This window comes from Chiloscyllium plagiosum, unplaced genomic scaffold, assembly GCF_037043375.1.
Source record: "Chiloscyllium plagiosum isolate Xiang-an unplaced genomic scaffold, Cpla_swu_hap1 HiC_scaffold_9, whole genome shotgun sequence".
In the NCBI taxonomy this organism is placed as follows: domain Eukaryota; kingdom Metazoa; phylum Chordata; class Chondrichthyes; order Orectolobiformes; family Hemiscylliidae; genus Chiloscyllium; species Chiloscyllium plagiosum.
The window spans coordinates 103,721,547-103,864,801 of NW_028270147.1; the positions used below are offsets into that span (position 1 = coordinate 103,721,547).

Here is a 143,255-nt window from a genome sequence, read left to right on the forward strand (position 1 = left end):
TCTGTCCCGATGAGCTGAAGGTGCAGTGGAAGAAGGATGGTGCAGTCATTTCGGACGGGGTTCAGACCAGCAACTACCTGCGAGCTTTGGACAGCACCTACAGTGTCAGCAGCCTGCTGACTCTCTCTGGGTCTGACTGGGAGTCCAACGCTCGTTTCTCCTGTGCCCTCACCCACGTGACCCTCCCCTCTCCCCTCAGCAAGAGCATCAGGAGATCAGAATGTGTGTAGAATGTTTGAGAAAGTCCACAGAGGAGACACAACGTTAAATAGGACAGGGTTGAGCTGGCAGGACAAAGATCATTGTGAGCATTAAATTTCAATTCTCTTCCTTCTCAGAACACCTCAGAGGCATTTCTGAGGTTCAGGAGTTCAGGCAGGTCCTTGGGACAGTGTAGAGAGAGCTTTACAGTGTGTCAAATCTCATGCTGTCCTTGTCCTGTGAGTGTTTGATGGGAACAGGGGTGATTTGTGATGCCAAGTAAAATCTCTACAAGTTGCTGAAGATTGCCAGCTGTACAAAACAATGTGAACCTCAGAAATTTCTGCTTCAGTAAACCAGATCTCCTTCCTGCTCAGCCACCAGCTCCATTTTAAGGTTTTTATCACTGTTTAAAGGGACAAGATTCTCATGTTATTGAGAAAATCTCCACAAGTGTTTTCCTCAAGCTCCATTGTGGTTGTGAATTTGAGCAGCTTCCTCTGTCTGGGCTGTTAATTGCAGTATGTTTTCTGTCAATGCCAATCTGGAAAAGGGAATAAAGATGAAGAAGATTCAGTCTCTGTCTCTGTGTGCTTTGGATTTTTGTTTTTTTTTTCTTTTTTTTTTCTTTTTCTTTTTCTTTTTCTTTTGTGCAGGTGTGAGACACAGTGGAAGACACAAAGTGCACCAATCTTTATTCAATTTCCACCACCAGGAAGATAGGAAAACACCCGGGTGGCCAGTGACAAACACTGCCCTTTCTGTGTGCTTTGGAAATGGACCACTCCGTTCAGCTGATTGGCTGCATTTCAGCATGACGTTGTCACAATTGGCTGCTTGGCCTGTCAATCAATAAGATATCTGTTCTCGTATAGACTGACAGCCAATCATCAATCACTTTCAAATGATCTCTTTGATCTGGAATCTGTGGAGGTTACAAGATTCCAAACAGAACAGAAACTGAAATCTGTTGGGACTCAATGGTTACAATCTAAGGCATTCCCCTTCACTCTGTTGGTCCAGGCCCAGTTGCTGGGATTGCACTGTGCACTCTCTGCTTCATGCTGGATAGTATCTGAAATGATCTTAGGCCAATCGCTGTCACTGCAGGCTGTGTCTCTCTGAGTGCGAGTGTACTACATAATGCTGCCTGTAGATTTTTTTTAATTTCAAAAATATACTTTATTCATATATATTTAATCTATACAATTGGACATGTCATCATTCTGTAATGAGAAAGTGAGGTCTGCAGATGCTGGAGATCAGAGATGGAAATGTGTTGCTGGAAAAGCGCAGCAGGTCAGGCAGCATCTAGGGAACAGGAGAATCGACGTTTCGGGCATTAGCCCTTCTTCAGGAATGAGGAAAGTTGGTCCAGCAGGCTAAGATAAAAGATAGGGAGGAGGGACTTGGGGGAGGGGCGTCGGAAATGTGATAGGTGGAAAGAGGTCAAGGTGAGGGTGATAGGTCAGACTGGGGTGGGGGCGGAGAGGTCGGGAAGAAGATTGCAGGTTAGGAAGGCGGTGCTGAATTTGATGGATTTGACTGAGACTGTAAACATTCTGTAAACATTCCATTTTTTTGCGTATCGAAACAGGGTAATCATTCCTATTCACAGGTTGGTGCGATTACATTGAGCTGAGACGCCAGTGGAGCCCAAATGACTGCGTGGGCCCCCTGTTCTTCTTAGGCAGGCAGATGTTAGACGGTGGTCTTTCCCTACTGCGCCTTGGCGGCAGCTGCCCCAAGCTTCAGCGCGTCCCTCAACACGTAGTCCTGGACCTTGGAATGTGCCAGTCTGCAACACTCAGTTGGGGTCAACTCCTTCAGCTGGAAGATCAACAGGTTTCGGACCACCCAGAGAGCGTCCTTCACCGAGGTGATGATCCTCCAGGCACAGCTGATGTTCGTCTCGGTGTGCATCCCGGGGAACAGGCCGTAGAGCATGGAGTCCCGCATCACGGCGCTGCACGGGACGAACCTCGACAGACACCACTGCATTCCTCTCCAGACTTCCTCTGCATAGGCACATTCCAGAAGGAGGTGTGTGACAGTCTCGTCCCCCCAGCAGCTGCTTCGAGGGCAGCGTGCGGTGTGGCAGAGAGTTCGGGCGTGCATAAATGATCTCACAGGCAGAGCCCTTCTCACCACCAGCCAAGCCATGTCTTGGTGCTTGTGGGAAAGTTCTGGCGATGAGGCATTCTGCCAAATGGCTTTGACAGTCTGCTCAGGGAACTGCTCGACAGGATGCGCTCTCTCATTTTCCCGAAGGATCTCAAGGACACTACGTGCTGACCACTTCCTGATGGACTTGTGGTCAAAGGTGTTTTTCTTGATAAATTTCTCCATGAAGGACAGGTGGTACGGAACGGTCCAACTACTCGGAGCGTTCCGTGGCAGCGAGGCCAGGCCCATCCTTCGCAACACCGGGGACAGGTAGAATCTCAGTACATAGTGACACTTGGTGTTTGCGTACCGGGGATCCACGCACAGCTTGATGCAGCCACACACAAAGGTGGCCATCAGGGTGAGGGTTGCATTGGTGTGTTTTTTCCCCCATTGCACCGGTCTTTGTACATTACATTTCTTCGGACCTGGTCCATCTTTGATCTCCACATGAAGTGGAAGATGGCCCGGGTGACTGCGGCGGCATAGGTTCTGGGGATAGGCCAGACCTGTGCCACGTATAACAATACTGAGAGTACCTCACACCTGATGACCAGGTTCGTACCCGCGATGGAGAGCGACCGTTGCTTCCATCTGCCCAGTTTCTGTCTCACCTTCCTGATCCGCTCCTGCCGGTCTTGGCGCAGGCCCCAGCGCCCCCGAACCAAATACCCAGCACCTTCAGGTGGTCAGTCCTGACGGTGAAGGGGATAGAGGATTGGTCGGCCCAGTTCCCGAAGAACATGGCTTCGCTCTTGCCTCGGTTTACCTTGGCCCCCGAGGCCCATTCGAACTGGTCACAAATGCACATGAGTCTGTGCACGGACAGCGGATCCGAGCAGAAAACGCCGACGTCATATATGTTCAGGGAGGCCTTAACCTGCAGACCCCCGCTGCCAGGAATAGTCACCCCTCTCAGGCTCGCATCCTTCCTGATGGACTCGGCAAATGGCTCTATGCAGCACACAAACAAGGCAGGAGAGAGAGGGCAGCCCTGCCTGACTCCAGATCTGACTGGGAAGCTATCTGATTCCCACCCATTGATTGAGACTTCACTGACAATGTTGGTGTAGAGCAGTCTGATCCAATTAGCGATTCCCTCCCCGAAGCCCATTTTGGAGAGGACATCCCTCATATATGTATGCGATATCCTGTCAAAGGCTTTCTCCTGGTCCAGGCTGATGAGGCAGGTGTCCACCCCCCTGTCCTGCACGTAGGCAATCGTATTTCTGAGGAGTGCGAGACTCTCAGCGATCTTCCTGCCCGGTACAGCACAGGTTTGGTCAGGGTGAATCACCGACCCCAGAGCAGACCTGACCCGGTTGGCGATGACCTTTGACAAGATTTTGTAGTCTGTGTTTAACAGTGAGATCGGTCTCCAATTTCTAATTTCTTCCCTCTCCCCCTTCTGCTTGTAGATGAGGGTGATGATGCCTTTCCTCATGGATTCACTCATGGTACCTGCCCGAAGCATACTGACATACACCTCCAGCAGGTCCCGACCAATCAAGTCCCAAAGAGCGGAATAGAGCTCGACCGGTAAGCCGTCGCTTCCGGGAGTTTTATTCTTTTCGAAGGACTCGAAGGCCTTGGTCAGCTCATCCAGAGATAGCGGCTGGTCCAGCCTCTCTTGTGTTCCGTCGTCTAGGACCTCCGTGATAGAGGACAGGAACGACTGGGAGGCCGCGCTGTCGGTTGGCTTCGAGTCATACAGACTGGCATAGAAGGATTCACTGAACCTCATGATATCAGCCTGAGATGACGTTAGCGAGCCATCTTCTTCCTTCAGGCTGCTGAGCACGGAGCTCTCTTGGTGCACCTTCTGGAAGAAGAAACGTGAGCACGTCTCGTCCTGCTCCACCGAGCGGACCCTGGACCGGAAGATTATCTTGGAGGCCTCCGAGGCAAAGAGCGAGGCTTGCTGGCCCTTCACCTCCTTGAGGTCCTCCGTGACATCCACCCCCATCGTCTGCAGCAGGAGCAGGTTCTGCATACTTTCCTGGAACTGGGACTGTTTTCCCCGCCTCTCTCTCGTCTCCTGAACACCTTTGAGGATGAAGAACCTCTTGATGTTCCCTTTTACTGTTTCCCACCAGTCCGCTGGAGACTCAAAGAGGGGCTTCACGGTTCTCCAACCTGCGTAGTCCGTCTTGAGCTCCTCGATGTTTCCCGGGGTCAACAGCTTGGTGTTCAGTTTCCATGTTCCCTTACCAGCCCGCTGCTCGTCCTGTAGGTGACAGTCGGCCAGCAGGAGGCAGTGGTCAGAGAAGAACACCGGCTTGACGTCGGTGGATCTGACCGAGAGCGTTCGAGACACAAACAGGTAATCTATCCTTGAGCGGATAGACCCATCTGCCCGTGACCAGGTGTATCTACGCTGCGCTCCGTCTGCAGGGGTGCTGAAGACGTCGTGCAGCTTGGCGTCTTTGACCGTGTCCATCAGGGCTCTGGACGTGGTGTCCAGTTTACTGTCCCCCCCGCCGCCGGATCGTCCATCTGCATCGATGATACAGTTGAAGTCTCCGGCCAGAATGACCGGCCTGGACGTAGCCAGCAACAGTGGAAGCTGCTGCAGGACGGCCAACCGTTCACTCTTACCCGCTGGGGTGTACACGTTGATTAGTCTCACGGGAGCGTTTCTGTATGTAACATCAGCAACGACGAGGAGTCGCCCGCCCACCACCTCCTTAACCTCGGAGATGGTGAAGTTGCCTCCCCGTAACAGAATACCCAGGCCCAAGGAGCGGTTATCGTTACCCCCCGACCACACTGACGGCTCATGGGCCCACAAGCTCGACCATCTCCTGTAACTGCTGAGGTGCGGTCTCCCACACTCCTGCAGAAACAGGACATCGGCTTTCACGTTGGCCAGGAAGGCCAGTGTTGAAACACATCGCGCAGCAGATTTTATGCTGCGCACATTGATAGTTGCAATTTTAAACCCCATTTTGTTAACAGGTTGTAAGGTTACCCATGTCCGATTGTCGCTGGTCTTGCCCCTCTCGGGTAGCTGTCTGCATCCCCGTGCAGTACGCAAACTGCTGGACCCTCGCTGGGCTGAGGTAGCTGTCCAGTTCCTCACTCGGCCCATTTGCCCGCTTCGGTGTCATCGGGCCGAGACCAGGGTCCACGCTGTCTGTTTCTATATCTGCTGCTCCCAGTGACCTGGAGCTGTGTGGCGGCGGGGCCATCCTGGCTTTCACCTGGTGGGGGGTGGTGGTTTCCTCAGGAGGTTCATCCCTTGGTTGGCAGATGCTGCCCTCCTTTCTCCTCGCAGCGCTCTGCCTCTTCATTTGGTGACGACCCTCCTTATGCCCGTCCTCACCCTCCGAACAGCTGTTCGTGTCTTCCCCATGCAGCTGCCTTTTCCCCTTTTTCTGGGAGGTCTTGGTGGCCGGGTGGATTTTCCTCCTCCTGTTTTGCACCATGGTCCATTTCTCTGCCTCCTTCTTTCCCTTCTCCATCTCCTCCTCCTCCATCTGTCCTGTCGGAGCTTCGCTCGGCAGCTGTACCTCTCCGGTAACTGTCATCTGCTCTGCTCCGGCCTGTCCTTCCTGTTGCGTGCCCCCAGACACCATTCCCTTGCCGGTTTACAGTGCCTTGCCGTCCTTTTGTGGCCTGCCTCCGGCCATCTGCGCATAGGTGGCCGCCCCTGGTCTTGGGCAGGCCCTGTACACGTGGCCCGCCTCCCCGCACAGATTGCAGTTCTTTTCCTCCTTGCACTCTTTGGTCGGGTGACCCTCCTTCTTGCAATTGCGACAGATCGTGACCTTGCAGTCCGCCGCCATGTGGCCTGACCTCCCACAGGTTCGGCACACTTTCGGCTGCCCTGCATAAGTCAGGTACCCTCTGCTCCCTCCGATAGCAAAGCTGGAGGTGGGTGGAGGATATTCCCGCTGGCATCCACCTTCAGGGTTACCTTGACCTGTCGTTTGCTGGTCCAGATCCCGAAAGGGTCAACCACATCAGTGCTTTGTCCCTCGACCTGCACATATCTTCCCAGGAATGTCAGAACATCGGTTGCTGGCACGTAGGGGTTGTACATGTGGATCGTAACAACCCGGCTCCTCTGTGGAGGAAGCACACACAACGGGACCACCGACAAGATGGAGCACAGCGGCTCCCCTTCCTTTTCCTTGAAGACCTTCAGGAGCTGCTCACATTGCTTCACGCTCCTGAAGGTGACGTCGAAGTAGCCTGCCCCAGGGAAATCCTGCAGGCAGTACACATCTGCTGCGGCGAACCCACAGCACTCGAACAGCACCTTCTTGACGAACACCGTCCGATCGACTGGTGTACGCTCTTCCACCTTCTTGACAGACACCCGGACGGTGTTTCGAACCCCCTGGCCCGGGGTGCGGGCAGCTGTTGAGGCCATAGCTCTGAGGTTGGCTGGTCCCTGAATTGGCGTTAGGCCGAAGCCAGCATGAAGATCCACCAATAGCAGGTCAGCACAACCAAACGATCCTCCAACGTCCAATCACGATCCAGCGATGATCTCCACTAGCTCTGATGACTCGCAACTCGACCCCTGTCCTGATAAGAACAGACACTTGATCTTAGCCAAAAGGCCGAGAAGCGTTCTCAGTTACAACTGAAAAAACCCCTTCCAGCTCTCAGTGTAGAAATTCAGTTATTTCCGTTTCCCTGCTCTATCCCAATAGCTTCCCTTTCTGTGTGACTGTGTTTCTGGTGTGTTGAACAATATCTGACACTTGCCTGCCTAATGCTCTTACACCCACTGATACTTGTTGAGTTCTCCCAGATACATTGCTGCTCCTTGCAGTTTGGTGACCCGCTTTGAGAGCCGTTTGTTCGGTCTTTGAGTGTAATTCATTTTGTGCCTGATCCCAGTGTTAATCAGAAGGACACTCCACCTTGCAGTCTGACAAACCAGGTTCACCCATGTCATGGCTCTACTTCTAGCCTCCAGTCTTTCAAAGAGATTAATTCAAGCCTCTCCAGTTTGATCATTTGAAGAGTATTTCATTTATTTTGATTTCTCCTGGGATGGGCGGGCACAAAAATGTCTGCTATTTGTTGCCCTTTCCTAATTGTCCTGGAGAGGGCGGTGGTGAGCCATGTAATATCTGAGTAGGAAGGCACTGGGATCTGAACAAAAAAACCCATGAAACTCAATGAAACTTCCTCAATGAAACCCATGAAACTTCCTGAAGAAGGGCTTATGCCCGAAACGTCGATTCTCCTGTTCCTTGGATTCTGCCTGACCTGCTGCGCTTTTCCAGCAACACATTTTCAGCTCTGATCTCCAGCATCTGCAGCCCTCACTTTCTCCATGAAACTCAATGTCATGTTCACGAATGTAGTTGGACATGGGAACCCAGTCATCACCCGGTCTGTGACTCCAGTCCCACAGTGACGCGATTCATTCTTAACAGCCCCATAATCTGGCTCAGAACTCAGTCCGAGTAACTAGAGATGGGCAATAAATTTGAGGTTTCATTTACAATAATTTATAAAATAGTTCATTTTTAAAAAAATATTTAAAATATTTAAATCTATGTTAACCTGCGTGTACAAGGCATAATTTCAAAATTTGCTGATGGTATGAAACTTGGAAGTATTATGGCTGATGAAGAAGATAGCGTCAAACTTCAAAAAGGATGTAGATAAGTTAATGGAATGAGCAGATGGCTGTAGAAACAATTTAATGGAAAGAGATGTCACTGATTCATTTTGGAAGGAAAACGTGGAAAGACAAAACAAACTAAAGGGTACAAGTATGGGTGGATGTAGGGGCAGTAGGACCTGGATGTTTATGAGCATCAGTCACTGAAGGTGGCAGGATAGGGAGCTGTTCTCATGACAGAGCAGCTGATTAAAGCAGATGCCATATCAATATGAACATAGAATACAGCGTGGATGTGAAAAGAATGCTTCCTTTTCGGGGAGAATATCAAATTAATACAAGTTCCCTCATAGAAGACTGAGATAAGCAGGTTTTTTTTTATTCTTGCATAAGGTCATAGGTCTTTGGAACTTTTCTTCAAGCAAAGAAATGAAACCTCTGAATGCTTGTAGTGAGGAAGTAGACAGTCATTGCTTATCAAGAATCTATCAGAGTGAGGCAAGAATGTGGAATAATCAGGTCAGCCATGGGGAACAGGCTCAAGAGGATGAATCTCCTTCATTTGTCGTTAATTTGTATGATCGTGTGTCCAGTTCCACCGTTGTAAGATCAGCGCCTTGAAAGCTTGTGGTTTTCAATAAAGCAGCTGAAGTGGCTGCAGGTTTGTGTGGGCGCGAATGGAAGGGGACTTTACCCATAATCCTCAGCAGCAGGGCAAACGCTCTCTCGCCACTAGAGGGCAGCTGCTTCACTGTCCCTGATCAGTAAAAAAATAAACTGGGGCCCTGCTTGGAGCTAACTGGCTCAATCTGTAAAGATCCATAGAGAGCCAGTGCAGCTTTAAAAGTAGGGTAGTGAGGGCACCATAATGAAAATATCCCCTGTGATAAGAAAAGCGCTTTGATGTGACTTTTGTTTGTCTTCACAGTGTGCTGTTTTTTTCATTCTGTGAAACACGTAGACAATGTCAGTACTGAGTGACACAAAGAGTATATTTCCTCCTCTAATCCCTTTCCAAAACACCCTCTCCATCTTGCTTTACTCCTTATTGACTCTTCTACAATTGTCCCTTTTCCCTCTCTCCGTCCCAGAGGAATTGATGGCCGGAGTTCATGACCCCGCACTGTGTGAAGGTTGGTGTGAAGTGAGGCCAGTGTGTTGGAGCTTGGGCCCCTGCCTCAGGCCCAGGTGTAGGGGCCTGTTCAACAATCTGCACATTGTCCTTTTTCTCTTTCTGACTGTACTGGAGTTTTCAAGCTGCAATAACGAGCTGGCAACAAGGTGCCTTGTCTAAAATGTTCCCAGCACTGGACAGATCTCTGCTGTTGATTTTTTCTCTCTCTCTGGAGCCAGCTCTGTATTCAGTGCCTGTTATCATTTTGTTAGAGTTCATATGTCAGCTGCTGCTTCCTTGCCATGGAATTGGAAAAAAATCATCAACGCCTCTTGAGATTTAAATCATTTAACATTCCAATGATGTGAATGCATCAGTGTTGTTTATGGCAGGGAACATTTAACATTATGGTTCGAGGTTTTAATCGATCTTCTCTCGTGATAATACAGTTTGCAATGCTTCTCTCCCCTTACCTGTTATTCAGATGCTTGCAAACCTGTTATGATGAGGGCAGTGCGTCTTCAACACCGTGTGACGGAGTGGAAAATGCTGTAGTATTTGAAATGAAATCTATAATGTGTTTGAATTTTATTTTTGCAATGCCAATTTTCATAAACAATATCCTGTTCCATTTTTTAGTTATGTTTGTCAATGAATGTTCCCTGAGATACTGAGAGTTTACACAACACGCCATTTGCCTGTGACCCAGTTGTTGGCTGAAGCCTCTGGTTGTTCGGTGAGTCTAAACCTTTGTCTTGCTCTCTGCAGTTGTACCATCGACTTGGTTTCTCAGTGTGAGCCAGGAGACCACTGTGTGGTGACTTCCTGCCCCACTGTCGGGGTAAAGGCAAGTGGGAACTGTCGAGGTAAATCCCATCATGAACATCAGAACATTCTGCTCAGCTGGAACTACATCCACTGACTAATTTCTCTGGGCACCATCGCAGTAAAACCAAATCCCTCCCTTTGCCAGCACAAAAAGAAAGTGCCCGTCAGATTCCCTGGTGTGTGATGGTTTAGCCCAATAGGAGCAGCACTGGCAGATCATGCTGTATCAGCCTGGACAGAAACCTGGGCAACCTCCAAATGAAAATGTGATCTTCAATGGATCTGCTGCTACAGGAAATATGCAATTGGAATCCTTGTTACTGAATCACCTCATCAAACCTAAATACAACTGAGAAAATATAAGCCAAATCAATTTCCCAAGGTCACAACACAACAAGAAAGTGGGGAACAGACAGATACTGTCCCCTGTCTTTAGGGAGCATTGCGTTTCCTATCCCCTCTCTCTCTCTGTGGGTTACAATTTTTACCATCCTTTCTGTGTGAGAATATTACTGTTCCAGTCTCCACTCTCTTGGGGACAGGGTGGGGGTGTCACATCCACCCAGTTTGTTCGTTCCATTTACTCTTCTGAAACAGGGAATCCCTGCTTCACTATGTGTGTGTGCAAGGTGTGAAAGCCCTGCACAGCTCACCCTTCATCTCAATCAGAACACAGGGTTGGTCAGTACTGTCTGGACCCAGAACAATAACACTGACTAACTGGAGACAACTCAGATCAAGTCCCAATGAGACAGCTATTGACCTTCACCCTCAAAGCCCACTGAGGAGGTGGTCATTAATCCCAGTGTTGTCACAAAGTAAGTTCTCCCAGAGATTCATGATCCATTCACCGGGGCGGCACGGTGGCACAGTGGTTAGCACTGCTGCTTCACAGCGCCTGAGACCCGGGTTCAATTCCCGCCTCAGGCGACTGACTGTGTGGAGTTTGCACGTTCTCCCTGTGTCTGCGTGAGTTTCCTCCGGGTGCACCGGTTTCCTCCCACCGTCCAAAGATGTGCAGGTCAGGTGAATTGGCCATGCTAAATTGCCTGTAGCATTAGGTAAGGGGTAAATGTATGGGTGGGTTGCGCTTCGGCGGGTCGGTGTGGATTTGTTGGGCCGAAGGGCCTGTTTCCACACTGTAATGTAATGTAATGTAATCTAATCTAATCATTCTAGATTTGACATAAGTGTGTGATGTTGTTGGATGACAGGTGGGAAGGCTTCGATACAATAGATGATATTAGTGGATGTGCAGGTAAAACTTTGATGGATGTGGAAAGCTCCTTTGGGGCCTTGGATAGAGGTGAGGGAGGAGGTGTGGGCGCAGGTTTTACAGTTCCTGCGGTGGCAGGGGAAAGTGCCAGGATGGGAGGGTGGGTCGTAGGGGGGCGTGGACCTGACCAGGTAGTCACGGAGGGAACGGTCTTTGCGGAAGGCGGAGAGGGGTGGGGAGGGAAATATATCCCTGGTGGTGGGGTCTGTTTGGAGTTGGAGGAAATGTCGGCAGATGATTTGGTTTATGCGAAGGTTGGTAGGGTGGAAGGTGAGCACCAGGGGCGTTCTGTCCTTGTTATGGTTGGAGGGGTCGGGTCTGAGGGCGGAGTTGCGGGATGTGGACGAGAGGCATTGAACCATGCGGGAAGGGAAATTGCGGTCTCTAAAGAAGGAGGCCATTTGGTGTGTTCTGTGATGGAACTGGTCCTCCTGGGAGCAGATAAGGCGGAGGCGGAGGAATTGGGAATACGGGATGGCATTTTTGCAATTGATAGGTTGGGAAGAGGTGTAATCCAGGTAGCTGTGGGAGTCAGTGGGTTTGTAAAAAATGTCAGTGTCAAGTCGGTCGTCATTAATGGAGATGGAGAGGTGCAGGAAGGGGAGGGAGGTGTCAGAGATGGTCCAGGTAAATCTGAGGTCAGGGTGGAATGTGTTGGTGAAGTTGATGAATTGCTCAACCTCCTCTCGGGAGCACGAGCTGGCGCCAATGTAATCATCAATGTAGCGGAGGAAGAGGTGGGGAGTGGTGTCAATGTAATTATGGAAGATCAACTCTTCTACGTAGCCAACAAAGGCAGGCATAGGTGGGGCCCATACGTGTGCCCATGGCTACCCCTTTGGTCTGGAGGAAGTGGGAGGATTCGAAGGAGAAATTGTTAAGGGTGAGGACCAGTTCGGCCAAACGAATGAGAGTATTGGTGGAAGGGTACTGTTGGGGACGTCTGGAGAGGAAAAAAACAGATGGCTTGGAGGCCCTGGTCATGGCGGGTGGAGGTGTAGAGGGATTGGATATCCGTGGTGAAGATGAGGCGTTGCGGGCCAGGGAAACAGAAGTCTTGGAGGAGGTGGAAAGCGTGGGTGGTGTATCGAACGTATGTGGGGAGTTCCTGGACTAGGGGGGATAGGACAGTGTCGAGGTAGGTAGAGATGGGTTCAGTGGGGCAGGAGCATGCTGAGACAATGGGTCGGCCAGGGTGGTCAGGCTTGTGGATCTTGGGAAGGAGGTAGAACCAGGCAGTGCGGGGTTCCCGGACTATAAGTTTGGAAGCTGTGGGTGGGAGATCTCCTGAGGTGATGAGGTTCTGTATGGTATGCTCACACTCCATGCTGCGGATAGGTCTCTCCGAATGTGGGTGCGTTACTGAGCGCTGCCTGTAGGTGTCTCTCTGAGTAACATATCCACACTGAGAGAGACACCTACAGGCAGCATTAAGTTAAACACTCACACTCAGAGAGGCACACATTCGAGATGAGAGTGGTGCTGGAAAAGCACAGTAGTTCAGGCAGCATCCGAGGAGCAGGAAAATCGACATTTCGGGCAAAAGCCCTTCATCAGGAATAGAGCCCTATTCCTGATGAAAGGCTTTTGCACGAAACGTCGATTTTCCTGCTCCTCGGATGCTGCCTGAACTGCTGTGCTTTTCCAGCACCACTCTCATCTAGAATCTGGTTTCCAGCTTTTGGCAGTCCTTGTTTTTACCTCAGAGAGGCACACGGCCGACAATGTCTGTGAATGGCCGAAGAATGTTTCAGGGGCTACCCAACATGCAGCAGAGATTGCACAGTGCGATCCCATCAGTGGGCCTGGACCAACAGAGTGAAGAGGGAATGCGTCAGATTGTACTTATTGAGTCCTAACAGCTTTCAGTTTCTGTTCTTTTTGGAATCTTGTAACCTACACAAATCCATGATCAAAGGGATCATTTGAAAATGATTAATGATTGATGATAGTAATTGATTGACAGGCCAACCAGCCAATCTCTACGAAGACCTGCTGAAATGCAGCCAATCAACTGGGGGCGGCGAAGGTCATCTATTTCCAAAGCACACAAAGACAGAGACTGAATCTTCATCTTTATTCCCTTTTCCACATTCACATTGAAAGAAAAAAACCTGCAATTAACAGCCCAGACAGAGGAAGCTGCTCAAATTCACAGCCACAATGGAGCTTGAGGAAAACACTGGTGGAGGTTTGCTCAATAACATGAGAATCCTGTTACTTTAAACAGTGACAAAATCTTAAATTGGAACTGACAGCTAAGCAGGAAGGAGATCTGGTTTACTGAAGCAGAGACTTCTGAGGTTCACATTGTTTTGTACATCTGACAGTCTTCAGCAACTTCAAGAGATTTTACTTGGCATCACAAGTCAACCCTGTCCCTATCAAACACTCCCAGGACAAGGTACAGCATGAGGTTTGACACAGTGTAAAGCTCCCTCGACACTGTTGCAATGACCTGCTTTAACATCCAAACCTCAGAAGGTTCTCTGAGCAGTCCTGAGAAGGAAGAGAGTTGAAATTCAGTGCTGACAATGATCTTTGTCCTGCCAGCTCAGCCCTGTTCTGTTTTAAGTTGTGTCTCCTCTGTGGACTGTCTCAAACATTCTACACACATTCTGATCTCCTGATGCTCTTGCTGAGGGGAGAGGAGAGGGTCACGTGGGTGAGGGCACAGGAGAAGTGAGCGTTGGACTCCCAGTCAGACCCAGAGAGGGTCAGCAGGCTGCTGACACTGTAAGTGCTGTCCGAAGCTCGCAGGTAGTTGCTGGTCTGAACCCCGTCCGAAATGACTGCACCGTCCTTCTTCCACTACACCTCCAGCTCATCAGGATAGAAGTGATTGGCAAGGCACACCAGGGTGGCAGTGCCTTTGGCATTGACCTGCTCCGGGAAGGGGGGCAGCAGGGTCTGCTTGGGCTGAGAGTTCTCACGGCCTGAAAGACAAGAGAAACAATTTTAATCCCTGCCATTTGAAGGGAATTCAACCCTCACAATATTCACTGGCAATACAATCTTTTGGAACATTTGTAGTCAATGCAGAATAAACCCAACAAAGGAACAGGTATTGTTCAAATTGCTTCTTGGGATCTGAGTGTCATTGGCAGGACCAGCATTCATTACTGTCCCTAGTTGCTCCTGACAAGGTGATGGTGAAGCAGCAGAGAGAGAAGGGACAGTTTTGGACCATTGTTTATGGAATGATTGTGGGCAGCTGGAAGGGCTATCAATGGGGGATCATTTTAGTGACAGTGATCAGAACTCAGTGAGATTGAGAGTATGGATGGAAATGGAGAACCATGGAGCAAGTGTAAAAGTTTTCATTTTATGAAACTGTGTGGTGCTTTGGTAAAAGTGGATCGGAACCAGCGACATGATCAGAAATCAGTGTCAGGGCAGTGAGAGCCCTCGAAGGACGAGACAGAGATTGTTCAGAATCTGTTCCCACAAAGAGTAAGGGTGGGACTCCCAGATCTAGACAAAATGAACAAGAGGATTGGAGGTCATACTGACATGGATTGGGAACTGGTTTGTAGACAGGACAGAAAGAAGGAGTCTTTTTCTGAATGACAGAGAATTACAACTTAGGGCACCACAGGGGTCAGTCCTTGGTACTCAGTTATTCATAATATATAGTAATAGAGTCATAGAGTCAGAGAGAGGCCCATCAGCCCATTGTGTCCATACTGGTCAAAAAACAACAACCCAATAATTGTCATCCATTTTTCCAGCAAAAGGGAATTAGATGCAGTGTGTATTTAAGAAGGAATTAGATATAGTTCTTAGGATTAAAGGGATCGAAGAATGTGGGGAGAAAGCAGGAACAGGGGACTGTGTTGGATGATCAGCCATGATCATATTGAATGGTGGAGCAGGCTTGAAGGGCCTAATGGCCTACTGCTGTTCCTGTGTTTGATGTTTCTGTTTCTCAGATAATGATGGAATGTCTCTCATCATTTTGAAGCGGGAAGTCAGATGAGTGTGGAGGTGGAAGATGTGGGCATGGTGATTAATGCAGGTCAGTAAGGTGGTTAAGAAGATACATGGGATAAACTGTTTTTCTTTTTCCCTTGATGGAATGAGGGCATTTCTGGATCGGCAGCATTTATTGCCCATCCCTAATCACCCAGAGGGCAGTTTAGAGTCAACCACATTACTGTGGGTCTGGGGTCACATGATACAGATGGCCGCTTCCTTCCCTAAAGGACATTAGGGAATCAGATGGCTTTTTCCTGACAATCAACGATGGTTTCATGGTCATCATTAGTCTCTTAATGTCCTCAATTTTTTTTGATTGAATTTGAATGCCACCAACTGCTGGATTCTAACCCTGGTCCCCAGAACATTACCTGGATCTCTGGATTAACAGCTCAGCAATAATACCATTTTGGTTGACAGCGAAAGGAAGAAGTTTGTTTATTCTGGAACCATATAAAACCCCAGTTAGAGCACAGTGAGGGAACAGTGTACGGTTCTGGTCACCACATTACAGGAAGGATGTGATCCCTCGAGAGACCAGGACAGAGGAAGAGTTTGTCTGGAATGGGGACTTTGAGCTTTGAGGAATGATTGGATTGGCTGGGAGTGTTTTCGTTGGAACAGTGGAGGCAGAAGGGAGATTTGAAGGTGGTGTATAAAATGATGAGAGGCCTGGATAGATTGGATAGGAATGACTGATTTCCACCAGCACAGAGGGCAATAACCATGGGGAGAGATTGAAATCAGTTGGGGGCAGGATTATAGGGGAGTTGAGGGTATTTGTTTTCACCCAGAGGCTGGTGGGATGTGGGACTCACTGTCTGAAAGGGTGGGAGAGGCAGAAACCCTCATCATATTGAAAAAACACTTGGATATTCACTTAAAACAGTGACACCTCCAGAGCTATGGAGCAAGAGCTGGAAAGTGGGATGGAGCTCGATATCTCTTTAACAAATCTCCGATCACCCACAGATCAGGAGAACTTTATCCGATAACGTTGGAACAGACTCGGATCCACACACTTCAGGAAAGAGTCATGTTGGGTGCCTGTGTAAAAGGTTCTAGATTATATTTCAAAACTTGCTGCACACTGCTGGGCTGAAGGTCATGGGTGAGGCTGCACTGAGTCTTCCTATTCCAGAGTCAGGCAGGATCACTGCTCCTAATGACCCCATGACCCCTGGAAGGTGAGAGTGTGCAGACAATGGTTGAGGGTCTGAATCAGGAGACTCCAGCCTTAAAGAAAAACTTGGATTTGTGTAGTTCCTGTTCCCAACTCAGAATGACCCAATGGATCTTTCCTGCAGACTGTGCACAGCAAGATCCCAAACACCATGTGATAACTAGCAGAGAAATATATTCTCAGTGATTTTTGACTGGGGGATAAATATTGACCATGGACACCAGGGGGAACTGCCTGCTCTTCATCCAACAGTGGCATGGAATGGCATCTTTCACAACTGAAAGACTCCCAGCTCATCCAAAAAAAGAATAGTTCCTTGTAGATAACGTTGCAGGTAGGTCGGGGAGTGACGAAGTCATTTGGTTTGCTTTCCTTTATCAGTCAGTGCATTGAGTATTGGAGTTGGGAGTTGTTGCGGCTGTACAGGACTTTGGTTAGGGCACTTTTGAAATACTGTGTACAATTCTGTTCTCCCTGCTGTAGGAAAAATGTTGTGAACCTTAAAATGATCCAGATAAGATTTACAAAGATGTTGCCAAGGTTGGAGGGTTTGCGCGAAAGGGAGAGGCTGAATAGGCTGAGGCTGTTTTCCCTGGATCATTGCAGGTTGATGGGTGACCGTATAGAGGTTTATAAAATCATGAGGGGCATAGATAGGGTGAATAGAGAAGATCTTTTCTTCAGAGCAGGGGAGTCCAGAACTGGAGGGCAGAGGTTGAAGGTGACAGGGGAAAGATTTAAAAGGGACCTAAGGGGCAACGTTTTCATTCAGAGGGTGTTAAATGTATAGAATGAGTTGACAGAAGAAGTGGTGAAGACTGGTACAATTACAACATTTAAAAGGCATGGGTATATTAATAGGAAGAGTTTAGAGGGATATGGGCCAAATTCTGGCAAATGGAACAAGATTAATTTAGAATGTCTGGTCATCATGGATGAGTTGGACCGAAGGATCTGTTTCTGTACTGTACATCTCTCTGACTCTAATTGTATTTCGATTCAGCCCTTAACATTTCAGGCTCTCCCAAAGACATTTACAGACAGTTTTGTTTGACAAACAGTCCCTGTTGCAATGTCAGGAATGTGGCAGCCAGTTTCTACACAGTAAGATCCCACGAGAAGCAATGAGATCAAAGAGCAATAATGATGTTGGCTCAAGGATAAATATTGTCCTGAACTCAACCCAAAGCGAAAGTAATTTGGTTCATTTGGATGGAAAATGAGAAAATGGAAGGTGAAGGAGAAGGTAGGATTGCCAGTTAGTGATGGGATTGATTGTGACCAGAAAATAAAAGAAAGGGACGGAATTTTTGAAAATCAAAGGAAGTATAAAAGTGCAGGGAAAATCAATAGTGGAACAAACTTCAAGAGTTTGTATCTAAATGCATGAAGCATTCTGAGTAAGGTAGACAAAGTGATGCCACAAATTTAGGTAAATTGAGTTTCCAAGGAATTTAAACTAGTTAAATGTGGAGGAGGGCTCAGGAGAGGTTATTCAAGTTTCAAAAATACATAATAGGACAGAGCGTACAGAAAGGATCAGGAATCAAACGTAAAGCACAGCAGAAAGAGGACAACAATGATGGGAAGGACGGCAGTCAATGCAGGACTGAGGGTGTTGTACTTAAAAGCACACAGTATACACATTGAGCTTGTCGTGCAGATTGAAACTGGCAGGTACGATGTTGTGGATATCACAGAGACCTGGCTGTAAGGGGATCCAGGCTGGGAGCTAAATATCTAAGGATAAATGTCCCATCAAAAGGACAGGCAGATGGGCAGAGGGGCCTTGTTAGTATGAAATGAAATTAAATCAATAGCAAGAAGTGATATAGAGTCAGAAAGTGTAGAATGTTTGTGGGTAGAGTTGAGGAACCGCAAGAAATAAAGAATCTGATGCAAGTTATGTTCAGGTCTCCAAGCAGTAATAAGGGTGTGGGGAAGAAAATCAATCAGGAGACAGAAAAGCCATAAACAAAATGTCAGGGCAGACTTCAATGGATAGGTGGACTGGGTGGCACGTCTCATGGAATGTCTATGAGATGGTTTTTGGAGCAGCTTGTGGTTGAGCCATTATGGAACATCACTCAATTCCACATCACTCAAGTTCTGGATTGAGTGATATGGAAAGCGGTAAACTTGGTTAGTGAGCTGAAAATGAAAGTATCTCTATGGATATGTGACCATAATATGATAGAATTCCCCCTGTAGTTTGAGAGGGAGAAGCTGCAGTCAGATGGAACAGTATTTCAGTTGAATAAAGGGAACTACAAAGACATGAGGAAGGAGCTGGCCAGAGTTGATTGGAAGGGGATCCGAGCAGGTAAGATGGTGGAGCAGAAAGCAGCAGAGTTTCTGGGGATAATTCAGGAAGCAGAGTAGGAATTCATCCCAAAAAAAAAGAAACATACTCAGGGGAGGACAAGGCAACCATGGCTGATGAGGGAGGTCAAGGACAACATGAAAGCAAAAGGGAACGCATCCAATGTGGTGGAGAATAGTAGGAAGCCAGAGGATTAGGAAACCTTTAAAAATCTGTAGAGGATAACTGAAAATGCATTGATGCTGAAGAAGGTGAAATGTGGGGGTAAGCTAGCCAGTAATATAAAAGAAGATTGCAAGAGTTTTATCAGATATACAAAAAGGAAGAGGGAGTCAAAAATAGACATTGGATCACTGGGAAATGAGGCTGAAGGAAGAATAATAGGAAATAAAGGAATAGTAGAGCAATTAAATAGATACTTTGCATCAGTCTGCACCATGAAAAACACCAGCAGCGTCCCAGTACTTCAAGACTGTCAGGAGGCAGAGGGGAGTGTAGTGGCCATCACTAAGGAGGAGGTACTGGGGAAGCTGAAAGGTCTGAATGTCGATAAATCACCCAGACTGGATGAACTACACATCTGTGTTCTGAAGGAGATTGCTGAGGACATTGTGAAGGCTTTTTTCCTCACTTGTGATTCCTCACTTTCAGGAATCAATGAAGTCGGGGTGTGAAGGTTGTTTGGGGAGGAATTTGATGTGGCAAGGGACTGGAAAATGGCTCACATAACACCCCTGTTTAAGAAGGGAGGGAGGGAGAAGATTGGAAATTATAGGCCAATTAGCATGGACTCAGTTGTTGGTATGGTTTTTGACTTCAATTTAAGGGTGAAATTGCAGAGGACTTGGAAGTACAATGGGAAAATAGGGCTGAATCAACATGGCTTCATCAAGGGGACGTCATGCCTGGCAAATCTGTTAGAATTCTTTGAGGAGGCAATGAGCCAGTCAGACAAAGAACAGTCTAAGGAAGTAATCTATTTGGATTTCCAGAAGGCCTTTGATAGCAGGTAAGAGATCATTGTATTAGGTAAGGTACTGGCATGGACTGAGAACTGGCAGGTTGGCATAAAGCAAAGAGTGAGAAAAAATGGCAGCTGGTGACCAGTGGAGTTCTGCATGTGTCAATGTTGGGACCATAACTATTCACGTCATACATGAAGAAAGTGAAGACATTGTTGCAAAGTTTGCAGATGACATGAGATAGGTTGAGGAACAGGTAGTTTTGAGGAAGTGGGAAGGCTGTAAAAGGTCCTGGATAGGCTCAGAGAGTGGGCAAAGAAGTTGCAGATAGAATACAATGTGTGACAGTGTGAGGGTATGCACTTTGGGAGGAAGAAGAGATGGAAAGACTGTTTTCTAAATGAGGAAAACCTTTGGAAATCTAAAGCACAAACTTCATTCAGGATTCTCTGAAGGTTAACAGGCAGGTCCAGTTTGTGCTTGGGAAGGTAAATGAAATGTTAGCATTTATTTCAATAGGGCCCGGATACAAGAACAGAGATGTACTGCTGAGGCTGTGTAAGGCTCTGGTCAGACTGTATTTGGAATATTGTGAGCAGTTTTGGGACCCATATTCTAAGAAATGCTGTGCTGGCTTTGGAGGTGTCCTGGGGATGAAGGGCTTGTCATATGAGGCATGGTTGAGGACTCTGTGTCTGTACTCGATGGAGTTTAGAAGGATGAGGAAGGAGTTTATTGAAATTTACAGAATACTGATAGGCCTGGATAGAGTGGATGCGGAGAAGATGTTTCCAAAAACAGGAAAGACGAGGTAATCAAGGCACAGCATCAGAATGAAGGACGGCCCCTTTCGAGCTGAGATGAGGAGGAATTTCTTCAGCTAGAGGGTGGTGAATCTGTGGAACTCATTGCTACAGAGGGAAGTGGAGGCCAACTCACTGAGTGTATTTAAGACAGAGATAGATAGGTTTGTGATTGTTAAGGGGATTGACCGTTCCTGAGGAGTAGGCAGGAGAATGGGGGTGAGAAGCATATCTGCCAAGATGAAATGGCAGAGCAGATTCAATTGGCTGAATGGCTGATTTCTGATCCTATTTTTAAAAGTCTTCTGGAGAGTTTCCCCAAACCCCTGGAACACTGAACCCACTGGACTGTGAGCCCTGCTGTAGCTGTTTATCATCAGATCATTAGGAGAAAGTGAGGACTGCAGATGCTGGAGATCAGAGCTGAAAAATGTGTTGCTGGAAAAGCACAGCAGGTCAGGCAGCATCCAAGGAGCAGGAGAATCAATGTTTTGGGCATGAGCTGTGAAGAAGGGCTCATGCCCGAAACATTGCTTCTCCTGCTCCTTGGATGCTGCCTGGCCTGCTGCGCTTTTCCAGCAACACATTTTTCAGCTATCATCAGATCATTGTCAAAAGATAACCAAAGAGTGGAGAGAATGTGCACCTATATGGGAATTTCAGGATACTTCGCAGTTCCTGGAATACCTTGAGTACATGAAGTGTGGTCAGTGACAGCAGTTGGAGCTCCGGGTTTCGGAGCTTGAGCAGCAGCTGGTGTCAGTGCGGAGGGTCCGTGAGGCTGAGAGCTCCATGGAGAGCACGTTTCTAGATGTGGTCACTCTGCAGCTTCAGAGTATGCAGGGAGAGAGGGAATGGGGGAGCAGCAGACAGTCCAATATGACCAGGCAGCTAGTACAGAAATCCCCTGAGTGCATCCCACTCTACAACCAAGATTCAGTTCATAATCCTGATGAGAATGATGGTTCATCTGGGGAGTGCAGCCAGAGCCAAGTCCCTGGCATCACGGGTGGCTCAGCTGTACAGGGGGGCACAAGGAAGACTGGAAGAGCGATAGTGAGAGGAGATTTGAGAGTGAGGGCAATCGATAGGTGTTTCTGCAGCTACAGATGGGAATCCAGGATGGCGTGTTGTCTCCCTGGTGCCAGGGTCAAGGATGTCACTGAGCAGCTGCAGAGCACCCTGAGGGGAGAAGGGGAACAGGCAGCGGTCGTGGTCCACATTGGACCCAGTGACAGAGGGAGAAAAGGTATGTGGTCCTCCAGTCAGAATTTAAGGAGCTCGGGAGGGAATTAGGAGCAGGAGCTAAAAGGTAGGAATCTTTAGATTACTCCCAGTACCCCAAGCAAGTGAGAAGAGGAACAGGAGGGTAACACAGGTGACTGTGGGGCTGGAGAGAGGGTCCAGGAGGGAGGGCTTCAGATTCTTGGGACATTGGGAGTGGGTCTGGGGGAGATGGGACCTGGACAGACCAGACAGTGTTGCTCCTGAACAGAGCTGGGACTGAGTTCCTTTGGGGTGATTTACTAGTGCTGTTGGAGCGGGTTTAAACTAACTTGGCAGGGCTGTGGGACCCAGGAGGGAATATCAGAGAGGAACACCAAGGTTCACAGAATCCTCACCACCCAGTGGGAAGGATGTGGAGGAATACAAATTCAAGGAATTTATAGAGACTTGCAAATATGATAGAATCGTTATAAATGGGGTGACGGGGTCTTTGATTTCAGAATATAGATTGGGGTAGTAGCAATGTAATGGGAAGAGAGAGGCCAGAATTGCGAGACTGTGTTCAGGTGAATTTTCAAGTTGCATCGTGGCCAGTGAAGAAGGCTGTCTAAGAGTACAATGGGCTATTGACCTGGGCCAGTAAGCTGAGGAATGGCAGATGGAGTTTAATTCAGATAAATGTGAGTGCTGTATTTTGGTAAGACACAGGAGATGGGTAAGATACTAAACAAATATTTCAGGTCAGTATTTATTGTGGAGAAGGACGTGAAAGCGAGGGAATTTGGAAAAATAGCGATGTTTTGAAAAAGTCCACAATACAAATGAGGAGATGCTAAAGGTCTTAAAACATATAAAGGTAGATAAATCCCTAGGACCTGATCAGGTGTATCCCAGAACATTGTGGGAAACTAGGGAAGAGATTGCTGGACCCCTTGCTGAGATATGTTTATCATCAACAGCTATAGGTAAGGTGTTGGAGAACCAGAGAGGTTGGCTAAAGTTGTATCATTATTTCAGAAAGGCAGTAAGGAAAAGCTAGGGAACTATAGACCAGTGAGCATGATGTCAGTGCTGGGTAAGATATTGGAGTGGATTCTGAAGGACAGGATTTACATCCATTTAGATAATCAATGTGATTTTGTGCATGGGAATTGTGTCTCCCTGATTTGATTGAGGAGGTGACAAAGGAGATTGATGAAGGCAGAACAGTAGACACTGTCTGTATGAACTTCAGTGAAGTGACAAGGTTCCACATGATAGACTGGTAAGTAATGTTAGACCACATGGGATCCAGGGGGAGCTAGCCGTTTGGGTAAAAAAATTAGCTTGAAGATAGGAGAGAGGGAGTGGTGGTAAAGGCTTGATTTTCAGATTGGAGATCTGTGAATAGCTGTTTGCCGCCAGGATTGTTGCTGGGTCCACTGCTTTTGGTCATTTAAATTGCTGCCTCACAACGCCAGAGACCCGGGTTCAATTCCCGCCTCAGGCGACTGACTGTGTGGAGTTTGCACATTCTCCCCGTGTCTGCGTGGGTTTCCTCCGGGTGCTCCGGTTTCCTCCCACAGTCCAAAGATGTGCAGGTTAGGTGAATTGGCCACGCTAAATTGTCCGTAGTGTTAGGTAAGGGGTAAATGTCGGGTTATGGGTGGGTTGCGCTTTGGCCTTGTTGGGCCGAAGGGCCTGTTTTCACACTGTAAAGAAATCTAATCTAATCTAATCTAAATAAATGATTTCACTGTGAATATAGGAGTTAACATAAGTTTGTAAATGACACCAAAATCGGTGGGACAGTGAATAGTGAAGAAGATGATCTCAGGGTCCAGCGGGACCTTGATCAGATGGGGTAATGGGCAGAGGAGTGTGAAATGGAGTTTAGTTTAGATAAATGTGAGATGTTGCATTTTGGAAAGGCAAACCAGGGCAGGAGTTATACAGTTAATGGTAGGGCCCTGTGGAGTGTTGCTGAAAAAAGAGACCGAGAGGGTGAAGATGAAGGTGAAGACGCAGGTGAAGGTGAGTGTACTGTACATTATTCCTTAAAACTGGATCCCAGGGAGACAGGGTGATGAAGAAGGTGATGGGAACGTTTGCCTTTAGTGGTCACTGTATTGAGTATAGGAGTTGGGACATCATATTGCAGCTGTACAGGAGATTGGTGAGGCCACTTTGGGAATAATGTGAAAAACTCTGATCATTCTGTGATAGGAAGGATATTGTTAAACTTTAAAAAGGTGCAGGAAAAGATTTACAAAGATTTTGCTCGGAATTGGAGGGTTTGAACGATAGGGAGAGGATGAATAAACTGGTGCAATTTTCCCTGCAGCATCGGAGGCTGAGAAATTTATAATGAGGGACATAACTAATGTGACTAATTCAGGAAGCATGTGAATGTTTTGTAGAGATGACAAATTATATTCTTAAAGATCATTCCAAGGATGAGGAACATCAGCTATGAATATCTACTGGAGAATTTGGGACTGTCTTCTGTGAAGAAGGCTTAAAGGAGATTTGTTCAAGGAATTAAAACCAGGAGGGGCCTGGACAGAATAAATAGGAAGAAAATGTTCCCAATTGAGAAAGGATTGAGACCGAGAGACCACAGATTGAAAGTAATTGGGAAAAGCAACAAAGTGAGATGAGGAAAAACATTTTCAGCCAGTGAGTGGTTAAGGTGTGGAATGCACTGCCTGAGAGTGTGGTGGAGGCAGCTTCAATTGAAACATTCTGAAGGGAATGAGACTGTTATTTGAAAAGGAACAATGTGCAGGGTGACAGGGAGAAGGCAGGAGAATGATACTCCGTGAATTGCTCATTCAGAGAGCCAGTACAGACTGGCCAGGCAGAATGGCCTCCTTATGCGCTGTAACAATTCTGTGATTGTGTGAGTGAGCAGAGTTAAAGCTGGGGGAGGTGGGAGCTCGGTGTCTCACTGTGCTGCTGCTGCTGCTGCTGCTGAGGTCAGTGAGATCAGAGACTGGGACAGGGAGCCAGAGCTCACATCAAACTCTGCCCGTGTCTGTCACACTGAGACTGGCAGGAGGCTACTCACTGATTTCACTCCATGCTGCAGGAATGGGACCATAGGCTGCAAATGGACAGAGCTCCTCCACACAGTGAGTAAAACTGACTGACTTATATCTTGCTGCTTAAAGGGAGCAATGGAACTAAAGAAATACAGCTGGACACCCTGTTAGACACAGTGCTCCTCACTCAACTATTTCATTCACTGCAGCTCCCCACTAACACCTTCAACAATTCAGCATTTGTGTTTTAGAAATTGTGTTTCAGTTTTGACAGGGTTAATAACGGAGGATTGAGGTTACATCCTCATTCTGAATGTTGCTGATTGTCAGGGTGAAACTGGTCCCTGATCCACTGCCGGTGAATCGATCGGAGATTCCTGTGAATCGAGTTGCTGCATCATAGATCAGGAGAGAGGGTTTCTGACCTTCTCGCTGCTGGTACCAAGCAAGGTAGCTGCTAATGCTATGACTGGCCGTACAGGTGATGGTTGCGGTCTGGCCCAGTCCCACTGACAGCACCAGGGGAGACTGGCTCATGATGATGTCCCCACTGATACCTGAGGGGTCAGAGAGAAACACAATGAAATCAGAACTGTCACAGAAAGAGCCTGTCAAATGAGAGATTGTTGGAGACACTGAGCACTCTCTGGTTTCAGCATTTTCCCTTCAATCACAAGTCAGTGAAATTGGAGTGAAATGGAGAGCAGCTAAAGATTCAAGGTGGAAGGAGAGAGATTTGTACCTGCGACACAGAATGCCAGGGGCCAGATCAGCTGGATGTGTGAAATCATGGTGTGTGCTCCTGTTCCTGTGCCTGGTCCCTGATAAACTCTCCCTTCACTGGGCTCTGCTTTATAAAGCTGCAGCTTGTGAGAGTCTGACTGGGTGTTCCTCAGTATGTAAATGGCATCAGGCAGAGAGAGCCACATCAGCCTCCCGCATTCTCACTCTCTCTCTCTGTCTCAGAGAGTCATTGATGTGGAATAGCACTAAATGAGGCCATTTTGCCCATCGTGTCTGTACTGGTAAACAGCGATCTGATGACACTAATCCCATCCTCCAGCTCTTGGCCCATTACCCTGGAGCCTACAGCAACACAAGGGAATATCTAAACACTGCTCCAATGTCACGAGAGTTTGTGACTCAACCAGCCTTTCAGGCAGTGAGTTCCAGACTCCCACCACCCTCTGGGTGAAAACATTTCTCCTCAACTCACCTCTCACTCTCCAACTTGACAGGGCCTGGTCTCACTCGAGTTGGATGAGAGGGGATCTGATTGAAACATATAAAATTCTAACAGGGCTGGGCAGGGAGGAGGTTTCTCCTGGTTGGGGAGTCAGGAACCAGGGGGATACAGGGTAGATCATTTAGGACTGAGATGAGGAAACATTTCTTCACTCAAAAGGTGGTCAATCTATTGAATTCTCTACCACAGATGGCTGTGAAGTACATGGAACTGAATATATTCAAGAAAAAGAGAGAGATAATTGTTTTGCATTTTAACAGCATGAAGGGAGTTGGGAGAGAGCAGGAATATGGCTTTGAGATGGAGGGTCAGCCATGATCATACTGAATGACAGAGCACGCTCAAAGGGCCAAATGGCCTACTCCTGCTCCGAGTTTCTATGTGTCCATGTCTGTGTTACCTTCAATCTCTGTCCCTGGTTACTGAGTCCCTTACTGACGTATAAAGTGCCTTCCTACCCACCCTATCACTGCCCCAAATAATCTTACCCCCTCTGTCATGTCCCCTCTCAACCTTCATTGCTCCAGGGAAAACAATCCTTTCCAAGCTTTCCCCACAGCTGGCCCTCCAGTCCAGGCAGCATCCTGGTAAATCTCTGCCCCCTCTCAAGTACAATCATGTCCTTCCCACAATCATGTCCTTCCCAGAATGTGGTGACCAGGACCTGTCTACCTCCCTCTCTCTATCTCCCTTTCTGACTCACATCTGCCACATCTTTCTCTCTACTACTACCTCTTTCTCCCACTGTTAATCTCTTTCATATTCTCTCTCTCTCTTTCTTTCTCTCTCTCACTCTGTCTCATAACCACTCTGTCCAACTCACTCACGCTTCCTCACTCAGTTGGATAATCTCTATTTCTCCATCTGTCTCTGTCTCCGTCACCCACTTCAATTGAAAGCCTCCAAATATTATCTGCCCCTTTCTATTCCTCCCTCTGTCTCTCTCCCTATCTCTCCGTATCCCAAACTAAAGTCTTTCTCCCTCCCTCTCTGTCATTTTGTCTCTAACCATACTCATGTCTGTCTCTCTCTCTCTCTCTCTCTCTCTCTCACACACACTCAACCCTACTCTCTCTCTCCCGATTCCCTTCATTCTTGGTCTCACTCCTCTTGTTCTTTCCCTCACTCTTTCCCTCACTCCATCCCTCTCAGTCACATCTTGTTTCTCTTCCTCTAGCCCTCAACCTTACCATTTCTACCTCCCTCTACCTCTCTCTTAGTCCCCTCACATATCTCAGATGCTCCTCCCTCTATCCCTTGATCACACACACACACACAGACACTCTCGCTCCAACTCTCTCTGTCTCGCTTCTCTCTCTTTCACAGTGTCCTGGGTGGTGACAGTTGAATGCAGGACAAATCTCCCTCTGCTCTGCCCCACTAATGGATGTTAACCCTTGACCCCAGAAGCATGTCTTTTCCTGGAGTAAGGCACCATTTCTTGCATTGACCAGGGTTTGGCCTCTCTCAGAAAGATGGACAAATTCTTGTCAAATGAAGGGCAGTTCTGTGCTGTTGGCCTGTTCTCACTGGGGACTGGTTTGGACACAAAGCTCATTCCATGAAAGCCCAGCAGAGAGAGGAGATCCTCAGGCCATCAGTGTGAGCTAGACGGACAGGACAAACTCTGAGCCACTGACCCATCCTGTCCATTCACAACATTTCCAATCCCTTCCCCTCTCCTTCCCCTTCCATGATCAGTCTCTGAATCAGAGTGTTTCACTGGGATGAGTTATAACAGAAAGGTACTGAACCACACAGCAACCATGATGTCCATGATACACTGGACACTCCAACAGAGACCAATAAACATGGGCCTCCTATTCACTGGAGTTTCTGATGGAGATGAGCAGATGACTGAGTTTTTGAAGAATTATTCAAGAAGATAGATAAAGGTAGAGCAGTACACTCTGTCCACATGGAGTTAGGCAAGGCCTTAGACAAGATTCCTCACGGGAAATTGTTTAATAAGATTATATCACATAGGATCTGGGGAGAGCTCGCCAATTGGATATAAAATGGGCCTGATGGTAGGAGGCAGAGGCTGGTGAGAGAGGGTTGTTCTTCAGACTGGAGGCCAGTGACCAGCCGTCTGCCACAAGAATCAATCCTGGATCCACTGTTGTTCATCATTTATATAAAAAAATTGGATGAGAAAATAGCAGGAATGGTCAGTAAGTTTGTGGCTGACATTAAAATTGTTGGCATCGTGGACAGGGAAGAAGGTTATCCAAGAGTGCAATGTCATCTTGATCAACTGGGCCAGTGGGTCAACAAATCCAGATGGAGTTTAATGTTGATAAATGCAAGGAATTGCATTTTGGTAAGACAAACCAGGGCAGGAATTACACAATTAATGGTAGAGCCATGGGGAGTGTGGTTGAACAGAGAGACTGAGGGGTACAGGTACATAGTTCCTTGGAAGTGGGGCCACAGGTAGACAGAGTGATGAAGAAGGTATTTGACATGTTCACTTTCACTGGTTAAAGCAGCGAGTACAGGAGCTGGGATATCATGTTACAGCTGTACAAGGCATTGGGAAGGCCACATTTGGACACTGTGTACATTTTTGCTCAACCTGCTATAGGAAGGAAGTTATTACACTGGGTTGGGTAAAAGAAAGATTAACAGGGATGTTATCAAGATTGGAGGGTTTGAATTTCAAGGCGAGGATGGATAGCCGAGATGTTTTTCCAGGGAATGCAGGAGATTGAGGGTTGACCTTACAGAAGTTTATAGAATCACGAGGTTCATAGATTTTTCCCCAGGTAGGAGAGCCCGGTACAAGAAGGAATAGGTTTAAGTTCAGAGGGGAAAGAATGAGAAGGGACCAGAGAGGCAACATTTTCACACAGGGGACGGTGTGTATGTGCAATGAGCTGCCAGAGGAAGTGTTAGAGACGAGTACAATTACTACATTTCAAGGACATTTTTACAGGAACATGGATAGGAAGGATTTAGAGAGGATTGGGCCAAACACAGGCAAATGGCAAATGGGACTAGTTCAGTTTTGGAAACTTGGTCAGTATGGAGGAGTTGCACTGAAGGGCCTGATGCCACGCTGTAAACCTCTATGACTCTCTGCTGATATATACATGGGCCATCTTCCCATAGGACTAGTAAACATGGACCTCCTTCCCACTGGACTGTCCAGTACCTGAGTTGCAAACCCCATATCCTCTCCGTCATGTAGGTCTCTTATTTCAATTTCAACAACACTACCTCTGCAACTACACTGTCTCTGCGCTACCTCAGCCCCTTGACCACAGAAACCCTAAATCCGCGCGTCCCACCTCCAAACTACATGACTCCAATGTCCTTTCCCAGCTTCCTAAAGCCATATTCCATAAACCCCAACTTGTCTGATATAGAGTGGGTCCTTCCCTCTCTTACACGTAGTGTCGATACAGAATGACCCCTGACCTCACTACCAGCCAATTGCCTCCATGGCCTCCCTCCTCCATCACTCCGTGTCCTGCTGCAGACTCACATTCCCTCCCTCCCCCTTCCATCTTCTCTCTCTGGTCTCCTGCCCATTGTTGCTTCCTCCATCCCACCATTGACAGCAGAGCCTTCAGACCCCTAGAGCATACTCTCTGACCACCTCCATCGCTTCCCCTCTTGATGGTAGTGCTATTGAATATACTGTTCAGTCCCATTACTTTTGGTTCGTTGTTCCTTGCCATTGCATTGCCGACTTATTTCAGTAAATCTAGTCTGGCCTGTTTTCTGAGTTGGTTCAAGAGTGTTTTCCTTGAGAAAACACTCTTCTGTATACAGGGTTGTCTGTTTCTCCCAGTCTTTGTGTAAAGGTGAGACTAAATGTGTGTAAGCTCTTATACAGCACAGACAGAGGTCACTGGGCCGATTGTGACTGTTGGTCAAATTAGTCCAATTAGTCCCATTTACCCAGCCCTTCCTGTATAACCCTGCAATTGTTTCCTTTTCAGCTATTTCTCCAAATGCCCTTTTGAAAGTTGCTGTTGAATCCACTTCCACTCACCTTGCAGACAGTCACCATGAACTCGCTGGATAAAAATGTTCCTATCTTCTCTCTTGTCCTTCAGACCCATTCTGAAATGTGTGCCCTCTGGTTACTGACCCTCCTGCCTGGAGAAACAATTTGTCCTGTATTTACTGCATCCAAACTCACTAATTGTGAACCCCTCATTGAGTGAGACCTATTTCCAGCACAGGGGGAGAACATTCAGCCTGTCAGGTAAATGCTATCATTTCATGGAGCAATCCAGTCAGTCCCACCCCCTCCCCTACTCGACCCCCAGGGCCTTGCAGGTTTATTTCCATCAAGAGCCCATCCAATCTGCCATTGCAATCACTGAGTGTCTTCACCTGCTTCACCTGCATGGGCACTAATTTCCAAGTCATTACCAATTGCAGCTAAAAACAAAGTTCTTCCTGACATCCTGTGTCTCTTACCGAACAAAATGTAAGGTATTCTCAATGTGAAGATGGGATTTTGTCTCCACACGGACTGTGAGGTGGGCACTCTTACTGATACTGTCATGGACAGATGCACCAGCAGCAGACATATTGGTGAGGGTGATAGTGAGTATGTTTTTCCCTCTTGTTGGTTCCCTCACCACCTGCCCCAGGTCCAGTCGAGCAGCTGAATCAGGTGGAACTTGACCAGCTTGCTCAGTAGTGATGCTTCTGAGCAGCTCTTGATGGTGGACTTTGAAGTCCCTTACTCAGGGTATATCCTGCATCATTCCCACCCTCAGTGTTCCCTCCAAGTGTTGTTCAACATGGAAGAGGACTGACTGCTCAGTTGAGGTTGGAGGGGAGGGTGGTGCTATATGGTAATCAGCAGGGGGTTTCCTTCCCCATGTTTGACCTGCTGTCATGAGGCTTCATGGGTTCCATAGTTAATGGTGAGGTCTTCCAGGGCAACTCCCTTCCGACTGTACACACCGCTGTGTTGTCTCCCCTGCTTGGTCTATACTGCCAGTTAAAAACTGAATGAGGGAACAATTCTGTGCAGGTTTCACAGCTTGGAGACAGAGCTGCTGCTGGATTCTGTTTCTGATCTCCGAGTGCAGGCGTGTGTGTTTGTGAGAGAGTGACAGACACTTTTTCCATCACTGTGCTGTTTCTGCAAAAATTAAATCCCAGAACCAGCCTCCTGTGTTGTCAGATTCCAGCGAGTGCAGACAGTTCACAGTTTTCTCCTGTCTCAGTAACAAACGTCCAGCTGCTCTGAGCTCCTTCTTTCACTTCCTCTTTTGCTGAAGTTTCAACCTTGTAATCTGACAGTCTTTGCAGTTATTTTTTACACTGGGGCTTTCTGCTGTGGTCAGAATCTCTCATAATAAGTGTTCAATCAGTGACAATCACAGCAGCTAAGAGCAGTCAGGACTTAGGATCCCGGACTCACAGTAAAACATACTGAGAAGATAAAAGCCATCCTCTTCATCTCCTGGTACAAACTCCATCCCAATCCCTGGGAGTCTGCTGCACAATCAGACTCTTTACAATCGTGGCCACATCTCTGAGAATGATCTGAGCCCCATATCCTCCATATTATACAGACCAGCCACTGAAAATCTCAGTCATGCCTGTGGGACTCCAAACATGACCATTCCAATGTTGTTCTGGCACACATCACAGCAATCGCCCTCCATAAACCTCAGTTCATCCAAAATTCTGATGCCTGTATCCAAACTTGCATCAAGTCCTGTTCCTCCATCCTGAAGAAGGGCTCATGCCCGAAACGTCGATTCTCCTGCTCCTTGGAAGCTGCCTGACCTGCTGCGCTTTTCCAGAAACACCTTTTCAGCTCTGATCTCCAGCATCTTCAGTCCTCACTTTCTCCCTGTTTCCCCAACCTCCTGCACCCTGTGACTACATTGGCTCCTTGATCTTCAAGTTCTCAAACTTGTTCGCAAATCCCACTCTGCCCTCCACCCTCCCTATATCTGTAACCTCCTCCAAGCTGCCTCAGTCAGTGTGATCAGCAATCTTGGATGTATGGCTCTCTGTTTCTCCATCCAAGTCATTGAGAAATATCATAAAAAGCTGAGCTTCCAGCACAGATCCCTGGGGATACCACTATTCACATCATCCTCATTGGAGGATGCACACACTATCCCTCCTCTCTGCCTCCTACCTCCAAACTAATCCCTGACTAAAGACAAATACTTTTCTCTAATTGGCTTGAGGTAGGAAGCAGTGGGTAACAGTGGAAGGATGATTGTCAGACTAGAGGCCTGTGTCTAGTGGAGTGCCTCGGGGCTCAGTGCTGGGCCCATTACTCTTTGTTATCTTTATCAGTAACTTGGATGAGAATTTGCAAGCCATGATTGGGAAGTTTGCAGATGACATTACAATGGACATTGAGGAAGGTTATCAGAAATTGCAGCAGGACCTTGATCAGCTGGAGAAATGGGCAGAGAAATGGTGAAATGAGTTCAGAGAGATAATTGTGAGGTCTTGCACTTTAGGAAGTTTAATTGAGGTGGGAGTACCATGGTGAATGTTAAGGCCTTAAGGACTGTAGTGAAACAGAGAGATCTTGGAGTTCAGGTACATGGTTCTCTGGAAGTTGAGTCACAGTTTGACAGGGCAGTGAGGAAGGCTTTTGACACACTGGCCTTCATTAGTCAGGGCATTGAGTATAGAAGTTGGGAAGTTATGTTGCAACTGTACAGAACGTTGGTGAGGTCGCACTTGGAGTATTTGGTCATTTTGTTGTAGGAAGAATATTATGAAACTGGAACGAGTTCAGAGGAAATTTACAAGCATGTTGCCAGGACTCAACAGAGTTTTTGTGAGAAGTTGGACAAGCTAGAACTTTTTTCTGAGAGTGTAGGAGACTGAGGGTTTTTTTTTTAGAAGTGTATAAGACCTTGAGAGACATGGATAGGGTGAATGGACTCAGTCTTTTTCCCAAGGTTGGGGAATTGAAGACTAGAGAGCATCAGTTTTAGGTTAGAGTGGAAAGAATAAAATGGAACCTGAGGGACAACTTGTTTACACAGAGTTAGCGGTGAGTGGAAGTGATTGAGGCAGGTATATTAACAACTTTTAAAAAGGCATTTGGACAAATACATGGATAGGAAAGGCTCCAAAGGAATGGGCCAAGTGCAGGGAAATGGGGTTAGCATGGATGGACATTTTGGTCAGCACGGACCAGTGTGGACCAAAACACCTGTCTCTGTGCTGCAGGACTCGATGACTCTTTGACTCTATAATTCCATATGTTTCCATGTTTATGAACAGTCAGTCAAACACAGAAACAAAGGAACTAGGAGCAGGAGTAGGCCATTCAGCCCTTTGAGTAGGCTCTGCCAGTCAATATGACCATGGCTGATCATCCAACCTAGTCCCCTGTTCCCACTTTTTCCCCATAACCTTAATCCCTTTAGTCCTCAGAACTAGACCAATCTCCTTCTGGAAAACATTTAATGTTTTGGTCTCAACCGCTTTCTCTGACAGAATATCCCACCAGCTTCCCAGTCTCTAGCTAAAGAAATGTCTCCTCATCTCAGTCTGAAATAACCTTTCCCTTTTCTTTAAACTGTAATTCCTGGTTCTGGATTCTCCAGACATCAGGAACATACTTCCTGTGTTTTTCTGGTTTTGTCCTGTTCGGATTTTAAAAGTTCCAATGTGATTCATCTAAATCTTCTAAACTCCAGTGAATATAATCCTAACTGATCCAGTTTCTCATCAGATCTAAGTGCTGTCATCCCAGGAATCAGTCTGGTAAACATTTACTGCCCTCCCTCCACAGCCAGAACTTCCTTCCTCAGATAAGGAGACCAAAACTGCACACAATACAATCATAAAATCACACAGTACAGAACAGGCCCTTCAGCCCATTAACTGTGTACCAGTCAAACTACACTAAACCTACACCCGTCCCACTTTCCAAAATGAGGCCCATGGCTTGAATGTTATGACATTTAAACTGCTCACCCAAGTACTTTTTAAAGTTTGTGAGGTTTCCCACATCAACTACACTCCCAGGCTCTGCATTTCAGACCCACACCACACTCTGGGTAAAAAACATTTTCCTCAAAACATCTTGAAACCTCCTATCTTTCACACTGAATGTGAGCCTACCTGTTATTGAGCCTCCCAAGAAGGAGAACAGCTGCTTTCACTCCACCCTGTCCATTCCCCTCATAACCTTATACACCTCTATTAGGTCCCCCCTCCACCTTCTCTGCTCTGAAGAAAACAACTCAATCTGATCCAATTTCTCTTCATCACTGCGAGGTTCCATCCAACACAATATCCTGGTGATTCCCGTCTGCACCCCGTCCAGTGCAATCACCTCCTTCCTACAGTGTGGTGACCTGAACAGCACACAGTACTCCAGCTGTGGCCTAACCAATGTTCTGCTTAACTGCACCATATCCTCCTGCTTTTATAACCAATACCTGAAATGACAAAGGCAAGTGTCCCATCTGCCTTCATAACTGCTCTGTTAACCTGTCTTGCCACATTCAGGGATCAGTGGACAAGCACCCCAAGATCACTCTGTTCCTTTGAGCTTTCTCAGGTCAAAGAACAAGGGACAAAGAAAATTAAAAAAACAGAAACTGGCCCTTCGGCCTTCCAAACCTGCGCTGATCCAGAGCTTCTATCTAGACCTATCATCAATTTTCCAAGGATCTGTATCCCTCTGCTCCCTGCCCATTCATGCATCTATCTCGATACATCTTTAATGATGCTGTCATGCCCGCCTATACCACTTCCGCTGGTAAGGTGTTCCAAGTACCAACCACTCTCTGCGGAAAGAACTTTCCACGTATATCTCCCTTAAACCTTTCTCCTCTCATCTTGAACCCATGGTCCCTAGTAATTGAGCCCCTCACTCTGGGAAAAATCCTCTTGCTATCAACCCTGTTTATAGCTCTCATGATTTTGTAGACCTCTAGAAGGTCCTCACTCAATCTTCAACTTTCTATTGAAAATAATAATGCTAATCTACTCAACCTCTCTTCATAGCTCACTCCCTCCATATGAGACAATCCTGGTTAACCACCTCTGTACCCTCTCCAAGTATCCACATCCCTCTGGTAATGTGACCAGAACTGTATGCAGCATTCCAAATGTGGCTAAGCCAAAGTCTGTTACAATTCTAACATGACCTGCCTACTCTTGTACCCCAACCGATGAAGGAAAGCATGCCATCTGCCTTCTTGACCACTCTATCAACCTGCATTACCACCTTCAGGGTAAAATGGACCCGAACATCCAGATCTCTCTGCATCAATTTTCCCCCGGGCTTTCCATTCACTGTATAGTTTACTCCACCATCGGATCTTCCAAAATTCATCAGATCACATTTGCCCAGATTGAACTCCATCTGTCCATTGAACTTTCTCTGCCCAGCTCTCCAACTATCTATATTCTGCTGCATTCTCTGACAGTCCCCTTCACTATCTGCTACTCCACCAATCTAAGTGTCATCTGCAAACCTGTTAATCAGACCACCTATACCTTCTTCCAGATCATTTATATCTATCATAAACAAGAGTGCTCCCAGAATGGATTCCTGTTCTCCATTTTGAGAAACTCCCTTCCACTACTACTCTCTGTCTCCTGTTGCCCAGCCTGTTCTCTATCTATCTAGCTAGTACACACTGGACGCCATGTGACTTTAATTTCTCCATCAGATTACATGGGGAACGTTATAAAACACTTTACTGAAGTCCATGTGTATGACATCCACAGTTCTTCCCTAATCAGTCAACTTTGTCACTTCTTCAAAAATTCTACAAAGTAGGTAAGACATGACATTCCCTGCACAAAATCATGCTTCCTATCATGGATACATCCATTTTCTTCCAAATCAGTATCTGTTCCAGCAACTTCCCTTCCACTGATGTCAGGCTCACCGCTTGATAACTACCTGGATTATCCTTGCTAATCTTCTTACACAAGGGGACAACATTAGTTCTTCTCCAGTCCTCTGGGACCTCACCGGTGTTCAAGGTTGCCACAAAGATATCTCTTAAGGCCCCAGCTATTTCCTCTCTTGCTTCCCACAGTACCCAGGGATAGATTCCGTCCTGACCTGGGGACTTGTTCACCTTAATGCCTTTTAGAATACTCAACACTTTCTCCCTCCTTAAACCGGCTTGACCTAGAGTAATCAAACATCTATCCTCAACTTCAGCATCCATCTTCTCCCTCTCCTTGGTGAATACCAAAACAAACTACTCATTGAGAATCTCTCCCATTTTCCCTGACTACACGCATAACTTTCCTCTATCCTTGAGTAGGCCAACCCACTCTAGTCATCCTCTTGTTCCTTATATATGAATACAAGACTTTAGAATTTTCCTTAACCCTGTTTGATATTTCGTGACCCCTTTTAGTCCTTTTAATTCCTCATTTCAGATCGGTCCTAGTTTCCCAATATTCTTCCAAAGCTTTGTCTGTTTTCAGCCAACTAGACCTTATGTATGCTTCCTTTTTCCTCTTAGCTAGTCTCACAATTTTACCTGTCATCTAGGGTTCCCTAATCTTGCCATTTCAATCCCTCATTTTCACAGGGACATGTCTGTCCTGCATTCTAATCAACCTCTCTTTAAAAGCCTCCCACATATCAAATGTGGATTTACCTTCGAACAGCTGCTCCCAATCTACATTCCCCATCTCCTGCCGAATTTTGCTATAGCTGGCCTTCCCCCAGTTTAGCCCTCTTCCTTTCGGACCACTCTCATCTTTGTCCATGTGCATTCTAAAAACTTACGGAATTGTGGTCACTCTTCCCAAAGTAATCCCCGACTGAGATTTCAACCATCTGGCTGGGCTCATTCCCCAACACGAGGTCCAGTGTGGCCCCTTCCCAAGTTGAACTATTTACATACTATGTAAAATCCTCCTGGGTGCTCCTTACAAATTCTGCTCTGTCTAAACCTGTAACTTTAAGTGAATCCCTGTCAATGTTGGGAAAATTTAAATCTCCCATCACCACCACCCTGTTGCTCCTACATCTTCCGTAATCTGTTCACATATTTGACCTCTATCTCACGCTTGCTGTTGGGAGGCCTGTAGTACAGCCCCAGCATTGTTACTGTCCCCTTCCTGTTTCTGAGGTCTGACCAAATTGCCCCTCTTCTCAAGTCCTCCATAGTGTCTTCCTTCAGCACAGCTGTGATATCCTCTCTGACCAGTAATGCCACTCCTCTCCCCCTTTTACCTCCCTCTCGAACCCATCTGATACATCTGTATCCTGGGATATTTAGTTGCCAATCTTGCCTTTCCCTCAACCAAGTCTCAGTAATAGCAATAACATTATACTACCAGATACAAATCCAAGCCCTGAATTCCTCTGCCTTACCTACTACACTTTTTGCATTAAAACAAATGCATCTCAGGCCACCTGTCCCTTTGCATTCATCATCTACCTTCTTACCCTTAGTCACGTTGATTTCATTACTTAGTTCCTTACAGGCTTTAGTTACTACGTCCTTACTGTCCACTAACCTCCTCATTTGGTTCCCATCCCTCTGCAACATTAATTTGAACCGTCCTTAAGAACGTGAGCAAATGTAGCCTGGAGGACATTGGTTCCAGACCTGCCCAGGTGCAGACTGTCTGATTTGTAATAGTCCCACCTCCCCCAGAACCAGTCCCAATGTCCCAAAATCTGAACACCCCCCACCCCCCCCACCGCGCCATCTCTCAAGCCACTCATTCATCCTGTAGGCGGCACAGTGGTTAGCACTGCTGCCTCACAGCGTCAGAGAGCCGGGTTCAATTCCCGCCTCAGGCGACTGACTGTGTGGAGTTTGCACGTTCTCCCCGTGTCTGCGTGGGTTTCCTCCGGGTGCTCCGGTTTCCTCCCACAGTCCAAAGATGTGCAGGGCCAGGTGAATTGGCCATACTAAATTGCCCATAGTGTTAGGTAAGGGGTAAATGTAGGGTTATGGGTGGGTTTCGCTTCGGCGGGTCGGTGTGGACTTGTTGGGCCGAAGGGCCTGTTTCCACACTGTAATGTAATGTAATGTAATGTAATCTAATCTATTCTTCCATGTCTACTCTGACTAGTACGCGGCACTGGTTGCAATCCTGAGATTACTACCTCTGAGGTCCTTATTTTTAATGTGGTTCCTAACTCCCTAAATTCTGCGTGTAGGGCCTCATCCCGTTTATTACGTATACCATTGCGGCCTACATACACCATCACAGCTAGCTGTTCACCCTCCCCCTTCAGAGCTATTCGGGAGTCTCGTTTTCATCCACAGAACCACCTATCTATTCCCCTTACAAAGTCCAAATAAACCACATCCACTGGCTCACCCTTATCAAATCCACTCACTACATCCTCAAACAATTCCAGTCGATTTATTAAGCATGATTGTTCTTTTGACAATCCATGCTGACTCTGTCCAATTCTGTCACTGTTTTCTCAGTGCTAAGCTATAAAATATTTTACAATGAATTTGAGCTTTTTCTCCACGACAGATGTCCGGATAATTGGTCTAAAATTCCCTAAAGTAAATGCTCAATGTTTCCCTTCATGGAAAAGTAAGGGCTACACAGAAAACCACTGAGTGACCACTAGGACAAGATCCAGAACACAGGAGGATCAGAAAGCTGAATTGTATCGATTTTAATGTAAGGAGCTTGACAAGTCATGTGGTTGAACTGAGAGCATTAAACATCACGTGGGGATATAGAGTCATCGAGACATAGAGATGTACAGCATGGAAACAAACCCTTTGGTCCAACCTGTCCATGCCGACCAGATGTTCCAACCCAATCTAGTCCCACCTGCCAGCACCCAGCCCACATCCCTCCAAACTCTTTCTATTCATATGTCCATCCAAATGCCTTTTAAATGTCGCTAGTGTACCAGCCTCCACCACTTCCTCTGTCAGCTCATTCCATATACGTACCACCCTCTGTGTGAAAAAGTTACCCCTTACGTCTCTTTTATATCTTTCCCCTCTCATCCTAAACCTATGCCCTCTAGTTCTGGACTCCCCCACCCCAGGGAAAAGACTTTGTCTATTTATCCTATCCATACCCCTCATAATTTTGTAAACTTCTATAAGGCCAACCTTCAGCTTTCAATGCTCCAGGGAAAACAGCCCCAGCCTGTTCAGCTTCTCCCTATAGCTCAAATCCTCCAACCCTGGCAACATCCTTGTAAATCTTTTCTGAACCCTTTCAAGTTTCACAACATCTTTTCAATAGCAAGGAGACCAGAAAATTTCAACAGTGCCCAAACCAAAGTCCTGTACAGGCGCAACATGACCTACCAACTGCTGTACTCCATACTTTGACCAATAAAGGAAAGCATAGCAAACACCTTCTTCAATATCCTGTCTACCTGTGACTCCACTTTCAAGGAGCTATGAACCTGCACTCCAAGGTATCTTTATTCAGCAACACTCCCTCGGACGTTACCATTAATTGTATGAGTCCTGCTAAGATTTGCTTTCCCAAAATGCAGCACCTTGAATTTATCTGAATTATCTGCGTGGGTTTCCTCCGGGTGCTCCGGTTTCCTCCCACAGTCCAAAGATGTGCAGGTCAGGTGAATTGGCCATGCTAAATTGTCCGTAGTGTTAGGTAAGGGGTAAATGTAGGGTTATGGGTGGGTTGCGCTTCGGCGGGTCGGTGTGGACTTGTTGGGCCGAAGGGCCTGTTTCCACACTGTAAAGTAATCTAATCTAATCTAATCTAAACTCCAGCTGCCATTTCTCAGCCCATTGGCCCATCTGATCAAGATCCTGTTGTAATCTGAGGTAACCTTCTTTGCTGTCCACTACACCTACAATTTTGGTGTCATCTGCAAATTTACTAACCATATCTCTTATGCTATTTCATATGCTGTTGCATTGTCTTTTTGGAATATCATATTGTTGCAATTGCTGAGACATGATTGAACAAAGATAGGACTGGCAGCTCAACATTCCAGGGTAGAGAAGTCTCAGGTGGGATAGACAGGGTGCAAGAGAGGTGGGTGTGTTGCATTATTGATAAAAGAAACCATGACTGCAGTATTGCTACTGAAGGAGCATTTCTTGGAAGAGTCTTCAAATGACGCCGTCTGGGTAGAGCTAGACAAAAGGACAATCACTTTGCTGGGATTATACTACAGGCTCTTCAATAGTCAGATGGAGAGAGAGGAGCAGATATGTCGGCAAATCACTGAGAGGTGTGAGAGGAATGGAGTTATATTAGCAAGGAATTTCAACTTCTCTAACATAAACTTTATGTTTGACTTCATGTGAATGGAATTTTTAAAGTCCAACCAGGAGAGCTTTTGGTGCCAGTACGTAGATAGTCCCATAGACATGGGCAGTGCTGGGCTCAATCTGAGGTAATGTCAAATTGTTGAAGAGTCAATGGGTGAGCATTTTGGAGATAGTGAACATAACTCCGTACGTTTCCTAATTATTATGGAAAGGAATAAGAATAGTGCAGAAGTTAAGTGTCTAAAGTGAGGCAAGGCCAATTTCAATTTCATTAGACAGGATCTGGCAAATACAGACTGGGAGCAGTTACTTGGAGGTCAGTCTACATTTGGAAAGTGGGGATCTTTTTAATGTAGTTCAGGGCCAGCTCAGAAAGAAAGGCAAGGACTGCAGCTCCTGGGATCTTGGATGTCAAAGGACATGGATAGTTTGAGAAAGAAAAAGGAGGAAGCATATGCCAAGTACAGAGCATCAAAAAGAGGGGAGGCCATTCAGGAGGAGAGAAAGTGTGGGGAGGTGCTTAAAAAATAGGAGGACAAAGAGGAGCCATAAAATATCTTTGGTAACCTGATCCCCTCACCCCAGAATACTTTGGAAAGTGGCACGAGGAAGAATAGATGCACTCGTGGTCACCTTTCAAAATTCTTGACTCTGGAGCAGTTCCTATGGATTGGAGAATGGCTAACATAACTCCACTATTTAAGAAGGGAGACAGAGAGAACACAGTGGTTTTTGTAGACCGGTTAGCTTGACATCAGTAGTGGGAGAAATACTGGAGTCCATTATAAAAGATGTGCAGCAAATTTTGTTGTAACCTGCACCTTATGAACTCGCACTCTTAACAAACCGGCAAAAGTTATATCCCTCAAATGCCAGAAAGTTTATTAATATATCATTCTGTCCAATTATTATACATTACAATATATTAACTTCAGAGTAAATATACTTGTTTTTCAATTGAATATCCACATGAAATATCAACAATTGATTCAATTTCGAGTCAATTTCTCCTCAAACACGGCGACCTGCCGCAATGCCCAGGTAATCAGTTGAGTGTGAGTGAGAAGGATATGGGGAGAAAGTGGGCTATTCTAGATACAAAGCATTGCTGACCACAATCATCATCTAGTGGCCTGCTGTCAGGAGCTGAACAAGAAAGAAAGAGTCATTAAGCTGAACAAGAAAGTTTGCAATTAAAGATGCCTAAGTTAAGTTCATAAGTCACATAATCTGCACCTTTTGAACCGGCACTCTTGAGAAACCGGCGAAAGTTATATCCCTCAAATGCAACAAAGATTAATATATCATTCTTTGCAATTATTATAGTTGAAAAAAAAGTTTCATAGTTATTATGGAACCAGATAAGGGCAGTGCAGAGGTTAAGTGTCTACATTGTCAGGGACAAGAGAGAAAGAGTCATTAAGCTGAACAAGAAAGTTTGCAATTAAAGATGACCACGTTAAGTACATAAGTCACATACTGAGAGCAAAAGGATCTGCCTGGATTCTGGAAAGGTAGGAGCGGTAGCAGTGATGTGATGACTGACAGATGTGAAAACAGTGGAAGGATTTGCTGAATTCATCAAATATGAAGTACCAATTTCTAATTAGAGTGACAATCACGATGCAAGCCAACTATTCCCATCCCAACTGCTGGTATTATTGGACAACACAGATCTCAGAACAAACCCAAAAACCACTGAAGAAATGCACTTGGTCTGCAGCATCTGTCGAGCATAAGCATGCAATGGCAAGTCGGCATGTTGGGAAGTTGATGGTGAAGAGTTGTCTTTGTAATTGGAATCCTGTGACCAGTGGTGTATCATTGGGATTGGGGCTGCGACCCTTTCTGTTTGGAATGTACATTAATGAATTGACTGTGATTGTACAATTAGAAAGTTTTCAGATGCCACATAAATTGGTGGTGTTGTTGATATTGATTTGATTTTTATTTTATTGTCACATGGACTCAAGTACAAAAGCATTGGAGTATAGTAAAATGTATGTGATGTCACCTTGTAAGGAGCCATCTTAGGTACAAGGACCGAGATACAGACTCTTAAGAACAAGGTAAAAAGAAAGAATAAGTTTAAAAGTTACACGTTACAGACATCTTGACCTTTTTAGTTTTAAGAAGAAAATAAAGAAATAAATCATTATTTCAATCATTATAGTCTTGCTTAAGCGCTTAACTACCATGGGATCATACTTTGAGTCATCACTTCGAGACCGGAAGGCAAACTGAGGCTGTGGTGGGTTGAAAGACCACCTTATACAGCAAAAGATCACCCTGAGGGCCAAGAGACAACCACGCTGGGCCACTGAGAGATCACCATGCCAGGCCGAGAGTCCATCACGCTGGAGCGACAGTCGAGCATACTGAGCCGAGAGGCCGCCACATTAAACTGAGAGCCCAACACGTCAGACCGAGAGTCTGCCTCACCGAGCTGGGAGGTCTCTCTGCCAGGTCAGGACTCTGCCACACCAAGTCAAGAGACCGCAACACTGGGGCTGCACTGTTCAGAGGCCTGGCAAGTGAGGCTGGGAGTCCGTGTCTGGGAGAGAAAAGAAGAGAGAACGACAAAAGAAAAACACAAAAGAAAATAAAAACCAGTGGAAGAAAAAGCAGGAAATGAAACAGATCGAGCAGATCAACTTGGTCTGAAGAATCCGACTCTGCCGCCATCTTCGATTACTGGGTCTTAGGCTACAGTCTGATATTGATCAGCTGGTAATTGGGCAGATCAATGGCAGATGGAATTAATCCCGATAAGTGTGAGGTAGTTCAATTTGGGAGGTCTAATAAGGGAAGGATATACACAATGAAAGTTATGTGCCTTGGGTGTCATTGTGCCTGAATCACAGAGGGTTGGTCTGCAGGTACAACAAGCAATTAGGAAGGCAAATGGAATTTTGTCCTTCATTGCTAAAGGGATTGAATTTAAAAAGCAGAGAGGTTATGCTGCAGCTGTACAGGATGCTGGTGAGGCCACACCTGGAATACTTTGTGCAGTTTTGGCCTCCTTACTTGAGAAGGATGTACTGGCACTAGAAGGGGTGCAGAGAAGGTTAATTCCAGGGTTGAGGGGGTTGGCTGATGAGGAGAGACTGAGTTGACTGGGATATATTCATTGGAACCTAGAAGAATGAGGGGGGATCTTATAGAAACATATAAAATTATGAAAAGAATAGATAAGACAGAAGTAGAGAGAATATTTCCACTGGCAGGTGAAACTTGGACAAGAGGGCATCGCCTCAAAATTAAGGGGAGCAGATTTAGGATTGAATTGAGAAGGAACTTCTTCAACCAGAGGGTCGTAAATCTATGAAATTCCTGGCCCAGTGAAGTAGTTGACGCTACTTCAGTCAACATTTTTAAACATTTATAGGAATTAAGAGATAAGATGAGAGCGCAGGTAAGTGGAGTTGAGTCCAGGAAAAGATTAGATTAGATTAGATTACAGTGTGGAAACAGGCCCTTCGGCCCAACAAGTCCACACCGACCCGCCGAAACGAAACCCACCCATACCCCTACATTTACCCCTTACCTAACACTACGGGCAATTTAGCATGGCCAATTCACCTGACCTGCACATCTTTGGACTGTGGGAGGAAACCGGAGCACCCGGAGGAAACCCACGCAGACACGGGGAGAACGTGCAAACTCCACACAGTCAGTCGCCTGAGTCGGGAATTGAACCCGGGTCTCTGGCGCTGTGAGGCAGCAGTGCTAACCACAGTGCCACCGTGCCGCCCACAAAAGATCAGCCATGATCTTATTGCACAGTGGAGCAGGTTCGAAGGGCCAGATGACCTACTCCTGCTCCTAGCTCTTATGTTCTTATGTTCCTTGGGAGTAGTGAGGAACAAAGGGACCTTGGTGTTCAACTACATCGATCCCAGAAGGTATCAGCACAGCTAGACAGGGTGGTGAAGAAGGCACATGGGATGCTAGCTATCATTAGCCAGGGTGTAGAATATTGGAGTAAGGAAGTCTCATTGTTAATTTACAGAGCATTGGTTTGGCCATATCTGGAATACTGCGTACAGTTCTGGTCATGACACTGTTGGAAGAACATGATTGGACTGGAGAGGGTGTAGAGGAGATTCACCAGGATGTTGCTTGGGATGAAAAGTGTTAGTTATGAGGAGAGAGACTGGATAGACTGGGTTTGTTTCCTCTGGGGCAGAGGAAGCATTGGGGGGGGGGGGGGGGGGGGGAGGGCGGTGGGTAGTGAATCTGATTAAGGTATACAAAAGTCTGACAGACATAGACAAAGTCAATCGTGATCATCTTTTCCCCATGGCAGACATGTCTATGACCGGAGGGAATAAGCTTAATGTGATGAAAAGGTGGTTTAGAGGGGAATTGAGGATTGTTTTCTTTCTCCAGAGGGTGGTAGAAATATAGACAATAGACAATAGGTGCAGGAATAGGCCATTCAGCCCTTCGAGCCTGCACCGCCATTCAATATGATTATGCTGATCATTCCTAATCAGTATCCTCTTCCTGCCTTATCTCCATAGCCCTTGATTCCACTATCTTTGAGAGCTCTATCCAACTCTTTCTTAAATGAATCCAGAGACTGGGCCTCCACTGCCCTCTGGGGCAGAGCATTCCATACAGCTACTACTCTCTGGGTGAAGAAGCTTCTCCTCATCTCTGTCCTAAATTTTTAAGCTGTGTCCTCTGGTTCGGCACTCACCCATCAGCGGAAACATGTTTCCTGCTGACAGAGTGTCCAATCCTTTCATCATCTCAATCAGATCCCCTCTCAGTCTTCTAAACTCAAGGGTATACAAACCGAGTCGCTTCAGTCTTTCAGTGTAAGGTAATCCCGCCATTCCAGGAATTGACCTCGTGAACCTACGCTGCACTCCCTCAATGGCCAGAATGTCTTAACTCAAATTTGGAGACCAGAACTGCACACAGTACTCCAGGGCCCTGTACAGCTGCAGAAGCACCTCTTTGCTTCTATACTCAATTCCTCTTGTTATGAAGGCCAACATGCTATTAGACTTCTTCACTACCTGCTGTACCTGCATGCTTGCCTTCATTGATTGGTGTACAAGAACACCCAGATCTCTCTGTTATGCCCCTTTACCTAAATTGATTCTATTGAGGTAGTAATCTGCCTTCCTGTTCTTGCCATCAAATGGATAACCATACATTTATCCACATTAAACTGCATCTGCCATGCATCTGCCACTCACCTAACTTGTCCAGGTCACCCTGTAATCTCCTAACATCCTCATCACATTTCACCCTGCCAACCAGCTTTGTATCATCAGCAAATTTGCTAATGTTATTGCTGATACCATCTTTTATATCACTAACATATATTATTAAAAGCTGCGATCCCAGCACGGATCCCTGCGGTACCCCACTGGTCACTGCCTGCCATTTCGAAAGTTTATCACTACCCTTTGTTTCCTATCAGCCAACCAATTTTCAATCCAATCTAGTACTTTGCCCCCAATACCATGCGCCCTAATTTTACTCACTAACCTCCTGTGTGGGACTTTATCAAAAGCTTTCTGAAAGTCCAGGTACACTACATCTATTGGATCTTCAGAGTTACATCCTCAAAAAATTCAAGAAGATTAGTCAAGTATGATTTCCCTTTCATAAATCCATACTGACTCTGTCCTATCCTGTTACTACTATCCAGATGTGCAGGAATTTCATCCTTTATAATAGACTCCAGCATCTTTCCCACCACTGAGGTCAGACTAACTGATCTATAATTTCCTGCTTTCTCTCTCCCACCTTTCTTAAAAAGTGGTATAACATTAGCCACCCTCCAAACCTCAGGAACCGACCCCGAATCTATCGAGCTCTGGAAAATAATCACCAACGCATCCATGATTTCCCGAGCCACCTCCTTCAGTATCCTGGGATGTAGACCATCAGGCCCCGGAGACTTATCAACCTTCAGACCTAACAGTCTCTCCAACACCAAATCCTGGCAAATATAAATTCCCTTAAGTTCAGGTCCTTCAGCCACTGTTACCTCAGGGAGATTGCTTGCGTCTTCCCCAGTGAACACAGATCTGAAGTACCAATTCAATTCTTCTGCCATTTCTTTGTTTCTGCTATATTCTCCTGTTTCTGTCTTCAAGGGCCCAATTTTAGTCCTAACCATTTTTTTGCCTTGCACATACTTAAAAAAGTTTTACGATCCTCCTTTATATTATTGGCCAGTTTACCTTCGTACCTCATTTTCCCTCTGTGTATTTCCTTCTTAGTAATCCTCTGTTGCTCTTTAAAAGTTTCCCAGTCCTCAGTTTTCCCTCTTATCTTTACTATGTTATACTTTTTCTGTTTTAACTTTATATGTTTCTTAACTTCCCTCGTCAGCCACGACCGCCCATGCCTCCTCCTGGGATCTTTCTTCCTTTTAGGAATGAACTGATCCTGCAACTTCTGCATTATACGCAGAAGAATGTGCACATAGAATGTGCTGCCTGAGAAGGTGGTGGACGCAGCTCCTCTCACAACATTTAAGACACATCCAGATGAGAACATAAAATGCCAGGGCATGGAAGGCTATGGACCAAGTGCAGGTAAATGGGATTAGTGCAGTTTGGTGTTTACTGATCGGCATTGACATGATGGGCAGAAGGGCCTGTTTGTTTGCTGTATGACTCTATGACTATGAAGAGAAGGAGGCATTTTTCATGTCAATTGAGAAGATATTTAAACAAGTGAGGTGAGGAAAAACAATGGAGCTTGCCCATGCAAAAATGAACTTGGGAAGCACAAGACGTTTCTATATCCCTGCCAGAGGAACATTCTCAGGATCACGAGGAAGTAAAAAGGTGAAAAACACATATGCATTGATCCCACAAACATACAGACAGATGTTTCAGAACTTACAGAAACAGCCTCCACAAACTTCTACTCAGTTTGAGAGAATTCAGCAAAATAATGTTGACAGGTGGATAAGAGCATTAAAGGCTGAGAATACTTACAATGCTGTCGGAGAAATTATTCTCTGAGAAGGATTTAAAACTTCCTTCCCGTCTAGAATCAGAATTCATGTAAAAGCCTGAAGGGGAACAACAGCATGACAAGCAGCTAGAATGGCTAATGATTATAGACTTCATTAAAGCCAAAACCCTGCAGATGCTGGAATCCAAAGTGGACAAACAGGAGGCTGGAAGAGCACAACAAGCCAAGCAGCATCAGGAGGTGGAGAAGTCACCTGATGGGAGACCGATCCAGAAAACTTATTCCCATCAGGCCCAGAAATGGGAGAAAAATAAAAATTGGGAGTGTGTGTGGAAGGCAGGTAGACAGGGGAGAGAATAGACAGGAGGGACCTGCCCGAGAACTACTCTTCAGATTCAGAAAGAAATTGCTGAGGGTGGAAGCAACGATCAGAAGTTTAAATGATTCTCTTGGAATAAGGTGGGCCATGTGCATATGGAATGTTGAAAGCTGTGAGGTAGACCCAGAATTTTTATGGGAGTTAATAAAAAAGAGTCAGAGCAAGGAATGCAAACAGATAATCCCATGGAGCAGGTTGTAGCTGTAAGTATAACAAAAAGGCTGGAGGTGAATTCTGTCATTAGTAAAGGAAGTTGGAAGGTAGATGAGAGGTGGACAGGATTTTTATCAAAAGGGATGGTGACTCCTTTTTCTTCAGCTGAACACAGAATCAAACTGAGAGATACAGGGGCAACACAGTGACTTTTACTGGAGAAAGAATTGATTTTCCCTCGAGAGAGCTCGATGGGAGCTAAGGTATTAATCAATGGGATTGGTGGAGAATATATTCCACTTCAATTGTATAAAATGCAACTGGAATGTGATTTGTTATCAGGAGAAGTAATTGTCGGAGTGGGGAAAACATTCCCTGTTGAGGGAGTTGATTTCCTTCTGGGGAATGTTTTGTCAGGATTAAAGGCAGTATCTTCCCCAATGATTGCAGAATGTCCAAAGGAGGGCCAAGAAACAGAACAATGACAGGAACAGGTTCCTGGTCTCTCTCCTTCGTGTGAGGTAACCAGGGCAATGGTTAAACAAAATCCATCAATAAGGGGTGATGTGACACCACAGCAAGTGAAATGATTGCTGAAACTTTCCGAAAGGGTGAAGATAATCCAGGTGGAGTGTTTGGTATGAGGTCACTAATTACAGCAGATCCAAAAAGCAGATCCCGAATGAAATAAATGAGCACAGTCAGCTCATACTGAGGTCGAGGCTGGAGGGGTTTCAGAATTCTATTATCTTCAGAATGGAGCACTGATGAGGAAGTGGAGACCCCTCCCCCCCTCTCCATGGACCCCCAGATGAAGAATGGTTGGTTAGACATTGGCTAGTGGTACTACCCAGCTATCATAGGGAGATATTGTGAGAAGCACATCAGATTTCCATGACAGGACCATGGGGATTTGGAAATTGTCCAATTGTCCACAGGCATCCAGAATCAGGTGTTTTATTGAGCCAAAAATATATAAAGTTGTGGCGCAGTTTTATAAATGTATCATACTTGAACTCATCTTTACCAATCTGCCAGCTGCAGATGCATCTGTCCACGAAAGTACCAGTAAGGGTGACCACCGCACAGTCCTTGTGAAGACCAACACCTGCCTTCACATTGAGAATAGCCTCCATTGTGTTGTGTGGCACTATCACGAGACTAATTGGGACAGACTTACAACCAATCTCACAACTCATGACTGGGCATCCATGAGGCACTGTGGGCCATCAACAGCAGCAGAATTGTGCTCCAGCCCCAACTGGACCATTATCATTAAACCAGGGGATCAACGCTGGTTCAATGGAGAATTCAGGAGGGCATACCAGGAGCAGCACCAGTCATTCATCAAGATGAGGTATTCCTGTATTCCTGATGAAGGGTTTTTGCCTGAAAGATTGATTTTACTGATCCTCAGATGCTGCCTGAACTGCTGTGCTTTTCCAGCACCACTCTAATCTAGACTCTGGTTTCCAGCATCTGCAGTCATTGTTTTTACCAAGATGAGTTATTTACCTGGTGAAACCACCAAACAGGACTCCTTGCATGCCAAGCAGCACAAGCAGCAAGTGACAGACAGTATGAGACAACCCACAACCAATGGATCAGGTCTAAGCTCTGCAGTCCTGTCACATCCAGTCATGAGTACTGGTAGACGATTAAACATATCACTGGATGAGAGGGCTCCACAAAAACCCCCATCCTCAATGATGGAAGAGTCCAACACATCAGGGCAAAAGATAAGGCTGAAGCTTTTGCAGAAATCCTCAGCCAGAAGTTCTGAGTGGGTGATCCATCTTGGCCTCCTCCAGTGGTCCTCAGCATTAAAGAAAACTGTCTTCAGTCAATTCGATTCAGTCCACGTGTTATCAAAAAATGGGTGGAGGCCCTGGGTACTGCAAAGGCTATGGGCCCTGACAACATTTTGGTAATAGCACTGAAGACTTGTACTCCAGAACTTGCCACTTCCCTCGCCAAGCTGTTCCAGGAAAGCTATAAACACTGGCATCTGCCCAACAATGTGGAAAATTGCCCAACTATGTCCTGTACATAAAAAGCAGGACAAATCCAAGCCAGCCAGTTACCGCCCCATCAGTCTCCTCTCGATAATCGGGAAAGTGATGGAATGTGTCATCAACAGTGCTATCAATCAGCACCTGCTCAGCAATAGCCTGCTCAGTGATGCCCAGTTTGGGTTCCACCAGGGTCACTCAGCTCCTGGCTTCATTACAGATTGGTTCAAACATGGACAAAAGAGTTGAATTAGGGATGAGCAATAAATGCTGGCCTTGGGCAACTGGGGATAAGCAACAAATGCTGGCCAGCCAGTGATGCTCACATTACACAAAATGAATAAATTTTTTTAAAAACTTGTCAAGTTATAGGTAAACCTCAACATGTGATTGAACCAGCATCCTTAATTCCTCTCCCAGTTTTTGAGGAACCATTCAGTCGTGTATAGGTGTGTCAAGTAGTGAGTATAATGGATGAGGGGATGAGAAAAATCATGAGATCCAAAGACAATTGGACAATTTCCAAAGTGAACTTCCTCCTATGAGGTGAACAAATTCAGAGATATTAGAGAATTCAGACACTGTATTTTTGCATCTGGAGGAAGATCAATGGAGGGACAGAGGGAGATTGCTCAGAGAATACAAAGAAGTTTGTGTGAGGAGTGGTTGGGGCCTATCTTCGGTCTGTACTCGATGGAATTTGGAAGGATGAGGGGGAATCTCAGTGAAACATACAGTATACTGAGAGGCCTGGATAGAGTAGACATGGAGAAGATGTTTCCACTTGGCAGAGAGAGTGAGGGCACAGCCTCAGAGTGAAGGGACCATCCTTTGGAACTGAGATGAGGAGAAGTTTTTTCATCCAGAGAGTGGTTAATCTGTGGATTAATCATTGCCGCAGAATGCTGTGGAGGCCAAGTCATTGAGTGTATTTAAGACAGAGATAGATGGATTCTTGATTGGTAAAGGGATCAAGGGTAATGGAGAAAAGGCAGGAGAATGGGGTTGACAAACAAATCAATTATGATCGAATGGCAGAGCAGACGTGATGGGCTGAATGGCCTAACTCTGCACTGATACATGGTCTTTAAAAGATACACTTAGGTGTCCCAGATTAATCGAACATGATGTGGATGTAGGTTATTCAGACCCAATAAAACAAAATCCATTTTGATTAAAACCAGAGAAGCAAGCCAAAGTAACAAATGAAGCTCAATGCTTGTTGGTGAATCAATTGATTGAACTGTCAGAGTAATTGGAGTTCTCTTGTGTAGGATTGAGCAAAAGTCAGTATCATCTAAAACCCTGGATTTTTTTTTAAAATAGCTGCCTGGAACTATTGTTCTGCCTGGAATTCCAGTTCACACCTCAACTCTGAAAGGGACACCAACCAGAACACATTCTCTTGACTGAAACGAACTTTTACAACCTCGGCCTACTAACACACACGACCAACAAGCAGCTTCAGAACCAAGAACCACAGAGGCTGAACAGAGAAGCTGCATCCAGGAACCAAACCAAGAGCATCATCGCAACAAAGGACACCTGAGAGCAGGAACACCAACCAAACGCGATCTGAACAAGAGCTTCCAGACACAGGCCTGTTCTGAATAAACACAGAGATTCTTTTGCCCTGAAACACCTGTCTATTGCCTTCTTAATTTCACACTTTTAAATAGGCCCGTTTGCGGAACCAGGGATCTGGGGATGATTTAAACCATCTAAAAATCAGCAGATTACTGATCACAAACAAGAGAGGGTACCCTGATTGAACTGTTAAGAGTAATTGGAGTTCTGTTGTTTGGTGACTCAGCCAGATGTTTCAATTCGATTCTGTGTACACTATAGGAAAGTGAATGTAGTCACAAAGATGGATTTGTATCCTATTCCCAGGTCAGAAGATTGCATTGAAATGGTGGGTAGTGCGTCATTCCTATCGAAAATTGATTTGATGAAAGTATATTGAGAAGTACCGCTGACAAGAGCCAAGGAAATTTCTGCCTTTGCTGCATTCTGGATCTTTGTACACAAAGGAAAACTCAAATACATTTGAAACATTTTGGGACGACAGGGTAGAGACTGAGGGCAGAACTGAAGAAAATTAGCTTTATTCGGGAAATGGTTTTGGAAAATTTATGGGATTAAATTTTGATAAATCCACAAGGACCAAAAATCTACATTTCAGATTACTTCAGGAATTGCCCAAAAATTTTGGGAACATTGGTGTTCAAGATTCTATCAATTCTGGAACTGTTCCCAGTGACTGGAGCGTTGCGAATGTAGCATCACTATTTAAAATGGGAGGGAGAGAGAAAAGTGGGCAACCTGGACCAATCAGCCTGACATTGGTATTGGGAAAAATACTCAAGTCCGTTGTGAAAGATTTAATCACTGAGCACATGGAAGACAGTGACAGGATTAGGCAGAGTCAGCATCGTTTGTGAAAGGGAAATCATGCTTAACGAATTGACTGGAATTGTTCGAGGGTGTAATGAGCGGATTTGACAAGGGGGAGCCAACGGATGTGGTTTATCTGGAACATTCAGAAGGCTTTTATTAAGTCCCACAGTAGAAATTAGCGTATAAAAGTAAGACTAATGGGACTGGGGGCAGTGTACTGACATGGATAGAGAACTGGTTGGCAGGCTGGAAACAAAGAGTAAGAAAAAACAGACCTTTTTTCTGAAAGGGTACCACAGGCCTGGACGCAGCTATTCACATATTTGTTCATGGTTTAGATTAGGGAAGTTAAGAGTAATATCTCCAAGTTTGCCGATGACACAAAGCTGGGTGGGAGGGGAAGCTGTGAAGAAGATGCAGAGATGCCTGTGTCTGTGTATACCAGTCACTGAAAGTCAGCGTGCAGCAGGCAGTGAAGAATGTAAATGATATGTTACCTTTCACGTGAGAGGATTTGAGTGCAGGATCAGGGATGTCTTGCTGTAATTGTATGGGGCCTTGTGAGTCCACACCTGGAATATTCAAACCAAAACTGGTTCAGTGACAGGAGACAGAAGGTGGAGGCAAAAAGTTGTTTGTGTGACTGGGCCCAGTGTGCAGTGGGATACCACAGGGATCAGTGCTGGGTCCCTTATTGTTCAGGATATATTGAAACAATGAAGATGAGAATGTGAGAGGTGAGGGATGGGGTGAGTGGATGGTGACTGAGTTTGTAGATGACACAAGGTTTGGCAGATGGTTGACAGTGAGGAAGAAGGTCTTAGGTTACATGAGGATCTAACTGGATTGGTCAGATGGGCAGATCAGAGTCAGATGGAACTTACCCCTGATACATGTGAGGTGATGATCTTTTGACGATGTAACAGGTGAATAAGGTATTTATGAAGTCATATGGGACACTTGCCTTTATCATTTCAGGTATAGATTAGAAGACCAAGGAAGATATGTTGGAGCTGTGCAGAACTTTGGTTAGACTACAGCTGCAGTACTGTGTGCAGTTCTGGTCACCACGTGATCAGAAGGATGGGATTGTACTGGAGGGGGTGCAGTGGATATTAACCAGGATGTTGCTTGGAATGAAGCATTTCAGCGATGAAGAGAGTCTGGATAAACTCGGGTTGTTTTCTTTGAAGCAGAGAAGGTTGAGAGGATCTGATAGAGGTGTAAACGGGTATGAGGGGAATGGACAGAATGAATAGAAAGCAGGTGTCCCTATTCTTCGGAGTTGGCACACATTCACTGTGAAAGACAGGAGCTTCAGAGGGGATTTGAAGAGGAGGTTTTCACCCAGAGGGTGGTGGGGGTCTGGTTTGCATTGTCTGGGCTGGTAGTTGAGGATCAACCCTTGAAATATCATAACATTTAAAGCTATGGGCCTTGTGTTGGAAAGTTGGTTGAATGCAGGTTTACTGTAGTTTGGATGGTACAGGTACAATGGATCGAAGGGCCTCTTCTGTACTGTGCGATTTTATGATTGTATTGTGTGCAGTTTTGGTCTACTTATCTGAGGAAGGATGTTCTGGCTGTGGAGGGAGGGCAGTGAAGGTTTACCAGGCTGATTCCTGGGATGACAGCACTTAGATCTGATGAGAAATTGGATCAGTTAGGATTATATTCACTGAAGGTTAGAAGATTGAGGGGAGTCACACTGAAAACTCTAAAATCCTAACAGGACAAGGCAGGACGTTCCTGATGAGGAGGGAGTCCAGAATCAAGGATTACAGTTTAAGGATATGGAAAAGGACATTTAGGGCTGAGATGGAGAGAAATGTTTTCATTCTACAGGAAGCCTGTAGAAGTTTCTGTCACTGAAAGCAGTTCAGCTCAAACCACTGAATCTTTTCTAGAAAGGGCACGATACAGTTCTTAGAATGAAAGGGATCAAAGGTTATGGGGAGGAAGCAGGAACAGACAACTGAGTTGATGATCAGCCATGATCATATTGAATGGCAGAACAGGCTCGAAGGGCTGAATGGCCTACTCCTGCTCCGAGTTTCACTGTTTGAGAGACTGTTCATCAACGTGGAAACATATTGAATTAGAGAAAAACATTTGCCTTGGGTTAGGAATTAGTTTGGAGATAGGAGGCAGAGTGAGGGAATAATGTGTGTGTCCTCCAATGAGCAAGAGGTGAATAGTGGAGTGCCCAGGGATCCGTCCTGGGACTTTAGCATTTCACAATATTTCTCAATGACTTGGATGAAGGAATAGAGAGCCATATATCCAAATTTGCTGACCACACTGAGTGAGGCAGCTAGGAGAAGGTTACAGAGATGGGGAGAGTGGATGGACAAGGAGGGAGTTCAGAACAAGGACGAGAATTTGAAAATCGAGGTGTTGTTGGAGGGGTTGCCAATGCCACTCAGTGAGGACGGTGGGGGATGGGGATGGTTTTTTTTTGAGTTTGGATACGGGCAGCAGAGTTTGGGGTGAGCTGAAGTTTACAGAGGGCAGTGGCCGTGATGTGGCCCAGGACAACATTAGAATGATCATGTTTGGAGTCCCAAAGCAACGGCTGGGATTTTCAGTGAGTGATCTCTGTGATGTGGAGGATTTGGGGCTTAGATCAGCCTCAAAGATGAGGCCAAGATTGTAAGGAGTCTGATACTAAATAAAAGCTGAAAAAGCTGCAGATGCTGCAAATGAGTAAAAAAAAACAGAAATTGCTGGAAACGCTCGGCAGGTCTGGCACCATCTGTGGAGAGAAAGTCGAGTTAACATTTTGGGACAAGTGAACCTTCTTCAGAACTGTTCTGAAGAAGGGTCACTCGACCTGAAAGGTTAACTCTGATTTCTTTCCCCAAATGCTGCCAGACCTGCTGAGGTATTTTGTTTTTGTCAAGAGTCTGGTTGAGCAGTAGACAGTGCTCAGGGAGAGGGATGGAGGTTGTACCGGGATCTGAAGAAGATGGATTTGATCTTCCCAATGTGTTTCCCAGTGAGCCTGGCTCCTCAGTCCTGACTGCTCTTAGCTGCTGTGATTGTCACTGATTGGACACTTATTATTAGAGATTCTGACCACAGCAGAAAGCCCCAGTGTAAAAAATAACTGCAAAGACTGTCAGAGCGCAAGGTTGAAACTTCACCAAGAGAGGAAGTGAAAGAAGGAGCTCAGAGCAGCTGGATGTTTGTTACTGAGATGGGAGAAAACTGTGAACCGGCTGCACTCCCTGGAATCTGACAGCACATAAGAACATTAAAACCAGGAGCAGGAGCAGGCTATATGGCCTCTTGGGCTGCTCTGCCATTCTGTCAGATCATGGCTGATCTTTTCATGGCCTCAGCTCCCCCTACCCACCTTTTCACCAAAACCCTTGATTTGTTTACTGTTCAAAAATTTACATGTCTTAGCTTTAAAAACATTTACTGAGGAAACCTCAACGACTTCGCTGGACAGGGAATTCCATACATTCACAACCTTCTGGGTGAAGAAGTTCCTTCTCTATTTAGTCCTAAATCTGCTCCCCCTAGCACAGGAGGAGGCCATTCAGCCCATGGTGTCTGTGAGTGATCCAATTAGTCCTACTGCCCTCTCTCTCCCCATTACCCAGCAAATCTTTCCTTTTCAGCTCAATCTCCAGTTGCCTCTTGTCGACTTTGGTCCACAGCAGAGACTGCCCCTAATCTGGGCTCCAAGTTGGCATCTCATTCATTCATTGGGAGTCAAACTGCCTGGGCTGGGAAATGGAGCTCAGGACCCTGAACATCCTCTCTCCCCTCCTGAGGGACATTTGATGCTGAGGTTTAATTCTATGGAACTTTACAATATATGCCTACCATACACACTTCTCCAGTCTGTGTGTAAAAGGCTGGAGCCTGCCAGCAGGATATTCAACTGCAGGAGCCGTCATCAATTTGACCAATTCTGACCACACCCACTTTCCGTAACCTTGCAACTCATTACTAATATCAAATCTGTCCATCTCGTCCTTGGTGTGAGGCAGGGAAGGGGCCATTCCATTTCAGACAATTTGGAATTTATGGAGCACAGATGGAGTAAGCTGAGAGAGGACATCGGAATCATGGAGTTTGGAGGTGGGATGAGCAGGAATAAGAGTTTCTGTGGTCAAGGGGATGTTGTAGTGCAGAGGCAAACAATGTTGTGGAGTTTGAAATAAGAGACCTATGTGATGGAGAGGATGCGGGGTTTCAAGCTCCAATACTGGAGGGTCCAGTGGGAAAGAAGCTCAGGCTTATTGCTGTTCATTGGACATTCCAGTGGGATGGAGGCCCATGTTTACTGATCTCTGTTGGAGGTTCCAATTGAGTCCCATGGAATTGGAATGTTGGTATTTCTTGCAGCAATTGGAATCTTGGTATTTATTATAAAAGGACTGGATTACAGAAATAAAGAAATATTGTTACAATTCTGTGAGGCATTGGTGAGACCACATCTGAAGCATTGTGTCCAGTTTTGGTCTCCTTACTTGATGAAAGATATGATGGTACTGGATGTAGTTCAGAGGATGTTCACCAGACTGATTCCCGGGATGAAAGGGCTGTCATATGAGGAATGGTTGAATAGCTAGGGCTTGTACTCACTGGAATTCAGTCGCATGAAGGGGGCATCTGAGTGAAGTATATAAGATGCTAAAGGGGATTAATAGGCCGGACATGGAACAGATGTTCTCTCTTGTGGGCCAGTCTCAAACAATAGGTCATAAATATAGAGTGAGAGGAGGTATGTTTAAAACTGAGATGAGGAGAAACTACAGGTGGCACAGTCGTGCAGTGGTGAGCACTGCTGCCTCACAGTGCCAGGGACCCAGGTTCGATTCCACCCTCGGGCAACTGTATGGAGTTTGCACATTCTCCCCCTGTCTGTGTGGGTTTCATCTGTGTGCTCCGATTTCCTCCCACAGTCTAATGATGTATGCATTAGAAGGATTGGCCATGCTAATTTACCCATAGTGTCCAGGAAAGTGTTGGTTAGATTCATTAGTCATGGGAAATGTAGGGTTACAGGGAATGGGTTCAGGAATGGCTCTGGGTGAAATGCTTTTTGAAGGGTCGGTGTGGACTTGTTGGGCTGAATGGCCTGGTTCGATACTGTATGGAATCTGTCCCATTCCAACTACTTCTCTCAGAGGGTTGGAAGTCAGTGCGCACCACCACCAACCCCTCCTACCCCGCTCCCCACTCCCCCCCCCACCCCCTTCCTTAAGCACAATGGAGGCAGAATCAATCAACAGATTCAGGAAAGAAACAGATATCTTTCTGATGAAAAGCAGGATAGAGGGCAATAGGGAGCAGTCTGGAAAGTGGAGAGGAGGTTAAGATCAGCCATGATCATGTTAAATAGGAAACGAGCTTGAGGGGTTGAATTACCTATTCCTGCTCCTCATTCCGAAGTTCAATCTTGCTTGGAGGATTCAGTCACAAAGAGTCACATGTTTACTGGTCTGTATTGGAGGGTCCAGTTTGAAGCTGGTCCATATTTACTGGTCTGTACTGGAGAGGTCAAAGAAATGGAGGCCTTTCTTTCCTGGTTTCTATTGGAGACCCAACAGGAATAAGCTCCATGTTAACTAGTCTCCGCTGGAGTATTCAGTGGGAAATAGACCCATCTTTACTGGTCTCCATTGGAGGCTCCAGTGGCAAAGAGGCACCTGTTTAATGGTCTCTACTGGAGAGTTCAGTGAGAATGGATTCCATGCTTACTGGTCTCCATTGGACAGTCCAGTGGGACATGGATAACGTGGTGAGTGTGGGGATCATTTCCTTTCTGTTGTAACTGTGTGATGGTCCAATCCTCATCCCAGTAAAACTGGAGCTTGAACATGGAAGGGGAAGGTGTGGGGAAAGGATTGGAATATGTTGTGAATGGACGGATGGGTCAATGGGTCAGAGCCTGTCCTGTCCCTCCAGCTCACACTGATGGCCTGAGGATATCATCTCTCTGCTGGGCCTTCATGGAATGAGGTTTGTGTCCAAACCAGTCCCCAGTAAGAATAGGTCAACAGCACAGAATTGCCCTTCATTTGACAAGAAACTGACCGTCTTCCTGAGAGAGGCCAAATCCTGGTCAATGTGGGAAATGGGGCTTTACTCCAGGAGTAGACATACTGTTGGTGTCAAGGGTTAACATCCATTAGTGGGATAGAGCTGGAGCAGATTTACCCTGTATTTAACTTTTACCACTTGGGACATTGTTGGAAAGGCAGAGAGAGGGAGAGAGAGAGACTGTTGGCGAGAGAGACATAGAAGGACACGGTGTGAAAGTGAGAGAGCGGGATAAAGAGTCTGAGGCAGTGTAAGATGAGTAAAAGGGGGAGAGAGAGAGAGAGATAGAGATGGTGGAGTTGAAGAATAGAGATAGAGTGAGATAGAGTATGAGACAGTGTGACTGAGAGAGAGGGGACAGAGAGAGAAAGTGAGAGAGAGAAAGATGCAGAGCAGGTGTGAGACTAGGAGTAAAGGGAATCTAGTGAAAGAGAGACAGACAGATATGTTCTGGTCACCACATTATGAGAAGGATATGACTGTACTCAAGAGGGTGCAGAGATTTCCCAGGATGCTGCCTGGCCTGGAGGGTCTGAGCTATGAGGAAGGATTGGAAAGGCTGGGATTGTTTCTCTTGGAGCAGTGAAGGTTAAGAGGGAAACTGCTAAAGGGCTATAAGATTATGAGGGGCAGAGATAGGGTGGAAAGGAAGGCAACGTTTTCCATGAGTATAGGGATCAATATCCAGCGGCAGAGATTGGAGATTACACAGACATAAAAAGATAGAAACAGGGAGCAACAGTAGGGTTAGGATTAGGGTTAGGGATTGGCCCTGTGAGGCTGCTCTGTCATTCAATATGATCATGGCTGATCCTCTCCCTCAATGCCAAGATGGGATTGGTGTTGTGAGATCATTGATGCCCAGTACAGACTTGTTAAATGCTGTTCATGTCATTGTGCTTCTGGTTAAGAGAGAGACAGAAGACAGAGAGAGAGAAAGAGAGAAAGAGAGAGAGAGAGAGAGAGAGAGAAAGTGTACATTGTGAGATTGAGTGAGAGAGGGCGAGGCATTTAATTGCTGCCCCAGGTCTCACTGTTCCAATGTCCTGGAATAACGCCTGTTATTGAGATCAGTTAGAGAGTGAGTGGAGGGAGGGAGACAGAAAAAGAGAGAGTGAGGCAATTTGAGATTGAGGGTATAAGGAGAGAACGAGTGAGGAATTAGTTAGAAAGATATGTGAAGAAGAATGAATGATAAGAAAGAGAGAGAGAGACCAACAAACACAGAATGAAATGGAGATAAACGAAGTGTCAAACATACATGGACAAAGGGAAAGATAAAAGTGGTTATGTAATTGGGAGAGGACAGAGTCGGAGACGGAAATAGAAAAAGAGGGAGAAAGTCAACGAAGAACAGGAATATATACAAGAGAAAGGTGAGAAAGAGAAAAAAGGGAAAAGGGAGAAAGGAAGTATAAAAAGGAAGGACAAGAGAGAGAGAAGAGGAAGTGTGAGGGGCTGACGTGGCTCTCTCTGCCTGATGCCATTTACATACTGAGGAACACCCAGTCAGACTCTCACAGGCTGCAGCTTTATAAAGCAGAGCCCAGTGAAGGGAGAGTTTATCAGGAACCAGGCGCAGGGACAGGAGCACACACCATGATTTCACACATCCAGCTGATCTGGCCCCTGGCATTCTGTGTCGCAGGTACAAATCTCTCTCCTTCCACCTTGAATCTTTAGCTGCTCTCCATTTCACTCCAATTCCACTGATTTGTGATTGAAGGGAAAATGCTGAAACCAGAGGAATGCTCAGTGTCTCCAACAATCTCTCATTTGACAGGCTCTTTCTGTGACAGTTCTGACTTCACTGTGTTTCTCTCTGACCCCTCAGGTATCAGTGGGGACATCATCATGACCCAGTCTCCCCCGGTGCTGTCAGTGGGACTGGGCCAGACCGCAACCATCACCTGTACGGCCAGTCAAGACATTAGCTACTACCTCAGTTGGTACCAGCAGCGAGAAGGTCAGAAACCCTCTCTCCTGATCTATGATGCAACAACTCGATTCACAGGAGTCTCCAATCGATTCACTGGCACTCAATCCGGGACCAGTTTTACCCTGACAATCAGCAACGTTCAGAATGAGGATGTCGCTGACTATTACTGTCAGAACAACAAGTATAGCAGCCCCCCTCTACACAGTGATACAGAGCCATACAAAAACCTCAACACACACAGCACCACCTCCTGTACTGACACATTCCCAGTTATATAAATGTATAATAATGGACACACAGTCCCACCATCTGAACTGGCACATCCACAGCTAGATGCAAATGAAACTGAACAAATTACTCCATACTGGGATTGTCACTGTCCACTACACACTCCAGTCCCTGTGGTGTCCACTGCTCACTGAAGGCTTCAAGTTTCCCTTTTAGCCCTCATGGCCACGCTTGAAGAGCAGCTGCAAGATTTAACATCGAAAAATAAATTTCACAAAACTCCCAAGCCCAGCTGGACACAGAGAGACAGAGACAGAAAGACACATGAATGAGGGAGAGAAAGAGAGGGCCAGAAAGAGGGTGAGAGTGAACGAGAGACTGAGACAGGGAGAGATTGAGAGTGATGGGGGGAAGCAGAGAGCAGAGATTTTTGTACAGCCTCTGCACTGAGAGCTTTCACTGTGGTACACGTTCGGTAAAGGAACCAAGCTCAGACTGAGTAAGTAAACCTCCATCCTCCGTTATTAACCCTGTCAGTACTGAAGCAACTTTTTAAAACACAAATGCCGAATTGTTGAAGGTGTTAGTGGGAAGCTGCAGTGAATGAAATGGTTGATTGAGGAGCACAGTGTCTAACAGGGTGTCCAGCTGTATTTCTTTACTTCCATTGCTCCCTTTAAAAAACAAGATCTAAGTCAGTAAGTTTTACTCACCGTGTGGAGGAGCTCTGTCCATTTGCAGCCTGTGGTCCCATTCCTGCAGCATGGAGTGAAATCAGTGAGTAGCCTTCTGCCAGTCTCAGTGTGACAGACACGGGCAGAGTTTGATGTGAGCTCTGGCTCCCTGTCCCAGTCTCTGATCTCACTGACCTCAGCAGCAGCAGCAGCAGCACAGTGAGACAGCGAGGTCCCACCTCCCCCAGCTTTAACTCTGCTCAATCACAAAATCACAGAATTGTTACAGCGCACACGGAAGCCATTCTACCCATCCTGTCTGTACTGGCTCTCTGAATGAGCAATTCACTGAGTGTCATTCTCCTGCCTTCTCCCTGTCACCCTGCACATTGTTCCTTTTCAAATAACATTCTCATTCCCTTCGGAATGTTTCAATTGAAGCTGCCTCCACCACACTCTCAGGCAGTGCATTCCACACCTTAACCACTCACTGGCTGAACATGTTGTTCCTCATCTCACTTTTGTTAGTTTTCCCAATTACTTTCAATCTGTGGTCTCTCGGTCTCAATCCTTTCTCAATTGGGAACATTTTCTCCCTATTTACTGTATCCAGGCCCCTCCTGCTTTTAATTCCTCAAATAAATCTCTCAGCCTTCTCCAAAGAAGACAGTCCCAAATTCTCCAATCAATCTGTATAACTGATGTTCCTCATCCCTGGAATAATCTTTGAAAATATTTTTTGCCATTTCTACAAAATGTCACCTCCTTTCTGAATTATTCACATTATCTATGACCCTCATGGTCTTATAAACCTCTATAAGGTTTATAAGTCACTCCTCAGACTCTTACGCGTCAGAGTAAAAAGTCTCAGCTTTTCCAGCCCCTCATCATCATGGAGTCATACAACGTGGAAACATACCTTTCAGTCCAACTTGTCCATGATAACCAGATATCCTAAACTGACCTCATCCTATTAACCAGCATTTAACTTACATCCCTCGAAAACCTTCCTAGCTATGTACCCATCCCAATGTGTTTTAACTGCTGTAATTGTATCCGCCTCCAACACTTTCTCAGGCAGCTCGATCCATACACATACCACCCTCTGTGTGACAAGTAACCCCTCAGGTCCCTTTTGAATCTTTTCCCTCTCACCTTAAGCTTATACCCTCTTGTTTTGGAATCCCTTTCCCAAGGAAAAGACCTTGGATATACACCCTGTCCATGCCCCTCATGATTTTATAAACATTTATAAGGTCACCCCTCGGCCTTAGATGCTGCAAGAAAAATAGTCCCAGTTTCTTCAGCCTTTCCCTGTCGCTCAAACCCTCCAATTCCTGGCCATGTCCGTGTAAATCTTTTCTGCAGCTTTTTAAGTTTAACAGCATCCTTCTTATCGCAGCGTGATCAGAATTGTTCACATTATTCCCAAAGTGGCCTCACCAATCTCCTTTCCAGCTGCACCATGATGTCCCAACTCCTGTACTCAATGCAGTGACCAATAAAGGCAAGTGTACCCAACACCTTCTCCATCAACCTGTCTCCCTGTGACCCCACTTTCAAGGAATAATGCACCTGCATCTTCACCCCAAGGTCTCTGTGTTCAGCAACACATCACAGGGCCCTCCCATTAACTGTATAACTCCTGCCCTAGTTTGTCTTTCCAAAATGCAACATCTCACATTTACTAAACTGAACTCCATTTGCCACACCTCTGCCCATTGCCCCATCTGATCAAGGTCCTACTGTACCCTGAGATGAATTTCTTCACTATCCACTGTCCCGCCAATTTTGATGTCATCTACAAACTTACTGTAACTCTTATATTCACATCCAAATCATTTCTTTAAATGACAAAAGCAGTGAACCCAGCACCAATGCTTGTGGCACACAGCTATTCACAGATCTCCAGTCTGAAAAGCAACCTTTTAAACATCACTCTCTGTCTCGTATCTTCAATCCAATTTTTTTACCCCAATGGTTCACTCCCTCTGGTTCCCATGTGGTCTAACCTTACTAACCAGTCTATCATGTGGAACCTTGTCAAACACTTTACTAAAGTCCATATAGACAATGTTTACTGTTCTGTCTTCATCAATCTTCTTTTGTCACCTCCTCAATCAAATTCAGGAGACATTAATTCCTATACATAAAACCACATTGATTATCCAAAGAATGTAAATCCTATCCCACAGAATCCACTCCAACATCTTACCCAGCACTGACATCAGGCTCACTGGTCTACAATTCCCTGGCTTTTCCTTACAGTCTTTCTCAAATAATGGCATAACATTAGCCAACCTCTCTGGTTCTCCAGCACCTTACCCACAGTTGTCAGTGATACACATATCTCAGCAAGGGGCCCAGCAATCTCTTCCCTAGTTTTCCCTACCTTTATGTGTTTTAAGATCTTTTGCGTCTCCTCATTTGTGTGTGATCTCTTTTCAAGACATCACTATTTTTCCAAATTCCCTAGCTTTCTCCCCAATAATTACTGACCTGAAATATTTGTTTGGGATCTCACCCATCTCTTGTGTCTTACCAAAATACAGCACTCACATTTATCTGAATTAAACTCCATCTGCCATTCCTCAGCCCACTGGCCCAGTTGATCAAGATTCCATTGTATAATTAGCCCTTTTCACAGCCAATGATTAGATTAGATTCTCTACAGTGTGGAAACAGGCCCTTCGGCCCAACAAGTCCACACCGATCCTCCGAAGAGTAACCCATCCAGACCAATTTCCCTCTCAGTAATGCATCTAACACTGTGGGCAATTTAGCACAGCCAATTCACCTAATCTGCACATCTTTGAACTGTGGGAGGAAACCAGAGCACCCGGAGGAAACTCACGCAGACACAGGGAGAATGTGCAAACTCCACACAGACAGTCATCCAAGGCTGGAATCAAACCTGGGACCCTGGTACTGTGAGGCTGCAGTGCTAACCACTGAGCCACCATGCTGCCCCCCTGAGCCACCACTGAGCCACTGATGCCTCCTGAAAATTCACCTGAATACACTCTCGCAACTCTGGCACCTCTCTGCCCATTACACTGCTGCTACCCCAAACAATATTCAGAAACTAAAGAGCCCCCTCCCCCATTTATAACAACTCTATCACATTTGCAGGTCTTTGTAAATTCCTTGCATTTACATTCCTCCACATCCTTCCCACTGGGTGGTGACTTATTGACTGCACTGAGGATTCTGTGGACCTTGGTGTTCCTCTCTGATATTCCCTCCTGGCTCCCACAGCCCTGCCAAGTTAGTTTAAACTCTCTCTAACAACGCTCATAAACCACCTCACAAGAATCTAAAGCCCTCCCTCATGGATTCTCTTTCCAGTCCCACAGTCACCTGTGTTCACCTCCTGCATGGGACACTGGGAATGATCCGGTGACTCCTATTTTGAGTTCCTGCTGCTAATTCCCTCCCAAGCTCCCGAACTTCTGACTGCAAGACCACTTTTCTCCATTTGTCACTAGGACCGATGTGGACCATGAATGCTGCCTGTTCCTCGTCTCCCCTTAGGGTGCTCTGCAGACGGTCAGTTACATCCTTGACTATGGCACCAGGGAGACAACACACCATCCTGGATTCCCATCTGCAGCTGCAGAAACACCTATCGACTGCCCTCACTCTCGAATCTCCTCTCACTATCGCTCTTCCAGTCTTCCTTGTGCCCCCCCCTTACAGCTGAGCCTCCCGTGGTGCCATGGACTTGCCTCTGGCTGCACTCCCCAGATGAACCATCATTCTCATCAGGATTATGAACTGAATCTTGGTTGTAGAGTGGGATGCACTCAGGGGATTTCTGTACTAGCTGCCTGGTCCTATTGGACTGTCTGCTGCTCCCCCATTCCCTCTCTCCCTGCATACTCTGAAGCTGCAGAGTGACCACATCTAGAAACGTGCTCTCCATGGAGCTCTCAGCCTCATGGACGCTCTGCACTGACACCAGCTGCTGCTCAAGCTCCGAAACCCAGAGCTCCAACTGCTGTCACTGACCACACTTCATGTACTCATGGTATTCCAGGAACGGGGAAACATTCTGAAGTTCCCACATGGATGCACACTATTTCCACTTTTGGATTATCTCTTTGCAGAGTTCTGATGACAAACAGCTATAGCAGGGCTCACAGTCCAGTGGGTTCAGTGTTCCAGGGTATTGGGGAAACTCTCCAGAAGACTTTAAGAAACAGGAGCAGAAATCAGCCATTCAGCCCATTGAATCTGCTCTGCTATTTGATCTTGGCAGATATGCTTCTCACCCCCATGCTCCTGCCTATTCCACAGGAACTTTCCATCCCCTTAACAATCATGAACCTATCTATCTCTGTCTTAAATACACTCAGTGACTTGGCCTCCACTGCCCTCTGTAACAATGAGTTCCACAGATTCCCCATCCTCTGGCTGAAGAAATTCCTCCTCATCTCATCTCACCGTGCCGTGTGGGCGGTACGGTGGCACAGTGGTTAGCACTGTTGCCTCACAGCGCCGGAGACCCGGGTTCAATTCCCGCCTCAGGCGACTGACTGTGTGGAGTTTGCACATTCTCCCCGTGTCTGTGTGGGTTTCCTCCGGGTGCTCTGGTTTCCTCCAACAGTCCAAAGATGTGCAGGTTAGGTGAATTGGCCATGCTAAATTGCCCATAGTGTTAGGTCAGGGGTATGGGTGGGTTGCGCTTCGGTTGGTCGGTGTGGACTTGTTGGGCCTGTTTCCACACTGTAATCTAATCTAATCTAATTTAAAGGGTCGGCCCTTCATTCTGAGGCTGTGCCTTGGTTACCTAGTCTCTCCTGTTTTTGGAAACATCTTGTCCCCATCGATTCTATCCAGGCCTATCAGTATTCTGCAAATTTCAATAAGATCCCTCCTCATCCTTCTAAATGCCATTGAGTACAGACCCAGAGTCCTCAAACACACCCTATATGACAAGCCCTTCATCCCCAGGATCATTTTTGTAAACCCCTTCAATGCCAGCACATTGTTTCTTAGAATATGGGTCCCAAATCTGCTCACAATATTCCAAATTCAGTCTGACTAGAGCCTTATACAGCCTCAGCAGTACATCTCTGTCCTTGTATTCTAGCCATATTGAAACGAATGCTAACATTTCATTTGCCTTCCCAAACACAAACTGGACCTGCCTGTTAACCTTAAGAGAAACCTGAATGAGGTTTGTGCTTTAGATCTCCAAAGGCTTTCCTTATTTAGAAAATACCTCCACACCCTGACTCCATTGATTCCTGAAAGATCATCACTAATGTCCCCATAATCTCCTCAGTGATCTCCTTCAGAACATACTGGTGTAGTTCATCCAGTCTGGGTGAGTTATCCACATTAAGACCTTTCAGCTTCCCCAGTATCTCCTCCTTAGTGATGGCCACTACACTCCCCTCTGCCCCCTGACAGTCTTGAAGTACTGGGACACTGCTGGTGTTTTCCATTGTGCAGACTGATGTAATGTATGGATTCAATTCCTCGGCTTTTTCTTCATTTCCTATTATTCTTTTTCCAATGTCTATTTCTGCCTCCCTCTTCATTTTTATATATCTGATGAAACTCTTGCAATCTTCTTTTATATTACTTGTTCGCTTTCCCCCACATTTCACCTTCTGTACCCTGAATTTTTTTTTTAGTTATCCTCTACAGGTTTTTAAAGACTTCCTAATCCTCTGGCTTCCCACTATTTTCCACCACATTGTATACCTTTTCCTTTTGCTTTTATGCTGTCCTTGACCTCCCTCATCAGCCATGGTTGCCTTGTTCTCCCCTTAGTCTGTTTCTTCTTTTTCAGGAGGAATTCCTACTCTGATTCCTTAATTACCCCCAGAAACTCTGCTGTTTGCTGTCCCACCATCTTACCTGCTCGGCTCCCCTTCCAATCAACTCTGGTCAACTCCTTCCTCATGTCTTTGTACTTACCTTTACTCAATTGAAATACTGTTCCATCTGATTGCACCTTCTCCCTCTCAAACTACAGCGGGAATTCTAACATATTATGGTCACTTCTCCAGAGGGATACTTTCATCTTCAGCTCACTAATCAAGTTTACCTCATTACACATCACTGAATCCAAAACTGCCTGTTCCAAATGATCAACCACAAGCTGTTTCAAAAACCATCTCATAGACATTCCATGAAATCCTTTTGTTGAGATGCGCTACCCAGTCCACCTATCCATTGAAGTCTGCCATAACATTTTGTATTTGGCTTTTCTGTCTCCAGTTCCAAACTTCCAGCTCAGCACTGTCTCCATAACTTGTCCTATCTGCCTATCTTCTTTTCCACCTATCCACTCCACCCTCCCACCCCTATTGTACTCAACTATTGTACTCTATGCTACTTTCTCCCCACCCCCACCCTCCTCTCACTTTTCTCTCCACCCTTCAGGCTGTCTGCCTCTATTCCTGATGAAGGGCTTTTGCCCAAAACGTTGATTTTACTGCTCGTCGGATGCTACCTGAACTGCTGCGCCAATCCAGCACCACTCTAATCGAGAATCTGGTTTCCAGCATCTGCAGTCATTGTTTTTACCCTTTTCTGTCTCCTGATTGATTTCCTTCCCCACACCCTGGTTACTGCTTGGAGACCTGAACATAACTTGCATCAGATTCTTTATTTCTTGGGTTCCTCAACTCTACCCCCACAGATTCTACACCTTCTGACTGTATCACTTCTTGCTATTGATTTAAAGGCATTTCTTACGAACAAGGCAACTCTTGCCCCTCTGCCCATCTGCCTGTCCTTTTGATAGGACATGTATCCTTGGATATTTAGTTCCCAGCCCGGATCCCCTTACAGCCATGTCTCTGTGATACCCACAACATTGTACCTGCCAGTTTCAATCTGCACTACAAGCTCACTGTGTATACTGTGTGCATTAAAGTACAACTCCCTCAGCCCTGCATTGACTGCCCTCCTTCCCATCATTGTCCCCTTATCTGCTGTGCTTTATGTTCGATACCTGATCCTTTCCACACTCTCTGTCCTTTTACATCTTCTAGAATCTTGAATAATCTCTCCTGAGCCCTCCTCCACTTTAACAAGTTTAAATTCCTTGGAAACTCAATTTACCTTGATTTGTGACATCATTTTTCTACCTTACTCGGGATTACTTCGTGCATTTAGACACAAAGTCTTTACGTTTGATCTATTATTGATTTTCCCTGCACTTTTATGATCCCTTTGATATTCAAAAATTCTGTCCATTCCTTTTATTTTCTGGTCACAATCAATCCCATTACTAACCAGTAATCCTACCTTCTTCTTTACCCTCCATTTTCTCATTTTCCATCCAACTGAACCAAATTATTTTCTCTTTGGGTTGAGTTCAGGACGATATTTATCCTTGAACCAAAATCATGAAGAATGCTCTTTGATCTCATTGCTTCCAGTGGGATCTTGCTGTGTAGAAATTGTCTGCCCAATTCCTGAAATTGCAAAATTGACTGGTTTTCAAACAAAATGTAAATGTCTTTGGGAGAGCCTGAGGTAGTGAGGGCTTGATTGAAACACAATTAGCGTCATGGAGATGTACAGCACAGAAACAGACTCTTCGATCTGACTTATCCATGCCAACCACAGAGACATAGAGTCATAGAGTCAGAGAGATATACACCACAGAAACAGACCCTTCTGTCCAACTTATCCAACCAGATAACCTAAATTAATCTAGTCCCATTTGTCAGCATTTAGCCCATATCCTTCTAAACCCTTCCTATTCATATACCCATCCAAATGCCTTTTAAATGTTATCATACCAGCCTCCACCACTTCCTCTGGCAGCTCATTCCAAAAATGTACCACTCTCAGTAGGAATACATTTTGCCTTAGTTCCCATTTAAATCGTTCTCCTGATACTTTCCACCCATGCCCTCTCGTTCTGGACTCCTTCACTCTGACCAAAATATCTTCTTGTTTCACTTGATCAATGCCCCCATGATGTTAGAAACCTCGATATAGTCATCCTTCAGCCTCCAGCGATCCAGGGAAAATAGCCTCAGCCTATTCAGCCTCTCCCGATCGCTCCAACCCTCCAACTTAGCAACATCCTTGGAAATCTTTTCTGAACCATTTTAAGGTTCCCAGCATTTTTCCTACAGCAGGGAGGCCAGAATTCCACACAGTATTCCAAAAGGGACCAAACTAATGTCCTGTACAGGTGCAACAGCTCCTAACTCCAATACTCAATGCATTGCCCAATAAAGGAAAGCATGCCAAATGGCTTTGACACCCCTCTACTTACCGGCAACTCCACTTTCAAGGAACTAATCTTTTTTGGGATGAACTGGGAGTCTTTCAGTTGTGCTTTTCCTAATCACCCTGTTCAGAAACAAACTTCTTGCTTTCACTCTCAACTAAAAATAAGATAAAGGACGTGATGATTTAATGGTACTATTGCTGAGCTGTTCATCCAGAGATCCAGATTAATGTTCTGGGGACCAGGGTTAGAATCCTGCCACAGCAGATGGTGGAATGTGAATTCAATTAAAAAAATCTGCAATTAAGTGTCTAATGATGACCATGAAACAATTGTTGATTGTCAGGAAAAAGCCATCTGATTCCCTGATGTCCTTTAGGGAAGGAAACTGCCATCCTTACCATATGACCCCAGACCCACAGCAATGTGGTTGACTCGAAACTGCCCTCTGGGTGATTAGGGATGGGCAATAAATGTTGATCCTGCCAGTGACACTCACATCCCAAGAAGCAATTTAAACAATGCCTGTTTATTTATGGGGTTTGTTAGGTATTGGCTACAAATGTTCAAATGGATTGTTTTGCCAGTATATGTTCAGAGAATTAAAATCCCTTCAAATAGCAGGGACTAAAATTGTTTTGCTTGTCTTTCAGGCCGTGAGAACTCTCAGCCCAAGCTGACCCTGCTGCCCCCCTCCCCGGAGCAGGTCAATGCTAAGGGCACTGCCACCCTGGTGTGCCTTGCCAATCACTTCTATCCCGATGAGCTGGAGGTGCAGTGGAAGAAGGACGGTGCAGTCATTTCGGACGGGGTTCAGACCAGCAACTACCTGCGAGCTTCAGACAGCACCTACAGTGTCAGCAGCCTGCTGACCCTCTCTGGGTCTGACTGGGAGTCCAACGCTCGCTTCTCCTGTGCCCTCACCCATGTGACCCTCCCCTCTCCCCTCAGCAAGAGCATCAGGAGATCAGAATGTGTGTAGAGTGTTCAAGACAGTCCACAGAGGAGACACAACTTTAAATAGAACAGGGCTGAGCTGGCAGGACAAAGGTCATTGTCAGCATTGAATTTCAACTCTCTTCCTTCTTGGGATTGGCTCGAAGACACATCTGAAGTTCAAGGGTTAAGGCAGGCACATTGAAATCATCAAAAAGAAGCTTTACTCTGTATCAAACCTCATGCTGACCCTGTCCTGGGAGTGTTTGATTGGGGCAGTGATGACTTATGATGTCAAGTAAAACCTCTCGAAGTTGCTGAAGACTGTCCGCTGTACAAAACAATGTGAACCTCAGAAGTCTCTGCTTCAGTGAACCAGATCTCCTTCCTGCTCAGCCGCCAGTTCTAATTTAAGGTTTTATCACTGTTTGAAGGGACAGGATTCTTATGTTATTGAGAAAACCTCCACAAGTGTTTTTCTCAAGCTCTAATGTGGCTGTGAATTTGTGTAGCTTCCTCTGTCTGGGCTGTTAATTGCAGTCTGTTTTCTGTCCATGTCAATCTGGAAAAGGGAATAAAGATGAAGAAGATTCAGTCTCTGTCTCTGTTTGCTTTGGAGATTGACCACTCCATTCAGCTGATTGGCTGCATTTCAGCATGGCATTGTCATAATTGGCTACTTGACCTGTCAATCAATGACATATCCGTTGTAGAGGTACTGACAGCCAATCATCAATCACTTTCAAACGATCCCTTTGGTCTGGAATCATTGGAGGTTACAAGATTCCAAACAGATCTCCATTAATGACAACCTGAACCATCTCTGACACCTCCCTCCCCTTCCTGGACCTCTCCATCTCCATTAATGATGACCAACTTGACACTGACATTTTTTACAAACCCACCGACACCGAGGATTCCACCTCTTCCCAACCTACCTCTTGCAAAAATGCCATCCTGTATTCCCAATTCCTCCGCCTCCACCATATTTGCTCCCAGAAGGACCAGTTCCACCACAGAACACACCAGATGGCCTCCTTCTTTAGAGACCGCAATTTCCCTTCCATGTGTTCAAAGATGCACTCCAACGCATCTCGTCCACATCCCACCCCTCTGCTCTCAAACCCCACCCCTCCAACCGTAACAAGGACAGAACCTCTCTGGTGCTCACCTTCCACCCTACCAACCTTCGCATAAACCACAACATCTGATGACATTTCAGCCACTTCCAAACGGACTCCACCACCAGGGATATTAGATTAGATTAGATTACTTACAGTGTGGAAACAGGCCCTTCGGCCCAACAAGTCCACACTGCCCCGCCGAAGCGCAACTCATCCATACCTAACACTACGGGCAATTTAGCATGGCCAATTCACCTGACCTGCACATCTTTGGACTGTGGGAGGAAACCGGAGCACCCGGAGGAAACCCACGCAGACACGGGGAGAACGTGCAAACTCCACACAGTCAGTCGCCTGAGGCGGGAAGTGAACCCGGGTCTCTAGCGCTGTGAGGCAGCAGTGCTAACCACCGTGCCACCGTGCCGCCCCCTCCCACTCCGCGCAGGACATGCAGGTCCTAGGTCTCCTTCACCACCGCTCCCACACCACTCGATATGTTTCCCTCCCCACCCATTCCTCCTTTCCGCAAAGACCGTTCCCTCCGTGACTACCTGGTCAGGTCCACGCCCCCCAACAACCCACCCTCCCTTCCTGGCACCCTCCCCTGCCACCACAGGAATTGCAAAACCTCTGCCCACACCTCCTCCCTTACCTCCATCTAAGGCCTCAAAAGAGCCTTCCACATCCATCAAATCTTTACCAGCACAACCACCAATATCATTTATTGCACCCGATGCGGTCTCCTCTTGCAGAGCGGGACAACCACACCAATCTCTGGGACAACCACACCAATCATCCCCACTGCCCTGTGGCCCAACATTTCAACTCCCCCTCCCACTCCGCGCAGGACATGCAGGTCCTAGGTCTCCTTCACCACCGCTCCCACACCACTCGATGCCTGGAGGAAGAACGCCTCATCTTCCGCCTCGGAACACTTCAATCCCATGGCACCAATGTGGATTTCATCAGTTTCCTCATTTCCCCTTCCCCCACCTCACCCCAGCTCCAACCTTCCAGCTCAGCACCATCCTCATGACCTGTCCTACCTGCTTATCTTCCTTTCCACCTATCCACTCCACCATCCTCTCTGACCTATCACCTCCATCCCCACCTCCATTCACCTATTGTACTCTTTGCTACCTTCCTCCACCCTCCTCTCTGACCTCTCACCTCCATCCTCACCCTATTCACCTATTGTACTCTATGCTACTTTCTCCCCAAACCCCTCTCATTTATCTCTCCACTCTGCAGGCACCCTGCCTCTATTCCTGATGAAGGGCTTTTGCCCGAAACGTTGATTTTCCTGCTCCTCGGATGCTGCCTGACCTGCTGTGCTTTTCCAGCACTATTCCAATCTAGCCTCTGTTTTCCAGCATCTGCAGTCCTTGTTTTTACCGAGAAACAGAAAGCTGTTATGACTCAATAATTACAATCTTAGGCATTCCCTCTTCACTCTGTGGTCCAGGCTCAGGTGCTGGGATTGCACTCTGCACTCTTTGCTGCATGCTGTGTTGTACCTGAAGTGATCTTCGGTCAATCACTGACACTGCAGGCTGCGTGTCCCTCTGAGTGCAGGTGTATCACATAATGCTGCCTGTAGGTGTCACTCTGAGTGTGGGTATGTTATTCAGAGAGACACCTACAGGCAGCATGGAGTGTGTGTGTTACTCAGTGCTGCCTGACTCTCTGAGTGTGTGTGTTACTCAATGCTGCCTGACTCTCTGAGTGTGAGTGTTACTCAGTGTTGCCTGTAGGTGTCTGTGTGTGTGTGTGTGTTATTCTGCACTGGCTGTCGGCAATGCAATGATTTGGAGATGCCGGTGTTGGACTGGGGTGTACAAAGTTAAAAATCACACAACACCTGGTTATAGTCACTCTATCATCAGGTGGTTGTGGAGGACACTCCCTTGATGAAGGAGCGGCGCTCCGAAAGCTAGTGTGCTTCCAATTAAACCTGTGAGACGATAACCTGGTGTTGTGTGATTTTTAACTTTGTATCTCAATGAGTGGGAGTGTGTTACTCTGTGCTGCCTGTCGGTGTCCCTGAGGTATTTGTCTCTGAGTGATGGATAGAGAATGGGCTTTGTGATGGGGATTGAAGATTAGGCTTTAATGTTGTCAAATCTCGGAAGAAAAACAATTCAGTCTGAGATGGCAGCTCATTGAGGTGGCCAAAGTTAAAAATCACACAAGGCCAGGTTATAGTCCAACAGGTTTCTTTGGAAGTACAAGCTTTGGGAGCACTGCTCCTTCATCAGGCAGCTCGTGGGGCAGGATCATTGTTCACAGCATTTGCAGTGAAATTGAGCTGGCAGTTGAGAAAGATGAATACTGAGAGTGTATTCTCAGTAAGGGAGGGATTTCAGAGGCAGTGCACCCCAATTACAAGGGGACTTTCTGGAGCTGGGATCATTGCAGTAGTGGCTGTCTGCTCAGCCAATGCTGACTAGCCATAGTCGTATTTCAATGGTCAAATAGCTCTAAACGAGATACATCAATATTACCTTACAGGGAAGGGAGCAGTGAGTGAGGTTGAATTCTTGCAGCTCCAAGAGGGATTGCAGTGGATTAATGAAGGGTGCTACCACCATGAAGGTGCCACCTTCACTCCCCCTGCCTCAGCTGTGGTGACCCTCAGGTTAAACACACCACCAGTCATCTCTGTCTGTAATGAGTGAGTGGGACTATGCTCCACTTTCCTGGGTGCTGGAGGGAAGGAGAAAGTGAAGACTGCAGATGGTGGAGATCAGAGTCAAGAGTGTGTTGCTGGGAAACCACAGCAGGTCAGGCAGCATCCGAGGAGCAGGATAATCAATGGTTTGGGCATAAGCTCTTCATCAGGAATGGAGGGAAGGCCAACCTCTCCCAAAGGCAGCACAGGCTGTATCAAAGAGGCATCAAGAGTAAGCATGGGGAGATTGAGGGTGACAGAAGGAGGGCGTTGGTTGGCAGGTTGTTATTCAGAGTCAGATACCAGAGTATCAGTCCTTCTGATGCTCCCCTTTTTTTTTCTTTTTTTGAGCACCCATGGTGTGTGTGTGCAGGTGTGAGACACAGTGAAAGACACAAAGTGCACAAATCTTTATTCAATTTCCACCACCAGGAAGATAGGAAAACACCCGGGTGGCCAGTGACAAGCAGTGCCCTTCACAGAAGGGCAATGTTGTATGATCAAACAGTGAAGGGGAGGGCAGGGATTAAATCAAAATAGAGTTGGAGGGAGAAATGATGCACTCCACTCCCTGCGGCGCCCACCTCTCCCTGAACAACTCCAGGGTGTTGGTGGACACCGCGTGCTCCTTCTCCAAGGACACCCGGGCTCTAACTTAACCGCGGAAGAGGAGCAGGCAGTCGGCCCTAACGACCCCCTCCATGGTCCGCTGCCTGGACCTGTTTATGGCCAGTTTGGCCAGGCCCAGGAGCAGACCCATGAGCAGGCCTTCAGACCTGCAATACTCCCCTTTTCTTTTTCTTCTTTTTCCCACACTACTGCCTAACTGCGGTAGTGCTTATGTTTTTCCCCAGCACCCATGGTGTGTGTGTGCAGGTGTGAGACACAGTGAAAGACACAAAGTGCATGAATCTTTATTCAATTTCCACCACCAGGAAGATAGGAAAACACCCGTGTGGCCAGTGACAAGCAGTGCCCTTCACAGAAGGGCAATGTTGTATGATCAAAACAGTGAAGGGGAGGGTAGGGACTAAATCAAAATAGAGTTGGAGGGAGAAATGATGCACTCCACTCCCTGCGGCACCCACCTCTCCCTGAACAACTCAGGGTGTTGGTGGACACCGCGTGCTCCTTCTCCAAGGACACCCGGGCCCTAACGTAACCGCGGAAGATGGGCAGGCAGTCGGCCCTAACGATCCCCTCCACCGTCCGCTGCCTGGACTTGTTTATGGCCAGTTTGGCCAGGCCCAGGAGCAGACCCACGAAGAGGTCTTCAGACATGCAACACACCCCTTTTTTTTTGAGACAAAATACACTCCTGTTTATTTTATTTATTTTTTCTCTTTTATTTATTTATTTTTTCTTTTTTTTCCTTTTTAACCCCCACACTACCACCTAAGTGCGGTAGTGCTTATTTTATTCCCAGCACCCATGGTGTGTGTGTGTGTGCAGGTGTGAGACACAGTGAAAGACAAAAGTGCACGAATCTTTATTCAAATTCCACCACCAGGAAGATAGGAAAACACCCGGGTGGCCAGTGACAAACACTGCCCTTCACATCAAAGGGCAGTGCTGTGTGATCAAAAACAGTGAAGGGGAGGGTAGGGACTAAATCAAAATAGAGTTGGAGGGAGAAATGATGCACTCCACTCCCTGCGGCACCCACCTCTCCCTGAACAACTCCAGGGTGTTGGTCGACACCGCGTGCTCCTTCTCCAAGGACACCCGGGCTCTAACGTAACCGCGGAAGAGGGGCAGGCAGTCGGCCCTAATGACCCCCTCCACGGTCCGCTGCCTGGACTTGTTTATGGCCAGTTTGGCCAGGCCCAGGAGCAGACCCACGAAGAGGTCTTCAGACATGCAACACACCCCTTTTTATCTGTCAGCCAGGGCTCCCTGATTGGACAAGGTAAACAGCCCATCAAGGAACTCATATTTTATTGAAAAAAAAACATTTATCGAACAAGGAGCACAAGAGCTAAACGAGACAAGACAAAATGAATGGTTTCATTACGAACATCACAAATGAGATTTGGGAAATAAGATTTTCATTCTGGGTGATGGGAATCTGGAATGGACTGTCATAGACTCCACAGACTGTCACAGTGTGGAAACAGGCCATTTGGCTCAACAAGCCAACACCAACCCTCTGAAGACAGACTCCCCGAGACCCATTCCCCTACCCTTTTACTCAACATCTCCCCTGACTGACAGATTCTTGATCACTGTGGCAATTTTAGAATTGCCAATTTACCTAACCTGCACATCTTTGGATTGTGGGAGGGAACTCGAGCACATGGAGGAAACCCACACAGACATGGGGGAGTGTGCAAACTCCACAAACACAGTCACCTGGGGCTGGAATCGAACCAAGGTCCTTGGTGCTATGAGGCAGCAGTGCAAACCACTGAGCCACCATACCACACATTAAAGAACAGGAGCTTTTGTTAAACTCCGTGAGCCTGACGTGATATGAATTATAAACACACAACCCTCTGTCAGGGAAGGTAGTGGAGGATGGAAACCTTACAACCTTTAAATATAATATGCAAGGATTTTGGATAAGTGCAGGAAATTGGGATTAGAGTGCCTTTAGCGGTAGTTATGTCAGTGCAGACTCAATGGGCCAAAGGGCCTTTTCTGTGCTGCATTAATCTATGCTCCACACTGAGAGGGCAGTGCAGGTTAATGGTGACGAGGTTAGATAGTTCCAAGACGGCAAATCAATGATCAAGGGTCAGAGGAAATGGCTCAAGCTTCAGTGAAGGCCCAAGTAAGTGCTTGGGAGGAGGGTCAAGGCTAATGAAGACAAGGTCAATGGAGACTGAGTGAGGGCACAGGGTGCAGGCATCTCCAGGGGTTGTAGTGTGGCATGTGGGGACAAGAGGGGAATGTGTAGGGAGGAAGTGCAATTCCGGTTGAAATGCGACCTTTGCCGGCAACAACATGACCTTCAGCACCAGGGGGTGTCCCTGACTGTGTCAGGCTCACTGGCTGCTCTCTGTGTGATTCCACACAGCCACCCATGTGGTCACCACGCAAGATCTTGCTCTTGTCTACACCACTGTCTACACCACCATCTGCAACTACCGTCTGGACCTTCTGTCTACAACACCATCTGCACCCACTATCTGCACCCTCTGTCTGCACCACCATCTGTACCCATTGTCTGCACCCAGCATCCACAGCCACTGTCTAGTCCCTCTGTTTGCACCCACCATCTACACCCACTGTCTACACCGCTGTCTGCACCCTCCATCTACACCTCCCATCTTTCTGCTGTTGTAAGATTGTATCCAATGATTCCATTGAGATTACTGCACCCGAAGCCTGAATTTTAGAACCAGCAATGATTGTCTTCTAACCCTGACCTACAAAGTCTGTGTTCCATGTAATGGAAAATTAACAAAATTAACATTTACTCTGAAATCCATTTACTCTGAAATCTGAAAGACAGTGCTTGACTAAAATTAAAACTTTCTGACACTTTGCTGAAGTCTGCTGTCGAGGGACAGCTTGTCTCGGCGCAACTTTGTAAACATTCAACAAGAGAAAAATATAAGAACAGTATGTCCACAACAAGGGAATGAAAAGAATAACAACTCAAATCTTCACAGTCTTTGTCCTTGAGAGTGTGATAAGAAACAGTATAAGGTGAATGTCTGAATTACGCTCATGGCCCTTGCACAAGGCATTTTTGTCAAGTGCATGTGGTCCCCCTGCCATGCAGAAGTTAAAAAAAATATATAATAAAGCTCTTTTTGGTTGCTCTTGCTAATAGTTGAGTTGAGTCAATTTAATTTCCATGACATCCCACAATGGGCTGATTAATATTAATTACTGAATGCCATTTGATTTCTGTGATGGCAGGACTGACGTATAAGGAGAGGTTGAGTTGATGAGGATTGTGTTCACTGGAGTTTAGAAGAATGAAGGAAGGGAATCTTAGAGAAAGCTGTAAAATTGGAACAGGACGAGACAAGTTAGTTGGAGGAAGGATGTTCCCAACGGTGGGGAAGTCCAGAACCAGAGCTCACAGTTTAAGATTAAGGGGAAAACTCTATAGGACAGAGATGAAGAAAAATGTTTTCACCCAGAGAGTGGTGAGCCTGTGGAATTCTGTCACAGAAAGTGGATGAGGCCAAAACATTGTGTTTTCAAGAAGGAGGTAGAGCTAGCTCTTGTGGTTAAAGAATTAAGGGATGTGGGGTAGGGAGGGATTACAGTCTTGTACTTGATGATCAGCCACAATCATACTGAATGGCAGAGCAGGCTGGAGGGGCCAAATGGCCTACTCCTGCTCCTATCTTCTATGTTTCTATGTAGCATATAATAGATTGCCAGGTGGAGGTCACTCTGTCAGATGGGTAAGTATCCATTCACAGATTCCCCCCATATCACTCCCCTTCCATTTTAATTGGGTCCACTCCCTCTTTTCCTATGTCTTTGTTATCTGACCAGTGACCACACCTCCCCTTCATCACCCCGGCCGGAAGCTGTCCTTATAACCCACCGTTTGTTTTAATTTGCTAACTGGGTGATGTGGCGGTGGGGCTTTCAAAAACAGGAAGAGCTGAATTCTTATCGCCCCTTGTGCTGATTTTGTTGTGTGCCTCCCTCAATATGGGCGACACAGCACTGCTGCGTCACAGAGCCAGGGACCCAGGTTCGAGAGTCATGCGGCACAGAAATAGGCCCTTCGGCCCATCATGTCCATGCTGACCAACAAACACTAAACTACACTAATCCCATTTACCTGCAGTTGTCTGGAGCCTACTGTGTCATGGCATTATAAGTGCTCATCCAAATGTTTTTTAAAGCTTGCAAGATTTTCAGCCTGCACCACCCTCTCAACCATCATGTTCCATATATCCACCACACGCTGGGTCAAAAAATACTTTCACCTTAATCTTATGACCCCTGGTCTCAAACAGGCCTGGGTGAGGAGCGGAGGCTGCAGAACAGTGTGAGAGGTGAGGAGTGGAGAGAGGGAGAACAGTGTGAGGGTGAGGAATGGAGGCTGGAGCAGGAAGACTCTTGTGTTCTGGAAAGCAGCACAAATAGGGAAGAGATCCAAGAGCTGGTGGGAATAGTCTCCATGCTTCCTAACAGTAGCTTTATGGTGGGAAAGAGAATAAATCCAGGAGATAATGAGGGCCTATAACAAAGGCTGATCATCCATTACAAATGATTAATTACAATTAATTGTCATGTCGATTATTTAAAGTCAGGTTTTTCTTTTTAATTCATTCACGGGATGAGGACATCCATGACTAGGACAGCATTTATTGCCCACCCCTAATTGCCCCAGAGGGTAGTTAACAGTCATCCACATTACTGTGGGATTGGATTCCCATGTAGGCCAGACCAGGTAAATATAGCAGTTCCCTTCCCTAAAGGATGTTAGTAAACCAGATGGGTTTTCCTCACAATCGACATGGATTCATGGTCATCATTCGACTCTTAATTGCAGATTTATTTTGTTCTTGAATTTAAATTCCCCACCTGCCACGGTGGGATGTGAACCTGCGTCCCCAGAACCATATCTGGGTCTCTGTGCATTAATCACAGAAGGTTAGTGTGTAGGTACAGCAAGTCATCAAGAAAGCTCATTGGTCTGTTGTGCGGGAAAACTGAAGGCATGACTTCATTGCAACATGCAAGATCCTGAGGGGCCTTGACCGGCTGGATGTGGAAAGGATGTTTCCTCTTGTGGGAGAATCCAGAACCAGGGATCACAGTTTAAAATTAAGGGAGAGTCCATTCAAAACAGAGATTCAGAAACATGTTTTTACTCTCAGAGTTGTCAGTCTTTGGAATCCCCTTCCTTAAAAGGCAGTGGATGCAGAATCTTTAGATATTTTTAAGGCAGAGGTAGATAGATTCTTGATGACTGAAGGGACGGAACATTATCGAAGAATGTAGAGTTTAGGTTAAAATCAGATCAACCACGATCTTATTGAATGGGGGAGCAGTTTCAAAGGGTCAAGTGGTCTACTTTTGTTCCTTGTTCATATGTTGCCTCATACAATCAAAGACTGTGCCTCGTATTTTCTACCTGCAGATTAAACTGCTTGTGCAATCGGCCTCATCTGCACAGTGTTTTCTCCGGCCTTTCACCATGACATGTTAAAGATATTGGTCCCCTAATTAATCCATTAACTCTGTGAGTTGGTTTATTTAAAACAATAAAACGCATTACAAGTCATGAAGCAGATATTAAGCAAGCAATAATGTGTGGTTCAGTGGCTCAGTGGTTAGCACTGCTGCCTCAGAGCAGCAGGGACCTGGGTTTGATTCCAGCCTCAGGTGACTATCTCTGTGGAGTTTGCACATTCTCCCTATGTCTGTGTGGGTTTCCTCTGTGTGCTCTGGTCTCTTCCCACAGTCCAAAGATGTACAGTTTAGGTAAATTGCCCATGGTATTCAGGGATGTGTGGGTTAGATGCATTAGTCAGGGAAAATGTAGAGTAACAGGGTGGGGGAGTGGGATGCTCTTCAGAGATTCAGTGTGGACTTGTTGGCCAAGTGGCCTGTTTCCACATTATAGGGATTCTATGAATTGATCTCAGTTTGTGCAGCTTGCAGGCTCACAGATGACTAACTGGCAGGTAGTGTGCAACACTGTATATACAGGGGTGGATTTTCTTAAAGACAATGTGTTCACACACCACACAGCCACTGAACATCAAGGGGAGATTGTTACATTCTCTCTTGATGGAGACAGTCATTGCCTGGCAGTTGTGTGGCACAAATGTAACCTTGTTCAGGTTCCAAGCCTACATCTCAGACAGTAAAATGTTTTAGAACATCCTCAGCATACAAAAAGTGCTAAACTTTTCAGGTGGCATGATGGCTCAGTGGTTAGCACTGCTGCCTCACAGCGCCAGGGACCCGCCTCAGGGACGTCTGTGTGGAGTCTGCACATTCTCACTGAGTCTGTGTGGGTTTCTGTCGGGTGCTCTGGTTTCCTCCCACAGTCCAAAGATATGCAGGCTGGGTAAATCGGCCATGCTAAATTGCCCATAGTGTCCAGGGATGAGCAGGCTAGGTGGATTAGCCATTGGAAAATACAGGGATAGCATATGGGGCTGGGTGGAATGCTCTTTGGATGGGCAATGTGGACTCGATGGGCCGAATGGGTCACTTCCACACAATAGGGATTCTGTGATTGAAATGCAAGTTCCTTCTTTCCATTCTAGCCCTGAAGCATGCATGTGGTTCTGTCTCATATCCGCTCAAGAGATGGCAACCCTTTGAAGACAGGAGCAGCCTCTATTCTTTTGGAAAGTACTTCTTCCACTCTGTATCCTTCACAGCCTTGTAGACAGCAACAATGAGATCGGGAAATAACCCAAAGCTATAATCTTCTGGACTCTTCATTAAACTGTGGAACCTGAAAAGTACAATTAATGTCCAAATCAATACAGATATTTCTCAGCAATCCCTAAATGCTGAGTTTTAGTACTCAGCAGGCCCCAGGATACAAAATAACTGAGTAGATCATTGCTCTGAATTGCTCATACATTTCACCTTCACATTTCTGGAGGCTTTGACCAAAAAGGTTGCTTACTCCTCTCCAAAATACAGCTTAAAATCAGCTCCAACTCCCAACCATCCAGCTGAGAGCGGAGCCCTGTACAAACTGGAACCTGGTCAGTGGGAGCACTGTCACTGCTGTCTCAGAAGCTTTGTCTATTTAAACCAGAGACTTAGTCAGAGAGTCATTCGGCACGGAAACAGACCCTTTGGTTTGACTCATCCATGCCAATCAGATATCTGAAATTAATCTCGTCCCATTTGCCAGGATGTGGCCCATATCCCTCTAAACCGTTCCTATTCATATACCCATCCAGGTGCCTTTTAAATGTTGTAATTGTACCAGCCTCCACCACTTCCTCTGGAAGCTCATTCCATACATGCACCACCCTCTGCATGAAAAAAATTGCTCCTTAGATCCCTTACAAATCCTACCTCTCTCACCTTAAACCTATGCCCTCTAGTTCTGGACTCACATACCCTGGGAAAAAGTTGTTGGCTATTCACCGTATCTATAGACAATAGATAATAGGTGCAGGAGTAGGCCATTCTGCCCTTCGAGCCTGCACCACCATTCAATATGATCATGGCTGATCATCTTTAATCAGTATCCTGTTCCTGCCTTATCTCCATAACCCTTGATTCCACAATTCTTGAGAGATCTATCCAACTCTTTCTTAAATGAATCCAGAGACTGGGCCTCCACTGCCCTCTGGGGCAGAGCATTCCACACAGCCACCACTCTCTGGGTGAAGAGGTTTCTCCTCATCTTTGTCCTAAATGGTATACCCTGTATTTTTAAGCTGTGTCCTCTGGTTCGGCACTCACCCATCAGCGGAAACATGTTTCCTGCTTCCAGAGTGTCCAATCCTTTAATAATCTTATATGTCTCAATCATATCCCCTCTCAGTCTTCTAAACTCAAGGGTATACAAGCCCAGTCGCTCCAGTCTTTCAGCGTAAGGTAGTCCCGCCATTCCAGGAATTGACCTCGTGAACCTACGCTGCACTCCCTCAATAGCCAGAATGTCTTTCCTCAAATTTGGAGACCAGAACTGCACACAGTACTCCAGGTGTGGTCTCAACAGGGCGCTGTACAGCTGCAGAAGAACCTCTTTGCTTCTATACTCAATCCCTCTTGTTATGAAGACCAGCATGCTATTAGCCTTCTTCACTACCTGCTGTACCTGCATGCTTACCTTCAGTGACTGGTGTACAAGAACACCCAGATATCGCTGTACTGCCCCTTTACCTAAATTGATTCCATTTAGGTAGTAATCTGTCTTCCTGTTCTTGCCACCAAAGTGGATAACCATACATTTATCCACATTAAACTGCATTTGCCATGCACCTGACCACTCACCTAACTTGTCCAGATCACCCTGTAATCTCCTAACATCCTCATCACATTTCACCCTGCCACCCAGCTTAGTATCATCAGAAAATTTGCTAATGTTATTACTAATACCATCTTCTATATCATTAACATATATCATAAAAAGCTGCAGTCCAAGTACTGATCTCTGCAGTACCCCACTGGTCACTGCCTGCCATTCCAAAATGGAGCCGTTTATCACTACTCTTTGCTTCCTATCAGCCAACCAACTTTCAATCCAAGTTAGTACTTTGCCCCCAATACCATGCGCCCTAATTTTGCTCACTAATGTCACTCATGATTTTATAAACTTCTATAAGGTCACCCTTCAGCCTCCAACACTCCAGGGAAAATAGCCCCAGTCTATTCAGCCTCTCCTTGTAGCTCAAACCCTCTAACCCTGGTAACATCCATGCAAATCTTTTTTGCCTCCTTTCAAGTTGAACAACATTGTTCCTTGAGCAGGAAGACGAGAACTGTGCCCTGTATTCTCAAGCAGTCCTCACCAATGGCCACTTTGGTGGACAGCCAGAACATGACATCCCAACTCCTATACTCAATGCACAGACCAATAAAGACAAGTATACCAATCACCTTCTTCATTACACTGTTTACCCATGGATTTGCTTTCAAGGAACTATGAACCTGCAGTCTAAGGTCTCTTTGCTCAGCAACACTCCCTAGGACCCTGCCCTGATTTGTCTTACCAAATGCAACACTATAGGGAGAGGCTGAACAAGCTGGGGCTGTTTTCCCTGGAGCGTCAGAGGCTGAGGGGTGACCTTACAGAGGTTTACAAAATTAAGTGGGGCATGGATAGGATAAACAGACAACGTTTTTTCCCTTGGGTCGGGGAGTCCAAAACTAGAGGGCATAGGTTTAGGTTGAGAGGGCAAAGATGTAAAAGAGACCTAAGGGGCAACTTTTTCACACAGAGGGTGGTACGTGTATGGAATGAGCTGTCAGAGGGTGTGGTGGAGGCTGGTACAATTGCAACATTTAGAGGCATTTGGATGGGTATATGAATAGGAATGGTTTGGAGGGATATGGGCTGGGTGCTGGCAGGCGGGACTAGATTGGTTTGGGATATCTGGTCAGCATGGACAGGTTGGACCAAAGGGTCTGTTTCCAAGCTGTACATCTGTATGACTCTATGACCTTGCATTTATCTAAATAAACCTCTGCCTACCACTCCTCGTCCATTGGCCCAACTGAATAAGCATTGATCATACATTATAAACATGAACGTACGGAAGGCATTGGTGAGACACATATGCAGTATTATGTCCAATTTCGGTCTGCTTATTTGAGGAAGGAATGGGTGGCACTGTAGGCTGTTCAGAGGATGTTCCTCAGACTGATTCCAGGGATGAAAGGGCGGCCCACGAGGAGCAGGTAAAGAGCTTGGGCTTGTACTCGCTAGAGTTCAAAAGAATGAGGAGGGATCTGATTGATGGATAGAAATGGGAAAGGGGATTGATAAGGTGGATATTGGATAGATGCTCCCCCTTGCAGGACAGTCTGGAACAAGAGGTCATCGATATAGAGTGAGAGGAGGTCGGTTCAAAACTGAGCTGAGGAGAAACTACATCTCCCAGAGGGTTGTGAATCTGTGAAAGTCAATACCCCAGAGTGCAGTGGAGGCAGAATCAATCAACAGGTTCAAGAAAGATGTGTTTCTGATGGAAAGTGAGATAAAGAGCGATGGGGAGCAGGCAGGAGAGTGGAGTTGAGACCAGGATAAGATCAGCAATGGTCATGTTAAATGGTGGAGCGGGCTCGAAGGGCTGAATTGCCTCCTCCCGCTCCTAATTCCTATGTTGAACACACAGTCAAAGCTGACACTGCAAAACTGAGGGAGCTGTTGTCTTTCAGGTCAGATACAAAACAGGGGTCCTGCCACAATATATCGAACTGTACTATGTCCCCCAGAGACAAGTGCTGGAATTTGAATTCAAATCACAAAGCAAGCCTCATTAATGGTGACCACGATAATGATCCCTGATTGCTATCCAGCCTTACCCAGTCTAGACTTCATGTGACTCCAGCCCCACAGCAATCTGGTTAACTCTTAGGTGCCTTCTGAGAGGTCACAGCAAGGCCAGCAGTTCAAGGGCAATTAGTCTTGGGTAACAAATGCTTATCTATGCCAGTGACTCCCACCTCCCAGAAAACAGAATCCAACAGAGATTGATGGCAGCCAAAATTGTCAGATCAGACTCTCAATGAGACGGGGAGATGTTTAAAAATGAATTCAGCTCAGTAAGGAACAGGTCCCCACTTGTTAACACATCGTCGCTGACAAGATAAGTGAGAGAAAACAGAAAACGAAAGGTGAGAACCCTCAAATGTGGGAATATCAGTGAAAATTCAGGCAACTGAAGGAAGATATGAAGAACTGCAAAGGAAGACAAAAAGGAAGCAAGAGTTACAGAAAGTGATTGAGAAAGAGACCTGCAAGAGGTCACAAGAATAACACAAATATTTTACACGAAAATTAGAAAACCAAGGGGGCTCCAGTGCAATGTGAGCCCTTTAAAAACAAACAGGGAATTCCATGAATGAGACTAAGGGAATTGCCGGTATGTACAATAATTAGTTGTGTCAGTCTTCACAGTCAAGGAATGGGATAATGCAGCTTCCATTCCAGGGAGGTTAGTAATGAATTGTAGACTGGAATTCGCAAAATTTGATACATGCCAGAAAACAGCATTGGAGAGTGAGCAGCTCTAAAGGCTGACAGATTCTCCAGGACCTCAGGGGTTTAAAGGAAGGGGGGAAGAATTTTCAGAAGGTTTTCCCATCAGGTTCCAAAGCAGCAACCGTTCCTTTAATTTGGAAAATGTCCTGCGGTAACTCCACGGGTTCAAGAAAGATGAGAGAGGGAACCGTGGAAATTACATTCTGGTCAATCTAACATCTCTTTTGGGGGGTTCTTTGGAATCTATAATTAACAGCCAAGAGAATGAACATGTAGAGAATTGCAAATAGCCCACATAGATTTGTGATGGGTAGGTTCTGACGAACGAATCAAATGCATAAACTAAAATAGTCGATAGGGCAAAAAGTCTCATGGACTTTCAGAAATACTCGATAATTTCCCACAAAACAGTCTGCTGATCAAAGTTAAAACCCATGGGATTGAAGATGAATGTTTGACTTGGTTCGGAGGCTGGTTTTGTGACAGACGACAGAGAAAGAAAGTGATGAGTGGTGTTCCACAAGGATTCTGTGGTGAGGCCTTAACTACTTACTGTATGTATTAATGAGAATCATAGTTCCACATTGACACAAAGTCTGATGGAATAGTAAGCAGTGCAGGTGGTCTTTTTGTTTAAAACTCACTCCGAGAACATGGGTGTTGCTGTCTGGGCCAGCATTTATTACACATTCTGCGTTGCCCTTGTGAATAATGGAATCATCATACAGTGTAGAAACAGGCCATTCAGCCCATCAAATCCACACCAACCCACCAAACAGCATCCCATCTGGACTGACCCCATTCCTGTACTGCAGCATTTCCTATGGCCAACCCACCCAGCACACACATCCCTCGACACTATGTGCAATTTGGCATGGCTAATCCACCTAACCAACATATCTATGGACTGTGTGGAAGAAACGCACACAGACATGGTGAAAATGTGCAACCTCCACACAGACAGTTGTCCCAGGGTGAAATTGAACCCAGGTCCCCAGTGCTGTGAGGTAGCAGCACTAACCACTGAGCCACAATCCTGCCCTTTGCAAGGTGATGGTGAGCTGCCTTCTTGAACCACTGTAGTCCATGTGCTGTAGATAAACCCACAATGCCCTTAGGGAGGGAATTCCAGGATTTTCATCCAGCGACACTGGAGGAACAGTAACATATTTTCAAATCAAGATTCTATGTGGATTGGAGGGGAACTTGTTTTTGGTGGTGTTCTGTGTCCTTCTACATGGAAATGATCGTGGGTTTGGAAGGTGCTGTCTCACGAGACTTGGTGTGAATTCCTGCAGTGCATCTTGTAGATGGTGCACACGGCTGTTACTGAGCATCAGTGGTAGAGGGAGTGTATGTTTATCGATGTGGTGCTGTGAGAGAAACATTGAAAACTGTATTATCACGAGTTAAGGTCCATTTAAATCTTGGACCATGATGTGAAATGTTCCGAGCCATAAACAACACTGTTGTATTGACGTCATTATCTTATTAAACAATATTAAAACCTCCGCCAAATATTTTCCTGCAGACAGTGTATTTAAAATATCAAGAGGCTTTCCCCATTGTTGGTTTGATCAGTGACGTAGCAAGGAAGCAGCAGCTGCCCCATGAACTCCAACAAAAGAATGAGAACAGGCTCTTCATACGGAGCTGGCTCCCGAGAATCCAATTCAACAGCAGGGACCAAAGAATAAGGAACAATACAGCACAGAAACAGGCCCTTCGGCCTCCAAGCCTGTGCTGACACATTTTGCCCTTCCATACTGAAACTTCACCTACAGGATTCATATCCCTCTCTTCCCTTCTTATTCATGTATTAGAGCAGGTATTTCTTGAATACTTCTATTGTGTCTGCTTCCACCCCCTCCTCTGGCAGTGTGTTCCAGGCACTCAACTCCCTTTGTGTGAAATACTTGCCTCGCACATCTCTTTTAAATTCCCCCGCCCCTTGAACCTCTGTTCCCCAATAATTGACCCCTCCACCGTGGGGATAAAAAGCCTCATATTCTCCACTCCACATATCCCATTCACAACTTTATAAACTTCTATCAGGACACGCCTCATTTTTCCGCATTCCAGTGAAAACAAACCCAGTCTATTCAACCTTTCTTCAGGACTACTATCCGCTATACCAGACAATATCCTGATAAACTTTTTCTGCACCATCTTCAAAACATCCAAATTCTTCTGACGGTGTGGTGACCAGAACTGTGTACAATATTCCAAGTGTGGCCTAACTAATGTTCAATAAAACTGTAGCATAACTTGTCTATCCTTATACTCAATGCCCCTTCCAATGAAGGCAAGCATGCCGTAACCCTTTTTTATTGCCTTACCTCCCTGTGCTGCCACCTTCAGTGATCTGTCAACATACACATCCAGATCCCTCTGCATATCAATACTCCAAAGGATTCTGCCATACACTGCATAATTCCCACCTGTATATCACCTTTAAAAATGCATCACCTCACATTTGGCTGGATTAAACTACATCTGCCATTTTTCTGTCCATGCATCCAACTGATATAATATCCTGCTGTATCCTGTGACAATCCTTCTCATTATCTGCAACTCTACCAATCTTTGTATCAACCGTAAACTTACTCATTGGACCAGCTACGCTTTGCTCCAAATCATTTATGGAGATCATGAACAGCAGAGTTCCCACCACTGATCCACGTGGAACATCACTAGTCACAGCCCTCCATTCTGAAAACTGTTCTTCCATCGCTACCCTTTGTCTCCTGTGACTAACCTAGTTCTGTATCCAATGCTGGGAACATTGTAGACAAGACACCTTGTTGCCAGCTCGTTACTGCAACTTGATCCAGTTCATCCAGAAAGAGAAAAAGGACAATGTGCAGATTGTTGAACAGGCCCCTACACCTGGGCCTGAGGCAGGAGCCCAAGCTCCAACACACTGGCCTCACTTCACACCAACCTTCACACAGTGCGTGGTCATGAACCCCGGCCATCAATTCCTCTGGGACCGGGACGGAGTGAGGGAACAGGGACAGTGTCGAAGAGTCAATAAGGATTAAAGCAAGATGGAGAGGGTGTGTTGGAAAGTGCTTAAAGGAGGAAACATACTTTGTGATACCCAATACTGACAATGTCTACGTGTATCACAGAATGAGAAAAAAGTACAATCTGAAGACAATCTAAAGTCACATCAATGTATTTCTTTTTGATATATCATAGCATGCAGGGCATTTTCATTGTGGTATCCTGATTCGAGAGCTGTACTCTCTAAGCTTGAGCCGGCTGGATCCTCGCAGAGCCCCAGTTATTTGTACTGTTCAGTAATGTGGGGGATACCGATGGGGGTACACCTAATGAAGGAGCCGCGCTTCGAAAACTTGTGATTTCAAATGAACCTGTTGAGCTAGAGCCTGGTGTTGTGTGCTTTCTGACTTTATATTGTGCGGTCACAGTGAAACAGCTGCCTTCCAGTAACTATAGAGTACTTGCACTGCTGCTGAGGATTATGGGTAACGCCTCCTTCCATTAGCCATGAACAAACCGGCAGTCATTCCAATGGATTCCAGTGGGAATGACTGCCGGTTACTTCCCAGATATTACATGGTTCACCATCTCCATCTCCAGGACAATTCGGGAAGAGCAACAAATAACCGACACGTCAACGCCCGCTCCATCCCAGGAGAAATCAAAATAAATGGCATCCAATTCAAGTGAACAAACTGGTGAGGCTTGAATTCATCTCTTTGAAAGATTGGAGCCTCGCCCAGAAGCAGAGCTTTGAGATGGGTGAATCTGGTTTGTCAGACTGAAGGGTGGAGTGTCCTTCGGATTAGCAGTGGGATCAGCAAAAATATAGTTATACGCAAAGATCTAACAAACAGCCATCAAAGCGTGCCACCAAAGTGCAAAGATCAGTATTTGAAGCCCCACGTCTCCATCTCCATCCTTGTTTGTTGCTCTTCCAACGTGACTCCTTCCTGGAGTGCGTTGATTCAAGTCTGCTCCAATGTTCTCTGATAATGTAATTCTGATCTGTGAGTGATCGGGGTTTTGTTAAAGAGATATTGAGACGTAGGACCGATGTCCTTTCGGGAAGGAAATCTGCCGTCCTTACCTTGTCTGGCCTACACGTAACTCCAGACCCACAGCAATGAGGTTAACTGTTAACCACCCTCTGAAATAGCCGAGCAAGGCCCTCCATTTTAACAATTGCTAGGAAGTCTCAGAAACAGAATGAAACTTGATGGACAACCTGGCATCGACCTTGGCACCGGAAGCAACATCAAACACAGCCCTGTCGACCCTGTTGCATCCTCCTTACTAACATCTGTGGGCTCGTGTAAAATTCAGGAGAGCTGTCTCACAGACTAGACTGACAAGCAACAGCCTGACACAGTCATACTCACATAATTATACCGAACAATGTCCCAGGCACCACCTTTGCCAGCCCTGTATAGGTCCTGTCCCACCAGCAGGAAAGACCCAGCAGAGGTGATGGCACAGTCATATAGAGCCAGGAGGGAGTGAAATCCTCAACATTGACTCTAGACATGATGAAGTCGCATGTCATCAGGCCAGACATGGACAAGGAAACCAGTGGGTGTCTCATCAGCGGTAGGGATACAATTGGAGAAAATTCTGAAGGTTGAATGAATCTCCATATTGGGGTAGTCAGCACGGCTTTGTCAGAGGGAGGCCATGGCCAACAAATCTTTTGGAATTTTGTCGAGAAGGTGACCAGGTGTGTAGATGAGGGAGGTGCAGTTGATGTGGTTTATATGAATTTCAGTAAGGCCTTTGACAAGGTTGTACTTGGGAGACTGATAAAGAAGATACAAGGCTATGGGATCCAGGGTAACTTGGCAAGTTGGATCCAAACTTGGCTTTGTGACAGGTGACAGAAGGTGATGCTAGAAGGCTGTTTGTGTGACTGGATCCAGGGTGCAGTCGGATATCACAGGGAACAGTGTTGGGTCCCTCATTGCTCGTGATATACAGGAACAATGCCGAAGGGAATGTGGAGGTGGATGATAACTGGGTTTGTGGATGATGTGAAGATTGGTCAGATGGTTGACAGTGAAGGGGAAGGTTTTAGGTTACAGGAGGATATAACTGGATTGGTCAGATGGGCAGATCAGAGGCAGATAGCTTTTAAACCAGATAAATGTGAGGTGATGCACTTTTGAAGATGTAACATGTTAACAGGGCAGTTATGAAGGCAGCTGGGGGTACTTGCCTTAATCATTTTAGGTGGAGATTAAAAGAGCATGGAGGATATGTCAGAGCGATACAGAACAGTAGTTAGGCCATAGCTGGAGCACTGTGTGCAATTGTAGTGACCGCACTGTAGGAGGGATGTGATTACACTGGAGGGGGTGCAGAGGAGATTCACCAGGATGTTCCCAGGGATGGAACATTTCAGATGTGAAGAGGATGAATAAGCTCCTGCTGTTTACTTTGGAGCAGAGAAAGTTCGGGGAGTGGGGGGGGGAGGGATCCTGATAGAGGGGGACAAGGTTATGAGGGGAATGGACAGGGTGATAGTAAATAGCTGTACCCCTGACGGGGAGGGTCAAGAACAAGTTGGCTCACATTCAATGTGAAAGGCAGCAGCTTTAGAGGGGATTTGAGGAAAAGCTTTTTCACCCAGAGGGTGGGGGTCGGGAATGCCTGGGAGGGGAGTTGTGGTGAGAAACCTCACAACCTCCACAAAGTACTTGGATGAGCACCTGAAATGACCGAACATTCAGGGTAATGTGCCCACTTCTGGAATGTGGGTGGAGTGTTGATTTAGTGTTGTGTTGGTGGCATAGACCTGATGGGGCGAATGGCCTCTTCTATTCTGTATGATTCTATGAATTCTCCCACTGCTTACCATGTACTGTTCTCCCTCGGCTGATGAATCAGTGTCTGGTCCACGTTCAACACAGAATGTACACTGGGTGGGGGACTTCGAACTGCACCAGCAAAAAGGAATTTTAATAAACAGCCATTCTTTTGTTAGGTTTGTTCTGTATTGGATACAAATGTTCAAACTGATATTCTGCTCGTTAATGTTTGGAGAGTTGAAATCCTTCCGAATGGCAGGAATTAAAATTGGTTCTTTTGTCTTTCAGGCCATGAGAACTCTCAGCCCAAGCTGCCCCTGCTGCCCCCCTCCCCGGAGCAGGTCAATGCCAAGGGCACTGCCACCCTGGTGTGCCTTGCCAATCACTTCTATCCCGATGAGCTGGAGGTGCAGTGGAAGAAGGATGGTGCAGTCATTTCGGACGGGGTTCAGACCAGCAACTACCTGCGAGCTTCGGACAGCACCTACAGTGTCAGCAGCCTGCTGACCCTCTCTGGGTCTGACTGGGAGTCCAACGCTCGCTTCTCCTGTGCCCTCACCCACGTGACCCTCCCCTTTACCCTCAGCAAGAGCATCAGGAGATCAGAATGTGTGTACAGTGTTCAAGACAGTCCACAGAGGAGACACAACTTTAAATAGAACAGGGCTGAGCTGGCAGGACAAAGGTCATTGTCAGCACTGAATTTCAACTCTCCTCCTTCTCAGGACTGGCTCAGAGACCCTTCTGAGGTTCAGGGCTCACGCCAGTTCATTGGGACAGTGGAGAATGAGCTTTACTCTGTATCTAACCCTCGCTGTCCTTCTCCAGTGAGTGTTTGATGGGGTTAGGGGTTACTTGTGATGCCACATAAAATCACATGAAGTTGATGAAGACTGTCAGCTGTACAAAACAATGTAACCTCAGAAGTCTCTGCTTCAGTAAACCAGATCTACTTCCTGCTCAGCCGCCAGTTCCAATTTAAGGTTTGGTCACTGTTTAGGATTCTCATGTTATTGAGAAAATCTCCGCAATTGTTTTCCTCAAGCTCCATTGTGACTATGAACGTGTACAACTTCCTCTGTTTAGGCTGTTAATTACAGTTTTTTCTGTTGATGACAACCTGGGAAAGGGAATAAAGATGAAGATTCAGTCTCTGTTTTGTGAGTGCTTTGGAAATGTACCACTGCCCCCTCAGGTGATTGGCAGAATATCAGCAAATGATTATCATGATTGGCTGCTTGGCCTGTCAATGAATGACGCATTGGCTGAAATTTGGACTGAGAGGCAATCATCAATCATTTCCAAGTGATCCCTTTGTTTGGGAATCTGTTGAGTTTCCAAGATTCCCAACAGAACAGAAACTGAAAGTTGTCTGGGCTGAATCATTACAATCTGAGGCATTCCCTCTTCACTCTGTTGGTCCAGACCCAGCTGGTGGGATCGCACTGTGCCCTCTTTGCTGCTGCTGGGTAACACCTGAAACGAACTTAGGCCAGTCACAGATGCTGGACGCTGCAGTCGTGATGTTTACTTCTCTCACCTTAAACTGTTCCTCACAGTGACAGCTCAAAACGGAAATGAGTGAGGTCTTAGTTCAGAGAGAGGATCAGTCAGGATCTCACAGCATACATGCCCCTGTATGGGTGTGACTGTTACCCAACACTGTCTGTCAGTATGTTGGTCAGTGTGGGTGTGACTGTCATTCAATGCAGTCTGTAGGTGTGTGTCTGTCAGTGTGGGTCCCACTGTTTATGTAACAACTGCACAGAGGCCAGTATCCCGTCATGTGGAGGGTCCTTGACACTGACCCAGCTCCTTCAGAGGCAGCTCTCAGAGCAAACAGGATGTCTGACACTCCTGTTTCTTTCTGATGTGGTGTCGGACTGCGTTGGACAAGTCAGAATTCACACAACACCAGGTTATAGTCCACCAAGTTTATTTGAAATCAGGTTGCTGCTCTTTAGTCATGTGAAGAATTTCAAAAAAAAATCTGTTGGACTATAACCTGGAGTCCTTTGTTGTGTGGCTCTGTTTATTTCTGTCAGCCATATCTCCCTGATTGGATCAGATTATCCACCCCAATCGGGGAATTCATATTCTGTTAGATCCACTTGGCTGACATACAAGCTTCCGGACAGTACAATCGGACACTCGGATCCTCTTTCCCAATCTCAGCCAGCTGGAGATGATGGAGGGGAGGGGGAGCACATCTCGCTCAGGAGATGGAGCTGTATTCAATTGCCCAGCTCCTCGCTACCCAGTCTGTGAGCATACCATATAGTATAACTGATCACACACAGGTCTTTCTGATGGGGTACACAGCATGACTAGCCTGGGCTGTCTGCTTCCAACCAGAATGATGTAGGTTCAAGGACTGAGCCAGAGATTTTGGAATGGTGATGCACTTTGACATTGTGATGTACACAGGAAAGGGAATCCTGCTTTCTCACACAGACAGACTGATACAGCATGATCTCCCAGTGCTGCTCCTATTGGGCTAAACCATCACACACAAGGGAATCTGTTGGGGCGTGATAAGTATCCTGGTTCGAAAGCTGTTCTCCCTCTCTCTGTCCCCATTTCTACAGATTGAACCGGTCAGACCCGAGCAGGGCCCAGTTCATTTGTTCTGTTCAGGGACAGTGAAACAGCTGCCCTCTAGTGGCTATAGAGTGCTGGTACCGCAGCTGAGAACCAGGGCCATGAGCACCTGAATGAAACAGCAGTCATTCCGGTGGATTCCAGTGGGAATGAGTTATCGGTTGTTTTGGCCTCGTTCCCCAGTCGGTCACTCAGGCCATGGCTGACCTGGAACATATTCCCCCTTAATTCTGTAACCCTGACCATCCTGAGTGAATGAACTTTGAACCTCAACCTTGATAGCTTTTTCAGATTGAAAGTTCTAGATTTCCCCCACTCTCTGTCAGAAAGAGTTCCTCCTGAAATCATTCCCAATTCTAATTTTATCCATCCTCTTGTTCTGGACTCGGACACTGGAGAATACAGTTTACATCAACACCGTTAATCATTTCCAGGGAAAAGCCTTGCTTTTGCAATCTGTTCTCTCTCATTAACAGTTTCTGAAGGTGACACGACAGGCTGGATACTGAGAGGGTGGTTCCTGTTACAGGGCAGGCGAGAACTGGAGGGCCAGTTTAACACAAAGCAGTCTCCTGTTTAAAAGGAAGGAGGGGTTTTCTTGCTGAGGGTTGACAGTCTGTGGAATTCTCTTCTCTACATGGGAATGGAGGTTGGGCCATTGTGTTTAGTCATGGCTGAGGTAGACAGATGTTTGATGAACAAGGCAGTTAAGGATAATGGCGGGGCAGGGATAGTGGCTGAAAGTGCAGCTGAGACCATAACCAGATGAGCAGTGATCTTCTTCATTGGCAGAGCAGCTCCCAAAAGGCCTGCTCCTGCTCCTGGGTCCTATGTTCGGGCAGAGGCTGCAGCAATCCTGGACCCCCATTGTTCCTTTGTCACTCACTGACAGAAATATAATTTCAAAACAAACATTATTTTCTTTAACAAGACCAAGTCAGTTATGGTTGCTGTCGTTTTCTCAGCTCTCTTTACATCTCAGCAGGGCTTTAGAAACATGGGTTTTGTGTTACATTGGAGAAGAGACAGACACAGACAGAGTGAGGCCTCAGAGAACACAGAGAGCTTTCACTCTGCACAGCAAGGCTGTCACGGGAAACATCTGGTGAAAGGTTTGGAAGGAGGTGGAGAGGAGAGAGGCATGGGAAAAGAGACCTGACAGTTCAAAATAAAACCTCAACACATATTGCCATCATCTAGTTAATTAATTTGAGAGGATTAGAGACCCATAACAGTGAGAGTGTGGTGGATCAGAAGCTCAAAGGCAGACAGCAAAGAGCTGCATTATTCCTTCTCAGGGAGTTCATGTCATTGGGAAGCCTCAAATTTATTGCCCATCTCCAGCTGTTTGGACTGAGTTATTTTCTGAGCCAGATCATGGGGCCGTTAAGAATGAATCACGTCACTGTGGGACTGGAGTCAGAGACCAGGTGATGACTGGGTTCGCTTGCCTAAAGAACATTTGGGAACATGACATTGAGTTTCATGGTTCTGTTTGGACAAATCCCAGCACTTTCCTTCCCAGATATTACATTGCTCACCACCGCCCTCTCCAGGACAATTAGAGAAGGGCAATAAATAACAGACCTGTCAATGCCCACTCCATCCCTGATGTCTGACGTGTCTGTGTGTCTCTCAGACGTGACTGAACAGGCAGCAAGGGTTTCAAGAGCAACAAAGGTGTTACTCTAGTGCTCCTCCCACTTTCACACTTCAACTTACAAGCTCCTTCAGGGGAAAGGGCTCAGTACCTGCCATTGCCTGCTTCAATGTCCCACATGCCACCTCGAGATAACAGACCCACACGCCCTCCACCATCATCTGCTCTCCATCTCTCTCCAGAAGGCACTATCTCTGGTTGGGAAACAGCTTCAGCCTCCCCAGATGGTCTCATTCCTCCAAATATGGCCTGGGATGGGGAAGCAAGCCAAGCTATTGGACTGGGAGATGTCAGCCTGGTCTCAGTGGGGAGCACTCACCCCTCACATTCACAATGTAGCACACTGGGTGGATGAGCCATTGGGAAATGCAGGATTACAGGGATAGTGTCGTGGTTTGGTTCTGGGTGGGATGCTCTTCGGAGGATTGGTGCGAACTCATTGGAGTGAATGGCCTGCTTCGACATTGTACAGATTTCATAATTACATGATTCTGTTACAGAAGCAAATTATCCAGGCTGAGAGTGCAGTGCAGTGCTGAGGGAGTGCAGCACTGTCAGAGGGTCAGTACTGAGGGAGTGGAGCACTGTCAGAGGGTCAGAGGGTCAGTACTGAGGCAGTGCAGCACTGTCAGACAGTCAGAGGGTCAGTACTGAGGGAGTGCAGCACTGTCAGAGGGTCAGTACTGAGGGAGTGCAGCACTGTCAGAGGGTCAGTACTGAGGCAGTGCAGCACTGTCAGAGGGTTCAGTACTGAGGCAGTGCAGCACTGTCAGAGGGTCAGTACTGAGGGAGTGCAGCACTGTCAGAGGGTCAGTACTGAGGGAGTGCAGCACTGTCAGAGGGTCAGAGGGTCAGTATTGAGGGAGTGCAGCACTGTTAGAGGGTCAGTATTGAGGGAGTGCAGCACTGTCAGAGGGTCAGAGGGTCAGCACTGAGGCAGTGCAGCACTGTCAGAGGGTCAGTACTGAGGGAGTGCAGCACTGTCAGAGGGTCATTACTGAGGCAGTGCAGCACTGTCAGAGGGTCAGTACTGAGGCAGTGCAGCACTAACAGAGGGTCAGAGGGTCAGTACTGAGGGAGTGCAGCACTGTCAGAGCGTCAGAGGGTCAGTATTGAGGGAGTGCAGCACTGTCAGAGGGTCAGAGGGTCAGTACTGAGGGAGTGCAGCACTGTCAGAGGGTCATTACTGAGGCAGTGCAGCACTGTCAGAGGGTCAGAGGGTCAGTACTGAGGCAGCGCAGCACTGTCAGAGGGTCAGAGGGTCAGTATTGAGGGAGTGCAGCACTGTCAGAGGGTCAGAGGGTCAGTATTGAGGGAATGCAGCACTGTCAGAGGGTCAGTACTGAGGCAGTGCAGCACTGTCAGAGGGTCATTACTGAGGCAGTGCAGCACTGTCAGACGGTCAGAGGGTCAGTACTGAGGCAGTGCAACACTGTCAGAGGGTCAGAGGGTCAGTACTGAGGGAGTGCAGCACTGTCAGAGGGTCAGTACTGAGGGAGTGCAGCACTGTCAGAGGGTCAGTACTGAGGGAGTGCAGCACTGTCAGAGGGTCAGAGTGTCAGTACTGAGGCAGTGCAGCACTGTCAGAGAGTCAGAGGGTCATTACTGAGGCAGTGCAGCACAGTCAGAGGGTCAGTACTGAGGCAGTGCAGCACTGTCAGAGGGTCAGAGAGTCAGTGCTGAGGAGGTGCAGCACTGTCAGAGGGTCAGTGCTGAGGCAGTGCAGCACTGTCAGAGGGTCAGAACTGAGGGAGTGCAGCACTGTCAGAGGGTCAGTACTGAGGCAGTGCAGCACTGTCAGAGGGTTCAGTACTGAGGCAGTTCAGCACTGTCAGAGAGTCAGAGGGTCAGTATTGAGGGAATGCAGCACTGTCAGAGGGTCAGTACTGAGGCAGTGCAGCACTGTCAGAGGGTCATTACTGAGGTAGTGCAGCACTGTCAGAGAGTCAGAGGGTCAGTACTGAGGCAGTGCAGCACTGTCAGAGGGTCAGAGAGTCAGTGCTGAGGAAGTGCAGCACTGTCAGAGGGTCAGTGCTGAGGCAGTGCAGCACTGTCAGAGGGTCAGTACTGAGGAAGTGCAGCACTGTCAGAGGGTCAGTACTGAGGCAGTGCAGCACTGTCAGAGGGTCAGTACTGAGGCAGTGCAGCACTGTCAGAGGGTCAGAACTGAGGGAGTGCAGCACTGTCAGAGGGTCAGTACTGAGGCAGTGCAGCACTGTCAGAGGGTTCAGTACTGAGGCAGTGCAGCACTGTCAGAGAGTTCAGTACTGAGGCAGTGCAGCACTGTCAGAGGGTCAGTACTGAAGGAGTGCAGCACTGACAGAGGGTTAGTACTGAGGGAATGCAGCACTGTCAGAGCGTCAGAGGGTCAGTATTGAGAGAGAGCAGCACTGACAGAGGGTCAGAAGGTCAGAGGGTCAGTACTGAGGGAGTGCAGCACTGTCACAGGGTCAGTACTGAGGGAGTGCAGCACTGTCAGAGAGTCAGTACTGAGGAAGTGCAGCACTGTCAGAGGGTCAGAGGGTCAGTACTGAGGCAGTGCAGCACTGTCAGAGAGTCAGTACGAGGGAGTGCAGCACTGTCAGAGGGTCAGAACTGAGGGAGTGCAGCACTGTCAGAGGGTCAGTACTGAGGTAGTGCAGCACTGTCAGAGGGTTCAGTACTGAGGCAGTGCAGCACTGTCAGAGGGTTCAGTACTGAGGCAGTGCAGCACTGTCAGAGGGTGCAGTACTGAGGCAGTGCAGCACTGTCAGAGAGTCAGAGAGTCATTACTGAGTCAGTGCAGCACTGTCAGAGAGTCAGAGGGTCAGTACTGAGGCAGTGCAGCACTGTCAGAGAGTCAGTATTGAGGGAGTGCAGCACTGTCAGAGGGTCAGAACTGAGGCAGTGCAGCACTGTCAGAGGGTCAGTACTGAGGCAGTGCAGCACTGTCAGAGGGATCAGTACTGAGGCAGTGCAGCACTGTCAGAGAGTTCAGTACTGAGGCAGTGCAGCACTGTCAGAGGGTCAGTACTGAGGGAGTGCAGCACTGACAGAGGGTCAGTACTGAGGGAGTGCAGCACTGTCAGAGCGTCAGAGGGTCAGTATTGAGGGAGTGGAGCACTGACAGAGGGTCAGAGGGTCAGTACTGAGGGAGTGCAGCACTGTCAGAGGGTCAGTACTGAGGGAGGGCAGCACTGTCAGAGGGTCATTACTGAGGCAGTGCAGCACTGTCAGAGGGTCAGTACTGAGGCAGTGCAGCACTGTCAGAGCGTCAGCGGGTCAGTATTGAGGGAGTGCAGCACTGTCAGAGGGTCAGAGGGTCAGTATTGAGGGAGTGCAGCACTGTCAGAGGGTCAGTACTGAGGGAGTGCAGCACTGTCAGAGGGTCATTACTGAGGCAGTGCAGCACTGTCAGAGGGTAAGTACTGAGGCAGTGCAGCAATGTCAGAGGGTCAGTACTGAGGGAGTGCAGCACTGTCAGAGGGTCAGTACTGAGGCAGTGCAGCACTGTCAGAGGGTCAGAGGGTCAGAGGGTCAGTACTGAGGCAGTGCAGCACTGTCAGAGCGTCAGCGGGTCAGTATTGAGGGAGTGCAGCACTGTCAGAGGGTCAGAGGGTCAGTATTGAGGGAGTGCAGCACTGTCAGAGGGTCAGTACTGAGGGAGTGCAGCACTGTCAGAGGGTCAGAGGGTCAGTATTGAGGGAGTGCAGCACTGTCAGAGGGTCAGTACTAAGGGAGTGCAGCACTGTCAGAGGGTCATTACTGAGGCAGTGCAGCACTGTCAGAGGGTAAGTACTGAGGCAGTGCAGCAATGTCAGAGGGTCAGTACTGAGGGAGTGCAGCACTGTCAGAGGGTCAGTACTGAGGCAGTGCAGCACTGTCAGAGGGTCAGAGGGTCAGTACTGAGGCAGTGCAGCACTGTCAGAGCGTCAGCTGGTCAGTATTGAGGGAGTGCAGCACTGTCAGAGGGTCAGAGGGTCAGTATTGAGGGAGTGCAGCACTGTCAGAGGGTCAGTACTGAGGGAGTGCAGCACTGTCAGAAGGTCATTACTGAGGCAGTGCAGCACTGTCAGAGGGTAAGTACTGAGGCAGTGCAGCAATGTCAGAGGGTCAGTACTGAGGGAGTGCAGCACTGTCAGAGGGTCAGTACTGAGGCAGTGCAGCACTGTCAGAGGGTCAGAGGGTCAGTACTGAGGGAGTGCAGCACTGTCAGAGGGTCAGTACTGAGGGAGTGCAGCACTGTCAGAGGGTCAGTACTGAGGAAGTGCAGCACTGTCAGAGAGTCAGAGTGTCAGTAATGAGGTAGTGCAGCACTGTCAGAGGGTCAGAGTGTCAGTACTGAGGGAGTGCAGCACTGTCAGAGAGTCAGAGAGTCAGTAATGAGGTAGTGCAGCACTGTCAGAGAGTCAGAGTGTCAGTACTGAGGGAGTGCAGCACTGTCAGAGGGTCAGTACTGAGACAGTGCAGCACTGTCAGAGGGTCAGAGGGTCAGTACTGAGGCAGTGCAGCACAGTCAGAGGATCGGTACTGAGGCAGTGCAGCACTGTCAGAGGGTCAGAGAGTCAGTACTGAGGAAGTGCAGCACTGTCAGAGGGTCAGAGGGTCAGTACTGAGGCAGTGCAGCACTGTCAGAGGGTCAGTACTGAGGGAGTGCAGCACTGTCAGAGGGTCAGAACTGAGGGAGTGCAGCACTGTCAGAGGGTCAGTACTGAGGCAGTGCAGCACTGTCAGAGGGTTCAGTACTGAGGCAGTGCAGCACTGTCAGAGAGTTCAGTACTGAGGCATTGCAGCACTGTCAGAGGGTCAGTACTGAGGGAGTGCAGCACTGACAGAAGGTTAGTACTGAGGGAATGCAGCACTGTCAGAGCGTCAGAGGGTCAGAGGGTCAGTATTGAGAGAGAGCAGCACTGACAGAGGGTCAGAAGGTCAGAGGGTCAGTACTGAGGGAGTGCAGCACTGCCACAGGGTCAGTACGGAGGGAGTGCAGCACTGTCAGAGGGTCATTACTGAGGAAGTGCAGCACTGTCAGAGGGTCAGAGGGTCAGTACTGAGGCAGTGCAGCACTGTCAGAGGGATAGTACTGAGGGAGTGCAGCACTGTCAGAGGGTCATTACTGAGGCAGTGCTGCACTGTCAGAGGGTCAGAGGGTCAGTACTGAGGCAGTGCAGCACTGTCAGAGGGTTAGAGGGTCAGTACTGAGGGAGTGCAGCACTGTCAGCGGGTCAGTACTGAGACAGTGCAGCACTGTCAGAGGATCAGAGGGTCAGTACTGAGGCAGTGCAGCACAGTCAGAGGATCAGTACTGAGGCAGTGCAGCACTGTCAGAGGGTCAGAGAGTCAGTACTGAGGAAGTGCAGCACTGTCAGAGGGTCAGAGGGTCAGTACTGAGGCAGTGCAGCACTGTCAGAGGGTCAGTACTGAGGGAGTGCAGCACTGTCAGAGGGTCAGAACTGAGGGAGTGCAGCACTGTCAGAGGGTCAGAGGGTCAGTATTGAGGGAGTGCAGCACTGTTAGAGGGTCAGTATTGAGGGAGTGCAGCACTGTCAGAGGGTCAGTAGTGAGGGAGTGCAGCACTGTCAGAGGGTCAGAGGGTCAGCACTGAGGCAGTGCAGCACTGTCAGAGGGTCAGTACTGAGGAAGTGCAGCACTGTCAGAGGGTCATTACTGAGGCAGTGCAGCACTGTCAGAGGGTCAGTACTGAGGCAGTGCAGCACTAACAGAGGGTCAGAGGGTCAGTACTGAGGGAGTGCAGCATTGTCAGAGCATCAGAGGGTCAGTATTGAGGGAGTGCAGCACTGTCAGAGGGTCAGAGGGTCAGTACTGAGGGAGTGCAGCACTGTCAGAGGGTCATTACTGAGGCAGTGCAGCACTGTCAGAGGGTCAGAGGGTCAGTACTGAGGCAGCGCAGCACTGTCAGAGGGTCAGAGGGTCAGTATTGAGGGAGTGCAGCACTGTCAGAGGGTCAGAGGGTCAGTATTGAGGGAATGCAGCACTGTCAGAGGGTCAGTACTGAGGCAGTGCAGCACTGTCAGAGGGTCATTACTGAGGCAGTGCAGCACTGTCAGACGGTCAGAGGGTCAGTACTGAGGCAGTGCAACACTGTCAGAGGGTCAGAGGGTCAGTACTGAGGGAGTGCAGCACTGTCAGAGGGTCAGTACTGAGGGAGTGCAGCACTGTCAGAGGGTCAGTACTGAGGGAGTGCAGCACTGTCAGAGGGTCAGAGTGTCAGTACTGAGGCAGTGCAGCACTGTCAGAGAGTCAGAGGGTCATTACTGAGGCAGTGCAGCACAGTCAGAGGGTCAGTACTGAGGCAGTGCAGCACTGTCAGAGGGTCAGAGAGTCAGTGCTGAGGAGGTGCAGCACTGTCAGAGGGTCAGTGCTGAGGCAGTGCAGCACTGTCAGAGGGTCAGTACTGAGGAAGTGCAGCACTGTCAGAGGGTCAGAACTGAGGGAGTGCAGCACTGTCAGAGGGTCAGTACTGAGGCAGTGCAGCACTGTCAGAGGGTTCAGTACTGAGGCAGTGCAGCACTGTCAGAGAGTCAGAGGGTCAGTATTGAGGGAGTGCAGCACTGTCAGAGGGTCAGAGGGTCAGTACTGAGGGAGTGCAGCACTGTCAGAGGGTCATTACTGAGGCAGTGCAGCACTCTCAGAGGGTCAGAGGGTCAGTACTGAGGCAGCGCAGCACTGTCAGAGGGTCAGAGGGTCAGTATTGAGGGAGTGCAGCACTGTCAGAGGGTCAGAGGGTCAGTATTGAGGGAATGCAGCACTGTCAGAGGGTCAGTACTGAGGCAGTGCAGCACTGTCAGAGGGTCATTACTGAGGCAGTGCAGCACTGTCAGACGGTCAGAGGGTCAGTACTGAGGCAGTGCAACACTGTCAGAGGGTCAGTACTGAGGGAGTGCAGCACTGTCAGAGGGTCAGTACTGAGGGAGTGCAGCACTGTCAGAGGGTCAGAGTGTCAGTACTGAGGCAGTGCAGCACTGTCAGAGAGTCAGAGGGTCATTACTGAGGCAGTGCAGCACAGTCAGAGGGTCAGTACTGAGGCAGTGCAGCACTGTCAGAGGGTCAGAGAGTCAGTGCTGAGGAGGTGCAGCACTGTCAGAGGGTCAGTGCTGAGGCAGTGCAGCACTGTCAGAGGGTCAGTACTGAGGAAGTGCAGCACTGTCAGAGGGTCAGAACTGAGGGAGTGCAGCACTGTCAGAGGGTCAGTACTGAGGCAGTGCAGCACTGTCAGAGGGTCAGTACTGAGGCAGTGCAGCACTGTCAGAGGGTCATTACTGAGGTAGTGCAGCACTGTCAGACGGTCTGAGGGTCAGTACTGATGCAGTGCAACATTGTCAGAGGGTCAGAGGGTCAGTACTGAGGGAGTGCAGCACTGTCAGAGGGTCAGAGGGTCAGTACTGAGAGAGTGCAGCACTGTCAGAGGGTTCAGTACTGAGGGAGTGCAGCACTGTCAGAGGGTCAGAGTGTCAGTACTGAGGCAGTGCAGCACTGTCAGAGAGTCAGAGGGTCAATACTGAGGCAGGGCAGCACAGTCAGAGGGTCAGTACTGAGGCAGTGCAGCACTGTCAGAGGGTCAGAGAGTCAGTGCTGAGGAAGTGCAGCACTGTCAGAGGGTCAGTGCTGAGGCAGTGCAGCACTGTCAGAGGGTCAGTACTGAGGAAGTGCAGCACTGTCAGAGGGTCAGTACTGAGGCAGTGCAGCACTGTCAGAGGGTCAGTACTGAGGCAGTGCAGCACTGTCAGAGGGTCAGAACTGAGGGAGTGCAGCACTGTCAGAGGGTCAGTACTGAGGCAGTGCAGCACTGTCAGAGGGTTCAGTACTGAGGCAGTGCAGCACTGTCAGAGAGTTCAGTACTGAGGCAGTGCAGCACTGTCAGAGGGTCAGTACTGAGGGAGTGCAGCACTGACAGAGGGTTAGTACTGAGGGAATGCAGCACTGTCAGAGCGTCAGAGGGTCAGTATTGAGAGAGAGCAGCACTGACAGAGGGTCAGAAGGTCAGAGGGTCAGTACTGAGGGAGTGCAGCACTGTCACAGGGTCAGTACTGAGGGAGTGCAGCACTGTCAGAGAGTCAGTACTGAGGAAGTGCAGCACTGTCAGAGGGTCAGAGGGTCAGTACTGAGGCAGTGCAGCACTGTCAGAGAGTCAGTACGAGGGAGTGCAGCACTGTCAGAGGGTCAGAACTGAGGGAGTGCAGCACTGTCAGAGGGTCAGTACTGAGGTAGTGCAGCACTGTCAGAGGGTTCAGTACTGAGGCAGTGCAGCACTGTCAGAGGGTTCAGTACTGAGGCAGTGCAGCACTGTCAGAGGGTTCAGTACTGAGGCAGTGCAGCACTGTCAGAGAGTCAGAGAGTCATTACTGAGTCAGTGCAGCACTGTCAGAGAGTCAGAGGGTCAGTACTGAGGCAGTGCAGCACTGTCAGAGAGTCAGTATTGAGGGACTGCAGCACTGTCAGAGGGTCAGAACTGAGGCAGTGCAGCACTGTCAGAGGGTCAGTACTGAGGCAGTGCAGCACTGTCAGAGGGATCAGTACTGAGGCAGTGCAGCACTGTCAGAGAGTTCAGTACTGAGGCAGTGCAGCACTGTCAGAGGGTCAGTACTGAGGGAGTGCAGCACTGACAGAGGGTCAGTACTGAGGGAGTGCAGCACTGTCAGAGCGTCAGAGGGTCAGTATTGAGGGAGTGGAGCACTGACAGAGGGTCAGAGGGTCAGTACTGAGGGAGTGCAGCACTGTCAGAGGGTCAGTACTGAGGGAGGGCAGCACTGTCAGAGGGTCATTACTGAGGCAGTGCAGCACTGTCAGAGGGTCAGAGGGTCAGTACTGAGGCAGTGCAGCACTGTCAGAGGGTCAGAACTGAGGGAGTGCAGCACTGTCAGAGGGTCAGTACTGAGGCAGTGCAGCACTGTCAGAGGGTTCAGTACTGAGGCAGTGCAGCACTGTCAGAGAGTTCAGTACTGAGGCATTGCAGCACTGTCAGAGGGTCAGTACTGAGGGAGTGCAGCACTGACAGAAGGTTAGTACTGAGGGAATGCAGCACTGTCAGAGCGTCAGAGGGTCAGAGGGTCAGTATTGAGAGAGAGCAGCACTGACAGAGGGTCAGAAGGTCAGAGGGTCAGTACTGAGGGAGTGCAGCACTGCCACAGGGTCAGTACGGAGGGAGTGCAGCACTGTCAGAGGGTCATTACTGAGGAAGTGCAGCACTGTCAGAGGGTCAGAGGGTCAGTACTGAGGCAGTGCAGCACTGTCAGAGGGATAGTACTGAGGGAGTGCAGCACTGTCAGAGGGTCATTACTGAGGCAGTGCTGCACTGTCAGAGGGTCAGAGGGTCAGTACTGAGGCAGTGCAGCACTGTCAGAGGGTCAGAGGATCAGTACTGAGGCAGTGCAGCACTGTCAGAGGGTTAGAGGGTCAGTACTGAGGGAGTGCAGCACTGTCAGCGGGTCAGTACTGAGACAGTGCAGCACTGTCAGAGGGTCAGAGGGTCAGTACTGAGGCAGTGCAGCACAGTCAGAGGATCGGTACTGAGGCAGTGCAGCACTGTCAGAGGGTCAGAGAGTCAGTACTGAGGAAGTGCAGCACTGTCAGAGGGTCAGAGGGTCAGTACTGAGGCAGTGCAGCACTGTCAGAGGGTCAGTACTGAGGGAGTGCAGCACTGTCAGAGGGTCAGAACTGAGGGAGTACAGCACTGTCAGAGGGTCAGAGGGTCAGTATTGAGGGAGTGCAGCACTGTTAGAGGGTCAGTATTGAGGGAGTGCAGCACTGTCAGAGGGTCAGTAGTGAGGGAGTGCAGCACTGTCAGAGGGTCAGAGGGTCAGCACTGAGGCAGTGCAGCACTGTCAGAGGGTCAGTACTGAGGAAGTGCAGCACTGTCAGAGGGTCATTACTGAGGCAGTGCAGCACTGTCAGAGGGTCAGTACTGAGGCAGTGCAGCACTAACAGAGGGTCAGAGGGTCAGTATTGAGGGAGTGCAGCACTGTCAGAGCATCAGAGGGTCAGTACTGAGGGAGTGCAGCACTGTCAGAGGGTCAGAGGGTCAGTACTGAGGGAGTGCATCACTGTCAGAGGGTCATTACTGAGGCAGTGCAGCACTGTCAGAGGGTCAGAGGGTCAGTACTGAGGCAGCGCAGCACTGTCAGAGGGTCAGAGGGTCAGTATTGAGGGAGTGCAGCACTGTCAGAGGGTCAGAGGGTCAGTATTGAGGGAATGCAGCACTGTCAGAGGGTCAGTACTGAGGCAGTGCAGCACTGTCAGAGGGTCATTACTGAGGCAGTGCAGCACTGTCAGACGGTCAGAGGGTCAGTACTGAGGCAGTGCAACACTGTCAGAGGGTCAGAGGGTCAGTACTGAGGGAGTGCAGCACTGTCAGAGGGTCAGTACTGAGGGAGTGCAGCACTGTCAGAGGGTCAGAGTGTCAGTACTGAGGCAGTGCAGCACTGTCAGAGAGTCAGAGGGTCATTACTGAGGCAGTGCAGCACAGTCAGAGGGTCAGTACTGAGGCAGTGCAGCACTGTCAGAGGGTCAGAGAGTCAGTGCTGAGGAGGTGCAGCACTGTCAGAGGGTCAGTGCTGAGGCAGTGCAGCACTGTCAGAGGGTCAGTACTGAGGAAGTGCAGCACTGTCAGAGGGTCAGAACTGAGGGAGTGCAGCACTGTCAGAGGGTCAGTACTGAGGCAGTGCAGCACTGTCAGAGGGTTCAGTACTGAGGCAGTGCAGCACTGTCAGAGAGTCAGAGGGTCAGTATTGAGGGAATGCAGCACTGTCAGAGGGTCAGTACTGAGGCAGTGCAGCACTGTCAGAGGGTCATTACTGAGGTAGTGCAGCACTGTCAGACGGTCAGAGGGTCAGTACTGATGCAGTGCAACATTGTCAGAGGGTCAGAGGGTCAGTACTGAGGGAGTGCAGCACTGTCAGAGGGTCAGAGGGTCAGTACTGAGAGAGTGCAGCACTGTCAGAGGGTTCAGTACTGAGGGAGTGCAGCACTGTCAGAGGGTCAGAGTGTCAGTACTGAGGCAGTGCAGCACTGTCAGAGAGTCAGAGGGTCAATACTGAGGCAGGGCAGCACAGTCAGAGGGTCAGTACTGAGGCAGTGCAGCACTGTCAGAGGGTCAGAGAGTCAGTGCTGAGGAAGTGCAGCACTGTCAGAGGGTCAGTGCTGAGGCAGTGCAGCACTGTCAGAGGGTCAGTACTGAGGAAGTGCAGCACTGTCAGAGGGTCAGTACTGAGGCAGTGCAGCACTGTCAGAGGGTCAGTACTGAGGCAGTGCAGCACTGTCAGAGGGTCAGAACTGAGGGAGTGCAGCACTGTCAGAGGGTCAGTACTGAGGCAGTGCAGCACTGTCAGAGGGTTCAGTACTGAGGCAGTGCAGCACTGTCAGAGAGTTCAGTACTGAGGCAGTGCAGCACTGTCAGAGGGTCAGTACTGAGGGAGTGCAGCACTGACAGAGGGTTAGTACTGAGGGAATGCAGCACTGTCAGAGCGTCAGAGGGTCAGTATTGAGAGAGAGCAGCACTGACAGAGGGTCAGAAGGTCAGAGGGTCAGTACTGAGGGAGTGCAGCACTGTCACAGGGTCAGTACTGAGGGAGTGCAGCACTGTCAGAGAGTCAGTACTGAGGAAGTGCAGCACTGTCAGAGGGTCAGAGGGTCAGTACTGAGGCAGTGCAGCACTGTCAGAGAGTCAGTACGAGGGAGTGCAGCACTGTCAGAGGGTCAGAACTGAGGGAGTGCAGCACTGTCAGAGGGTCAGTACTGAGGTAGTGCAGCACTGTCAGAGGGTTCAGTACTGAGGCAGTGCAGCACTGTCAGAGGGTTCAGTACTGAGGCAGTGCAGCACTGTCAGAGGGTTCAGAACTGAGGCAGTGCAGCACTGTCAGAGAGTCAGAGAGTCATTACTGAGTCAGTGCAGCACTGTCAGAGAGTCAGAGGGTCAGTACTGAGGCAGTGCAGCACTGTCAGAGAGTCAGTATTGAGGGAGTGCAGCACTGTCAGAGGGTCAGAACTGAGGCAGTGCAGCACTGTCAGAGGGTCAGTACTGAGGCAGTGCAGCACTGTCAGAGGGATCAGTACTGAGGCAGTGCAGCACTGTCAGAGAGTTCAGTACTGAGGCAGTGCAGCACTGTCAGAGGGTCAGTACTGAGGGAGTGCAGCACTGACAGAGGGTCAGTACTGAGGGAGTGCAGCACTGTCAGAGCGTCAGAGGGTCAGTATTGAGGGAGTGGAGCACTGACAGAGGGTCAGAGGGTCAGTACTGAGGGAGTGCAGCACTGTAAGAGGGTCAGTACTGAGGGAGGGCAGCACTGTCAGAGGGTCATTACTGAGGCAGTGCAGCACTGTCAGAGGGTCAGAGGGTCAGTACTGAGGCAGTGCAGCACTGTCAGAGCGTCAGCGGGTCAGTATTGAGGGAGTGCAGCACTGTCAGAGGGTCAGAGGGTCAGTATTGAGGGAGTGCAGCACTGTCAGAGGGTCAGTACTGAGGGAGTGCAGCACTGTCAGAGGGTCATTACTGAGGCAGTGCAGCACTGTCAGAGGGTAAGTACTGAGGCAGTGCAGCAATGTCAGAGGGTCAGTACTGAGGGAGTGCAGCACTGTCAGAGGGTCAGTACTGAGGCAGTGCAGCACTGTCAGAGGGTCAGAGGGTCAGAGGGTCAGTACTGAGGCAGTGCAGCACTGTCAGAGTGTCAGCGGGTCAGTATTGAGGGAGTGCAGCACTGTCAGAGGGTCAGAGGGTCAGTATTGAGGGAGTGCAGCACTGTCAGAGGGTCAGTACTGAGGGAGTGCAGCACTGTCAGAGGGTCAGAGGGTCAGTATTGAGGGAGTGCAGCACTGTCAGAGGGTCAGTACTAAGGGAGTGCAGCACTGTCAGAGGGTCATTACTGAGGCAGTGCAGCACTGTCAGAGGGTAAGTACTGAGGCAGTGCAGCAATGTCAGAGGGTCAGTACTGAGGGAGTGCAGCACTGTCAGAGGGTCAGTACTGAGGCAGTGCAGCACTGTCAGAGGGTCAGAGGGTCAGAGGGTCAGTACTGAGGCAGTGCAGCACTGTCAGAGCGTCAGCGGGTCAGTATTGAGGGAGTGCAGCACTGTCAGAGGGTCAGAGGGTCAGTATTGAGGGAGTGCAGCACTGTCAGAGGGTCAGTACTGAGGGAGTGCAGCACTGTCAGAAGGTCATTACTGAGGCAGTGCAGCACTGTCAGAGGGTAAGTACTGAGGCAGTGCAGCAATGTCAGAGGGTCAGTACTGAGGGAGTGCAGCACTGTCAGAGGGTCAGTACTGAGGCAGTGCAGCACTGTCAGAGGGTCAGAGGGTCAGTACTGAGGGAGTGCAGCACTGTCAGAGGGTCAGTACTGAGGGAGTGCAGCACTGTCAGAGGGTCAGTACTGAGGAAGTGCAGCACTGTCAGAGAGTCAGAGTGTCAGTACTGATGGAGTGCAGCACTGTCAGAGAGTCAGAGAGTCAGTAATGAGGTAGTGCAGCACTGTCAGAGAGTCAGAGTGTCAGTACTGAGGGAGTGCAGCACTGTCAGAGGGTCAGTACTGAGACAGTGCAGCACTGTCAGAGGGTCAGAGGGTCAGCACTGAGGCAGTGCAGCACAGTCAGAGGATCGGTACTGAGGCAGTGCAGCACTGTCAGAGGGTCAGAGAGTCAGTACTGAGGAAGTGCAGCACTGTCAGAGGGTCAGAGGGTCAGTACTGAGGCAGTGCAGCACTGTCAGAGGGTCAGTACTGAGGGAGTGCAGCACTGTCAGAGGGTCAGAACTGAGGGAGTGCAGCACTGTCAGAGGGTCAGTACTGAGGCAGTGCAGCACTGTCAGAGGGTTCAGTACTGAGGCAGTGCAGCACTGTCAGAGAGTTCAGTACTGAGGCATTGCAGCACTGTCAGAGGGTCAGTACTGAGGGAGTGCAGCACTGACAGAAGGTTAGTACTGAGGGAATGCAGCACTGTCAGAGCGTCAGAGGGTCAGAGGGTCAGTATTGAGAGAGAGCAGCACTGACAGAGGGTCAGAAGGTCAGAGGGTCAGTACTGAGGGAGTGCAGCACTGCCACAGGGTCAGTACGGAGGGAGTGCAGCACTGTCAGAGGGTCATTACTGAGGAAGTGCAGCACTGTCAGAGGGTCCGAGGGTCAGTACTGAGGCAGTGCAGCACTGTCAGAGCGTCAGCGGGTCAGTATTGAGGGAGTGCAGCACTGTCAGAGGGTCAGAGGGTCAGTATTGAGGGAGTGCAGCACTGTCAGAGGGTCAGTACTGAGGGAGTGCAGCACTGTCAGAGGGTCATTACTGAGGCAGTGCAGCACTGTCAGAGGGTAAGTACTGAGGCAGTGCAGCAATGTCAGAGGGTCAGTACTGAGGGAGTGCAGCACTGTCAGAGGGTCAGTACTGAGGCAGTGCAGCACTGTCAGAGGGTCAGAGGGTCAGAGGGTCAGTACTGAGGCAGTGCAGCACTGTCAGAGCGTCAGCGGGTCAGTATTGAGGGAGTGCAGCACTGTCAGAGGGTCAGAGGGTCAGTATTGAGGGAGTGCAGCACTGTCAGAGGGTCAGTACTGAGGGAGTGCAGCACTGTCAGAGGGTCAGAGGGTCAGTATTGAGGGAGTGCAGCACTGTCAGAGGGTCAGTACTAAGGGAGTGCAGCACTGTCAGAGGGTCATTACTGAGGCAGTGCAGCACTGTCAGAGGGTAAGTACTGAGGCAGTGCAGCAATGTCAGAGGGTCAGTACTGAGGGAGTGCAGCACTGTCAGAGGGTCAGTACTGAGGCAGTGCAGCACTGTCAGAGGGTCAGAGGGTCAGAGGGTCAGTACTGAGGCAGTGCAGCACTGTCAGAGCGTCAGCGGGTCAGTATTGAGGGAGTGCAGCACTGTCAGAGGGTCAGAGGGTCAGTATTGAGGGAGTGCAGCACTGTCAGAGGGTCAGTACTGAGGGAGTGCAGCACTGTCAGAAGGTCATTACTGAGGCAGTGCAGCACTGTCAGAGGGTAAGTACTGAGGCAGTGCAGCAATGTCAGAGGGTCAGTACTGAGGGAGTGCAGCACTGTCAGAGGGTCAGTACTGAGGCAGTGCAGCACTGTCAGAGGGTCAGAGGGTCAGTACTGAGGGAGTGCAGCACTGTCAGAGGGTCAGTACTGAGGGAGTGCAGCACTGTCAGAGGGTCAGTACTGAGGAAGTGCAGCACTGTCAGAGAGTCAGAGTGTCAGTAATGAGGTAGTGCAGCACTGTCAGAGAGTCAGAGTGTCAGTACTGAGGGAGTGCAGCACTGTCAGAGAGTCAGAGAGTCAGTAATGAGGTAGTGCAGCACTGTCAGAGAGTCAGAGTGTCAGTACTGAGGGAGTGCAGCACTGTCAGAGGGTCAGTACTGAGACAGTGCAGCACTGTCAGAGGGTCAGAGGGTCAGTACTGAGGCAGTGCAGCACAGTCAGAGGATCGGTACTGAGGCAGTGCAGCACTGTCAGAGGGTCAGAGAGTCAGTACTGAGGAAGTGCAGCACTGTCAGAGGGTCAGAGGGTCAGTACTGAGGCAGTGCAGCACTGTCAGAGGGTCAGTACTGAGGGAGTGCAGCACTGTCAGAGGGTCAGAACTGAGGGAGTGCAGCACTGTCAGAGGGTCAGTACTGAGGCAGTGCAGCACTGTCAGAGGGTTCAGTACTGAGGCAGTGCAGCACTGTCAGAGAGTTCAGTACTGAGGCATTGCAGCACTGTCAGAGGGTCAGTACTGAGGGAGTGCAGCACTGACAGAAGGTTAGTACTGAGGGAATGCAGCACTGTCAGAGCGTCAGAGGGTCAGAGGGTCAGTATTGAGAGAGAGCAGCACTGACAGAGGGTCAGAAGGTCAGAGGGTCAGTACTGAGGGAGTGCAGCACTGCCACAGGGTCAGTACGGAGGGAGTGCAGCACTGTCAGAGGGTCATTACTGAGGAAGTGCAGCACTGTCAGAGGGTCAGAGGGTCAGTATTGAGGCAGTGCAGCACTGTCAGAGGGATAGTACTGAGGGAGTGCAGCACTGTCAGAGGGTCATTACTGAGGCAGTGCTGCACTGTCAGAGGGTCAGAGGGTCAGTACTGAGGCAGTGCAGCACTGTCAGAGGGTCAGAGGATCAGTACTGAGGCAGTGCAGCACTGTCAGAGGGTTAGAGGGTCAGTACTGAGGGAGTGCAGCACTGTCAGCGGGTCAGTACTGAGACAGTGCAGCACTGTCAGAGGGTCAGAGGGTCAGTACTGAGGCAGTGCAGCACAGTCAGAGGATCAGTACTGAGGCAGTGCAGCACTGTCAGAGGGTCAGAGAGTCAGTACTGAGGAAGTGCAGCACTGTCAGAGGGTCAGAGGGTCAGTACTGAGGCAGTGCAGCACTGTCAGAGGGTCAGTACTGAGGGAGTGCAGCACTGTCAGAGGGTCAGAACTGAGGGAGTGCAGCACTGTCAGAGGGTCAGAGGGTCAGTATTGAGGGAGTGCAGCACTGTTAGAGGGTCAGTATTGAGGGAGTGCAGCACTGTCAGAGGGTCAGTAGTGAGGGAGTGCAGCACTGTCAGAGGGTCAGAGGGTCAGCACTGAGGCAGTGCAGCACTGTCAGAGGGTCAGTACTGAGGAAGTGCAGCACTGTCAGAGGGTCATTACTGAGGCAGTGCAGCACTGTCAGAGGGTCAGTACTGAGGCAGTGCAGCACTAACAGAGGGTCAGAGGGTCAGTACTGAGGGAGTGCAGCACTGTCAGAGCATCAGAGGGTCAGTATTGAGGGAGTGCAGCACTGTCAGAGGGTCAGAGGGTCAGTACTGAGGGAGTGCAGCACTGTCAGAGGGTCATTACTGAGGCAGTGCAGCACTGTCAGAGGGTCAGAGGGTCAGTACTGAGGCAGCGCAGCACTGTCAGAGGGTCAGAGGGTCAGTATTGAGGGAGTGCAGCACTGTCAGAGGGTCAGAGGGTCAGTATTGAGGGAATGCAGCACTGTCAGAGGGTCAGTACTGAGGCAGTGCAGCACTGTCAGAGGGTCATTACTGAGGCAGTGCAGCACTGTCAGACGGTCAGAGGGTCAGTACTGAGGCAGTGCAACACTGTCAGAGGGTCAGAGGGTCAGTACTGAGGGAGTGCAGCACTGTCAGAGGGTCAGTACTGAGGGAGTGCAGCACTGTCAGAGGGTCAGTACTGAGGGAGTGCAGCACTGTCAGAGGGTCAGAGTGTCAGTACTGAGGCAGTGCAGCACTGTCAGAGAGTCAGAGGGTCATTACTGAGGCAGTGCAGCACAGTCAGAGGGTCAGTACTGAGGCAGTGCAGCACTGTCAGAGGGTCAGAGAGTCAGTGCTGAGGAGGTGCAGCACTGTCAGAGGGTCAGTGCTGAGGCAGTGCAGCACTGTCAGAGGGTCAGTACTGAGGAAGTGCAGCACTGTCAGAGGGTCAGAACTGAGGGAGTGCAGCACTGTCAGAGGGTCAGTACTGAGGCAGTGCAGCACTGTCAGAGGGTTCAGTACTGAGGCAGTGCAGCACTGTCAGAGAGTCAGAGGGTCAGTATTGAGGGAATGCAGCACTGTCAGAGGGTCAGTACTGAGGCAGTGCAGCACTGTCAGAGGGTCATTACTGAGGTAGTGCAGCACTGTCAGACGGTCAGAGGGTCAGTACTGATGCAGTGCAACATTGTCATAGGGTCAGAGGGTCAGTACTGAGGGAGTGCAGCACTGTCAGAGGGTCAGAGGGTCAGTACTGAGAGAGTGCAGCACTGTCAGAGGGTTCAGTACTGAGGGAGTGCAGCACTGTCAGAGGGTCAGAGTGTCAGTACTGAGGCAGTGCAGCACTGTCAGAGAGTCAGAGGGTCAATACTGAGGCAGGGCAGCACAGTCAGAGGGTCAGTACTGAGGCAGTGCAGCACTGTCAGAGGGTCAGAGAGTCAGTGCTGAGGAAGTGCAGCACTGTCAGAGGGTCAGTGCTGAGGCAGTGCAGCACTGTCAGAGGGTCAGTACTGAGGAAGTGCAGCACTGTCAGAGGGTCAGTACTGAGGCAGTGCAGCACTGTCAGAGGGTCAGTACTGAGGCAGTGCAGCACTGTCAGAGGGTCAGAACTGAGGGAGTGCAGCACTGTCAGAGGGTCAGTACTGAGGCAGTGCAGCACTGTCAGAGGGTTCAGTACTGAGGCAGTGCAGCACTGTCAGAGAGTTCAGTACTGAGGCAGTGCAGCACTGTCAGAGGGTCAGTACTGAGGGAGTGCAGCACTGACAGAGGGTTAGTACTGAGGGAATGCAGCACTGTCAGAGCGTCAGAGGGTCAGTATTGAGAGAGAGCAGCACTGACGGAGGGTCAGAAGGTCAGAGGGTCAGTACTGAGGGAGTGCAGCACTGTCACAGGGTCAGTACTGAGGGAGTGCAGCACTGTCAGAGAGTCAGTACTGAGGAAGTGCAGCACTGTCAGAGGGTCAGAGGGTCAGTACTGAGGCAGTGCAGCACTGTCAGAGAGTCAGTACGAGGGAGTGCAGCACTGTCAGAGGGTCAGAACTGAGGGAGTGCAGCACTGTCAGAGGGTCAGTACTGAGGTAGTGCAGCACTGTCAGAGGGTTCAGTACTGAGGCAGTGCAGCACTGTCAGAGGGTTCAGTACTGAGGCAGTGCAGCACTGTCAGAGGGTTCAGTACTGAGGCAGTGCAGCACTGTCAGAGAGTCAGAGAGTCATTACTGAGTCAGTGCAGCACTGTCAGAGAGTCAGAGGGTCAGTACTGAGGCAGTGCAGCACTGTCAAAGAGTCAGTATTGAGGGAGTGCAGCACTGTCAGAGGGTCAGAACTGAGGCAGTGCAGCACTGTCAGAGGGTCAGTACTGAGGCAGTGCAGCACTGTCAGAGGGATCAGTACTGAGGCAGTGCAGCACTGTCAGAGAGTTCAGTACTGAGGCAGTGCAGCACTGTCAGAGGGTCAGTACTGAGGGAGTGCAGCACTGACAGAGGGTCAGTACTGAGGGAGTGCAGCACTGTCAGAGCGTCAGAGGGTCAGTATTGAGGGAGTGGAGCACTGACAGAGGGTCAGAGGGTCAGTACTGAGGGAGTGCAGCACTGTCAGAGGGTCAGTACTGAGGGAGGTCAACACTGTCAGAGGGTCATTACTGAGGCAGTGCAGCACTGTCAGAGGGTCAGAGGGTCAGTACTGAGGCAGTGCAGCACTGTCAGAGGGTCAGAACTGAGGGAGTGCAGCACTGTCAGAGGGTCAGTACTGAGGCAGTGCAGCACTGTCAGAGGGTTCAGTACTGAGGCAGTGCAGCACTGTCAGAGAGTTCAGTACTGAGGCATTGCAGCACTGTCAGAGGGTCAGTACTGAGGGAGTGCAGCACTGACAGAAGGTTAGTACTGAGGGAATGCAGCACTGTCAGAGCGTCAGAGGGTCAGAGGGTCAGTATTGAGAGAGAGCAGCACTGACAGAGGGTCAGAAGGTCAGAGGGTCAGTACTGAGGGAGTGCAGCACTGCCACAGGGTCAGTACGGAGGGAGTGCAGCACTGTCAGAGGGTCATTACTGAGGAAGTGCAGCACTGTCAGAGGGTCAGAGGGTCAGTACTGAGGCAGTGCAGCACTGTCAGAGGGATAGTACTGAGGGAGTGCAGCACTGTCAGAGGGTCATTACTGAGGCAGTGCTGCACTGTCAGAGGGTCAGAGGGTCAGTACTGAGGCAGTGCAGCACTGTCAGAGGGTCAGAGGATCAGTACTGAGGCAGTGCAGCACTGTCAGAGGGTTAGAGGGTCAGTACTGAGGGAGTGCAGCACTGTCAGCGGGTCAGTACTGAGACAGTGCAGCACTGTCAGAGGGTCAGAGGGTCAGTACTGAGGCAGTGCAGCACAGTCAGAGGATCAGTACTGAGGCAGTGCAGCACTGTCAGAGGGTCAGAGAGTCAGTACTGAGGAAGTGCAGCACTGTCAGAGGGTCAGAGGGTCAGTACTGAGGCAGTGCAGCACTGTCAGAGGGTCAGTACTGAGGGAGTGCAGCACTGTCAGAGGGTCAGAACTGAGGGAGTACAGCACTGTCAGAGGGTCAGAGGGTCAGTATTGAGGGAGTGCAGCACTGTTAGAGGGTCAGTATTGAGGGAGTGCAGCACTGTCAGAGGGTCAGTAGTGAGGGAGTGCAGCACTGTCAGAGGGCCAGAGGGTCAGCACTGAGGCAGTGCAGCACTGTCAGAGGGTCAGTACTGAGGAAGTGCAGCACTGTCAGAGGGTCATTACTGAGGCAGTGCAGCACTGTCAGAGGGTCAGTACTGAGGCAGTGCAGCACTAACAGAGGGTCAGAGGGTCAGTATTGAGGGAGTGCAGCACTGTCAGAGCATCAGAGGGTCAGTACTGAGGGAGTGCAGCACTGTCAGAGGGTCAGAGGGTCAGTACTGAGGGAGTGCATCACTGTCAGAGGGTCATTACTGAGGCAGTGCAGCACTGTCAGAGGGTCAGAGGGTCAGTACTGAGGCAGCGCAGCACTGTCAGAGGGTCAGAGGGTCAGTATTGAGGGAGTGCAGCACTGTCAGAGGGTCAGAGGGTCAGTATTGAGGGAATGCAGCACTGTCAGAGGGTCAGTACTGAGGCAGTGCAGCACTGTCAGAGGGTCATTACTGAGGCAGTGCAGCACTGTCAGACGGTCAGAGGGTCAGTACTGAGGCAGTGCAACACTGTCAGAGGGTCAGAGGGTCAGTACTGAGGGAGTGCAGCACTGTCAGAGGGTCAGTACTGAGGGAGTGCAGCACTGTCAGAGGGTCAGTACTGAGGGAGTGCAGCACTGTCAGAGGGTCAGAGTGTCAGTACTGAGGCAGTGCAGCACTGTCAGAGAGTCAGAGGGTCATTACTGAGGCAGTGCAGCACAGTCAGAGGGTCAGTACTGAGGCAGTGCAGCACTGTCAGAGGGTCAGAGAGTCAGTGCTGAGGAGGTGCAGCACTGTCAGAGGGTCAGTGCTGAGGCAGTGCAGCACTGTCAGAGGGTCAGTACTGAGGAAGTGCAGCACTGTCAGAGGGTCAGAACTGAGGGAATGCAGCACTGTCAGAGGGTCAGTACTGAGGCAGTGCAGCACTGTCAGAGGGTACAGTACTGAGGCAGTGCAGCACTGTCAGAGAGTCAGAGGGTCAGTATTGAGGGAATGCAGCACTGTCAGAGGGTCAGTACTGAGGCAGTGCAGCACTGTCAGAGGGTCATTACTGAGGTAGTGCAGCACTGTCAGACGGTCAGAGGGTCAGTACTGATGCAGTGCAACATTGTCAGAGGGTCAGAGGGTCAGTACTGAGGGAGTGCAGCACTGTCAGAGGGTCAGAGGGTCAGTACTGAGAGAGTGCAGCACTGTCAGAGGCTTCAGTACTGAGGGAGTGCAGCACTGTCAGAGGGTCATTACTGAGGCAGTGCAGCACTGTCAGAGGGTAAGTACTGAGGCAGTGCAGCAATGTCAGAGGGTCAGTACTGAGGGAGTGCAGCACTGTCAGAGGGTCAGTACTGAGGCAGTGCAGCACTGTCAGAGAGTCAGAGGGTCAATACTGAGGCAGGGCAGCACAGTCAGAGGGTCAGTACTGAGGCAGTGCAGCACTGTCAGAGGGTCAGAGAGTCAGTGCTGAGGAAGTGCAGCACTGTCAGAGGGTCAGTGCTGAGGCAGTGCAGCACTGTCAGAGGGTCAGTACTGAGGAAGTGCAGCACTGTCAGAGGGTCAGTACTGAGGCAGTGCAGCACTGTCAGAGGGTCAGTACTGAGGCAGTGCAGCACTGTCAGAGGGTCAGAACTGAGGGAGTGCAGCACTGTCAGAGGGTCAGTACTGAGGCAGTGCAGCACTGTCAGAGGGTTCAGTACTGAGGCAGTGCAGCACTGTCAGAGAGTTCAGTACTGAGGCAGTGCAGCACTGTCAGAGGGTCAGTACTGAGGGAGTGCAGCACTGACAGAGGGTTAGTACTGAGGGAATGCAGCACTGTCAGAGCGTCAGAGGGTCAGTATTGAGAGAGAGCAGCACTGACAGAGGGTCAGAAGGTCAGAGGGTCAGTACTGAGGTAGTGCAGCACTGTCACAGGGTCAGTACTGAGGGAGTGCAGCACTGTCAGAGAGTCAGTACTGAGGAAGTGCAGCACTGTCAGAGGGTCAGAGGGTCAGTACTGAGGCAGTGCAGCACTGTCAGAGAGTCAGTACGAGGGAGTGCAGCACTGTCAGAGGGTCAGAACTGAGGGAGTGCAGCACTGTCAGAGGGTCAGTACTGAGGTAGTGCAGCACTGTCAGAGGGTTCAGTACTGAGGCAGTGCAGCACTGTCAGAGGGTTCAGTACTGAGGCAGTGCAGCACTGTCAGAGGGTTCAGTACTGAGGCAGTGCAGCACTGTCAGAGGGTTCAGTACTGAGGCAGTGCAGCACTGTCAGAGAGTCAGAGAGTCATTACTGAGTCAGTGCAGCACTGTCAGAGAGTCAGAGGGTCAGTACTGAGGCAGTGCAGCACTGTCAGAGAGTCAGTATTGAGGGAGTGCAGCACTGTCAGAGGGTCAGAACTGAGGCAGTGCAGCACTGTCAGAGGGTCAGTACTGAGGCAGTGCAGCACTGTCAGAGGGATCAGTACTGAGGCAGTGCAGCACTGTCAGAGAGTTCAGTACTGAGGCAGTGCAGCACTGTCAGAGGGTCAGTACTGAGGGAGTGCAGCACTGACAGAGGGTCAGTACTGAGGGAGTGCAGCACTGTCAGAGCGTCAGAGGGTCAGTATTGAGGGAGTGGAGCACTGACAGAGGGTCAGAGGGTCAGTACTGAGGGAGTGCAGCACTGTCAGAGGGTCAGTACTGAGGGAGGGCAGCACTGTCAGAGGGTCATTACTGAGGCAGTGCAGCACTGTCAGAGGGTCAGAGGGTCAGTACTGAGGCAGTGCAGCACTGTCAGAGCGTCAGCGGGTCAGTATTGAGGGAGTGCAGCACTGTCAGAGGGTCAGAGGGTCAGTATTGAGGGAGTGCAGCACTGTCAGAGGGTCAGTACTGAGGGAGTGCAGCACTGTCAGAGGGTCATTACTGAGGCAGTGCAGCACTGTCAGAGGGTAAGTACTGAGGCAGTGCAGCAATGTCAGAGGGTCAGTACTGAGGGAGTGCAGCACTGTCAGAGGGTCAGTACTGAGGCAGTGCAGCACTGTCAGAGGGTCAGAGGGTCAGAGGGTCAGTACTGAGGCAGTGCAGCACTGTCAGAGCGTCAGCGGGTCAGTATTGAGGGAGTGCAGCACTGTCAGAGGGTCAGAGGGTCAGTATTGAGGGAGTGCAGCACTGTCAGAGGGTCAGTACTGAGGGAGTGCAGCACTGTCAGAGGGTCAGAGGGTCAGTATTGAGGGAGTGCAGCACTGTCAGAGGGTCAGTACTAAGGGAGTGCAGCACTGTCAGAGGGTCATTACTGAGGCAGTGCAGCACTGTCAGAGGGTAAGTACTGAGGCAGTGCAGCAATGTCAGAGGGTCAGTACTGAGGGAGTGCAGCACTGTCAGAGGGTCAGTACTGAGGCAGTGCAGCACTGTCAGAGGGTCAGAGGGTCAGAGGGTCAGTACTGAGGCAGTGCAGCACTGTCAGAGCGTCAGCGGGTCAGTATTGAGGGAGTGCAGCACTGTCAGAGGGTCAGAGGGTCAGTATTGAGGGAGTGCAGCACTGTCAGAGGGTCAGTACTGAGGGAGTGCAGCACTGTCAGAAGGTCATTACTGAGGCAGTGCAGCACTGTCAGAGGGTAAGTACTGAGGCAGTGCAGCAATGTCAGAGGGTCAGTACTGAGGGAGTGCAGCACTGTCAGAGGGTCAGTACTGAGGCAGTGCAGCACTGTCAGAGGGTCAGAGGGTCAGTACTGAGGGAGTGCAGCACTGTCAGAGGGTCAGTACTGAGGGAGTGCAGCACTGTCAGAGGGTCAGTACTGAGGAACTGCAGCACTGTCAGAGAGTCAGAGTGTCAGTACTGAGGGAGTGCAGCACTGTCAGAGAGTCAGAGAGTCAGTAATGAGGTAGTGCAGCACTGTCAGAGAGTCAGAGTGTCAGTACTGAGGGAGTGCAGCACTGTCAGAGGGTCAGTACTGAGACAGTGCAGCACTGTCAGAGGGTCAGAGGGTCAGTACTGAGGCAGTGCAGCACAGTCAGAGGATCGGTACTGAGGCAGTGCAGCACTGTCAGATGGTCAGAGAGTCAGTACTGAGGAAGTGCAGCACTGTCAGAGGGTCAGAGGGTCAGTACTGAGGCAGTGCAGCACTGTCAGAGGGTCAGTACTGAGGGAGTGCAGCACTGTCAGAGGGTCAGAACTGAGGGAGTGCAGCACTGTCAGAGGGTCAGTACTGAGGCAGTGCAGCACTGTCAGAGGGTTCAGTACTGAGGCAGTGCAGCACTGTCAGAGAGTTCAGTACTGAGGCATTGCAGCACTGTCAGAGGGTCAGTACTGAGGGAGTGCAGCACTGACAGAAGGTTAGTACTGAGGGAATGCAGCACTGTCAGAGCGTCAGAGGGTCAGAGGGTCAGTATTGAGAGAGAGCAGCACTGACAGAGGGTCAGAAGGTCAGAGGGTCAGTACTGAGGGAGTGCAGCACTGCCACAGGGTCAGTACGGAGGGAGTGCAGCACTGTCAGAGGGTCATTACTGAGGAAGTGCAGCACTGTCAGAGGGTCAGAGGGTCAGTACTGAGGCAGTGCAGCACTGTCAGAGGGATAGTACTGAGGGAGTGCAGCACTGTCAGAGGGTCATTACTGAGGCAGTGCTGCACTGTCAGAGGGTCAGAGGGTCAGTACTGAGGCAGTGCAGCACTGTCAGAGGGTCAGAGGGTCAGTACTGAGGCAGTGCAGCACTGTCAGAGGGTTAGAGGGTCAGTACTGAGGGAGTGCAGCACTGTCAGAGGGTCAGTACTGAGACAGTGCAGCACTGTCAGAGGGTCAGAGGGTCAGTACTGAGGCAGTGCAGCACAGTCAGAGGATCAGTACTGAGGCAGTGCAGCACTGTCAGAGGGTCAGAGAGTCAGTACTGAGGAAGTGCAGCACTGTCAGAGGGTCAGAGGGTCAGTACTGAGGCAGTGCAGCACTGTCAGAGGGTCAGTACTGAGGGAGTGCAGCACTGTCAGAGGGTCAGAACTGAGGGAGTGCAGCACTGTCAGAGGGTCAGTACTGAGGCAGTGCAGCACTGTCAGAGGGTTCAGTACTGAGGCAGTGCAGCACTGTCAGAGAGTTCAGAACTGAGGCAGTGCAGCACTGTCAGAGGGTCAGTACTGAGGGAGTGCAGCACTGACAGAAGGTTAGTACTGAGGGAATGCAGCACTGTCAGAGCGTCAGAGGGTCAGAGGGTCAGTATTGAGAGAGAGCAGCACTGACAGAGGGTCAGAAGGTCAGAGGGTCAGTACTGAGGGAGTGCAGCACGGCCACAGGGTCAGTACTGAGGGAGTGCAGCACTGTCAGAGGGTCAGTACTGAGGGAGGGCAGCACTGTCAGAGGGTCAGAGGGTCAGTACTGAGGCAGTGCAGCACTGTCAGAGGGATAGTACTGAGGGAGTGCAGCACTGTCAGAGGGTCATTACTGAGGCAGTGCAGCACTGTCAGAGGGTCAGAGGGTCAGTACTGAGGCAGTGCAGCACTGTCAGAGGGGCAGAGGGGCAGTACTGAGGTAGTGCAGCACTGTCAGAGGGTTAGAGGGTCAGTACTGAGGGAGTGCAGCACTGTCAGAGGGTCAGTGCTGAGGGAGTGCAGCACTGTCAGAGGGTCAGAGAGTCAGTACTGAGGAAGTGCAGCACTGTCAGTGGGTCAGAGGGTCAGTACTGAGGCAGTGCAGCACTGTCAGAGAGTTCAGTACTGAGGCAGTACAGCACTGTCAGAGGGTCAGTACTGAGGGAGGGCAGCACTGTCAGAGGGTCATTACTGAGGCAGTGCAGCACTGTCAGAGGGTCAGAGGGTCAGTACTGAGGCAGCGCAGCACTGTCAGAGGGTCAGAGGGTCAGTATTGAGGGAGTGCAGCACTGTCAGAGGGTCAGAGTGTCAGTATTGAGGGAGTGCAGCACTGTCAGAAGGTCAGTACTGAGGGAGTGCAGCACTGTCAGAGGGTCATTACTGAGGGAGTGCAGCACTGTCAGAGGGTAAATACTGAGGCAGTGCAGCAATGTCAGAGCGTCAGAGGGTCAGTACTGAGGCAGTGCAGCACTGTCAGAGGGTCAGAGGGTAAGTACTGAGGCAGTGCAGCACTGTCAGAGGGTCAGAGGGTCAGTATTGAGGGAGTGTAGCACTGTCAGAGGGTCAGAGGGTCAGTATTGAGGGAATGCAGCACTGTCAGAGGGTCAGTACTGAGGCAGTGCAGCACTGTCAGAGGGTCATTACTGAGGCAGTGCAGCACTGTCAGACTGTCAGAGGGTCAGTACTGAGGCAGTGCAGCACTGTCAGAGGGTTCAGTACTGAGGCAGTGCAGCACTGTCAGAGAGTTCAGTACTGAGGCATTGCAGCACTGTCAGAGGGTCAGTACTGAGGGAGTGCAGCACTGACAGAAGGTTAGTACTGAGGGAATGCAGCACTGTCAGAGCGTCAGAGGGTCAGAGGGTCAGTATTGAGAGAGAGCAGCACTGACAGAGGGTCAGAAGGTCAGAGGGTCAGTACTGAGGGAGTGCAGCACTGCCACAGGGTCAGTACGGAGGGAGTGCAGCACTGTCAGAGGGTCATTACTGAGGAAGTGCAGCACTGTCAGAGGGTCAGAGGGTCAGTACTGAGGCAGTGCAGCACTGTCAGAGGGATAGTACTGAGGGAGTGCAGCACTGTCAGAGGGTCATTACTGAGGCAGTGCTGCACTGTCAGAGGGTCAGAGGGTCAGTACTGAGGCAGTGCAGCACTGTCAGAGGGTCAGAGGGTCAGTACTGAGGCAGTGCAGCACTGTCAGAGGGTTAGAGGGTCAGTACTGAGGGAGTGCAGCACTGTCAGAGGGTCAGTACTGAGACAGTGCAGCACTGTCAGAGGGTCAGAGGGTCAGTACTGAGGCAGTGCAGCACAGTCAGAGGATCAGTACTGAGGCAGTGCAGCACTGTCAGAGGGTCAGAGAGTCAGTACTGAGGAAGTGCAGCACTGTCAGAGGGTCAGAGGGTCAGTACTGAGGCAGTGCAGCACTGTCAGAGGGTCAGTACTGAGGGAGTGCAGCACTGTCAGAGGGTCAGAACTGAGGGAGTGCAGCACTGTCAGAGGGTCAGTACTGAGGCAGTGCAGCACTGTCAGAGGGTTCAGTACTGAGGCAGTGCAGCACTGTCAGAGAGTTCAGAACTGAGGCAGTGCAGCACTGTCAGAGGGTCAGTACTGAGGGAGTGCAGCACTGACAGAAGGTTAGTACTGAGGGAATGCAGCACTGTCAGAGCGTCAGAGGGTCAGAGGGTCAGTATTGAGAGAGAGCAGCACTGACAGAGGGTCAGAAGGTCAGAGGGTCAGTACTGAGGGAGTGCAGCACGGCCACAGGGTCAGTACTGAGGGAGTGCAGCACTGTCAGAGGGTCAGTACTGAGGGAGGGCAGCACTGTCAGAGGGTCAGAGGGTCAGTACTGAGGCAGTGCAGCACTGTCAGAGGGATAGTACTGAGGGAGTGCAGCACTGTCAGAGGGTCATTACTGAGGCAGTGCAGCACTGTCAGAGGGTCAGAGGGTCAGTACTGAGGCAGTGCAGCACTGTCAGAGGGGCAGAGGGGCAGTACTGAGGTAGTGCAGCACTGTCAGAGGGTTAGAGGGTCAGTACTGAGGGAGTGCAGCACTGTCAGAGGGTCAGTGCTGAGGGAGTGCAGCACTGTCAGAGGGTCAGAGAGTCAGTACTGAGGAAGTGCAGCACTGTCAGTGGGTCAGAGGGTCAGTACTGAGGCAGTGCAGCACTGTCAGAGAGTTCAGTACTGAGGCAGTACAGCACTGTCAGAGGGTCAGTACTGAGGGAGGGCAGCACTGTCAGAGGGTCATTACTGAGGCAGTGCAGCACTGTCAGAGGGTCAGAGGGTCAGTACTGAGGCAGCGCAGCACTGTCAGAGGGTCAGAGGGTCAGTATTGAGGGAGTGCAGCACTGTCAGAGGGTCAGAGTGTCAGTATTGAGGGAGTGCAGCACTGTCAGAAGGTCAGTACTGAGGGAGTGCAGCACTGTCAGAGGGTCATTACTGAGGGAGTGCAGCACTGTCAGAGGGTAAATACTGAGGCAGTGCAGCAATGTCAGAGCGTCAGAGGGTCAGTACTGAGGCAGTGCAGCACTGTCAGAGGGTCAGAGGGTAAGTACTGAGGCAGTGCAGCACTGTCAGAGGGTCAGAGGGTCAGTATTGAGGGAGTGTAGCACTGTCAGAGGGTCAGAGGGTCAGTATTGAGGGAATGCAGCACTGTCAGAGGGTCAGTACTGAGGCAGTGCAGCACTGTCAGAGGGTCATTACTGAGGCAGTGCAGCACTGTCAGACGGTCAGAGGGTCAGTACTGAGGCAGTGCAACACTGTCAGAGGGTCAGAGGGTCAGTACTGAGGGAGTGCAGCACTGTCAGAGGGTCAGAGGGTCAGTACTGAGGGAGTGCAGCACTGTCAGAGGGTCAGTACTGAGGGAGTGCAGCACTGTCAGAGGGTCAGAGTGTCAGTACTGAGGCAGTGCAGCACTGTCAGAGAGTCAGAGGGTCATTACTGAGGCAGTGCAGCTCAGTCAGAGGGTCAGTACTGAGGCAGTGCAGCACTGTCAGAGGGTCAGAGAGTCAGTGCTGAGGAAGTGCAGCACTGTCAGAGGGTCTGTGCTGAGGCAGTGCAGCACTGTCAGAGGGTCAGTACTGAGGAAGTGCAGCACTGTCAGAGGGTCAGAGGGTCAGTACTGAGGGAGTGCAGCACTGTCAGAGGGTCAGTACTGAGGGAGTGCAGCACTGTCAGAGGGTCAGAACTGAGGGAGTGCAGCACTGTCAGAGGGTCAGTACTGAGGCAGTGCAGCACTGTCAGAGGGTTCAGTACTGAGGCAGTGCAGCACTGTCAGAGAGTTCACTACTGAGGCAGTGCAGCACTGTCAGAGGGTCAGTACTGAGGGAGTGCAGCACTGACAGAGGGTTCAGTACTGAGGCAGTGCAGCACTGTCAGAGAGTTCAGTACTGAGGCAGTGCAGCACTGTCAGAGGGTCAGTACTGAGGCAGTGCAGCACTGTCAGAGGGTCAGTACTGAGGCAGTGCAGCACTGTCAGAGAGTTCAGTACTGAGGCAGTGCAGCACTGTCAGAGGGTCAGTACTGAGGGAGTGCAGCACTGACAGAGGGTTAGTACTGCGGGAATGCAGCACTGTCAGAGCGTCAGAGGGTCAGTATTGAGAGAGAGCAGCACTGACAGAGGGTCAGAAGGTCAGAGGGTCAGTACTGAGGGAGTGCAGCACTGTCACAGGGTCAGTACTGAGGGAGTGCAGCACTGTCAGAGAGTCAGTACTGAGGAAGTGCAGCACTGTCAGAGGGTCAGAGGGTCAGTACTGAGGCAGTGCAGCACTGTCAGAGAGTCAGTACGAGGGAGTGCAGCACTGTCAGAGGGTCAGAACTGAGGGAGTGCAGCACTGTCAGAGGGTCAGTACTGAGGTAGTGCAGCACTGTCAGAGGGTTCAGTCCTGAGGCAGTGCAGCACTGTCAGAGGGTTCAGTACTGAGGCAGTGCAGCACTGTCAGAGAGTCAGAGAGTCATTACTGAGTCAGTGCAGCACTGTCAGAGAGTCAGAGGGTCAGTACTGAGGCAGTGCAGCACTGACAGAGAGTCAGTATTGAGGGAGTGCAGCACTGTCAGAGGGTCAGAACTGAGGCAGTGCAGCACTGTCAGAGGATCAGTACTGAGGCAGTGCAGCACTGTCAGAGGGATCAATACTGAGGCAGTGCAGCACTGTCAGAGAGTTCAGTACTGAGGCAGTGCAGCACTGTCAGAGCGTCAGTACTGAGGGAGTGCAGCACTGACAGAGGGTCAGTACTGAGGGAGTGCAGCACTGTCAGAGCGTCAGAGGGTCAGTATTGAGGGAGTGCAGCACTGACAGAGGGTCAGAGGGTCAGTACTGAGGGAGTGCAGCACTGTCAGAGGGTCAGTACTGAGGGAGGGCAGCACTGTCAGAGGGTCATTACTGAGGCAGTGCAGCACTGTCAGAGGGTCAGAGGGTCAGTACTGAGGCAGTGCAGCACTGTCAGAGCGTCAGCGGGTCAGTTTTGAGGGAGTGCAGCACTGTCAGAGGGTCAGTATTGAGGGAGTGCAGCACTGTCAGAGGGTCAGTACTGAGGGAGTGCAGCACTGTCAGAGGGTCATTACTGAGGCAGTGCAGCACTGTCAGAGGGTAAGTACTGAGGCAGTGCAGCAATGTCAGAGGGTCAGTACTGAGGGAGTGCAGCACTGTCAGAGGGTCAGTACTGAGGCAGTGCAGCACTGTCAGAGGGTCAGAGGGTCAGTACTGAGGGAGTGCAGCACTGTCAGAGGGTCAGTACTGAGGGAGTGCAGCACTGTCAGAGGGTCAGTACTGAGGAAGTGCAGCACTGTCAGAGAGTCAGAGTGTCAGTAATGAGGTAGTGCAGCACTGTCAGAGAGTCAGAGTGTCAGTACTGAGGGAGTGCAGCACTGTCAGAGAGTCAGAGAGTCAGTAATGAGGTAGTGCAGCACTGTCAGAGAGTCAGAGTGTCAGTACTGAGGGAGTGCAGCACTGTCAGAGGGTCAGTACTGAGACAGTGCAGCACTGTCAGAGGGTCAGAGGGTCAGTACTGAGGCAGTGCAGCACAGTCAGAGGATCAGTACTGAGGCAGTGCAGCACTGTCAGAGGGTCAGAGAGTCAGTACTGAGGAAGTGCAGCACTGTCAGAGGGTCAGAGGGTCAGTACTGAGGCAGTGCAGCACTGTCAGAGGGTCAGTACTGAGGGAGTGCAGCACTGTCAGAGGGTCAGAACTGAGGGAGTGCAGCACTGTCAGAGGGTCAGTACTGAGGCAGTGCAGCACTGTCAGAGGGTTCAGTACTGAGGCAGTGCAGCACTGTCAGAGAGTTCAGTACTGAGGCAGTGCAGCACTCTCAGAGGGTCAGTACTGAGGGAGTGCAGCACTGACAGAAGGTTAGTACTGAGGGAATGCAGCACTGTCAGAGCGTCAGAGGGTCAGAGGGTCAGTATTGAGAGAGAGCAGCACTGACAGAGGGTCAGAAGGTCAGAGGGTCAGTACTGAGGGAGTGCAGCACTGCCACAGGGTCAGTACTGAGGAAGTGCAGCACTGTCAGAGGGTCAGAGGGTCTGTACTGAGGCAGTGCAGCACTGTCAGAGGGATAGTACTGAGGGAGTGCAGCACTGTCAGAGGGTCATTACTGAGGCAGTGTAGCACTGTCAGAGGGTCAGAGGGTCAGTACTGAGGCAGTGCAGCACTGTCAGAGGGTCAGAGGGTCAGTACTGAGGCAGTGCAGCACTGTCAGAGGGTCAGAGGGTCAGTACTGAGGGAGTGCAGCACTGTCAGAGGGTCAGTGCTGAGGGAGTGCAGCACTGTCAGAGGGTCAGAGAGTCAGTACTGAGGAAGTGCAGCACTGTCAGAGGGTCAGAGGGTCAGTACTGAGGCAGTGCAGCACTGTCAGACAGTTCAGTACTGAGGCAGTGCAGCACTGTCAGAGGGTCAGTACTGAGGGAGGGCAGCACTGTCAGAGGGTCATTACTGAGGCAGTGCAGCACTGTCAGAGGGTCAGAGGGTCAGTACTGAGGCAACGCAGCACTGTCAGAGGGTCAGAGGGTCAGTATTGAGGGAGTGCAGCACTGTCAGAGGGTCAGAGTGTCAGTATTGAGGGAGTGCAGCACTGTCAGAGGGTCAGTACTGAGGGAGTGCAGCACTGTCAGAGGGTCATTACTGAGGGAGTGCAGCACTGTCAAAGGGTAAATACTGAGGCAGTGCAGCAATGTCAGAGGGTCAGAGGGTCAGTACTGAGGCAGTGCAGCACTGTCAGAGGGTCAGATGGTCAGTACTGAGGGAGTGCAGCACTGTCAGAGGGTCAGTATTGAGGGAGTGCAGCACTGTCAGAGGGTCAGTACTGAGGCAGTGCAGCACTGTCAGAGAGTCAGAGAGTCATTACTGAGGCAGTGCAGCACTGTCAGAGAGTCAGAGGGTCAGAACTGAGGCAGTGCAGCACTGTCAGAGGGTCAGTACTGAGGCAGTGCAGCACTGTCAGAGGGTCAGTACTGAGGGAGTGCAGCACTGACAGAGGGTTAGTACTGAGGGAGTGCAGCACTGTCAGAGCGTCAGAGGGTCAGAAGGTCAGTACTGAGGCAGTGCAGCACTGTCAGAGCGTCAGAGGGTCAGTATTGAGGGATTGCAGCACTGTCAGAGGGTCAGAGGGTCAGTATTGAGGGAGTGCAGCACTGTCAGAGGGTCAGTACTGAGGGAGTGCAGCACTGTCAGAGGGTCATTACTCAGGCAGTGCAGCACTGTCAGAGGGTAAGTACTGAGGCAGTGCAGCAATGTCAGAGGGTCAGAGGGTCAGTACTGAGGCAGTGCAGCACTGTCAGAGGGTCAGAAGGTCAGTACTGAGGCAGTGCAGCACTGTCAGAGGGTCAGAGGGTCAGTACTGAGGCAGTGCAGCACTGTCAGAGGGTCGGTACTGAGGGAGTGCAGCACTGTCAGAGGGTCAGAGGGTCAGTATTGAGAGAGAGCAGCACTGACAGAGGGTCAGAAGGTCAGAGGGTCAGTACTGAGGGAGTGCAGCACTGTCAGAGGGTCAGTACTGAGGGAGTGCAGCACTGTCAGAGGATCATTACTGAGGCAGTGCAGCACTGTCAGAGGGTCAGAGGGTCAGTACTGAGGCAGTGCAGCACTGTCAGAGGGATAGTACTGAGGGAGTGCAGCACTGTCAGAGGGTCATTACTGAGGCAGTGCAGCACTGTCAGAGGGTCAGAGGGTCAGTACTGAGGCAGTTCAGCACTGTCAGAGGGTCAGAGGGTCAGTACTGAGGCAGTGCAGCACTGTCAGAGGGTCAGAGGGTCAGTACTGAGGGAGTGCAGCACTGTCAGAGGGTCAGTGCTGAGGGAGTGCAGCACTGTCAGAGGGACAGTACTGAGGCAGTGCAGCATTGTCAGAGGGTCAGAGAGTCAGTACTGAGGAAGTGCAGCACTGTCAGAGGGTCAGAGGGTCAGTACTGAGGCAGTGCAGCACTGTCAGAGAGTTCAGTACTGAGGCAGTGCAGCACTGTCAGAGGGTCAGTACTGAGGGAGTGCAGCACTGTCAGAGGGTCAGTACTGAGGGAGGGCAGCACTGTCAGAGGGTCATTACTGAGGCAGTGCAGCACTGTCAGAGGGTCAGAGGGTCAGTACTGAGGCAGCGCAGCACTGTCAGAGGGTCAGAGGGTCAGTATTGAGGGAGTGCAGCACTGTCAGAGGGTCAGTATTGAGGGAGTGCAGCACTGTCAGAGGGTCAGTACTGAGGGAGTGCAGCACTGTCAGAGGGTCATTACTGAGGCAGTGCAGCACTGTCAGAGGGTTCAGTACTGAGGGAGTGCAGCACTGTCAGAGAGTCAGAGAGTCAGTACTGAGGCAGTGCAGCACTGTCAGAGAGTCAGTATTGAGGGAGTGCAGCACTGTCAGGGGGTCAGAGGGTCAGTACTGAGGCAGTGCAGCACTGTCAGAGGGTCAGAGGGTCAGTACTGAGGCAGTGCAGCACTGTCAGAGAGTCAGTACTGAGGGATTGCAGCACTGTCAGAGGGTCAGAACTGAGGCAGTGCAGCACTGTCAGAGGGTCAGTTCTGAGGCAGTGCAGCACTGTCAGAGGGTTCAGTACTGAGGCAGAGCAGCACTGTCAGAGAGTCAGTATTGAGGGAGTGCAGCACTGTCAGAGGGGCAGAACTGAGGCAGTGCCGCACTGTCAGAGGGTCAGTACTGAGGCAGTGCAGCACTGTCAGAGGGTTCAATACTGAGGCAGTGCAGCCCTGTCAGAGGGTTCAGTACTGAGGCAGTGCAGCACTGTCAGAGAGTTCAGTACTGAGGCAGTGCAGCACTGTCAGAGGGTCAGTACTGAGGGAGTGCAGCACTGACAGAGGGTCAGTACTGAGGGAGTGCAGCACTGTCAGAGCGTCAGAGGGTCAGTATTGAGGGAGTGGAGCACTGACAGAGGGTCAGAGGGTCAGTACTGAGGGAGTGCAGCACTGTCAGAGGGTCAGTACTGAGGGAGGGCAGCACTGTCAGAGGGTCAGAGGGTCAGTACTGAGGCAGTGCAGCACTGTCAGAGAGTCAGTACGAGGGAGTGCAGCACTGTCAGAGGGTCAGAACTGAGGGAGTGCAGCACTGTCAGAGGGTCAGTACTTAGGTAGTGCAGCACTGTCAGAGGGTTCAGTACTGAGGCAGTGCAGCACTGTCAGAGGGTTGAGTACTGAGGCAGTGCAGCACTGTCAGAGAGTCAGAGAGTCATTACTGAGTCAGTGCAGCACTGTCAGAGAGTCAGAGGGTCAGTACTGAGGCAGTGCAGCACTGTCAGAGAGTCAGTATTGAGGGAGTGCAGCACTGTCAGAGGGTCAGAACTGAGGCAGTGCAGCACTGTCAGAGGGTCAGTACTGAGGCAGTGCAGCACTGTCAGAGGGATCAGTACTGAGGCAGTGCAGCACTGTCAGAGAGTTCAGTACTGAGGCAGTGCAGCACTGTCAGAGGGTCAGTACTGAGGGAGTGCAGCACTGACAGAGGGTCAGTACTGAGGGAGTGCAGCACTGTCAGAGCGTCAGAGGGTCAGTATTGAGGGAGTGCAGCACTGACAGAGGGTCAGAGGGTCAGTACTGAGGGAGTGCAGCACTGTCAGAGGGTCAGTACTGAGGGAGGGCAGCACTGTCAGAGGGTCATTACTGAGGCAGTGCAGCACTGTCAGAGGGTCAGAGGGTCAGTACTGAGGCAGTGCAGCACTGTCAGAGCGTCAGCGGGTCAGTTTTGAGGGAGTGCAGCACTGTCAGAGCGTCAGACGGTCAGTATTGAGGGAGTGCAGCACTGTCAGAGGGTCAGTACTGAGGGAGTGCAGCACTGTCAGAGGGTCATTACTGAGGCAGTGCAGCACTGTCAGAGGGTAAGTACTGAGGCAGTGCAGCAATGTCAGAGGGTCAGTACTGAGGGAGTGCAGCACTGTCAGAGGGTCAGTACTGAGGCAGTGCAGCACTGTCAGAGGGTCAGAGGGTCAGTACTGAGGGAGTGCAGCACTGTCAGAGGGTCAGTACTGAGGGAGTGCAGCACTGTCAGAGGGTCAGTACTGAGGAAGTGCAGCACTGTCAGAGAGTCAGAGTGTCAGTAATGAGGTAGTGCAGCACTGTCAGAGAGTCAGAGAGTCAGTAATGAGGTAGTGCAGCACTGTCAGAGAGTCAGAGTGTCAGTACTGAGGGAGTGCAGCACTGTCAGAGGGTCAGTACTGAGACAGTGCAGCACTGTCAGTGGGTCAGAGGGTCAGTACTGAGGGAGTGCAGCACTGTCAGAGGGTCAGTACTGAGGGAGTGCAGCACTGTCAGAGGGTCAGAACTGAGGCAGTGCAGCACTGTCAGAGGGTCAGTACTGAGGCAGTGCAGCACTGTCAGAGGGATCAGTACTGAGGCAGTGCAGCACTGTCAGAGAGTTCAGTACTGAGGCAGTGCAGCACTGACAGAGGGTCAGTACTGAGGGAGTGCAGCACTGACAGAAGGTTAGTACTGAGGGAATGCAGCACTGTCAGAGCGTCAGAGGGTCAGAGTGTCAGTATTGAGAGAGAGCAGCACTGACAGAGGGTCAGAAGGTCAGAGGGTCAGTACTGAGGGAGTGCAGCACTGCCACAGGGTCAGTACTGAGGGAGTGCAGCACTGTCAGAGGGTCATTACTGAGGATGTGCAGCACTGTCAGAGGGTCAGAGGGTCAGTACTGAGGCAGTGCAGCACTGTCAGAGGGATAGTACTGAGGGAGTGCAGCACTGTCAGAGGGTCATTACTGAGGCAGTGCAGCACTGTCAGAGGGTCAGAGGGTCAGTACTGAGGCAGTGCAGCACTGTCAGAGGGTCAGAGGGTCAGTACTGAGGCAGTGCAGCACTGTCAGAGGGTCAGACGGTCAGTACTGAGGGAGTGCAGCACTGTCAGAGGGTCAGTGCTGAGGGAGTGCAGCACTGACAGAGGGTCAGAGAGTCAGTACTGAGGAAGTGCAGCACTGTCAGAGGGTCAGAGGGTTCAGTACTGAGGCAGTGCAGCACTGTCAGAGAGTTCAGTACTGAGGCAGTGCAGCACTGTCAGAGGGTCAGTATTGAGGGAGGGCAGCACTGTCAGAGGGTCATTACTGAGGCAGTGCAGCACTGTCAGAGGGTCAGAGGGTCAGTACTGAGGCAGCGCAGCACTGTCAGAGGGTCAGAGGGTCAGTATTGAGGGAATGCAGCACTGTCAGAGGGTCTGAGTGTCAGTATTGAGGGAGTGCAGCACTGTCAGAGGGTCATTACTGAGGGAGTGCAGCACTGTCAGAGGGTAAATACTGAGGCAGTGCAGCAATGTCAGAGGGTCAGAGGGTCAGTACTGAGGCAGTGCAGCACTGTCAGAGGGTCAGAGGGTCAGTACTGAGGGAGTGCAGCACTGTCAGAGGGTCAGTATTGAGGGAGTGCAGCACTGTCAGAGGGTCAGTACTGAGGCAGTGCAGCACTGTCAGAGGGTTCAGTACTGAGGCAGTGCAGCACTGTCAGAGAGTCAGAGAGTCATTACTGAGGCAGTGCAGCACTGTCAGAGAGTCAGAGGGTCAGAACTGAGGCAGTGCAGCTCTGTCAGAGGGTCAGGACTGAGGCAGTGCAGCACTGTCAGAGGGTCAGTACTGAGGGAGTGCAGCACTGACAGAGGGTTAGTACTGAGGGAGTGCAGCACTCTCAGAGCGTCAGAGGGTCAGAAGGTCAGTACTGAGGCAGTGCAGCACTGTCAGAGCGTCAGAGGGTCAGTATTGAGGGATTGCAGCACTGTCAGAGGGTCAGAGGGTCAGTATTGAGGGAGTGCAGCACTGTCAGAGGGTCAGTACTGAGGGAGTGCAGCACTGTCAGAGGGTCATTACTGAGGGAGTGCAGCACTGTCAGAGGGTAAGTACTGAGGCAGTGCAGCAATGTCAGAGCGTCAGAGGGTCAGTACTGAGGGCGTGCAGCACTGTCAGAGGGTCAGTACTGAGGCAGTGCAGCACTGTCAGAGGGTCAGAAGGTCAGTACTGAGGCAGTGCAGCACTGTCAGAGGGTCAGAGGGTCAGTACTGAGGCAGTGCAGCACTGTCAGAGGGTCGGTACTGAGGGAGTGCAGCACTGTCAGAGGGTCAGAGGGTCAGTATTGAGAGAGAGCAGCACTGACAGAGGGTCAGAAGGTCAGAGGGTCAGTACTGAGGGAGTGCAGCACTGTCACAGGGTCAGTACTGAGGGAGTGCAGCACTGTCAGAGGATCATTACTGAGGCAGTGCAGCACTGTCAGAGGGTCAGAGGGTCAGTACTGAGGCAGTGCAGCACTGTCAGAGGGATAGTACTGAGGGAGTGCAGCACTGTCAGAGGGTCATTACTGAGGCAGTGCAGCACTGTCAGAGGGTCAGAGGGTCAGTACTGAGGCAGTGCAGCACTGTCAGAGGGTCAGAGGGTCAGTACTGAGGCAGTGCAGCACTGTCAGAGGGTCAGAGGGTCAGTACTGAGGGAGTGCAGCACTGTCAGAGGGTCAGTGCTGAGGGAGTGCAGCACTGTCAGAGGGACAGTACTGAGGCAGTGCAGCACTGTCAGAGGGTCAGAGAGTCAGTACTGAGGAAGTGCAGCACTGTCAGAGGGTCAGAGGGTCAGTACTGAGGCAGTGCAGCACTGTCAGAGAGTTCAGTACTGAGGCAGTGCAGCACTGTCAGAGGGTCAGTACTGAGGGAGTGCAGCACTGTCAGAGGGTCAGTACTGAGGGAGGGCAGCACTGTCAGAGGGTCATTACTGAGGCAGTGCAGCACTGTCAGAGGGTCAGTGGGTCAGTACTGAGGCAGCGCAACACTGTCAGAGGGTCAGAGGGTCAGTATTGAGGGAGTGCAGCACTGTCAGAGGGTCAGTATTGAGGGAGTGCAGCACTGTCAGAGTGTCAGTACTGAGGGCGTGCAGCACTGTCAGAGGGTCATTACTGAGGCAGTGCAGCACTGTCAGAGGGTCATTACTGAGGCAGTGCAGCACTGTCAGAGGGTTCAGTACTGAGGGAGTGCAGCACTGTCAGAGAGTCAGAGAGTGAGTACAGAGGCAGTGCAGCACTGTCAGAGAGTCAGTACTGAGGCAGTGCAGCACTGTCAGAGGGTCAGTACTGAGGGAGTGCAGCACTGACAGAGGGTCAGTACTGAGGGAGTGCAGCACTGTCAGAGCGTCAGAGGGTCAGTATTGAGGGAGTGGAGCACTGAGAGAGGGTCAGAGTGTCAGTACTGAGGGAGTGCAGCACTGTCAGAGGGTCAGTACTGAGGGAGGGCAGCACTGTCAGAGGGTCATTACTGAGGCAGTGCAGCACTGTCAGAGGGTCAGAGGGTCAGTACTGAGGCAGTGCAGCACTGTCAGAGCGTCAGATGGTCAGTATTGAGGGAGTGTAGCACTGTCAGAGGGTCAGAGGGTCAGTATTGAGGGAGTGCAGCACTGTCAGAGGTCAGTACTGAGGGAGTGCAGCACTGTCAGAGGGTCATTACTGAGGCAGTGCAGCACTGTCAGAGGGTAAGTACTGAGGCAGTGCAGCAATGTCAGATGGTCAGAGGGTCAGTACTGAGGGAGTGCAGCACTGTCAGAGGGTCAGTACTGAGGCAGTGCAGCACTGTCAGAGGGGCAGAAGGTCAGTACTGTGGGAGTGCAGCACTGTCAGAGGGTCAGTACTGAGGGAGTGCAGCACTGTCAGAGGGTCAGTACTGAGGAAGTGCAGCACTGTCAGAGGGTTCAGTACTGAGGCAGTGCAGAACTGTCAGAGTCAGTGTGTCAGTAATGAGGTAGTGCAGCACTGTCAGAGAGTCAGAGTGTCAGTACTGAGGGAGTGCAGCACTGTCAGAGGGTCAGAACTGAGACAGTGCAGCACTGTCAGAGGGTCAGAGGGTCAGTACTGAGGCAGTGCAGCACAGTCAGAGGATCAGTACTGAGGCAGTGCAGCACTGTCAGAGGGTCAGAGAGTCAGTACTGAGGACGTTCAGCACTGTCAGAGGGTCAGAGGGTCAGTATTGAGGCAGTGCAGCACTGTCAGAGGGTCAGTACTGAGGGAGTGCAGCACTGTCAGAGGGTCAGAACTGAGGGAGTGCAGCACTGTCAGAGGGTCAGTACTGAGGCAGTACAGCACTGTCAAAGGGTTCAGTCCTGAGGCAGTGCAGCACTGTCAGAGAGTTCAGTACTGAGGGAGTGCAGCACTGTCAGAGGGTCATTACTGAGGCAGTGCAGCACTGTCTAAGGGTCAGAGGGTCAGTGCTGAGGCAGTGCAGCACTGTCAGAGGGTCAGAGGGTCAGTATTGAGGCAGTGCAGCACTGTCAGAGGGTCAGAGGGTCAGTACTGAGGGACTGCAGCACTGTCAGAGGGTCAGTGCTGAGGGAGTGCAGCACTGTCAGAGGGACAGTACTGAGGCAGTGCAGCACAGTCAGAGGGTCAGAGAGTCAGTACTGAGGAAGTGCAGCACTGTCAGAGGGTCAGAGGGTCAGTACTGAGGCAGTGCAGCACTGTCAGAGCGTCAGAGGGTCAGTATTGAGGGATTGCAGCACTGTCAGAGGGTCAGAGGGTCAGTATTGAGGGAGTGCAGCACTGTCAAAGGGTCAGTACTGAGGGAGTGCAGCACTGTCAGAGGGTCATTACTGAGGCAGTGCAGCACTGTCAGAGGGTAAGTACTGAGGCAGTGCAGCAATGTCAGAGGGTCAGAGGGTCAGTACTGAGGCAGTGCAGCACTGTCAGAGGGTCAGTACTGAGGCAGTGCAGCACTGTCAGAGGGTCAGAACGTCAGTACTGAGGCAGTGCAGCACTGTCAGAGGGTCAGAGGGTCAGTACTGAGGCAGTGCAGCACTGTCAGAGGGTCGGTACTGAGGGAGTGCAGCACTGTCAGAGGGCCAGAGGGTCAGTATTGAGAGAGAGCAGCACTGACAGAGGGTCAGAAGGTCAGAGGGTCAGTAGTGAGGGAGTGCAGCACTGTCAGAGGATCATTACTGAGGCAGTGCAGCACTGTCAGAGGGTCAGAGGGTCAGTACTGAGGCAGTGCAGCACTGTCAGAGGGATAGTACTGAGGGAGTGCAGCACTGTCAGAGAGTTCAGTACTGAGGCAGTGCAGCATTGTCAGAGGGTCAGTACTGAGGGAGTGCAGCACTGTCAGAGGGTCAGTATTGAGGGAGGGCAGCACTGTCAGAGGGTCATTACTGAGGCAGTGCAGCACTGTCAGAGGGTCAGAGGGTCAGTACTGAGGCAGCGCAGCACTGTCAGAGGGTCAGAGGGTCAGTATTGAGGGAGTGCAGCACTGTCAGAGGGTCAGTATTGAGGGAGTGCAGCACTGTCAGAGGGTCAGTACTGAGGGAGTGCAGCACTGTCAGAGGGTCATTACTGAGGCAATGCAGCACTGTCAGAGGGTTCAGTACTGAGGGAGTGCAGCACTGTCAGAGAGTCAGAGAGTCAGTACTGAGGCAGTGCAGCACTGTCAGAGAGTCAGTATTGAGGCAGTGCAGCACTGTCAGGGGATTAGAGGGTCAGTACTGAGGCAGTGCAGCACTGTCAGAGGGTCAGAGGGTCAGTACTGAGGCAGTGCAGCACTGTCAGAGAGTCAGTACTGAGGGATTGCAGCACTGTCAGAGGGTCAGAACTGAGGCAGTGCAGCACTGTCAGAGGGTCAGTTCTGAGGCAGTGCAGCACTGTCAGAGGGTTCAGTACTGAGGCAGTGCAGCACTGTCAGAGAGTCAGTATTGAGGGAGTGCAGCACTGTCAGAGGGTCAGAACTGAGGCAGTGCAGCACTGTCAGAGGGTCAGTACTGAGGCAGTGCAGCACTGTCAGAGGGTTCAGTACTGAGGCAGTGCAGCACTGTCAGAGGGTTCAGTACTGAGGCAGTGCAGCACTGTCAGAGAGTTCAGTACTGAGGCAGTGCAGCACTGTCAGAGGGTCAGTACTGAGGGAGTGCAGCACTGACAGAGGGTCAGTACTGAGGGAGTGCAGCACTGTCAGAGCGTCAGAGGGTCAGTATTGAGGGAGTGGAGCACTGACAGAGGGTCAGAGGGTCAGTACTGAGGGAGTGCAGCACTGTCAGAGGGTCAGTACTGAGGGAGGGCAGCACTGTCAGAGGGTCATTACTGAGGCAGTGCAGCACTGTCAGAGGGTCAGAGGGTCAGTACTGAGGCAGTGCAGCACTGTCAGAGCGTCAGATGGTCAGTATTGAGGGAGTGTAGCACTGTCAGAGGGTCAGAGGGTCAGTATTGAGTGAGTGCAGCACTGTCAGAGGGTCAGTACTGAGGGAGTGCAGCACTGTCAGAGGGTCATTACTGAGGCAGTGCAGCACTGTCAGAGGGTAAGGACTGAGGCAGTGCAGCAATGTCAGAGGGTCAGAGGGTCAGTACTGAGGGAGTGCAGCACTGTCAGAGGGTCAGTACTGAGGCAGTGCAGCGCTGTCAGAGGGTCAGAAGGTCAGTACTGAGGGAGTGCAGCACTGTCAGAGGGACAGTACTGAGGCAGTGCAGCACTGTCAGAGGGTCAGAGAGTCAGTACTGAGGAAGTGCAGCACTGTCAGAGGGTCAGAGGGTCAGTACTGAGGCAGTGCAGCACTGCCACAGGGTCAGTACTGAGGGAGTGCAGCACTGTCAGAGGGTCATTACTGAGGATGTGCAGCACTGTCAGAGGGTCAGAGGGTCAGTACTGAGGCAGTGCAGCACTGTCAGAGGGATAGTACTGAGGGAGTGCAGCACTGTCAGAGGGTCATTACTGAGGCAGTGCAGCACTGTCAGAGGGTCAGAGGGTCAGTACTGAGGCAGTGCAGCACTGTCAGAGGGTCAGAGGGTCAGTACTGAGGCAGTGCAGCACTGTCAGAGGGTCAGAGGGTCAGTACTGAGGCAGTGCAGCACTGTCAGAGAGTTCAGTACTGAGGCAGTGCAGCACTGTCAGAGGGTCAGTACTGAGGGAGTGCAGCACTGTCAGAGGGTCAGTACTGAGGGAGGGCAGCACTGTCAGAGGGTCATTACTGAGGCAGTGCAGCACTGTCAGAGGGTCAGAGGGTCAGTACTGAGGCAGCGCAGCACTGTCAGAGGGTCAGAGGGTCAGTATTGAGGGAGTGCAGAACTGTCAGAGGGTCAGTAATGAGGCAGTGCAGCACTGTCAGAGGGTCAGAGGGTCAGTACTGAGGGAGTGCAGCACTGTCAGAGGGTCAGTGCTGAGGGAGTGCAGCACTGTCAGAGGGACAGTACTGAGGCAGTGCAGCACTGTCAGAGGGTCAGAGAGTCAGTACTGAGGAAGTGCAGCACTGTCAGAGGGTCAGAGGGTCAGTACTGAGGCAGTGCAGCACTGTCAGAGAGTTCAGTACTGAGGCAGTGCAGCACTGTCAGAGGGTCAGTACTGAGGGAGTGCAGCACTGTCAGAGGGTCAGTACTGAGGGAGGGCAGCACTGTCAGAGGGTCATTACTGAGGCAGTGCAGCACTGTCAGAGGGTCAGAGGGTCAGTACTGAGGCAGCGCAGCACTGTCAGAGGGTCAGAGGGTCAGTATTGAGGGAGTGCAGAACTGTCAGAGGGTCAGTATTGAGGGAGTGCAGCACTGTCAGAGGGTCAGTACTGAGGGAGTGCAGCACTGTCAGAGGGTCATTACTGAGGCAGTGCAGCACTGTCAGAGGGTTCAGTACTGAGGGAGTGCAGCACTGTCAGAGAGTCAGAGAGTCAGTACTGAGGCAGTGCAGCACTCTCAGAGAGTCAGTATTGAGGGAGTGCAGCACTGTCAGGGGATTAGAGGGTCAGTACTGAGGCAGTGCAGCACTGTCAGAGGGTCAGAGGGTCAGTACTGAGGCAGTGCAGCACTGTCAGAGAGTCAGTACTGAGGGATTGCAGCACTGTCAGAGGGTCAGAACTGAGGCAGTGCAGCACTGTCAGAGGGTCAGTTCTGAGGCAGTGCAGCACTGTCAGAGGGTTCAGTACTGAGGCAGTGCAGCACTGTCAGAGAGTCAGTATTGAGGGAGTGCAGCACTGTCAGAGGGTCAGAACTGAGGCAGTGCAGCACTGTCAGAGGGTCAGTACTGAGGCAGTGCAGCACTGTCAGAGGGTTCAGTACTGAGGCAGTGCAGCACTGTCAGAGGGTTCAGTACTGAGGCAGTGCAGCACTGTCAGAGAGTTCAGTACTGAGGCAGTGCAGCACTGTCAGAGGGTCAGTACTGAGGGAGTGCAGCACTGACAGAGGGTCAGTACTGAGGGAGTGCAGCACTGTCAGAGCGTCAGAGGGTCAGTATTGAGGGAGTGGAGCACTGACAGAGGGTCAGAGGGTCAGTACTGAGGGAGTGCAGCACTGTCAGAGGGTCAGTACTGAGGGAGGGCAGCACTGTCAGAGGGTCATTACTGAGGCAGTGCAGCACTGTCAGAGGGTCAGAGGGTCAGTACTGAGGCAGTGCAGCACTGTCAGAGCGTCAGATGGTCAGTATTGAGGGAGTGTAGCACTGTCAGAGGGTCAGAGGGTCAGTATTGAGTGAGTGCAGCACTGTCAGAGGGTCAGTACTGAGGGAGTGCAGCACTGTCAGAGGGTCATTACTGAGGCAGTGCAGCACTGTCAGAGGGTAAGGACTGAGGCAGTGCAGCAATGTCAGAGGGTCAGAGGGTCAGTACTGAGGGAGTGCAGCACTGTCAGAGGGTCAGTACTGAGGCAGTGCAGCGCTGTCAGAGGGTCAGAAGGTCAGTACTGAGGGAGTGCAGCACTGTCAGAGGGACAGTACTGAGGCAGTGCAGCACTGTCAGAGGGTCAGAGAGTCAGTACTGAGGAAGTGCAGCACTGTCAGAGGGTCAGAGGGTCAGTACTGAGGCAGTGCAGCACTGCCACAGGGTCAGTACTGAGGGAGTGCAGCACTGTCAGAGGGTCATTACTGAGGATGTGCAGCACTGTCAGAGGGTCAGAGGGTCAGTACTGAGGCAGTGCAGCACTGTCAGAGGGATAGTACTGAGGGAGTGCAGCACTGTCAGAGGGTCATTACTGAGGCAGTGCAGCACTGTCAGAGGGTCAGAGGGTCAGTACTGAGGCAGTGCAGCACTGTCAGAGGGTCAGAGGGTCAGTACTGAGGCAGTGCAGCACTGTCAGAGGGTCAGACGGTCAGTACTGAGGGAGTGCAGCACTGACAGAGGGTCAGTGCTGAGGGAGTGCAGCACTGACAGAGGGTCAGAGAGTCAGTACTGAGGAAGTGCAGCACTGTCAGAGGGTCAGAGGGTTCAGTACTGAGGCAGTGCAGCACTGTCAGAGAGTTCAGTACTGAGGCAGTGCAGCACTGTCAGAGGGTCAGTACTGAGGGAGGGCAGCACTGTCAGAGGGTCATTACTGAGGCAGTGCAGCACTGTCAGAGGATCAGAGGGTCAGTACTGAGGCAGCGCAGCACTGTCAGAGGGTCAGAGGGTCAGTATTGAGGGAGTGCAGCACTGTCAGAGGGTCTGAGTGTCAGTATTGAGGGAGTGCAGCACTGTCAGAGGATCATTACTGAGGGAGTGCAGCACTGTCAGAGGGTAAATACTGAGGCAGTGCAGCAATGTCAGAGGGTCAGAGGGTCAGTACTGAGGCAGTGCAGCACTGTCAGAGGGTCAGAGGGTCAGTACTGAGGGAGTGCAGCACTGTCAGAGGGTCAGTATTGAGGGAGTGCAGCACTGTCAGAGGGTCAGTACTGAGGCAGTGCAGCACTGTCAGAGGGTTCAGTACTGAGGCAGTGCAGCACTGTCAGAGAGTCAGAGAGTCATTACTGAGGCAGTGCAGCACTGTCAGAGAGTCAGAGGGTCAGAACTGAGGCAGTGCAGCTCTGTCAGAGGGTCAGGACTGAGGCAGTGCAGCACTGTCAGAGGGTCAGTACTGAGGGAGTGCAGCACTGACAGAGGGTTAGTACTGAGGGAGTGCAGCACTGTCAGAGCGTCAGAGGGTCAGAAGGTCAGTACTGAGGCAGTGCAGCACTGTCAGAGCGTCAGAGGGTCAGTATTGAGGGATTGCAGCACTGTCAGAGGGTCAGAGGGTCAGTATTGAGGGAGTGCAGCACTGTCAGAGGGTCAGTACTGAGGGAGTGCAGCACTGTCAGAGGGTCATTACTGAGGCAGTGCAGCACTGTCAGAGGGTAAGTACTGAGGCAGTGCAGCAATGTCAGAGCGTCAGAGGGTCAGTACTGAGGGCGTGCAGCACTGTCAGAGGGTCAGTACTGAGGCAGTGCAGCACTGTCAGAGGGTCAGAAGGTCAGTACTGAGGCAGTGCAGCACTGTCAGAGGGTCAGAGGGTCAGTACTGAGGCAGTGCAGCACTGTCAGAGGGTCGGTACTGAGGGAGTGCAGCACTGTCAGAGGGTCAGAGGGTCAGTATTGAGAGAGAGCAGCACTGACAGAGGGTCAGAAGGTCAGAGGGTCAGTACTGAGGGAGTGCAGCACTGTCAGAGGGTCAGTACTGAGGGAGTGCAGCACTGTCAGAGGGTCAGTACTGATGCAGTGCAGCACTGTCAGAGAGTCAGAGGGTCAGTACTGAGGCAGTGCAGCACTGTCAGAGGGTCAGTACTGAGGGAGTGCAGCACTGTCAGAGGGTCAGAACTGAGGCAGTGCAGCAATGTCAGAGGGTCAGTACTGAGGCAGTGAAGCACTGTCAGAGGTTTCAGTACTGAGGCAGTGCAGCACTGTCAGAGAGTTCTGTACTGAGGCAGTGCAGCACTGTCAGAGGGTCAGTACTGAGGGAGTGCAGCACTGTCAGAGGATCATTACTGAGGCAGTGCAGCACTGTCAGAGGGTCAGAGGGTCAGTACTGAGGCAGTGCAGCACTGTCAGAGGGATAGTACTGAGGGAGTGCAGCACTGTCAGAGGGTCATTACTGAGGCAGTGCAGCACTGTCAGAGGGTCAGAGGGTCAGTACTGAGGCAGTGCAGCACTGTCAGAGGGTCAGAGGGTCAGTACTGAGGCAGTGCAGCACTGTCAGAGGGTCAGAGGGTCAGTACTGAGGGAGTGCAGCACTGTCAGAGGGTCAGTGCTGAGGGAGTGCAGCACTGTCAGAGGGACAGTACTGAGGCAGTGCAGCACTGTCAGAGGGTCAGAGTGTCAGTACTGAGGAAGTGCAGCACTGTCAGAGGGTCAGAGGGTCAGTACTGAGGCAGTGCAGCACTGTCAGAGAGTTCAGTACTGAGGCAGTGCAGCACTGTCAGAGGGTCAGTACTGAGGGAGTGCAGCACTGTCAGAGGGTCAGTACTGAGGGAGGGCAGCACTGTCAGAGGGTCATTACTGAGGCAGTGCAGCACTGTCAGAGGGTCAGTGGGTCAGTACTGAGGCAGCGCAACACTGTCAGAGGGTCAGAGGGTCAGTATTGAGGGAGTGCAGCACTGTCAGAGGGTCAGTATTGAGGGAGTGCAGCACTGTCAGAGGGTCAGTACTGAGGGAGTGCAGCACTGTCAGAGGGTCATTACTGAGGCAGTGCAGCACTGTCAGAGGGTCATTACTGAGGCAGTGCAGCACTGTCAGAGGGTTCAGTACTGAGGGAGTGCAGCACTGTCAGAGAGTCAGAGAGTGAGTACAGAGGCAGTGCAGCACTGTCAGAGAGTCAGTACTGAGGCAGTGCAGCACTGTCAGAGGGTCAGTACTGAGGGAGTGCAGCACTGACAGAGGGTCAGTACTGAGGGAGTGCAGCACTGTCAGAGCGTCAGAGGGTCAGTATTGAGGGAGTGGAGCACTGAGAGAGGGTCAGAGGGTCAGTACTGAGGGAGTGTAGCACTGTCAGAGGGTCAGTACTGAGGGAGGGCAGCACTGTCAGAGGGTCATTACTGAGGCAGTGCAGCACTGTCAGAGGGTCAGAGGGTCAGTACTGAGGCAGTGCAGCACTGTCAGAGCGTCAGATGGTCAGTATTGAGGGAGTGTAGCACTGTCAGAGGGTCAGAGGGTCAGTATTGAGGGAGTGCAGCACTGTCAGAGGGTCAGTACTGAGGGAGTGCAGCACTGTCAGAGGGTCATTACTGAGGCAGTGCAGCACTGTCAGGGGGTAAGTACTGAGGCAGTGCAGCAATGTCAGATGGTCAGAGGGTCAGTACTGAGGGAGTGCAGCACTGTCAGAGGGTCATTACTGAGGCAGTGCAGCACTGTCAGAGGGTCAGTACTGAGGCAGCGCAGCACTGTCAGAGGGTCAGAGGGTCAGTATTGAGGGAGTGCAGCACTGTCAGAGGGTCTGAGTGTCAGTATTGAGGGAGTGCAGCACTGTCAGAGGGTCATTACTGAGGGAGTGCAGCACTGTCAGAGGGTAAATACTGAGGCAGTGCAGCAATGTCAGAGGGTCAGAGGGTCAGTACTGAGGCAGTGCAGCACTGTCAGAGGGTCAGAGGGTCAGTACTGAGGGAGTGCAGCACTGTCAGAGGGTCAGTATTGAGGGAGTGCAGCACTGTCAGAGGGTCAGTACTGAGGCAGTGCAGCACTGTCAGAGGGTTCAGTACTGAGGCAGTGCAGCACTGTCAGAGAGTCAGATTGTCATTACTGAGGCAGTGCAGCACTGTCAGAGAGTCAGAGGGTCAGAACTGAGGCAGTGCAGCTCTGTCAGAGGGTCAGGACTGAGGCAGTGCAGCACTGTCAGAGGGTCAGTACTGAGGGAGTGCAGCACTGACAGAGGGTTAGTACTGAGGGAGTGCAGCACTGTCAGTGCGTCAGAGGGTCAGAAGGTCAGTACTGAGGCAGTGCAGCACTGTCAGAGCGTCAGAGGGTCAGTATTGAGGGATTGCAGCACTGTTAGAGGGTCAGAGGGTCAGTATTGAGGGAGTGCAGCACTGTCAGAGGGTCAGTACTGAGGGAGTGC

At 49.5% G+C, this 143,255-nt stretch overlaps 1 long non-coding RNA gene and 1 gene segment (V, D, J or C); one reads left to right on the forward strand and one right to left on the reverse strand.

Moving 5' to 3' along the window:
• Positions 1-13,235: 13,235 nt before the first annotated feature.
• On the reverse strand, positions 13,236-61,045 carry LOC148149217 (uncharacterized). The gene is made up of 3 exons (XR_015758238.1): positions 60,951-61,045; positions 52,505-52,579; positions 13,236-14,111 (listed from the first exon to the last, which is right to left on the reverse strand). It is a non-coding gene; the product is annotated as an uncharacterized LOC148149217 (long non-coding RNA).
• LOC148149218 (Ig kappa chain V region Mem5-like) lies at positions 59,659-70,651 on the forward strand. The segment is given in 4 exon segments: positions 59,659-59,718; positions 59,905-60,209; positions 60,706-60,736; positions 69,774-70,651. Coding segments are annotated over 4 exon segments (714 nt in total).
• The last annotated feature ends 72,604 nt before the right edge of the window (positions 70,652-143,255 follow it).